Here is a 144179-nt window from a genome sequence, read left to right as displayed (position 1 = left end):
CCCCTTTCATACATCTACACTTCGGTGTTTGGTGTTCCGTCCCGAATAGTTCTCCTTCCTCCTTTCCTTCTTTGCCTGACTCACCCCTTCTAGACTACTCGGGCTCTTCTACTAAGACCTATAATCTTCCCTATCTTCCACCTCTCACCCCGTTTGGCTGAAGTGCTACCTCATGAGCTTCCGCTGCATCTGCTACAAGTCCCTACCCTGCACATAGCGCAATGATCATTTGTCCACCCGGCCAACTCCCCCCCGACCCCCCAACTAGCAAATCTCGTGGGCAGGAACACCCTCTTGCAGTTCCTCCTTTTTGTCAGTGCCTCATCGACCGCTCATATTGTTTCTTTTGTCAAGGGCTCCTTGGGGTCTTGGCCTGCTTTAATTTATTTTTGGTTTTTATTGTTGATTTGTTAAGAGTTTAATGTACACAGTGTTGATACTTTGGGTGAGTGCGATTCATAGGTTGGTCTCATATTAAATTCGTCAGGACTTCACAGGAGAACTCTGGTCACAGTGCCTGTGATACTGGTTGGTTTCAAATTTTTACAATAGGCAAGCATGCCCATTATTATGAGTTGTACGAATCACTGACTTTAAAACGATCCTATATTGTATAGAAAGGAGAAATTTCAAATGACATCAGACTACAAAACATTGCTTTACCTGTAGCATCCATTTTATCATATGTTCATGATGAAATTTCAGGGCTTTTATTTTTTATTTTTTTTTTATGAAATTTATTGACAAATTGGTTTCCATACAACACCCAGTGCTCATCCCAAAAGGTGCCCTCCTCAATACCCATCACCCACCCTCTCCTCCCTCCCACCCCCCATCAACCCTCAGTTTGTTCTCAGTTTTTAACAGTCTCTTATGCTTTGGCTCTCTCCCATTCTAACCTCTTTTTTTTTTTCCTTCCCCTCCCCCATGGGTTCCTGTTAAGTTTCTCAGGATCCACATAAGAGTGAAACCATATGGTATCTGTCTTTCTCTGTATGGCTTATTTCACTTAGCATCACACTCTCCAGTTCCATCCACGTTGCTACAAAAGGCCATATTTCATTTTTTCTCATTGCCACGTAATATTCCATTGTGTATATAAACCACAATTTCTTTATCCATTCATCAGTTGATGGACATTTAGGCTCTTTCCATAATTTAGCTATTGTTGAGAGTGCTGCTATGAACATTGGGGTACAAGTGGCCCTATGCATCAGTACTCCTGTATCCCTTGGATAAATTCCTAGCAGTGCTATTGCTGGGTCATAGGGTAGGTCTATTTTTAATTTTCTGAGGAACCTCCACACTGCTTTCCAGAGCGGCTGCACCAATTTGCATTCCCACCAACAGTGCAAGAGGGTTCCCGTTTCTCCACATCCTCTCCAGCATCTATAGTCTCCTGATTTGTTCATTTTGGCCACTCTGACTGGCGTGAGGTGATACCTGAGTGTGGTTTTGATTTGTATTTCCCTGATAAGGAGCGACGCTGAACATCTTTTCATGTGCCTGTTGGCCATCCGGATGTCTTCTTTAGAGAAGTGTCTATTCATGTTTTCTGCCCATTTCTTCACTGGGTTATTTGTTTTTCGGGTGTGGAGTTTGGTGAGCTCTTTATAGATTTTGGATACTAGCCCTTTGTCCGATATGTCATTTGCGAATATCTTTTCCCATTCCGTTGGTTGCCTTATAGTTTTGTTGGTTGTTTCCTTTGCTGTGCAGAAGCTTTTTATCTTCATAAGGTCCCAGTAATTCACTTTTGCTTTTAATTCCCTTGCCTTTGGGGATGTGTGGAGTAAGAGATTGCTACGGCTGAGGTCAGAGAGGTCTTTTCCTGCTTTCTCCTCTAAGGTTTTGATGGTTTCCTGTCTCACATTCAGGTCCTTTATCCATTTTGAGTTTATTTTTGTGAATGGTGTGAGAAAGTGGTCTAGTTTCAACCTTCTGCATGTTGCTGTCCAGTTCTCCCAGCACCATTTGTTAAAGAGGCTCTTTTTTCCCTTGGATGTTCTTTCCTGCTTTGTCAAAGATGAGTTGGCCATACATTTGTGGGTCTAGTTCTGGGGTTTCTATTCTATTCCATTGGTCTATGTGTCTGTTTTTGTGCCATTTCAGGGCTTTTATAAAAGGGAGGAGCACCATAGAAACTGAGAATCACAAAATAATGTACTTCATGCAAAAAGAAAATTTGCTTTAGCTAGAAATGTTTCTTTCGCATTTTAGCGAAACACAGCGGAAAAACATGACACTAAGCATTTTCATTTGTTCTAATACACACACACCTATCCATGAAAGGAATTTGGATCTAAATTATTTTTTTATAGGGAATGGATATGTTTCTCAGGGATTCTCAACACACCACACAGATAACAGAATTGGTCCTTACTGTTTTGACCATTGCCAGAACAAGCACATTTCCGGATTTATTTTTTTTTTTTTTTCCCCAAAGGTTGAGTAAGACATAACAGACACTTCCTGCCGCAGGCATGGCATGGCGGTAGGTCGGATACCTGGGTTATATAAATCTTTATGCTGAACGTTTATGACATTTCAACTTAGAAGTTCATTCAGTTTGATGATTGAGGCAGCAGGCAATTATGACATTAAACAGTTCACAGACCTTAACCCCAGACCCAAATGGTTTAATATTTTTAATGGCTGACTCTGCCTCTCCCGATGTGCACAGACCAAAGCAGAGTTTAAAACCCTCACCCATGTTAATTGCCCCTGCTTTGTTGCAAGCACCACTGACTGTCTTCCAGCTCCAAATGTCTTCAGTTATTAAAAATTATCAATGGAAAGTAATAGAAAGCAATCCAGACTTACACTGGCGATACAATTGGCCACATATGCCCTAGTGGAGCATAAAATAAGAAAGATCGTTACTATTACTACTGCAGTATCATATCAAGGAATATACTTTAAAAGTGAATCACATTATGCCTGTTCAGTCAATTATTCTACTTGCAAAGACAAAGCTTCTTCCTGACCATGACTTTCCTTTCTTAAGTAAAGACATGGTCTCAGATTCAAATGTCTACTTGAGTCTGAATATGCTACTCACCAGAGTAAATAGGTTGGGGAAAATATCAAATTTGCGTAAAAGACACATCGAATTTGATTGTGATAAACATGTTTGCACCCAATATTTCCTTCGTTACTGAACTCGGTGCAGTTAATAACTTGGTCTCATACTAAATTTCTATAATCTTCCCAGTTTCCTAATCTCAAACTGATTTTCACAACTACTTAGTAAATATAATCACTGTTGGTTATAAATTCTAGATAACAGCTGTAGTCTTCTAGAAAGATGGAAGAAGATTTAGAGTGACACTTATGGAGGCAGGTGGGGTTAGTGAATGCTCAGTATTTAAGAAATGCCTTTTACAATCAGAAAAATTCCTTGACACGGAGCTTTGAAACACTTATTGGTTACATGTGATGGGCCGTGTTCACACCAACTCTTTTATTCAAGGCTTGAAATATATTTTACTAGTCACAGTGATAGAAAGAACATTAAAGATATTTTAGTTAATTTATTCTTCCCTACCATCTGCAACATAAAGTCATTTTCAAAAAAGTATAGAATATTTTGCCTGTAGATATGGTTTCCTTAAAGAACTTTGACTGTATCTTGTCAATAGATTAACATAAAGTTGAGGTGATGTTTCTCGAAATCTTACCCTGTTTCATCCTTCCTAGGAAAAAGGGTTCCACTTCCAACCCAACCACAGTAGCAGCCACTACCTTAGCAATCATATGCTGAATCCTTCTGATAAAAACGAGCTAGTCTATGTTATTCTGTCAACAGAGGCTGTATTTGTACCTTCTTACAAGTCATTTGGGTCCCCCAAGCTCTCCTTCCCATTACTCAGAAAGATTCTTCAATTAGAACACCAATAATTCCAACACTAGTCACCAAAGTGACCGAAGGTGGGTGGGGCTAATTGATGGCTATCTCGGCCTGAACTCCCCTCTACGTCATTCCTCCCTGAAACATCAAGTCTTGGGCTTGATGAAAAGCATTAGTCCTTGGGCTCGATGAAGTCTATACTGGTCCCACAAGAGACGGAATGTGCCATATAACTTTATCATTCAAAGCAAAATTCATGAATGCATTTTAGAAGGTCCGTGATTCCTTTATCTCATATCGAAATTTTTGTGATTACAATATGCTCATTCTTCCTATGGAAAAAGATCAAGTCTTCCTCAGCTTCTAGCTGGTGACCTAAAAAACGTCGACAAGCTCTGTCTTGCATATGCTCACTGGGCATGCTCTATCCTACTACCCCCACATGTAAGAGGTTATCACATCAGAACAGGATTGCCAGAATATATGCAGCAGGTCAGTAGCATTGGTCAAGCATGAATCTCTTAAACTCAGAAGCTTGTGCTCGCTTGACTGGCTTCCTTACATTTGACCCTCCATCAAGTCCCCCATGTGCGTTCTTCTAATAGCTTGTTCTTACAACTACGTCAGTGCTTTCCAAAGCTGTGCTATTCTTATTTTCCCATCTCTCTGCCAAGGTTCTGAGTGCCTTTATGTCTTCTCATTCTGTTTTCCTTAACATGGAGAAGAAAGTCTGGCACGCAGCAGTTACTCAATGAATGTCTAATGAACAAACGAGTGAATGGATAAATAAGTAAATGGAGTGTCCAGAGATGATACGTGCCACTCATTTTCCCTAAGGACCCCGGTTGAAACTGAATCTGATGACCTAGTGAAACACAACAATAGGAGAAAATTGGGAAACGATGTTTCACAGAGGAGTGGTCGTGGAAATCTGTGGAAACTCAGCACAGGTATAGTGAACAATTCACTACCAACCACCTGCGCTTTTAACTGACTCAGAAATTCTGCCTTAGAATCACATTTCATGGAAAAATCCATCCTTCTGGGATGTCTCTAAAACCCGACCCTGTGATTTTGCCTCCCATCATCATCCCATATCCCAGGTCACCCCTTGTCCTCACCAAAGGCATTGCTTACTGTCCAGCCTTTGGTCAAGAACCATGTTCTCTCTTCCTTTTTGTTCCACACCCTTAGATATACTTCTTTCTGCTCCTCAGCACACAGACCCTAGAACCACATTGCCTACCCTCACATCCCAGTCCTCTACTTACAGCACTTTGTCATTGGGTAACTCATAACCTTTCGGTCTCCAAATCCTCATTTATCTAGTGAGGAAAATAGAAGGACCTACCACAAAGGTGTGGTATGATGATTAAACCAGCCACTGAATACATCATTAAAGAATGCAATATACACAGCTCCTATATACTCACGTGGGTGTGCATGTAGGCAGTCAGTTCTCATTATTTGCCCCAGTTGTATTCTACAAAGTTTCTGCAAACATTGAACCAGCAAATACTGAATCATTGCTCCTAGGGGCAATACGGGGTTAGGTTCCTGTGAGCCTCTGGTCACATTGTCATCAACTGGCCAACCCACAACCTTGTTTTACATATGTTTTGTTTCCAGTCACCTTCATATATATATATATATATATATATACACACACATATACATATTTGGTAGGGTCATTATCCTTGAATTCATAGCCAACAACACTAGAACTCGTGCCTGGATGAAGTCCATCTAAGGTTCACCCCAGCTTCTGTGTGTAAAAATTTACCCGGCACTTCAGCTCTATACCCAGCGGTCATTTTAAGCAGCAAAATGACAAACAAAAAGCACACGCATGCAGTAAAAGTGTCACTAAGTAAGACTGTGGAAAGGACTCTTGATGACAGTATGAGGTCTGAAACAGGGAGGCATCGTGTGACTTCGTTCCACCTCAGTGGGGATCATGCACCTTGGGTGGCTCTAATTTTTCACCACTCCACACACATCCTCAAATGACTGTAAAGTCACCATGAGTTGATTTGGGGGTTACAAAGCAATTGTAACAAGTAGGTGAATTCATGAATATGGAATCTGAAAAGAATGAGATTTCACTGTACACACACACACACACACACACACACACACACAGGCATTTTGTGAGGTAGAGAGGCCTCTGCAATTCTGGTTCCGAGTCAATTCCTCTACCTTCAGCCCTCCTTTTGGCAATTCCTCTCAAACCTCTCAAGAGAGAGAGGGAGGGAGGGAGGGACAGAGGGTGGAAGGGAAGGGAGGAAGGACGGCAGGAAGGAAGAAGGGAGGGAGGAAGAAGGAATGGAAGGAAGTGAGGAAGGGGGGAAGGAGGAAGGAGAGGAGGGAAGGAAAGAAGGAAGGACAAGAAAGAGAGAGGTGGGAGAAGGAGACATGCACTGTCACAAGCTTCCATTCACATGTAACAAATAGTCTTGTCACTCTCTCCTCTTGTCTTTACTGCAAGCCCTCCCTAGACTCGTCTTCCCTCACTGGCTGGGGTCTTGCACCTCCCACACATGCTTTACCCCCCAGCAATCTGACTTGTGCAGTAACCACACTCTGAACCTGCTCTTCTTAAGACCACACACTGCCTCCTGACAACCAAATTCTACAGACACTTCCTAACATTGACCTTTCTGGGCTACTTCCCTGCATTTGATACTGTAAATCACCGTCCACTTTAGAAACTCCTTCGTTCCATCCTATCCAACCACACTGCCATCTCACACCTCTCAAGATGTCCTTCTGCTGTCACCTCCCTGGATTCCACTTCTCTTCCTGACTTTCAGATTGTCATTGTTCCCAGACTTCCTACCTCGGTTTGCACCCCTCTGGCATAAATAGTCTTCATGACTTCCAATGTCCCGATGATGCTCGTAGCTGCCTCGCAAAGGCAGCCCCACCCCAAGTTCTCACCACAACTTTGTTCATACTCTCCTCCTGCCTTGGACTGTCTTCTCTACTAGCCCTTGCCTCTTCGCCCGTCTGATGCCTAAACAAGATTTAAGATTTAGTAAGATGTCTTATAAGATTTAAACGACACTTGAAGAGATGAAAGGCAGAATTCTTTGTTAGTTATAGCTCCAAACCCGAGAAGGCAGAGCCACACAGGAGCTTGCTCCCAGGGATGAGGGAACAGCAAACAGGAACTATAGAGGGCAGTTATGTATATGTTGTTATGCATAACAACAACTCAAGTTTCAAGGCTGCCTGTTTATTGGCTAACTTGGTATGAGGGCTATCCCTAGTCGTCTGGATCCTGGCCCCAGGGAGGCATGGGTGGGTATGTAGTGTCCCTGGAGGGTGAGAGTCCAACAAGAGAAGTGGTTGAGTTATGGGCTTACTTAACTACTCAAGAAGAGGGACCAGCCTCTGGCCAGAATGTCAAAACTGGGTCAAGACAAAAGAAAGAAAGAAAGAAAGAAAGAAAGAAAGAAAGAAAGAAAGAAGAAAGAAAGAGAAAAGAAGAAGGAAAGAAAGAGAAAGAAAGAAAGACAAAGAAAGAAAGAAAGAAAGAAAGAAAGAAAGAAAGAAAGAAAAGAGGAAGGAAGGAAGGAAGGAAGGAAGGGAAGGAGGAAGGAAGGGAAGCAAAGACATTACCCTCAGCAAAGCTGATTACCCTCATCAGCTTCTCCAGTTGGGTTAGAAACTTCTCTAAGACCCAGTGTCCCTGTTTCAGCCATGGTATTACAACTGCCCACTCAAGTCATCTTTACTTGGTTGTTAGCATCAATGGCAAGAACTGTGTCTTCTTAATTTTTGTGCTCCAGGACCCAGCACACAGAAGGTGCTTAATAAATATTTCCTCAATGAATTAATTACATGTAAAAACTAGAGAAAAGTAGAACATCACCCATATCTTCAGGAAAAAAAAAAGCACCTATGTTTAAAATGTGACCTTTGGGGGAAAAAAAAATTAATGCAGAGCAAATGTAAGAAACAAGTAAAGAAAGGCCTAAAGTAAAACTTAGTGTTTAAGTGAACTAGGTATTAAGTTGCTATGGGAAAAAGTTAATTCATTTGAGGAAAGATGAGAAGAGTGTAACAGAGATTAATTAAAATTTAGTTTATCAGATTTTTCTCAGGAGATTGGCAATTTAGTCAGAGGAAGATCTTATTTAAGTGCATAAGTATATTTCATCTTATAAGTGGGATGCATGATAAAATGAAAACAGAGAATACCAGTGTATGTTAAATAATTACCATTTTTGAATTGGACATGCTCTAAAACTCTAAATCTAGAGAATAAAAGTCTCAAGGTAAATGTTGGCAAGTATCTCGGTATGGTGAAGTTTGAAAATACCGGATGCATGGGGCGCCTGTGTGGCGCAGTCGGTTAAGCGTCCGACTTCAGCCAGGTCACGATCTCGCGGTCCATGAGTTCGAGCCCCGGGTCGGGCTCTGGGCTGATGGCTCGGAGCCTGGAGCCTGTTTCTGATTCTGTGTCTCCCTCTCTCTCTGCCCCTCCCCCGTTCATGCTCTGTCTCTCTCTGTCCCAAAAGTAAAATAAACGTTGAAAAAAAAGAAAAAGAAAATACCGGATGCATAGGGTCGCCCGGAACTTTCGTGTCCCCAAAGCTGACCGACACTTCTTGGCATTCGGCTTATTGATCTGTGGACACACGTGTGGCATCGCTCCATCGGACGTCTTCTTTTCTCTCGGCTTCTTTACGTCCATCTCTCCGGGTTTTCCTCTTGTCCCCCCCCCGCTTCTCGGTGGCTTCACTTCCTAGCGCCTCCTTCACCCCACCTCTGAATGTCAAGTTCCTCAGGAATCAGTCTTGGTCCTTTCGTCTTCCCAATCTACATTCCCATAGATTTCACCTTCTCCCTGGGCCCCGGCTCCCATCTGAAGGCCGACGGCTCACACCCATGTCCCCGGGTCTCCAGGCAGGTAGGGCAGTGATGGAGTCCAGTCTGTCAAGTAACTATCCCGGTTTTCAATCCCCTTTCTGCCACTTTCGCCTCAGTGTCCACCTCTGTCAAATGGGGACTGTAAACCATAACACGGGAATGTGTGGAAACAATCGGAAAGCGGCAGTCTGAGACATAGAGTCGAAGCGCAATGGAATCCGGCTGCTACTGTCACCATGACTCTGCTGTCCTTGCGGCTCCAATGCTATTCCCCTCCCTTCCCACCCTTTCCAGTTCCGGCTCTCCCGATCTTTTTGGAGTAGTTGCTCCGACAATGGCTGTCCCACTCCCCACTCCCCCAGAGACGTCTCACCCAGCTGCTGATGACCGTCCCTGGAGCCTCAGACAAACCAGTTGCGGCTACCTCCCACCCCCGCCCCGACTCTCGCAGCCTCCAGCGGGGTGGGGAAATGCTCTGGAATATACTGGTGCTCACAAAGCCTCAAGTCCTAATCAACCCCTTAAAGAGAAAGCAAGGAATGGTCTTAGAGTGTTTCATCCAGGGCCCCAGTTTAGTGTCAGGGTTTAGAGTATGTTTCCATAAGGAGGAGATACCAAGCTGAGATCTTAAGGAGAGTTGGGAGCTCTCCCAGGAAAGATGCACTGGGCTGGTTGATGGCACAGCTTTGGGGTGGGCGGCTTGGAGAACGGCCCCTGAGGAGCAATCCAAATGGCCAAGGAGAGAACAGATGGAAACGCTGGGTGGACGAGTAAAAACGACGAAATAACCTCCAAACCTAAGAAGAGTGCTCAAAGCTGTCTGTGCGTCTCGCCGAGGAAGACAACATGGAAAGGTGCTTTTACCCTAAATTGAAAATCAAAATCGTGGGAAACAAAGATGAAGTGAGGAGACCACAGAGAAGTCAACCAAAGGAAAGGATGGTTTGCTGACCTCACCTGTCACCTGGGACCCGGTCCTGGCTGCCTTCCCCCCACCTCCCAACAAAAAATAGAATGGGACGTCATCTAAAAACTTGTGAAGATTAGCTTTGGGTGCTAATATACAGTACGTGATCAATAAATAGTAGCTAGGTATGAAATCATGAATTAGATGAACACTTTCCCTGGTGACCCAGAGTTATTATGAGTGCCTAACAATGACGCTGGTAATGCCAGACATCTGAAGCAGAATTTGGATGGAGGAAGGTTGCCTTTGTGAAGTGCTGTGGGCAACAAGGATGTGACAACATAAATGCTTTGAAATATATTAAGTGTGCTGTATTCTAAGCTGCTAGCAAAATGGCCCATCTTGTAGTTAGTTTTAGTTATCTTGGGAGAAAGCAGGGAAAAGATACTCTCTGATGTATGAGGTCATTTGTAGCAACAAGAGCCAGCCTCTGTGGGTGCTTTCTTTGTACCAGGTGGTGCTTCCTGCTTTAGAGCCTTGACTCGTTCATCGAATCAGTTGTGTGATGGAAGCCACAACCAGCAGAGGGACGTAAGCCAATCCCCCCCACCCCCCCCACCCCCCCAGCATGCTGGCCCTGGCCGAGAAGCTGAACAGGAAACGCAGAAGCCGGAAAACAAAGTTAATCCCAAAGCCAGTAGAGCGTCTGTGACTTGGAACCTATCAGAGAATATGCCCTTTAGCTCCACCCCTCGATAGTTAGGACGCTAGATAATGACAAGCTTCTTCACGGGACACGTGAGCACAGAGGACAAAAGCGAGATCGGCCAGAGGACCGAGCTCTCCTCCCAGGGAAATTGTCACCTTGCCCCACAAATGCGTGAATCCTGGAGGGGCGGTAGGACGCTTGTTCAAGGGAAAGGACTGCTAGTGGTTCCTCATCAGGAAGGTAAAAATGGAAGCCTGGCAGAGCTCACCGTAGCATCGACCTCCATAGGGTTGAAGATGCAAAAATTTGTCTAGGGAGAGCCAGAACCATGGTAAGTGGCATTGGGTCTTCTCTAACTTTTTAGCTGAATTCTTTGGTCACACTAGAGGTTCCTTCTTCCCTTTCTTTCTTTCTTTCTTTCTTCTTTCTTTCTTCTTTTTTAATTGAAGTATAGTAAACATAGAGTTTTATACTAGTTTCAGGGGTACAATATAATGATTCGATAATTCTACGCCTTACTCAGTGTACTCTTAATGCCCTTTATCTTTTCCCCCCATCCCCCCCACCTTCTTCTCCTTGGCAACCACTAATTTGTTGCCTTCTTTTTCTTTGTTTAATTGTTCTGTTTTTTTTTTAAAGCATTTTTTAAGGCTTATTTATTTTTGAGAGAGAGACAGAGCATGAGCTGGGGAGGGCCAGAGAGAGAGGGGGACACGGAATCCGAAGCGGGCTCCAGGCGCTGAGCTGTCAGCCCAGAGCCCGATGCGAGGCTCGAACCCACGAGCTGTGAGATCATGACTTGAGCCAAAGTCAGACGCTTAAGCGACTGAGCCACCCAGGCGCCCTTACTTGTTTGGTTTTTTAAATTCCACATAGAAGTGAATTTATATGGTATTTGTCTTCCTCTGTCTGACTTCTTTCACTTAACATAACGCCTTCTAGTTCCATCCATACTGGTGAAAATAGCAAAATCTCATTCTATCTTATGGCTGAATAATATTTTATTTCATGGTATGCATATATGTGTGTGTGTGTGTGTGTGTGTATACATACATGCATATACATTGTATATATGACACATACATTGTATATATACCATTCATCTACTGATGGACATTTGGATTACTTCCATATCTTGGCTACTGTCAATAAGGTTGTGATAAACACAGGGTTTCACATATCTTTCCCAAGTAGTGTTTTTGTTTTCTTTGGGTAAATACCCATAAGTGGAATTACTGGATCATAGGGTAGCTCTGTTTTCAGTTTTTTTGAGGACTCTCCATGCTGTCTTCCACAGTGGCTGCACCAGTTTGCATTCCCACCAACAGCGTACCAGGGGTCCCTTTTCTCCACATCCTCACCAACACTGGTTACTTCTTGCCTTATTGATACTAGCCACTCTGACTGGTGTGAGGTGATACCTCGCTGTAGTTTTGATTTGCATGTTTCTGATGATCAGAGATGTTGAGCATCTCTTGATGTACCTATTCATTTCTAGACATCCTCTTTTTTTAAAAAAATCCCTTGACAAGTCTTCCTCCCTCTTCAAGGAAGTAACTTTCAATGGAATTTCAAGGTTTTAAAGGTTGTTGTTACTCATCTTTTACCCAACCAGCCACGGGAAGTTTTTGTTTTCTCCTTCCGCAGACTGTGTGGACAATCACATCGAACGGACCTACTACCTTGGGTCATTTCGCTAGGCAGTCTGTCAGTCCAAAAGTACTCATTGAGCATTAAACTACACACACTACGTAAACAATCACCAGCATTCCCAGGCCCTGGAAGATCTGAGAGGCATACGTATTAAATGCTGAATTGCCTTCTTTAGCTTGAAGCCGAAAAGGAAATCCTGTTTTGGATTTTATAGTCCGAACATTTTCCGTAGCATTCCAAACCGCACCCCAAAAACTGATATCCCAAGCCCTTCGGAGAAAGAATGCCCATTGCATTAATGCAATGGAGAATAATATTACTGTTTTTCCATTAACGCAACCCAGGGAACATACTACAAATACTCCCAACTATCTCATGATCGTTAAACAAATTTTGAAAACTAATAGCAACAATGTACTCTTCATGCTCATTAAGAGCTAAATTGAGATGATTTGTGTTTGATTCTGGGCTACATTTTAAAATAATTTCCTCCATTGTACTCACTTCAATTTTAATGGAAAGATAAGATTTTTGTTTACATTCATACATTAATAGACTCAACAAATATTTATTGAGTGCCTGTCACGTGCCGGACCCTGAGTTGGGCATTACACGAGCAGTAAAAGAATGTGGCTCAATTGCTCTCCTCTCTCTGATAGGATTTAGAAATAGTTACTTGTTTAATCATCTCATCTATTTATTTCCCCAGAAGATGGTTCTACACAGTAACTTGTAATACAATGTGTGTCAGGATAAAAAGCAGCATGCAATTATCCAATTTTCATCTACTTAAATTTTAATGACCATACTTACTCGCCCATTCAATTTCGCAACTTTTAGCCCATAGGCACTTAAGTAGCAGTTTGAGACCTGAGATTCTCTCCGAGTTTGTTCCACATGGCCAGGGCTTGTTGGACCACTAATTATTTTGGAGTAGGTAGCTTTTGCTCAGAACCACCTTCCATTTAAACTGCCAATACTCAGAACGATTAACAGGCATGTGGTCATGATTTTATATTGAGAGAGTGACACCCGTGTAAAAAAAAAAAAATCTTGAATGTTTTACTACATGATTTCCCTCGGGAGTCCGGCAAAAGGAAGGATTGGATGACTTCTACCATACATTTGGCTCAGCCAGCAGATAAATTCAACCATAACCTCAGGCCTCAAATATGCCATCACCTAGACCTGTGCCCCAGCAGATCCCTGGTAGACCCATCTGAGAATGCAGAACACAGGTGAGAAGGTTCCAATGCCCTTCTCTCAAGGGTGCTTTGAAAATATATCCATGTAACTGTTTTCACTGCTTTTGAAAGGGGAGGGCTTATGATGTAGGGGATCTCCATATGAATAATCAATCAGATATGTACTTAGCCCAGGTGCATGCAATCTGATGCCGGGCAAAAAGACATCGTGCGCTCTGACTCTGTGGCACGAGCCATTGCTTTCACCTGCCTGCTTGCCAAGATGCATCGCCAACTGCCCCTGAGGCCGATTACATCACAGCGCATTCAGGCACCTGGGCGTGTCTATTACTTCCTATCGGAACTCAGTGAAAAAACTATGATCCCAAATACAGCTCTCTAAAGGCATCACAGATCAACTGAAAACAATGAGACTCTTTAGGTTTGTGTCCGTTGGAGAAGTAACTCTGAGTGAAAAGAAAGATGACAAGGGCAGAAAATGTGAGCCAAGATACATAGAGAGTCGAAGCGGATGTAAAGACTGTAACTTACCTCGTGGGTGGCTTTGACTGCAGGGCTACACGTCTTGCAATTCTAGGAACAACAATTCTTAGCATCTCACATAAAGATTTGCACGTTCTAGCTCTGATTCAGCTTCAGACTTGGCCTCTCATATGTTACACAATGATCTTGTGTTAGTCAGGATAAGCCGTAGTTTGCTGCAGTGACAAGCAACTCCCAAATCTTTGTGGACTAACGCACACAAAAAAATTGTATTCTTCAGGCACATTACATATCTCATGCAAAGGTAGCAGGGAAGCCTCGCTTATCCTAGACACTTGAGGACCCAGGCTCCTGGAAGCTTTCCTGCACAATCACCTAGATATGAAAATGTGAATGTAGTAAATTGGGCACTAGGTCTGAAAACTTCCCTCCCGAAGGGAGATAATTATGGGCTCGAGCATGGCCAGGCCCACGACGGTTAATTCTGAATGTCTAGGTTACAGGATCCCCAGACCTTTGGTCAAACATTATGGGGAATGTGAAGGTGTTTTTGGATGAGATTAATATTCAGATCAGTAGACTGAGTAAAGCAGCTTGTGGGTGGGCTGATGTGGGTGGGCTTCATCCAATCAGCTGAGGGCCTGGCCCGCCCCTGAGGACCAGAGGATTCCTCCCGATTGCCTTTGAACTGAAACATCAGCTCTTTCTTGCCTTCAGACTCAGACTGAAATATCCGCTCTTCCTGGGTCTCACTCAAGCTGCTAGCTTTGGGACTGGAACCATACCTGGGTCTAAAGCTTACTGATTCAGCCTACAGATCTTGGTTCTTGTCCGCCTCCATAATCATATGGGTCCATTCTTTATAAATAAATTCCTGACAATAAGCCTATACGTGTGCATACATATGTGTACCGAACACACATACTGGTTTTTTGGTTCTGCTTCTCTGGAGAACCTTGGGTAATGCCTAATTGAAGGAGGTAAGTCAAGGTAGTTCTACCATGTGCCCAAAAGGAGCACTGGATCTGTTTGCTAAATGGTGCTAATGATTTTCAAAAGTACATCAACACGATGATGAGTAGACTTTCAATTTTTGAGCTGGAATGTACTCTAAGATCCCAAACTGGACAACGCGTGATAAATAATATAACTTATACAGCCAGACACCATCCTCTACTTATTAAGAAGTGGCAGAGACAATCATGTATGTAAGAACAGCTCTAACGCACTTATGCCACCGCTCTGTCCCGAACTCGGAAGAGATGAGCCTCCCTCTTGCTCCAAAGAAATGTAACGGGAAGAGAGGTATGGCAGAACTGGACCCACTCCTTGGGGCTGGAGTGTTGGGGGATAAAAGAAAAAAAAAGCAGGGCTTCTCTAGACCATTTTTCCCTCTTTCCTTTTTTTCCTGCTTCTTAATAAAACAGAGTTATTATGAGAGTATCAGATGTGCCCGGAAAATACCCAACCGCAGCCACTTAGCGTTGACATGTACTAATTGGCAAGATCTCCTCTTGAATTCGAAACCGCTCCCCGGCAAGGCTTTCGACACCAGCCATGGCACTAAGAAGGCTGCAAATGTCTTCGGCTCTTGTGGACTACGCACATTTTAATTTTGTTTTAATCAAATTAATTCCTATCACATCACGCGAGCTCAAAATTACAGTGACAGTTTTAAGCCAATTGTAAATGCAGACTTTGATTAATCTTTAAAAGGGCAAGTTCAACAGCGTTGCATAGAGCAAAGAGGTGAAGCAGAAAAATAATTGTAGTGTTCCTGTTTCATAGAAAACACTCTTCCTCGGAAATTCACATTCCTAGTAAATAAAGGGAAATTTTAGCACCTGTCTATACTGTGTAATATAATATATAGCAGGTATTTTCGGGTTTTTTCCACTTTTCTATAAAACTCAGAAAATTATTGGACCTTGGCTTATACGTGCAAATCTTGACTATTTGAATTAGGAATCACACAATTGTATCTATGCTGTATTAGATCGTTTTTCTACAAAACTTCAGTAGCTGAGTCGATACAAAAACTCCTCAAATATTTCAGCAAGTGTCCAGAAACTATCATCTCATTTGGTAGTCTTTTACACTGAAAGTTTCTAGCTGTGTCAGAATCAAAAATATGTCCAGATGTACGTTGACTGGCCCTGGTTAAGAGCTTTAGAAACATTTCAAAGTAACACTGATCATCTCTTAATGGGTCAGATTCTGTTCTCATCACTTGTTTTGGTTTCTTCTACATACCTCACCCTGTGCAGCCTAATCTTCTGCTGTTTAGCAGGGCAAATGATAATAATAATAATAATAATAAATTAAAAACCATATATTGTACGGTACAACATCACGCTAGAACACAGAGAGGAAGGGGGGAAAATGCAATGAAATGAAAAGAACTCACGTGAAGCCTAAACCCTGAATTCCCTAGAGCAGCACTGTCCGGGGGAAACGTAACACAAGCAGGAATGCGAACCACATCTGTAATTTTCGATTTCCCAGCCGCCACGCTCAAGAGGAGTAACAACACATAGGTGAAATTAACTTGAATACTGTGTTTGATTTCAGCCAGTGTGTTCAAATTATTACCATTTGCTGAGATACTTTAAATTATTGTTGTCATACTCTGCCTACAAAATCTAGCGGGAATTGCGCATGCACAGCACGTAACGTTTCAAGCGCTTGCTGCCTGAGGCTGGTGGCTGCCTGCGGCCAGTGCGGCGCTAAAGAATATAACAAACTGTGCGAAAGATCTGCGAGTGTGTAATAAGTAGCCGTATAGGGGCGCCTGGGTGGCGCAGTCGGTTAAGCGTCCGACTTCAGCCAGGTCATGATCTTGCGGTCCGTGAGTTCGAGCCCCGCGTCAGGCTCTGGGCTGATGGCTCAGAGCCTGGAGCCTGTTTCCGATTCTGTGTCTCCCTCTCTCTCTGCCCCTCCCCCGTTCATGCTCTGTCTCTCTCTGTCCCAAAAATAAATAAACGTTGAAAAAAAAATTTTTTTTTAAATAAGTAGCCGTATACCTGTGTTGGCGTAATGCTAATGCTAATGCTAATAGCATATAATAGCTATAGCAATAATAATAATACTATGAGAACACTTTTAACCCCCGCCATGATTGAAAGGCTAGGGCAAGTTGGTACACAGTGTTTGCCTGGTAACCGTTATGTACGGATTGACAGGTGAGGAAACTGAGCTTCGGAAGTTGCCCCAAGGCACGGACTGGCCAAAGCTCTGTAGTCTGGATTGAATCCAGATTTACCTTTATCACCATGTTCTTGCCTACACAACATGCTGGTACTCATCCCGGGACGTGGATCTGGACACCACCCGGAGATGGCCAGCCTAGGCTACCAGAACTCTGGGATGCACCGTGGGCTTTCAAGTAACCCCAGCCCAGGCTTTGTGTGGCTGGGACCGTAGGATGTCTCATGACTGCAAAATAAGTGATGTGATGGCTTCTCTGGAATTTAATCATCTCTTGATGGAATTGCTGACAGTTGGGATCAAGTCAAGAACGTCCCTTAGCGCAAAGTCTCAGGAATGGTTAGGGATCCTGATCCCTTGGGGTACACTTCGAGCATTCGGTAACTTAACTTGCCTGATGTCACACAAATGATCATTGCAAGAGTTAGACTTACAACCAGGCCTGTTTCATGGGGCACCATATTGAGCAGGGTCCTGTATTTGCCCATTATGGTCCGCACCTCAGAGAGTCATAGCCTGCTTGTTAATTTTCACCTGGGAAAAAAAAAAATCCCAGTGAATCATAAGTGATCTCCTAGGCCAAGCAATGTCCTTGCTCAGTAACGTAGGGAGGGAGCACCCCAGAATGACCGGAGGACCATCTGGTAGAATTCTGTCTGAGCATCCGCCGTGAACAATCAGCCGCACGGCTATAGGGCTCACGGGTGGAAGGCACCCACCCGAAAGCTGGGGAAGCCTGGGGGAAGCTGTCCTCGGGGTGAGCTAGGAAGGACAGGTCGTCCGAGTAGAGCAGAGTGCTCAGGACTCAAGTGCTTCTCCTGCTCAATCCCCAGTGACTCCCGGCAGAAACCCAGGACTGCAAGGTAAGCACCTAATCGAGCAGCTTTACTGAATCTCCAGGGGCTCCGGTCACACAACAGCTGTGGCAGGAGTATCATTCGCACAACCCGGGGCCCGCACCTGCCAGAAGAGGCATTCTGGAGGGCATGGGCGTCAGCAGCGAAGGCCAGCCCCTCTGTGGCCCCCAGATGTGGAGGTTGCTGCATTTGACATGTGGAGCATCCAGAGGGTTGATCACAGCAGGTAAGAGTAGGCAGGGAAGAAAAGTCCAGGTCCCAAAGGGTAACCAGGAAAGAAAGCAGCAGTCCCACAGGCCCCCTTAATGCCGAGAGAGAATTTCAAGGAGACGGAGACAGGGACCCTCTACTTTGCTAAGTACTCCCTTCCTGACTACATTCTGGCTGGGGTTGCCGGTTTAGCAACTCGAAATACAAGACACCCAAGTGAAATTTGAATTTTAGATAAGCGATGAATACTTTTTTAGTGTATGTTCGATGCAGCGTGCCATTGATCTGAAATTGAAATGTCACCAGCGTCCCGCATTTTGCCTGGAAGCTGCAGGCCGACCCCCATGGTAGTTTGTACACAAAGTACATGCTGTTGAGTGTTCGCTGTGAAACGCCAGGTGCAAGATTTAGTGGATTCAGTTACAGAGCTCAGCCTAGGTAGTCAGAGTTCACGGAAGAAACGGGCTCTGCCGCTTACCCAAGACGGGACCCAAAAGGAACGATTTAGCGTCACTGTCCTCACCTGGAAAGTGGGAGATTGTATCTCTTCCTCTGACTTTTGCTTTTAGGACTTAATAAAATAATAAGCACTCCGTCAGTGGAAGATAGAATTATTCCAGAAGGTGTTCTTGTTCGAAAACATCAAAAGTAATCAATAATGCCTGATTCAACTACAGTGGGGCCATCCCAACTACCTTGGAATCTTGGTGATTTTTTTTTTAATTAATTCAAGTGGGGATGAGGTGGGTGTTTGATTTAATGAGTTTCCATCTCAAAATGAGTATTAGACCTTAAAATGAGTTTAGATCTTGAAAGGTCTTACAGCGGGTACCTTAAAATTTTTCAAAAACGGAACCAAGTGATTTAGAAATAGAGAAGGTGACACGGTATGCATTTTTAATAATAAAAATAAAAATATTCCATAAGTTTAAAACAACAACAACAACAACAACAACAACAACAAACATGTGATGTTTACAAGAGGGTCATGAGACAAAATCCCGAACTACGGAAAATGCTTTGTTTAGCATTTATCGGGCACACCGACTACTTACAGAATTCTAGACACATCTCTAGCATGTCTTCAAGGTTCAGACGTGTTCTGTGACTGATATAATCATTTGTATATTGGACCAAAACCTAAGTCACCTCCAGGGTCTGAGAACACACACGGCACAGAGAAACACAAACAACACACACGCATACAAACGTACTTTTTTTTTTTTTAAAGCCATAGAGAATCTCAGAATTCTAAAAGGGAAAAGATGTGCCACTATTTGACAGCAACACTTGGCAATAGTTGTGACAGTTTGAGGAGAAGCCAATCTCAGTGGTAAAACCCTTTTACGGGCCCTTGGCTGGGACGTTCAGATAGGAATGTGGTGTGCAGGGAAGGCGGAGTTGGCGAGAACCCGAGGCAGCCTCCACTCTGTTTATTTCTGCCGTCACTGTAAACTGTGCTCATGGCTGAATATACATTGTACCAGGCTCGCGTTTCTGCCTCCAGAGCAGACCCGGGAACAAGCCGGCAAAGCCTGGGGAAAAGAGACGCGCGTCGGTCCTCTCTTTGAATTCCAGCTTTTGGCAAACTTTGAATTCAGCAAATGGCTTTCGTTCCGCCGTGAGTGAGTACCTACTGTATGTCAAGCACCACGCGAAGCACTTGACCTTCCTCGCGTGCAAAATGGGAATAATAGCTATATCTGTTTCTTAGGGGGTGCCATGGGGCTGTAGTGAAAAAAATGCTTCTAAAGTGCCTGTCACGGTGGCTGGCACAGAGTAAACATCCAATAACTGGTAAGCCTTACACTGAATGGTAAATTTAGAGCATTATAATTATTGAACAGTTAGTCAGGACGGATCCAGGATTCAAACCAGGCAGCCTGGCTCCAGAGCCAGCCCTCTTAATCACTATCTTGCACTGTCGCCATTAATTATCCATTAATTTTCATAGAACATTTGAAAATGCATCATTGTGGTGATTCTTAATATTGATAAAATGAGGCGCAGAGAATTTTAACGGCTTGGCCAAGATTTCAACAAAATGGAAGCTTCATCTGACAGCTCCCCATTCTCCACAGTAGTTCAGTAAACAAACCGTAATAAATGCTTTCAAGCACACAAAGTATTAGAGAAAGTACTGCAGGAAAAAAAAAAATTAGAGGAATTGGAGGGCACTGCTCCCCCATCGAGCAGGCTTGCTTTCGCTCGAGAAGGTCAAGCAGACACCAACGACTCAAGAAGAAATCAATGAATAGAAATACATGCCATGTGAACACACGGATGTAAAATGTGCATACAAAGGACTGAAAGGAGAAAATTGAGACGGAGCCGTCCCAGAAGCTTCCAGGAAAAGGGAGAGGGAGAGCCAAGTACAGAAAGAAAAGAGGGGTATGCGTTGGCAGAGTCTTGCGGCTCCAGCCATCTTGCCAATCAACAAATCCTCTCAAACCAAGGGCGGTTCCCGGAGGGAACCGTCACGGCCCGAGTGCACAGCTCCAACTCCAGGCCTCCCTGCAAGGCAAGTGCGAGACAGGTCGGTGCCTGCGCAGAAAATGGCCGGTGACAAATGGCCAAAGAAATGCATGTTCCAGTATGGCGGAAGGCGACCTACTCGGAGGGAAGGGAAAAGGAAACTTTGTAAAGACAATTAGAGTCCTGGAGAATTCCCCACTTTTTTTTTTCTTTTTTTCCCATTGTGAGTTATTCTCTCGCCCCGTCTGAGAGCACGTGCTGGCATTTCATACTACGGTATCTGGATTTACATATGCTCCACAGTTTCCCCTTCCTTACCCCCCCCCTTTCTGTGTGCATTCCCAACCGCCCCTCTTCCCCACCACCCCAAAAGACAAATGAAAATAAAACAAACAAACAAATATGTGAAACTTCTTACTTGGAATGATTCAAGAGTCTCTATACTATTAAGACACTGAGTAATGATTGGCTGCTTTCCAGATGGCTCCGCAGTCTGTTAAATAGCTCAATTAGTGAGCAGTGCACTCTCTCTCCCTCTCTCGCTTTCCCTCAATCTCTCTTGCTCTCCCTCCATCTCTCTCTCCCTCTCTTTCTCTCTCTCGCTCTCTCTCTCTCTCATTGAATTTTGCCAAGTGCATGCTGCACTGTTGGAAGAGGCGATGCCAAATTAGTCTAGCAACCTCCCTTTAGGGCTCTGATGTCTGGGACACCTGAGAACAGCAGACAAATCTCTGCGCCCGGGCCCTGTGGGGACCACGAAGCAGCAGAGAACATTGTGGCAGCATGCTTTTTCCCTCCGAAGGGTGACTAATGAGCAAGGCAGGTGAAGATCCTTCGGAGGCACCTGGGCATCCTGCCCACCCAAAGAGAAGAAAGCAAGGAGGTGGCAGCTGCAGCCGGAGCCCATGACCAGAAAGAGGGATGGCGGAAAGAGGCCGGGGAGAAAGAGCATAGGCCAGGAAGCGAAAGCCCTACCAACCCACGTAGGTCGGAATGGTCTTAAGTAAGCCCCGAGTCCCTTTCTTAAAAAGATAATGCGATTCTCAGAAAATACATGAGCCGAAAAGGTCAGGGCAGCCTGGATCAGCTATGGGCCTCTAGCGTTGTTTATTCCAGGATTCAGCCGGTGAACCCTCATTCCGTCCTCTCCTGGGAGAAGGTTTAGGTGTGCACTCTCTACCCACCAAACACACACATAAAGTGCGCCCTCAAAGCTGTGCTCTATTTATGTCTGCATGTGGCTCAACCCCCAGCCCTACATAATTCACAATTCCTTAGTTGAAACTTGTTGCCGGGCTCTGAAAATTCATACAGAAAGCAGGACATTCATGTCAGAAGGTAAACACATTTCCTCTGTTGTCTGTTTCAGGAACACTTTTGTTGGTACGGGCTATGTGATACCAATGTATTCATTACATCTTGGCATTTACAATATACAGTATTTCTCTGTTTGACTCATTACAGCCTTCATACCAATTAGGTGAAAGAAAATATTGTTTGCAAAAATACTTTTAGGGGGATTACATTTATCCTAGAATATTATGTATCACAATTTTAGAAACATTAAGTCCCAGCATTTACATATAATTATTATGGTTATACCCTAGAGAAGATATTTAAATGTCTTTACCCTATCTGTTGGGTATATGTTTCCCTCGGAAAGGGTACCCTGTCAAACAATTAAAATGCTGAAATAAGAGAAAATATTCTTGGTTGCTAAATTGAAGAAAAAGTTGCCCCAAGATAAAAATTCTTAACGTAAAATTGTACTTTGATTTGGGTGGTTTGTTTTTGTTATGACATTATGGGCAATTTTTTTTTTTTAATTTTAAGCATAAAATCATGCAACTCAATTATCAAGATATTTGCATCTAAGAAAACCAAATAGTGAAATTAGACTCATAGATTTTTATGTGGACTTGAATCATGGGTACTTGGAAGTGTTTTGCCATGAATGCTAATATGCTTTGTGTTTTAAGTAGTGATTCTGCACATGTTGAAACAGACAAATTTGAGCTGGAGACACAGGCACAGCGTTTTCTGGAATGCTGTTGAAGGAAATCATAAAGGTCCTTCAAAGTGAGATCTCCAAATATATCTTTCTTCAGATCAAAAGACAATGTACCTATGAGGGTCTGCCTTTCTTTGGGCTGGATATGTATCTTAATAAGGGGGAGAAAAGTTAATTTTAATAGCTTTTTCCCGTCCTCCCCATCCTAGCATACACCCATATTTTTTAAAGGACAGATCAAAGGTGATAACAGATACCTGTATAAGTAACTAGTGAAATTCTGCATTAGGATATTCTGCCATATATTTCCAATTTTTTTCCCTGGGAAAAAAAAAAAAGAAAGAAAGAAAGAAAGAAAGAAAGAAAACTAGGGAAAGAAAGAAAGCATAATCAAAAGCCTAAATGACAAAGAGTTGACAGTCAGATTCTGTGGTAAATGATTCCAGAGTCGCTGGCCTGCGGAGACGCGGAGGAAGTCCCCAGCAGACCTGATTAATTCCAGTCTCTCCAGCTGCCAGGGGAGCAGAGGGTAAGCAGTTTCGCAGAGAGGAGCCTATTACCACTACGAGGCTGAAAGAGATCTAATCAACTCACAGCCGCTCAAAAGAAAACTTTACAGGTTCAGCTCACTAAGGCAGTGCTTAAAATGATGACTACAAAGGATCATGGGAGTCTGAAAGCATTTAGACTTTATTGCAGCTCAAGGAAATTTTCTGCTGTGGTTAGGCCATGCTAATTTACTGAACATGACAAAGCCTCCCAGACTATGTGACATCATTTGTATAAAGGCCCGAGTGCTAATACTGGAGTATTTTGAATATTACCCCCTTTTTTTTTTCTTCAAAAACAGTTAATCTGTTGATATTTCATCGGTGTTTGGGCTAATTACGGGCGCCATTATAAATGTCTGGACTAAGCTACTTTAACATTTAATTTAAACAACAATGCTCTGTAATTTGTCATGGTGCTCACAAAGTGATGAATATTGCAACTTTGTTTTCGAAGCAATCAACGTTTTATCAGTGCATCTTAGGAGGAAATTCCCGACAGGAAGGAGAGCCTGAGAACCGAAGGTAGTGTTTACAACCCCAGCTTTAGAATTAAACTCAGTTACAGAGCAATCTGTAGCATAAGTAACACCCAGATCTGAGTGTATTAAAATAGCATACACCGATGAACCCTCGGTCAAGCAACGTTCTGAAGTTTTAGAAATATTCACGTTGGATTGCATCACCACCTCCTTTTTCAATGGAAAATAAACAGAGGGAGATTATGAAGGCCAGAAAGATGCCCATGTTAGATCGAAACCAAAGAACCATTTGTTTTTGTTTTTGTTTTTGTTTTCTTTTGGTTGTTGGAAATCTTTGTAAAGATTCACAGAGGTGAAATCTGCTTTTGTTTAAATCCTCAAGATTTGGAAACGGCCCGAGTTACACGATACGTTGTTTCGAATGCTGTGTGTGATAGCAAATATGTGCATCGACACTTATTAAATGTATTGATTACTAATGGATTCACTGATCAGGCCACCAAGAGAAATTAAAGGAGAGGGCTCAAATCACTGAATTTAAGTTAATTACAGATGATAATCAGCCAACGGGTTCCTTCAGAAATTTTATGTTGAAAGGAGACACAGGAAACTCAAGAGATGAACAGGGAAGAAGCAGAGATGAGATAAAGAATATTTTAGAACTTTAGTAACCGCTTCTGAGCCTCTCCGTTGGTCATTTCAAGCACAGTCCTTTGGTTAAGGGAGTGTAGTCAGGGGAGAGGGGGAAGTTGAGCAAGGTTGCTGGACACACCACGGTCTCACAAAAAGCAAAATGCGGTGACATGTGATATTCAGAAAAAAAGTTTCAAGATTCCATTACAAATCTGACTTCTAGGTTGAGAAAAATACCCTAGCCTGTTGAGCGTTTGCAAAGAACGTCTCATAATAACACCTAGTTGTTTCTAAGGTATTGCTGTTGTTGTCGTTGTTATTATTATTATTATTATTATCTGCATTACAGTTAAGTTGTGCATATACTCAGAGCTCTTGATGACCAGGTTTTCTTTTCAAACTACAATTCAGGGTGCTTTATCCTTAACTTACACAGAGCTTAAAATGGTGCCTGAGCTTTCCCTCATGTCAAGAAGTCCAAGAGGTGTCATTAAAATCCGTATCTGAATATGATTCATAAATTTCTGACATTCATCAGGACATCACCTTTGGTTCTATTATGAAGGTTGAATTACATTCCTGGAGTTCAAGCTGGATTTGTATTTTAGATCAAAGAAACATTTCCTTTTCCGAGGTACTTTAATTTTGTCTCTTTCGGGAACTCGTAAGCCACTTAACATTTCAACAGCAAAAATCCAGCAGCACCCCGAAAATATATACAAATGCCTCTGGAACTGTAACACTGGAGAGGGCGGCCCGCAACAGAGCTCTGAGTTCATGGTAGTCACGGGACACAGAAAGCCAGATTTACTTCTGTCTCTTGAAGTGACAGTTCCTAGTGGCTTCAATGTGCAAGCAATTAGACGTCTGTACGTATAATTCATTTGACATGTCCATTGTGTTCTTCCATACAGAAAAAAAGCTACCTTTAAAAATTCCACAGATAAATTTTTGACTACACAGATAACTTTTAAAAATATGATGCTTTATGATTCTTCAGGGTCTGATAGAGATCCCAATGAAGTTATGATATTTTTTGGAAAGTATCAAATGCATATGGCACCTGGGGATGGCTTGATCCTTGAATAGAGAGCTGGGCTGGTGGGGCCCAAGTCATGAACACTCTTATCAAACTAGGCCTATAGGTTTCAGCCTGTTCCAAAGCCCAATGTCAACACAATACAGATCACTGTTGGGAAAGATAGTAAGTAGAGGGGAGGACAGGCAGGACCAGGTAACAGGCAAACAAAATATTCAGTATCAGTCCATCTAGAAAAACAACTGCGACCAAATGGCCTACTGCTGCCCAATCAGTGGCATCGTTATTGCATACAAAGCAGGGGCTCTTGGAACCTCTGCTTTGTTCTTTTTAAAAGAAAAACAAAATTACTAATGATCAAAATCTTAAAGCTGGATAGTTTGAAGAGTAAGAAAAGCAATAGGAATATATTCATAACTTAAATATTGAAGCAATAGAATCGAGATTAAAAATGATAAATAAAGAGGCACCTGTGTGACTCAGTCGGGTAAGCGTCCGACTTCACCTCCCATCATGATCTCACGGCTCGTGAGTTTGAGCCCCATGTTGGGCTCTGTGCTGACAGCTCAGAGCCTGGAGCCTGCTTCGGATTCTGTGTCTCCCTCTCTCTCTCTCTCTGCCCCTCCCCCGCTTGTGTTTTCTCTCTCTCTCTCTCTCTCTCTCTCTCTCTCTCTCCCCACTCTCTCAAAAATAAATACTTAAAAAAAATGATAAATAGAAAAGCTTTGAATGAAGTAAACATTTTATTAAGTACATGATTTTAGAAAAGATTGAGCTGTTGTCCACTTTGCTTATGTATATGTTATCAGAGGATTTATTTATTATGGATTTGACCTTGGTGTTTACCAGTGGATTTTACCATGGTGTTCAAGTACGTGTAGTATGTCCCTAATCAATGTCATGCATATCCCAGAAAGCCATTAAGGAACAGCTCCGTCCCCAGAGCCTCCAAGGGACAGATAATGGACCACAAAGGGAATGTGAATGAATGCATATGGGGTCCATTTCCAAAGCTTCAGAGCTTGAGACAAGAGGAGACCGTCCCTGCCAGAAAATATCACCACCATTATAAAGGATATGTTTTTATGCCTTGCTATTGAAGGAATTACGGGTGGTTCTGACATCACCTGGATTTGTTTTATGATTTTATTTCTTCTGCGAAGATCACAGCAATGTCATATGTGATTCAGCAAGAGACATAGCTGTATTGGCAGATTTTTTTAGACTAAATTCCAAGGGGTGTATTTTTTTCAACTGGCTACCTCCATGTGGTTTAGCTGTTCGGTGGAGTTCAATAGGCTTTATGTTTTTTATTATGATTTATTTTTAAAACTCTATGTACTTGGAGTGTTTGTGCTACTGAATCCTGCTCCAGCTTTCTTTAAATGCCAAATCCTCAACATGGAATTGTAAAGATGTGCTAATTAAACAATCCATTTCACATCTACTCACTCAAGACTGTGATCTCTCATCAGATTTTATATGTTAAGTAAGACTTAGAGCTGGTCAACAGATGTAAACTGTTTAGAAACGTGGAGAACAACCAACCGCAATGACCATTCCTGAGTCAGGTTTTTGTTTTTGGGTGTTGTTAGGTTTTTTTTTTTTTCTTTCACTTGTTCAGATGCTAAAGGATTATATTTCAGTTCAGCTAGACATTTGGCACTAGCATAGAAAACTGCATTTTATGGCTCCCCTGAGTGTCTATCAGCTGTAGTTATTTTAATTATTTCCAACAGTCGGGTTTTTTTTTCTCCTGAAATGGCTACTCTTTCTTGGATTCTGCCGTTGAGAAAGGCCATGAGCACCGAGGAGCCCATCCTGAACAGAGTGGGAACAGAGCGCGAGGTGGCCATCCTTTGACTTTGTTTAGAGGACGGTGCCGGTGAAAGACGCTGCATAAAATGGTAGGCATCACAACGATCCACAGTGCTGTTTCTGTGTTCTTGTAAGGGTGGGACAGTTACACGCCAACGAGTCTCGCAGACACTAAGGAGAGCGCCTCCGTACCTTCAAAAGACAAATCCACCGAGGTATGAAGATCGTCAAATGTAGCACCCAGCACCTCAGTGCAACATTTACTTAGTGTAAACTAAGTTTACAGGTAAAGTGAAGGTTGGAGCGTTAACACAGAATCAGGGGCGTTCTTCGAGAAGTCTATATGGATCTGTCTGTAGTGAGTGATCTCTAACAGGGAAAAGGTTATGCAAATGACAACTGTTCAAAATCAAAGTCGAAGTCCAAAGATCTCTGGCCAATCAAAGGGTTCCTTTCTGCCCCCTGGTGGACGGAGAGGCATTGCCACATGCCCATTATGTTAACTTGTAAAACAGAGCTTTCGAGGGGTTTCTGAAAGTAGGTTTCCGAAGAAGCAAACTATGATGTGGTCAGATTTAACCAATTTTCTTTTCAGTGAGCGCTTTGTAACAAAGTAACCAGTTAATATGGGCAATTCTGCGCTTCCTCTGTCCTTTAATATGTGAAGTGACATTTCTATTGGGACAAGTGGCTCTGTGTATTGTGGTCTTGAGCTATTCTCCACCATGTGTTTCTCCCTCCGTATCAATTTCTCTTTCCTTCTCATCTTCTCATATCCAAAACAGAAGCTAAAAAGAGAAAGGATACTTTGATCTTCCGTTATTTTCTTCCCTGCGTTTTTTCTGGCATCCATCCTTTTAAATTTTCCTCCTTTTTCTTATCTTTTCCTGTCTGAGGCTGGCGGGAGTATTTGCTCCACTGTTGTGTCAAGAGATTAATGGCTTTAAAGGGCTAGCAACTTCAAGTTTTTATTTATTTTCCAGGACAAATAGAACAAAAACAATATTAGAACAAATTAATAAATGCGCGATGGTATGGCACCCAGAGAGATTTCATTTCAATTTTGTCACCCTTATAGAAGTATTTTTGAGTGTGATATGCTCTGAAACTTTATACAATTCTTGCCAAAGGTAAAAATATTATGTAGTCATGACATTCCCTTTTCACAAATGCACATATTGTGGAACCTGTGCCTAGCCACAGGATTTCACGATCTTTTGGGATTGGCAATTCACACAGTGCAAAATCCCATTTGCAACCTAGCTTCCCCCAATCCCATGGGATTCATTGTGAGAGCATTTTAATATAATAGTTTTCTTATAGTTGAGAACTCTAGAATGATAGCCCCTCGTCTGAGACAGAGGGACATTAAGCGGGGTTGAGATAATGAACCGATGGCATAAAAATGGTTTATCTCTTACATTTTTTTTTTACCTTGGGTGTGCTTTTCTTACCTACTTTTTACACTGCATTTTTACAATTTCTTCTATTAGGAGGGCATAGGAACACAGACTTGGGATCGCGACCACACTCATCTATTTCTTTTCAGAGATGATAACTGGGCTAGGAGTTGTTAAAGGATTAATACGTGTGCCCCTCTTCCCATTCCCTATCCTAGAGAATTGGGTTCGTTTCCTCCACCCTGTGAGAAAACAATGCATTATGAACATTGTCTCCTTCTCCGGACACAACTCTTTTCCTTGGTAAGTGTGGTTGGGAGACCGATCAATGTTCTATTTTAATCAAAACCTCCTCCCGCTGCCAGCCTTTTTCGTTTTTATTTTCAGAATTATCAAGTTCACATGAAAATAATTCTTTCAAAAATAGCTCGGAAGTTTCCAGGAACAGATGCCAGACAGGGTTGCTTGGATTTTCCTGCTACAGAAAGTCCAGTAAGCTCCAAAAACTGAGCAGACCGTGAGTGTCAGCTTAATCATTGACTAAATATCGATGACAATGCTAACATTGACACGTGGACATGAGGAGCAAGAAATGTGAAATCTGCAAAAATGACACAGAAGCCTCGTCGACTTAGGATTAGACTCCTTTCCAACTGTTAACACCAGGCTGGGAAATCATATATCATTCTTAGAGCAAATCATCACTTTTAAAGTCAAACTTCTGATTTAAAGGGGAAAAAATCTCCACTCCATGTACTTAGTGGTTATTCAGGAGTTTAGACGTGAACTCTTTCGAGAGCGCTTCCCTTTTGTAATCATCAGGATTTATGCTTTTCACAGACCCTTTCAAGCCTTGTCATCATGACACATAGTTAAGCGTTTAGATCTTTACACAGCTGTAAGTCATAAACAAAAACAACAGAACTTTCTCCCTGAAAAAATATTTAGACCTAAAAATTAGAACACACTTCAAATGATACCAATCAAATGCAAACGAAAAAAAGTCCAGCGTAGATTTAAAAAAAAAAAAAAAAAGGGTAAAACCAACCACGTGCCTGTTGCCTTTGTATCTTTCTCTTTGGGTAAACAGATAACACCTGTGATCCACAGCATCTTAATTCACTGGAACATTAAAAAAGAGAGAGAGAGAGAAGAAGAGGAGGAGGAGGAGGAGGAGGAGGAGGAGGAGGAGGAATAAGCCAGAGTGTATTACTAATCGGGACAAAAAGTAACCCAATTTAGTAATACAGAAAACTGCCCAACTTTTTGTTTTGGCAGATGGCTTGTCCTCATCTGTGATATACATTTAAGACTGAAACTCTAATTAGCTCCTTACAGTGGCCCTGTGACTTTCATTATTCAAAAAGTACACAAATTTAATGAGTTTTTAAATATTAAAACTTCTCTGTTGTCACTACCTACGCTGTCTATTGTGAGCTCTTAATTTCCAGAGCAATTAAGTCAGGACCCTCATTTATCAGGACATGTGCATTTGTTGAAAATGTAGTCAGTTTTTATTAATTGATGCTATAGGAACACTGAGGTGAAATTAATGTGTGTCTTCAGAGGTCGTGGCGGTACTGGTGGGGAGGTAGCAAGGAGCAGGACGTGAGATAAATAAGTCACTGCTATTTCCTGATTACTCCAGAGATTGCTGAAATATTAAGCGGCACAATGGTTACCGTTCTCAGCCAAAATGCTTGCAAGAAAATGCCCCCTGAGTTTTTCTCTGGCAAACATCTGTCATGGGTAGTAGCTGAGAAATAGGGAAACTTCAAAGCAGTACGTTCTGATTATTAGCAGAGTGTGGAGTGTAATGTTCTTACATTTTAATGCAAACCAAGTGTTGATGAGCTGAGAGGGTAGAATTAAAAAGTAGCCCAAATTTCCTTTGTTCTTCAGGAGGGGGCTGACAAGAACAGTGGAAGCCAGGAGTATTCCTCCGTCCTTGTCAATTTGTGAGGCCAGGAAACTCTAGCTCCAGAGGCAGATGGCGGGAGTAGAGCGGGGCCAGGCGAGGATCGCCCTGTTGACCACCAAGGCTCCTGACCCCGACTGCTCTGCCCGGTGGTCTGGGGTCCGCCAGTCACCATAAACTGCTCCGGGACGGCCTCGTCCAAGAAAGTGGTTCCAGAGGAGCTTTGACCAAGTTCAGATGGTCTGTGTCTGAGCACGCGCCTGAGGAGGGGAACACCTGCCTCCGAAAAGTTTGCTGTCAAGGTTGAAGTAGGAAGACACTTCCTGTTTTGAGATATAAGTATAAACACAGAGCATGAAAAATATCTGAGCAATTTTGTCAACATTTCCTCCAGTGGTTGGAATGATTTGCACATGAAAAGACCGGATTTTTTTTTAGTTGAATTGGTAATGGCTAGACAGACGCTATCTTAGTATTCCACTGTTTTTTGAAGGCTAGCCTAGATACTGCGACAATCTCCAAGCATTCTTTAATCTTGGAACTCCAGAGCCCATACTGAAAACAGAACTACAAAATAAAAAGACACTCCTGAATGCGTACAAGCTAGGACACCACCCTCCTTTGTCACTTTTAATGCTCCCAAATTCTCAGTGTAAGCAAGCCAGCGAACAGGTTGTCCCATCCATTCCCTGACGGTAAAGGGTAAAGGGAGAGACCAGCATTTCACTCCTACTTCCTTGTGGTTTGGACCCAGGGCCTCTAGAGCACCAAAAACTTTCACGGGACCATGCCACGCGGTCCCCTATAACCAGGACTTGGTTAATATGCTCCCATTTCTCATGCAGACAGGCAACAGAGGCATGGAAGAAAAAGAAAAAGCGGAAAAAAAAAAAAGCAAAAAAAAAAAAAGCAGCAGGGCAACAAATGCTGTCTTCTGCAAATGCTCTGTAATAAATTGTTCTTTCAGCAATGCAGAAGACAGATTTTTCCTTCCTTTGCTTCTTTCCTCCTTTGCTGGGAAGCCACCAATGGGAGGCTTGCTTTCCCACCTGGCCCTGGCTGCCTGTGCCCATAAATTTGCCTAAGCAATGCCTGTTTACGGGTCGCCGATGGAACACGGAGCCGGTGCATTTTGTAAGCACCGGGTAGATAATCATGGTAATTGATGTTTGGAGCTGTGAGCTCCTAGGAGCACAGGGTCTCTTTCTCCCAGTGAGGCCCTGCTCTCTGTTATCAGTCCAGCCCATAATTAAATATCACTCTTTTACAATATGTTTCAGGCTCCTTAATGAGTCTAAAGCAGAAATAGTCACCTCTTTCCCCTCTGAGCTTTATTTGCTTGTTATTAAACAATGTTATTGAGCTGCCTTCTTTCCCCGTGTTGCCAAACCTGCATCATTTCCGTTTTATAATTGCACAATTAGAGCCAGGGCTTTGCTTTCATACATCAGCAGGCCCTGCGTGTGCGTGCGCGTGTATGTGTGCAGGGAGAGAGAGGGAGAGAGAAGGAAAAATCAGGTGTTCGTATAGGCTACTCAAATGCATCTTATTTTCATTAACTGCCAGATTTTGCAAAACGGGAAGCGATTTATCATGAGCCATTTTCTCCTATCAACCACCTCCACCAACCAACACCGTGACTTTCGCCGTGACCTTGTGCTGTGTTGCGGAGGGTCCAATTTGCTCATTGTTACTCGCTTCATAATCCTATGCCCCTCCCCCACGGCCTTTTGCTTTCCCCCAAGCAAAATCCAGTCATTTATATTCCGAGGCTAAACGGTACTAGTATAACACTAGTAATTCCTTCTAACGAATTTCCAGAGAGCTCCTCCCCTTACACACGCTTTCTCTCCCCCTCACTCACACACACACACACACACGCGCGCGCGCGCGCCCCACGCACACACACTCACATGCACCCCCCTTAAGCTGCTCTAAGCAGTGCATTAAGTAGCTGAAGAAAATCCATTCACATTCTGCTATGTCGCTTTCTTCTTAAGTCATGAACCCATCACAGACTTTTTCTAGCTGTAGGTTGCCACGGTGAAGATTTACAATGCCAGTTATTCATACATCTGCCTTCTCTTTTTTCCCCCCCTTATTCTTAAATCCCTTGGGCGAGGGCAACCTTGATACTGAGACTCGTAAAATTCATGCAGGCTTATCATCCTTGGTGAAGGCTCCAGGCGCGCATTCCGCATCCCCCGCCTGCTCACCGCCATGACGGGTGGGCCCAGGGCTTTCATTTCCAACCGGAAGGAGGGGGGCCGGAGGGGGGTGGGGGTAACGAGGTATCATGGTATGAAACCTAACCGAAAACTGATATATTATTTTTTTTTTTTTTTAAATAAAAGCAGGATCTCTCTCACCAACCGTTGATTAATTTTTCAAAATGACTTTTAGGTCTCTCGAGGCCAGTGTTCATGGGACGCTGGAACGTTAAATAAAAAGTGACCTTAGTTTGAGTAGAATCATATTAGAAAGTCCACTTATCTGTGTTCAAGAGCTGACGGAGCAGGGACACAAACCCCCCTCTCCTTCCGAATCAAAGAACCCACAGGAGGAACCCCAATACTTTGTAAAATGTGCATCGGATGGCCAGTGTTCTGTGCTATTTTCTTCACTCCATTATGCCCTCTTCTCTTAATTATCACTAAATTAGTTATTCCTAAGGAATGTGGAAAAGAGGAAGACTAAATGTCTTCAACCGCAAGAACTAATGTTTTAATCATGTCATTGAAATGTCCCCCCAATCTGAAAAAGCGATTAATCCTATGATAACAGAATAGAGAACTATGTTAAGTCATTTAGAAAAGAAAAAAAAAAAAGACTCTTAACACGTTGCTGGGAAATGGTTGTGATCTTGGCAAGTGGCAATCTGAAACCCTTTTTTAAACGTCAATGAAATTATTTTTAGCCGGATGGAAATACAATTCCGTCTCAGAATGGGAAGGTTTTTTCATCTGACTTTTTCATTTATTACTTGCACAAAGACAAAACTACGGCCTTCCCGGCAGTCCCCAGTTCCACAGTGTCGGTTGTGGTTTGCGTGTCCGTGCTGGCGGGTTCCCTTCCAAAGCACCTCTTCCTGCCGGAGGGTCAGCCATAGGCGCTGCTGCCCTTGGCATCAGGCACGCGAGAGGCCAGCAGGTGTGCAGAGCTTGAGCCGAGCAGGGCAGCCGGGCAACTTCAAGGACGCGGAGACCCCCTGCTGGGCTAGCACCAGTGCCAATCCCGGGGCCAAGCTCCAATCTGAGGCGTCAGGGAGTGAGTGCTCAGCTACCTTTCAGCCGGTGTTCAGCGTGGAGAGAGGCTGAAGACCTTCACCTTTGGTCAAGGAGCGCAGGAAGGCATGTTAGGAGGGGAAGCCGAGCGCAAGGAGAGAACCCTGACTCCTACTCACGTATGTGAGGTCTTGAGCCTCGGTTTCTCCCTCTTTTAAATGAGAAGATGCAGTACCGTCTCGAAGGATCTTGTCGAGTCTAGAATACAAGGCATTCTGTTGACTTCACACCCTGAAACTCAAGATGTTGATCCGCGGTCCGTAGAGACCTAGAAAAGAACCACATGTGGTAACAGTAGCTACTCTCTCCGACACTGATAAGAAGACAGCAACGTGATGAAAGAAGCTCCGCTGTGTTTTATTTCTATGTTTCCCCTTTCTGGCCTAATCTTTTTTTTTTTTTCTTTATGCAGAAATTTCCTTTTCCTGAAATTTATTTCCAGAAATTCCTTGTGGCCCACTCGATCCACAAGACACCAGGCTCCTGGCTCAGGGGGATGGGAGACATGGATCTGACCACCTTCATTGGCTCTGGATGTACCTCTGAACATTGTCATCTGGAACATTCTGCTGTCTTGTAGCGCGTCCCCCCAACCCCCCGCCCCTTAGAAAACCATCCGACCCGTGCCTCCCCCGAGGAAGATTAAGCTCGCCTCCCGTTAAACTTAAAGCTTAAAGCTTTAAGTTAAACTCCCCCGTTAAACTTAAAGCTCGCCTCCCGTTAAAGCAATCCATGGCTTCTCACAAATGCAACGTTGAATTTTACAACGTACAATTCCACCTGTCTTTCTCATCTACCTGGATCCTAGATCTGGTAAAGGAACTTACCCGCAAACTGCTGTCCCACGTGAGTCTCGGTTTTCTCATCTGACTCTCCAGGAAGGGTACTAATCCCAGTCGACTTCTCAAGATTCCGAGGCTCAAAGACAATAATGTGAGCATACTTTTAAATATTCTTGAATGTACCATGTTGATACATTATTGTCAAGATTTATTATTGATCTATCACTTACTATGATGATAGGGAAGATGGCTTTCACACGTTTATGACCATGACCTAAAGAAAGAAATACATTTTATCTAGGAACCCTGGACACACCTATGTAATCAAAGCTGATTGAACAGTTTTGCAAAACAGGGGTGCCAAAGCATCTGACTTTGGCTCAGGTCACGATCTCACCGCTTTTGAGTTCGAGCCCCGTGTCGGGCCCTGTGCTGACAGCTCAGAGCCTGGAGCCTGCTTGGGATTCTGTGTCTCCCTCTCTCTCTGCCCCTACTCTGCTTGTGCTCTCTGTCTCTCATAAATGAATAAATGTTAAAAAAAAAAAAAATTTTTTTTAAACTTTTACAAAACAATACAGCTTTACTATCTGGGAGGCATTCTGATATTCTTTGTTCTATAGTTTGAAAATTTCATCCCTCCAAATGGTCTTAGACCGCAATTTGAAAAGCGCGGGTGAACAGCACCATGTTCTTTCAGGTGGGAGCCATCATGGACCTATGTGGACCCTCTGCGTCAATTAGGAAGAGGCCACCCTTCGTCCAGGGCGAGAGCCCACAGTTTCAAGAGTATAGTAGGGCTGGATTTTAATCCCTGCTTCTCTCCTCAGCTGGAAGGCTTTATTGGGCTCCCTGCACATACTACCCCATATTGCTACCCGGTCAGTACTGGGGTTTGGGGAAAGGTAGCTGGCCGAGGTAGCAAAAGACGGTGAAGTAGATTTTAATGTCACAGGAAGTGTAAGGTCTTTCCAAATGTGCCCATGCACAGGTCAGACGTACCCCACAATGTAAGGGTGGTCTGAAAAGGAAAGGAAGCAAAAAATAACATTTTTTTTTTGCTAATTCTTAAATAGGGCAAAGAACTAGATAAAAAACAAAGAAGAGGGCAGTGGAATGAGATTTATCGAAAACCCGCCATCAGATCCGTGATGTGGTTCTGTCAATTAACAACCATGTCTGAAACAAACAAACCAGCAAAACAAAACAAAACAAAACACCCACAATGATGTCTGGAAGAACACTGTAGTTCAGACTCTGTTGTCAATTCTGAAAACCATCCTGATCCATCCCCAAACATTCACCTCCGTCATAAATTACAGGTTCTAATGAGCACGAATATAAGCTGGGAGAAGATTCCCAGACGTTTCTCCTCCTAGAGGCACCCTACTTCCATCACTGTCACCCCGCAGGGTCTGATCCACCAAAGGTGAGAGTAGGGCATTTCAGGGCTCCTCAGAAGGCCTTTCTCACTTGAGGGCAATTCCCTGACTAATCTATCTCATTATGGGCCCGTAAGGACACCATACGGTCACCAGGTTAAAATGAAGTTGATTCTTTCTCTTCAAGTCCAGAGCAAAGCTAACCAGTTGTAACTGCCAAGAAACAAACACTAAGAAAGATAACTGAAAAACCAAGCCAGGTTCTGTCCTGTCTCAAAATTCAGTTTACCTGTGTCTTTAGTTTATAGGCAAACCTTTTCTACTTAATGTAATATTCACTATGACCTTGACTTCTGCCTGGTCACATACCATATTGAGTTATTTTCATTGACGTAGCGTAGGCTGATGGAGCAAGATAACAAAGAAACAAGTATTTTTCCTGTTCTCTTCCTCCCCGACATACACGCAAACACACACAACGGACACGGGAACGACTCCCTCTTTTCTGACTTGTGTGAGAAAAGCAATAGCCGCGATGCCACCAAATTACCCAAAAGAAATGAAGGCATAGATCCTCAAAGAAATCCCGTGTTATTATCTGCTCTACCTCTCCTCTTTTGTGCTATATTGTTACCTTAAAGTCATTACGCTGTCAAAAATGTCTTTTCTGTCCCGTTCCCCAATCTTTAGACACTCTTACGACAGTAGACAGTGTAGGAAGAAAGCAAGCATCTCTGTTATGCAGACGAAGCCTGCCAACCACGCTTGCTTAATCTTGGGTCATAAAAGACTTTGATCAGTTTCAACAAAGAGCGGTGTGCTCCTCTTGGCCTTTTCGAACTTTTACCTGTTTTCCAGATTTTACCCAGAAGAGTATCTGAGGGGCTAGGGTCTCTTCATAATTGTCTCTGGGTGGAAACCAATGATCGCTGTTACCGTTTGTCTGCCCACAAACAGTCTCGTCTACCTGCCTCCTCCATCTACCTTTGTGATTCCTACACAATCTCCGAATGTCTTGACCTTCAGGGACTCTTTCTTCCCTGTTTCCTTTATGAACATTTAGGAAGAGGAGAGGAGGCAGATTTAATAGGGCCAAAAGGATATAGACCCATCTGTAGAGATGTTCATGGGTGGGTGTCCAAATTTTATCGGAGAGGTTTAAAGAACTTAGGTCTGATTTGGGGGGTTAGGATGCCCATTCTGTAGGTGTGGTGCAACCCAAGTCTACGATAACACCACCTCCAGTGGGGTGGGGGGTGGAAAGACCAGCAAACATCAGCTTATAGGATTGCATCTGTGTTGAAGCAAGATCTGTATCAACCAGCATTGTAGTTCTGGGTCAGACCACCATTCTAGAAAAGGGGGTTGCCATATGTAAATAAATCTCACTAAATATGTTTAGGCAGGCCTTCCGTGAGGGAAGGTTCTGAGAGTATATGACAGCACATGAAGTTCTCTAGTGCATTCTCAGGCTGCATTCTTCCTGTTCATGCCTCCACAGCCACAGTCCTCTTGCCCAGACTTTAGCTCCTTGTTGCCTTAATCCCCATGTGCTTTGTTTTCAGTTTTGGTGCCCAGACCTTTCACTGGGTTTAACCTTTTGGATGCCAGTTTCCTAACCGGGATCATGACTGGCAAATAGGAATCCGACACTCCGAGAATGGCTTTCCCAGGTCTAAGACTGTTTCTCCCTTTGGTGGCTGACCTCTCTGAACTTGACTTCAGCCTGGAGTCCTTTTTCACCTTGCTCACCAGGAGAGACTGTCCTTTCTGACTTCACAACTCCGGACCCAGGGCGCCTGGCCGGCTCAGTCGGCTCAGTCAGGTAAGCATCCAACTTCCGTTCAAGTCACCATCTCACGGTTCCTGAGTTCAGAGTCATAGCCCACATCCGGTTCCACACTGGCGATGCAGAGCCTGCTTGGGATTCTCTCTCTCCCTCTCTCTGCCCCTCCCCGCACACTTGCTCTCGCTCTCTCTCTCAACAACAAATACATAAACTTAAAAAAAAAGTTAAAAACTGAAGATCCTCCTCTCCATTTTCATAGCACTACATGAACCTCCATTTTCACTTATTGTATTATGTCCTAAAGACCTATTGAAGTTACAGCCTACAGAAGCAGCCTGAAAACAGGGAGAATCAGAAGGGCCGCGTTTAGTCCCAGAAATATACAAGACGTTGTTCATTATACATGTTCAAAATATGTTTGGTGAATGAATAAATGAAATCGGCCACCCTGATTTACGGACCTCACATAACCAGCTCCTTTAAATTGCTCGTATCTCTGTTATCCAATTGGCCAAACACACAGGTAAAATTTTGCTTAAATCGGATCTATCATTTTGGCTCATTTTGGATAATACTGTTTAAATCAGGTGTATGAGTGAGTGTGCTATAGACACAAATCTATAACATCAGCTCGCTAGTGACGTTAGGTGGTCGCTTAGCCATCAGGCTCATTCTGAACTTAATAGCTTTACGTTAAATGACCACACTATATCCTGATGAAGAAATGTATGTGGAGATCTTATTACTTACTTAACCACCTATAAGATGGTTATCTAGATGTGTTAATTAATAAATTAATGGAGGGCGTAAGTTTAATAATAAAATGTACAGCCTTAAAACTTCTAAACCATCATAGCATTTAATCTGTATATGAGTTTTCCAGTCCTGGAAATTAAACAAATGGACTCCTTTTAATGTATGGGAGGTGTTCATTTCCCAGGGAGGATTTGAGGAAACTTGTCTTCACAGTTCAAGAAAGAACACTGAGATGAAACTTGATACCAATTTCATAACCCTTTTGGGTTTTTATAATTGAAAAAAAATTGGAGTGGGGGGGAGGTTCTTTTATGCATCTGTTACCACACTAGATGTGTTACCGGCAAATGAAAATAGTGTGGAGCCTCTCCACCAAGAGGAATGTACTATGATTCTTTGTTTACGAGGGACTCAGTATCGCACTGGATGACTTTACCCAGAGACAGATATTAGTGGAACCATAATTATGGGTCTTGGTGGTGATCCAAAGTTTCCCAGGTAAGGTGGCTGGAGAGGGTCCAATGTGAAACACTGTCTTACTTAGCGTTGCTTTCCCAAGGCCGCTTCATCCCATGAACTTGAAATGGATATTTCAAAGTATTCTCAGTAGATTCTGTAAGAATCATGGCTATCCTGTGCTGATTCTACTTTCATATTGTGGATTTGGGCAGCACAAATATTTTTCCTGTGGCCTTGCTTAGGTGTGCCCGTTGGGGAAATAAGAATAATAATATTTTAACCAGCTGCATCCTTTTAAAAAAGTCCCAAGTTTGCACATCTTTGTGACCTCATGCTTTGCTTTTAATTCAAACTCAGGTGCCATGTAAATCCCTTCTGGAGCAGAATTTACAGGTGGAGGAATAAGATGCCCGTGTGGAGTGACTTCCCAAGGGCAACACAGGTGTGTGTATGTTATCAGAGCAGAATTTTGTGGCTTTGACTGTCAACCCAGTCTTTTGTTCCTAAGTCATTTTCAGTTCACACCATTTTCTCTTTCTTTCTTCTTTCTTTCTTTCTTTCTTTCTTCCCTTTTCTTTCTTTCTTTTCTTTCTTTCTTTCTTTCTTTCTTTCTTTCTTTCTTTCTTTCTCTTTCCTTTTCTTTCTTTCTTTCTCTTTCTGTTTCTTCTTTCTTTCTCTCTTTCTTTCTTTCTGTTCTTGCTTTCTTTCTTCTTATTTTTTTTTTCTTGATTCATGGACATCATGAACAGAAACTCTAAGAAGTTTAAACCAGGCCATTCAAAGAATAGATAAAATTCAGTTTTTTCTTTCCTTCTATATATTTTTTTCATATTCTTATGTTCTAAAATAGCGAGCTTTAGCAATACATACTGTCTTTTTTCCAAGGCACAGTACTCTTTCCTAAGTGTGAGTTTTAAAAATAGTCTTGCTAGGAAAGATGGGTCAGACCCAATCATTTGTAAAGGAAGAAACTGAGGTAGAGAGTGACTTAGTGATTTTCGCGTGGCCATTCATGACTGAGCACAAGCCCACTTGGACTTTGGAACTTAATTTATTCCAGAGAAGGGCCAAGTTCCAGACTATGCAACTTACACATGAAAAGGCAACCCAAACAAGACTACTTTCCTGAATTTTAAATAGAAGTCTTAAATTGCTTGCAAGTAAGCATAAAATTCCAAGATTTTACTGTGCAAAATCCTATAGTATAGGCACACAGATGGACAAATAAGCAGGCAAATGACTAGAATGAAAACAACAAAAAAAACCCCACCTTTTTCACATTAAAATTACATTGTAGGATGCATTGTGCATATTGGGAGACAAGAGTATTTTTCTCTGTGTATAGGTTTCATGGTCTGCATTACAATATACAGTGAAGATATACTTAAGTATGACTATCTCCCTTATCTGTGTTTTAAGCACAATTATGAATATTTTAAACATTTCCTGGGCTCCCCCGGGACACTTGGAATCATGCTACCCAAGTGACAGGAGATCTAACAAGCCCATCCCAATGGGAGTGGTGTTTGCGTCTCACACTACAATTTCTCCAACATCTTGCCCTCTGGTATATTTGATCCCGACGGGTCCCCCGGAGTACCTTTTACATCCCATGATTTTCCACCTCCAGGCCAAAATCTGAGCAACGCTGTGGCAAGACAAGACTCAAGAAGTAGCCCCAGAGGTTAAGGTCTCAGTGATTGCTAGAAGGCCAAGGCGGGCAAAATGACATCTGTGGTAAGAAGTAATAGAGGTCTCTCAAACCACACGCGCATAGCCGAGGGGAGTGAAGAGGAAGGCAGGGTGAGAGAGGAAGGCTTTCAACACCAAACAAGTCTGACCCTAGGCCAAATGCTATTGCCCCTTGGTATCTTCCTGTTCTCAGTGGTAGGGAAAGGGGCTGGGTGACCGGCATAGAGTTCCCTGGCCCAGCAGGTGTAAGCGGAGTTTGCAGAGGGGTAGAGAGCACTCTAACGACAGCTGCAGGAGAAATCAAATCTAGAGAAGTGAGGCTTTAGTAAAACACTTGACGCCCAAATAATACGGTTTTTATATTAGTTTTTCTTTCGAGGTCCCATGGATATCGATCACGATTCCCTGATTTTTATGTTGCGCCCCGTCCGCGTGTAAGTATGCTTGCTCCGGGTACTCCAGCTGCTAAGAACAACTTAGGATGTTTCAGTACACGTTAGAGAGGTGAAAAGTTCCAAGGACTCTTTAAGTTGCAAACTTAGGACAAGCGGACAACAAATATCCAGTGTTGTCATTTACATACAAAATAACCTTTAAGCTTCCATTTGTCAGTGTCCTTAGGCTTAAACTTCCGCACTCCCGGATTCTCAGCATTAGTTTATAAAACTCATATAATCACAGAGAGAAGAAAAGAGTTTTTAAAATCGAAAATAAGGAGTCCTAAAAGACAAATATCCCAGAAAGCCTTGTATGGGGGGGGGGGGGGAATACAGAACTTAAAACAGGGTGACTGGAATGAATACGAATGAAAATGCTGAGTTTTATGTTTACTTTGGATTCTATTTATGCACCACTCTCCCTCAAAGTAAGGGAAGTTTTTAACAATGCTTTTAACGATGATCTATCTGCAAATTCAAAATAGTCTCAGGGTTTCACAGAATTTCATACTACTTTATGGCTTGGAATGAACCAAATAGATTTATAGGTAAATTTCCCAAACACAAATCATTCGAGGCAATCTCATAAATGGAAAGATTCTGTACCAAGAATTTTTTTTTCCCAGAAATATATGGATGAATTAACACCATAAGCTTGAAATGGTAATTTTATGTTAATCATTTTCCACATTGCAGAGGGCATCGATACTTTTGTGCAATGCACAAATGTTGCTCTTGCGCGCGCGTGTGTGTGTGTGTGTGTGCGCGCCCGTGCCCGGGCGTGCGCATGAGGGTGATGTTAATTGTGGGTCTGCTCTTCATATGCAGGCTGGGTTCATCTTAGCAAATCCTAAATGAAGAAATAAATGTCCTTGACATTCCATTTAATAGACAGTGGGTGGCACCATCTTAAGGAGCGGATGATGTAAGGTTGCATTTGGCACTATTTTCTTTATTTGGGCTACAAACTCTATCCAAATTGTGAAGGACTTTCCACATTAGCAATTAATAGGGCCCCATTATGCTAACTATCATCCAACGTAGGACATCTTAGAGGAAAGATAAGAGATGAATAATTTGAAGTAATTTTCTTGTAATCATGCCAATCACTTGAGCAAAGTAGTTATTAAAGGAAACAGTATTATGATGAATTATAGGACATCTAACACTGAATACCTTTTCTTATCAGCTGCTTATAGTTTCTGATGCTTAAAAAAAAGGCAAACAAGTAGAAGTCTATTTCGAATAACACTCATCTTACTGTAAATAATAGTTTGTTTAGCAAACCCTGAATTTTAATGAGGCTTGAAAGACAGATTTTACCTTCGTTTCTGCGCATCTCCTTGAAAAGAGCTGAAGTTTGCTGCTTTGCCTTTCCTTAAAAGGTAGATGAGTCACCTTTGATGACAAGGATCCTTCCAGTTCAGATTTGCTGAAGTGATTAGACATTATTTATCTAATTAAATGTTCAAAACACATCATTATTGAAAGGAATAAATTTAGTACATTTGTGGAGCAGTGTTAACGGAAATATAACTGCACATCATTTGACTTTTTAACATTTTATTATATCTATTAAGTCTTTCTGTGCTTAATTAAATCAACTTATTTTTTACAGTTAATTTAACGTGATTTCATTTTCGTTACAGCGTCTGCATCAGATATTATGGAGAAAGCCAACTGTATACACAAATTAAGCTTTGACTCCTCAGGTGCTCTCTTGCATTTCATTCAAGTCTGGCACTTCTGGGGATTACCGGGATGCTAAATGGATGTTATTTTTCACGTAGTGAAAAGCTTACTCTTCATCTTTCTCCTTCTTTAACGCAACAATTTTTAAGGCTACAGAGCCATCAGATTTGTGCTCTTCGCATCATTGATCATGGCCAACATTTGGAAGCGATATTTGTTGTTGTTGTTGTTGTTTTTGGCGCCTGGGAAAAAGTAAACAAGAATGAAAATTTGGAAGTATAAGCATTAGCCGCCACCCCCTGGGAGCCGGGCTTCGTAATTGTCCTTATAGGAACAATGGCGTCTAAATAATAATGCTCTACGGTCCCTGAGAAGGCACAAAGTATCTGAGTAGCAATAAGTAGGGGGCTGGGCATCCTGGAGGAAGGTATTTCACTACTATTATTATTATATTCAAATGAGTGCCTCTTGGTGATCAATATGGAGCAGTATTCTTTTCTTCGCAAGAACCCCAAACTCTAAAATGGGGGCGAGGGGAGGAGCAGCATGAAAGCCACAAATGCTTGGTGCCAATCAACTGCAGTGAATCGTGAGACACGGGGATGAAGGGAGCGATCTGGTACATTCAAATCGACCCTGAAAAGTGTTAAAATGGAGAGCGTGGCTGGAAACAAATGGGAAAGCAAGATTCAAAGGTTGCAAGGGGTAGTGGAAAATTCTAATTAGACATTTACGTCAGCTTGCAAAGCTCCTTGTTTTTCCCAAATGTTGGAGTGTTTCTTGCTCTGTCAGTCTCCAATTGAAAGTCCTAGAAAAGGGGGGGGGGGGGGGGGGGGAGGGGTTCTGAGACCTTCACCGAGCCATAGGGACGGTGAATTTAAAAGGTGGCCACAGACGCGTTCGCTGGGAATGAAGTGTCCCATCCCAGAGCGCCAAATGAACACGGGAAGATGAAAAAGAAGAAAGTGAACGTATGTGTGTCTCTGCGTCACCCCCCACCCCCCAGGGGCCCGGGAGCTTCATCAGAAATGGCCTGCTCCTTTTGCCCACTGCTGGCTACTCAGAGGCCACTTGGACTGGCTTCGATCCCCCCGGGGAAGTGTTCATGATCACAAATTTGGCCAAAAGATTTTTTTCATTACCCTCCAACATTTCCTTTCACCTCCAACCTCGAGGCAGGGCCCTGGCTTTCCCTTTGGAGCCCGGAATATAAAGACGTGGGGCCATCCGGGCTGACCCGGAGGGCCCCTCTGTCAATCACTGCCTCCCCGTCCCTGCTCCCTTTCACACCAGGCAGCTGGACCCATCGCTGTCAACCAGGTAACAACCCCCAGACAATAGCGGACTGAAAGCCTGGTCTAGACACTCTTTTAGCCACTTATTTGCTCCTCTTGGCAGCTGTTGAAGCATAAATAAGCAGTTTGTAATCAGAAAGCTGACATCATCGCAGCTCGGCTGAGAGGGGAGATTGTTCCTGAGCACTGAGCGGCTTTTTTGTGTGTGTGTGACAACAGATTCTGGGGTGGGGATGCAGATTTGTGCCATGCTAAGCTGGTCTTTCTTTGATTTACAGAAGACAATTGGCCCAGGTCTCCAGTTCCTGGACATACGAGAATTATTCTTTCGTGTTCAGTCCCTGATGGCCAGTAAAATCGGAGGAGAGACTGGGGGGAAGCATGTCACTGGGCTGGTCCTGGGTAGTCAGAACAGAGCGGGGCACATGGGAAGTTTGGACTTGAGACGTTTTCTAGGCCACCGGGCATACGTCTCGTCAGCCCCTTGAAAGTGCGCCTGCGGCATGGTTTGGGTGGGAGACACCGAGGGGAGGTTTGGTACTAGATACACATGTCTGACTGCTTTGAGAAATAAATAGTTTCACAAAAGGCAGCAGAGAAACGGGTGTGTTTATCCCTGCTTCCCAAGTGTGGCTTGTTGTTTTTTCTTTCTTTCTTTTTTTCTTTCCCCCCTCTCAAGATCAAGTTTGCCATTCAAAGTGATTGGCAGTTGTCCTCGTGAAAGAGAATAGACATGAACCATTCTCCAGAAACGTTGACTCTTCATCACCTCCACAGCTGAGAAATCCCTCTGTAGGTGTTTCTTCCCCCAAAACTGGCTTTGTTATTGGAAGAGACAGAGATGGCCAGATGACAGACGTTATTTATTTATCATAAGTGATTTCTTATAATTATTTTGAGGATGCTCCCGAAGGAAGGAGAGCTTCTCTGGTTTCTTTAACAGTGTGGTTCTGATTGCCCTGATGTCTGCTTGGGACATCTGACTCAAGGTCTATTGGTAAATGGTGGGGCCGAATGAATGTCAGGTTACCACAGAGCAGGCTACCTGAAACCCATTCAGGTGGTTTTGGGTTTTGCCCATCTCCAGTTTCACTTACCAAAAAAAAAAAAAAAAAAAAAAGAAAGAAAAGAAAAAGTAAAAGTAAAAAACGAACAGAAAGACAGAAAGAAAAAGAAAAAGAAAGAAAAGCGTTTCAACAAAAATATTGACTTCCTAGCTCCCTGAGGGTTTCGGGTATTAGTTTGCTATAAGTAGCTCATGATTTAGAGTACAAAGGCATTTCCAGAATGCATGTTTAACAAAATGACATAGCAGATAATTGAAATTTATTTGCAATTTTCAAACTACAATAAACACAATTCTCCTTTTCTTTCATTAATAATCGCACGGCTAATGCATAGCAATCCCTCTGCAGCTTTTACAAGCAAACTTGAGCTGCTGTGTTGTAATAGCTGGAAAAGTTAATGTAGCTTGAACAAGGTTCCTAATTGTCCCTGTCTCTGTCATATTTGTCTACTTGAATGGTCCTAAATACCACAGCGATTAATTACTACAGAGCAGGTATTACAAGATGTTATCATCCTTCCCCAACTGTCTGGGTGAATGGAGAGAAGCAGGAGACGGTTCCAGTGTTTCATCTTTGCTCTTCCTGTAAGGCACTTTAACCAGAAGATTTAACGTGTCAAAGTTAACTGCGTTCTCTAGCAGATATTCACATTCTAATTAAAGATTAAGAACGTAGTACATTACACTGTGATTTGTCATACATGGCTTGTTAAATAGGAAACCTACCGGGATTCCCTAACATTTTATAAACATTATTCAGGGCTTTTAATGTGGGCAAAGAGAAAGATGATTCAACTGCATTGCAGTATGGAAAGCAGGTCGCCCTCTAACCCACCCCCCCTCCCCTCACGCCCCCCAATAAATAACAAAACCGGAGAACTTGGGCAGTTTGGAACTGTTTTGCTGTAGAGATTTTGTTCAAACCATGAATCACCTCTGGTTCGTATTTGGTGGTGAAGGGGGAGATCTTAATGATTATCCCTCGGCATTTTTTCCCCCTACTTTTGCTTTTTGCTGTCAGCTAAGTAGAGGAAGGTAAGAGTCTTTGTTTGAATTAGAGTGCCAAAGGACGGAATAAAGATGAAACAGTGTTTCAATATGCAGCCTGAGCTTTCTAGTTGATTCACATCGCCCTGATCGGCACCGTCTCTAGCACTGGTGGCACAGGGCTGGTTCACATTCTATGATTGCCTGAGGAATAAATTAATGAGGTTACTGAGACACTGAACATTTGCATATTCACGGATGCTTATTAGGTAGAAAGTGAATGCCAGGTGCACTGAATTTGGGGGATATAGGATTTGTTGAGAATTAACATCTTTCCGTTCCTCAGAAAAGGGGTGTCTTGTCACTGAAAATAACGTGCAGGCAAAACTCCTGCCTAATAACTCTCTGAATAATTATGATAGAATAGAAAGCCAAGGCAAAAGAGGGTCCTGCCTGAAAGCAACAGAGAAGCCACTGCAGCGCCCTTGTTATAGGGAGACCTGGATCCGGTGGTCCTGGAGCGTAAAGGAAACAAATGCCCTGCTCTGTTTGGATTTTAGGCTGTAATTATGCTGGTGGCACGCACGGCAGAACACGATGCCATCTTGCCGAACGCAAAAGGATCAATTTAAAGAGACCTTTGCATTTGTAAATATCAGCATTGACAGGTCACCCTTCTAAGCTGGAGCAGGAGAAAGCTTGCCTAAGAAATTATGTCCAAACCTGAATCACACAATGAGTCTTGACTGTTTCTCTAAGGGGTATCGGTCCAGAGTTCCGTAGTTGGGGGTTTCTGCTGGGGCTGTGTGGAAGCATATTATTTGAGCTATTTGTATCTCATTATTGAGAGAAGTTTGTCTGCTGCTCTGGGTTGTAGGCTTGGAGACTAGCTCTTCACAGCTCACATGGGCAGATTTCCTATTCCTCTTGTCCTTAGGAATACTTCGTAAGACAGAATGATGACTGTCCAGGTTTTTCAGAGCCCTGCGCAGTGGGGAGAGCCTGCCTTGTCTTTTTGCTACCATTGTACGCAGGTAGGTTTTCTTTCTTTCAATCTCTTATTCTATTTTATTTTTTTCCCCTCTTCAAAGAAAATGATTGGCAGAGTCCAACCTCAAGGAACTGATCTATCAAAATCAAGCTGGGATAAGTATTTCTTTGAGAAATAATATATATTTATCAACAGGCTCTATTCTGCCCCCTTGTTTCACTGTACCTTGCTTACCACTTCCCTTTCCTGGCCAAGGCCAGTGATAACCCTGTATTAAGAACACAGTCAGTGTATCTGTATATATATATATATATATATATATATATATATAGGTATATATATATATATATAAGCATTTTTTTCAAAGATTCCCTGATGTGCATTCTATATACATTTTACGGCCCCTTCTCTTGATTTTAAAAATATTTTCGACATCTCGCCCGTATTTTGAAAGATTTTTTTTCCTCTTTTTAAAAATAGCCTTTAAATATGAATGAGTTAAATGTCTTCCCAGAGCAAAGTCAAGGGGACTCTCAGTGTTTATTTCAGTATTGCATCAGACTTAAGCTTTCCATTTATTTTGTCGGGGTTCAGGGGTATAGTAATTGTCAGAATAAACGCCTTCAAAATAATCTGCGCATGTTTGAAAATTCCGTCGGTTCCCTGCCGCAAATTTTTGATGCATTCATAAATCTGCTGAAAAATCACAATGATTTCGATGTGGCAGAGTTGCAAGCAGGAATCTATAGATTTTTTTCTTGGCGTATTACAGATTTCTGACTATTTGCTGCAAATATTGCATAAGACATTTTTTTAAACGCGTTTCACCCCAAAAGGGCCTGCCTGAAAACATACCCTGCAGTAAAACCACTGTAGTCCAGGCTTTTTGTCACATACACAGAGCACAGATTTTTTTGATTATGTAGATTTCTTTTCCTACTGCAGTTTCATATGCAAAGCATGCATCAGCCACATCCATGCTATCTCCTAAAGCAGTCATTCTGAAACCCAATCTGGGGACAGTGCAGACTAAATAAAATTTCATTTTGATTTGGCCTCCCGCTGTGAATAGGACTGCTTTGTCTCAGCCGACAGAACCAGCAAGTCAGAAAGGTATGTCCTGTTTTGCATGGCTGATGTTGTGTCTTGAGGCTTACAATCAGGCCGTCCTGCTCCGGCTCCGCGGCTCTCACACTCTGCCTTCTCTTTCCCCTTCCATCCGCCTTTCTCTTTCCCCGTCCATTAGCTCCCGTGCTGCCTGTGGTCTTACCTGCAGGGCAGAGCCGTGGCAAACCCACACCGATTGTTTACTTTGGCATATGTCTGATAGCGCGCGTGGCTGTGTGCGTTGGTTTTTTTTTTTTTTCCACTGTCTTTGTCGGTGGTGGCTTTTTTTTTTTTTTCCTCTCTTGGTTTTTGTTTTGTTTTGCTTGCCTTGCCCACATTTGCTTTCCCTGTAGCTCAAGGTGTTGAATACTAACATGCTAACTTAAGGAAAAATTGTTGAAGTGCTGCTATGATGCTCCAGAGACTTTACTGGAAGATTTGTCATGCTGAATTTTATTGTAAATTTGAGGGTGCGTTTAACAGCTTTGAAGGACTTTAGTTTTCATGGCCCTTTTGAGCCTATTTGGCAGAAAAGCAATTGCCCGTTTTAGATAAGGGGGGAAATATAAAATAAGGACTCTCTTCTAATGGGGTTGAACTGTTTCTGCCGTCCTGGTGCGCTTTTCCAAAATCCATTGTGGTCTCTGCCTGAAGAGCTGCTAAATATGACGCTTTTGAACGCGACGACCTTCATCCGGGGTCATGTCACGAGAGACTGGATTGTGGCAAATGTCCTCCTTACACTTGTCCCGCCTTCTGGGGCATTTTTCGGCCATCAGGGACGAGCTGCTGTGAAGTTCTCAGAGGCAGCGCTCTGGACACCTGGTGAAGTGTCAGGGGGGGCTGAGAGTGGTGGGAACTCTGCGTGCAAGCCTAGTTTCTCCTTGGAGTTGTCATTGCCCTGAGACCACTTCGCAGGGAACCATAAGGAAAAGAAGCTTCTCCCTGGGTCACGTATGGGCGTATCATGAATCTAAAATACATTCTACCACACTGGTAAAGATGGGTAGAAAGTAAATGAAAATAAATTGCTTAAGAGAAGGGCAGGGAGCGACTGCTCTCTGACTCGGGGCTCAGCCTAAATCATTCCACCTAAGGTAGAAAGGAATTAAAAAAAAAAAAAAAAACTAATCAGCAAAGGGATCCCATCCACTCACCCACCCGGAAGCAGTAACTCCTGCCGTAACTCGGCACAAGGCCAGAAGTGAACTTTCATAAATCCGTGCTTCGGCCATCCCGGTGGTTTATGGGAAGGTCATGGTGCCATTTCTGAAATTCAGTGGGTGAGCGTTTGGCATTACAACAAATTTTCCTTTTACCACAAAATCCGTAAGTTCACCATTGTGCACCTGTTGGCCAAGAGCCCTGGGAGAGGAGATTCATCGAAAGCTTTAGTAACTTATTGGAAGCTCCCCTCCTTATCAGGTACAACAGGTTGATGAACCCAGTAACAGTTAGTTAAAGAAGATGTGGCAAAATAATACTAGCCTGAAAACAGCATTAGAGGTTGTTTGATAAAGACAGCACAGTCTTACAGCAGGAAGAGGAAAATGGTGGTGCGGGGCACCGCTGGTAAGGTTTGGATTGAGAGATGGATAATTTCTACTATTATCCAGTAGTATGTGTTTTTGCTCTAACCTCACTAAGAGAGCCAGTTGGTTATTGTATGGCTTGTTAGTTGATGATGTTAAAAAGCCCCAATTGGTTTTTTTGTCTGATTTGTACAGGTTCTGCAGGGGGAACACTTATTGGCATTATAGGGACTTTTTTGATACCTCGGTGATGTTTTAAAAAGTAAATTTGTTACGTTGCTGCGTAGGCTTCTTTTAAAAAAATGAAATTATATAGCGACAATAAAATACCTTTTAAAAAAATGACAACATGAGCACTGGTTTTAGAAAACAAGGTACTCACAAACGATCTAAGGATCCATAAAAATACATAGGCATATATATCTATGTTATGTGTGTATACACACACACACACACACACACACATATCCAGAAAGAAAGAGAGAGGGAGACTGAAGCAATTATGCTCTTAAGGAGAGTCATGTGGGGGTGTCTGGGTGGCTCAGTCAGTTGAGCATCTGACTCCAGCTCAGGTCAAGATCTCACTTTTCATGAGTTCGAGCCCCATGTCGGGCTCTGTGCTGACAGCTCAGAGCCTGGAGTCTGCTTTGGATCCTGTGTCTCCCTCTCTCTGCCCCTCCCCTGCTCACGCTCTTTCTCCCTCTGTCTCTCAAAAACAAATAAACATAAAGAAAGAAAGAAAGAAAGAAAGAAAGAAAGAAAGAAAGAAGAAGAAAAAAGTCATGTGGTGCCTGGGTGGCTCATTTAAGCACCCGACTCTTGATTTTGGCTCAGGTCACGTTCTCATAGTTTGTGAGATCAAGCCCCATGTCGGGCTCTGTGCTGGTAACGCGGAGCCTGCTTGGGATTCTCTCTGTTCCTCTCTCTCTGCCTCTCTCCCGCTGGTGCACGCTCTCTCTCTCACTCAAAATAAATAAACCAATATTTTAAAAAAAAAGAAGAGTCACAAAGCTGACTTTGAAGGTAAAAATCGAGAACTATATCTAGCAGACAAGATTCTACGCCACGGTTTGACTTATCATATACCTGTAATATATACCAAAAGTTCGCATTGAGCCAGATGATACTTCTAGTAATTCATGTGTTCATCTTCGATTTCATCTGCAGGACACAAATGCTATATCATGTTGTTTGTTTGGGAATGACCTCAGTGAAGAGCGAATGTTCGCCTTACATCAGTCTATGCCTCTCTGTCTTTGATGTCGGCCAAGCCGGCTGTCCTCCATGTTGTAGTACGTGTGCTCCGTAAATGCGATAGCTCAGTGTGTCTGCAAGCACTTAATAAAATAATGTGGTTAAAATATTGAAGATAATGACTGTGATGGAGGTACTTGGCATGGGAATTTAGTTTATACTAAATTCCATTTGCTAATGTTTGTGGTGACCATAATCTGACCTTCCATATTTCATTATCTGCATCCCTCTACCAGTAAGAAAAAGAACACTGGCTGGGGCTCAGTGTGCATTGTGGCCAAAGATAGATTTCTGTGTTCTCTTGATCCCTCGTAACTCTTGGGAAACGGTGGACACTCAAGGAATCTTTCTTGAGAAGAAGGTGAATGGGTGAGTGAATGGCCCTGGTTGAGCCCAGAAGGAGAACAGGAGGCCCTTTCACTGGTTGGATCCTGCCCCTGCACCAGCTAGAGGTCATCACACATGAAAGAAAGATATTTGAAAGCCACAGGTTCTCCACTTGGGGCCCCCAGTCTTCCTAAGTGTGTGAATCCTCTGAAGACACATGCATGTTTATCCAAAAGAAATAAATTACCTGACCCGCTCAAGTAGGTCTAAATAGAACCCCAAATGCTAAGGATCCAGCAGTTCTAAGATCTAGCTAGAGAAACATTGCAAGTGGCAGGGGAAGGAAAATCCATGGCCTTCTCTGAAAAGGTCCTAATGAGAATAAGGAAAGAGATCCAATTTATGTATACTCTGTAACTTTCCCAGTAAGGAAAGTTTATTTTACATTCCTGTAGGTGTAGTAATCGAAAACCAGAAACAACAAAGAGAATGCAAGCTGGAATCCAGACACTGGGCACTGGGGAGATACCCCTGAAAATATATCTCTGGAGTTAGTTCTCAAAGCATGACACTAGATTTGAATAAAACGGTTTATGTTGTTTTTATAAAAAAAAAAAAAATAGTTCCTTTCAATAGAGAAGCCATTTACAATAGCAATGTTCATCTGAAAAAATACTCTGCTATTTAGATGTGTGTGATAATAAGAAAGGCCATTATAGATCCAAAAAGTCCACCAAGAACTATGAACATTTGGATTTTCCGTTAAGACTTAGGCAGCCTCAGAAAATCCCCACAGAGTAGCAGATTACAGGAGGGAGTCAAGGAAGTTAGTCCGTGAACAATTTGAAATCTAAATTTACTGTTGAAGAGAAGGCTTCTCTTCTACTGTTGAAGAGAAGGCTTTCTATTTCTATGAAATGAAAAGTTGTACAGTCAGAAAATCTCTGGAAACTGTGACTTTCGTGCCCATGGAAATAATCTCAGACCTCAATATTTTGATCTCTGAAAGTGTACAGAAAAGTTGAATGTCCAGAACAAACAAGACCTGCGTTTTAAAGGTACAGCTCTAGATGCTTTCCATACGATGTTTGTCCTCAAAAACTCGTAGAATGGGCATAATGTTTCTTATAAAGCCTACACCAAAATGACCGTTGCCCTAGTCACGTGATAAGACAGAGGGAGGGCCTATGAGCTTCCCTAGCTATCCCCGGTTATGTAAGGGGTGGACCTGTTGTCACAGGGCAAGCAGCCCCACAGGGAGTGACTAGGAGTGACCCACTGGCCCCTGAGCTGGATGGAACAGTCGGCAGGAAAGTGGTTCTATAGACACAGAGGGCCGAGCTGAGTTCATAGGGCTGGGAACAGTGACATGCCCTTCCCCTAGCATTCCATCCCAGCCAAAATAAAGGATCATGAGTTCACCAGCTCCCGACTGCTTCCAGGAACACAAGCAGACCTCTAGAGACTAGACAGACAGTGGAGTCAGCAAGGAAAGGGCCAGAAGAGAATACAAAGCTACCATGTGAATCTGAGAATTCCTACTTTATTCCCAGGGCCGGCAGAATTCATAAATCGCACCCACCTTTCCCCACACAGCAAAATGTCATCTTAGGGGAAGAAGCGGGGAAGGGGGCAAATACATAAGAGAGTGGGCCTTCTATCCAAATGGAAGAATGAACACCAATTAAGAAAGACGGCTTAAATGATCAGGCCTGACAGCTCCAAACTTGATTGGACATTTAATTAATTTCTCTCCCCTACCCTCACTCACTGCTGATTGAGGGCTCAGGAAGAGGCCAAGATGAGCCGCCGCCAAAATAAAGAAAATAAATTATATTTTTGCTTATCTACAAGTTGTATTGGGACTACCATTTTGCAACCAGCGACGCTTGAAAGATCCTGGATTTTCTCACACATGCCTACTACCAATAACCCAAGGAACGTTAGAAACTTCATATGCCAATCTCAGAAAAAGAGGGGGATGTAATGTTGAACAAATACTGATAGCAATGTGTCAAATTAATCTTCAGTACCTGCCATGCAATATAACTTTAACTCCAGAAGGTGAGACTCCTTTTACGTATGGATTTTTCACCCCGGTTTCTCCAGCTCTGGGATGGATCTCGGAGGCCCAAGGACTCTAGCTTGTGGCCCTTTGGGCACAAGGGCTCTAGCTGCAAATGTCTGGAGACCAAGTCCCCGCCCTAGTTCATAGGTTCATCTCAACAGGGGCCCCAATAAAGCCAGATTCGCTCTCCCCACCATTTGAAATTGAAAACAGAGAATCCCACCTGCTGGGCGCTGTTGGCACTGAGTGACATTAACGTCAACAGGACCGAAGACCCGTCAATTTTACGCCACATTTCAGAAGACCTAGCAACTGGCCACCCTTCTTTTCCTTCCGTGGCCCTGATTAGTCAGCTCTTTCTTTATGTTTAATGCCTTGCAATGCCACCGTGTTATCTTAGTGGATTTCCTCCCTTCCACTCTAAGTTTTCTGGCCTTCCCTTTTGTTGGTTTCAACTTACATGCCGCCAACAAATACGTGAACAAGAAATTCTTAGAAATCAGTGGCACGCCCTAGACATTGGACCACGCAGCCTAAGGAAGGAAGTATAGAGACGGTAAAGACTCAGTCTGGGACTTGGGTCCACATGCTGAATCTGGCAACGGATACAAACGTTCGTGATATCTGCCAGAAATTTTCCAGAAAGGCACATAAATGTCTTCAGCAATGCCAGTAGCTGGTAGCATGAAGATGCTCTTGCCGAATCAAGTGTTCCAGGGTATGGTCCACAGAACAACTTTCCAAAAGTTATGTTATATTTCTTCTGTTCCGTTGGCTTGTTTCTTCGTGTAAGACTTGTGTCAGTTATTATGAATATACGCAGAAAACCGGCTTAAAGTTCAAGATAAAAGTGAGAAGAATCAAGCAGTATCACAGTGTTGAAGGATAGAGGCAGACCCCGGCCACTACTACAGGGATCTAATTATTTCCTAAACAGAGACCACGGAGGGAGTTTTGCAACATTGGAGGAAAATGAATCGAAAACTTGATTTCTAAAACGTATATTATTTTGAAAGTTCGCTGCTGAAACAGAGTCTTTTCCCGTCGCCAGTAAATCAAATTGGTAAAGCAGTCTAAAAATAAAAAAGAACAGGTCGTGTTATGAATGAGACCTAAGTTAGGGCTTGGTTTTCCCATAAGTCCTATCTTGTAATATTTTATGACCCTCCGTAATAACACAAATTATTCATATTAATGTCACTGGTTTTATTAAAATAATGATTATTGGTAGAAAATATATTGTCAAGGAACGTTTTTGTACAGCAGGAAAAACACTCGTTCGATCCATAACAGGCAAGGATGATATAAAACTAGTATAGAAATAGACAACTTTGGGGGAAAAGCCTTCCACCAATTGTTTTAATGGTTTGCTCCGTCTGTGCCAAGGGCAAAAGAAGGTGAATGTGGCTATACCATTATCGCCCGCCCACGTTAAGAATGCCTTCATTCCCCTCTAGTCCATTACAGACTGCTGTGGCTTACACTTATAGATGTTTTGGGATCATTAAAAAAAATACTTGAACCTTTTAACATTACAGGATGCCTTTGAGGAGAACAGTGTATGAGGGAACAGACATATTTTTCAAGGAGAAGTAACTATCTGTGGTCTAGCCAAGTGATGACTGAGAGCGGGTTAGTTTTTTGTGGTCATTTCTGGTGTGTGTGTGTGTGTGTGTGTGTGTGTGCGTGTGTGCGCGTTGCCAGCTATCTATTACTATTTGGGGACTGTAAGCACTAATGAAGGGGAGGAGCTAGGTGGAACAAGAGGACAGGGTTTGGGGTAATGGGATGAAATTAAGAAAAGGGAAATTTAGGTTGATTACCAATTACCAATTGAAAATCTTCTTAATGTCGAAGCCTATTAGACTGTAGGGTAATCTTCCGAGGGAGGTGGTGGGACTCCCATTGCTTAGATACTTAAAATTAGAGTGGACAGAGCACTATCAAGAACACCCCGTGGTGAACGATCTACCCCGTTGTGTGGAATGAGCGAGTTCACCTTTATAGGCTCAAGCTTCCCCACGACCCGGGGAGAGAAGGGAAGAAAAATGACCCCAGTCTGTCCCACACAGGCCCACCAAGCCCAAGTGATCGGGGGAATCATTTAAAAATACTTCCTCTGCTTTTCGTCTGGAACAGCCTTTCTACACTTCCACAGACACCCCCGAGAAAGACAGATCTGTTGGCAACAAAGACCTTCCCAAAGGTACACGTTTCCCACCTGGGAAGTTCACAGCTTTCTGAGACTCACAGACGCAGCGTCTCGTGTCGTGTGGTACTCTGCTTTTCCCTGGAGTAAAAATCGGATCAAGCAGGCCAGTGACATTTTGAGAACGTGGCTATCGTGACATTTGTGGGCAGACATGGTGTGTCATTGTAGGAAGATAAAGAAATTGAAGGAAGGCAAAGTGAGAAAGAGAACCTCAGCTTGAGAGAGAACAGATCAGAGTAGCAATTGATGAACATTGTCCCATAGTCCAGGTGAAGGTAGGGAAGAGGGATTACATGAGGAAAATGGACATTCCCTCTTGTTCCCTTGGAGCCCGTTGTGGTACCCGGGAGTCTAGTTCAGAAGAGGCTCTTTTACTTAATGGGAACATTTCTGGAAATGAATATATTAGAGACGATGCAGTCGTATCTTCTGATTTTAATGAAGTCTTACCTCACGCTCTTCGATCGGGGTTCTTTCTGTCAGTCACAATACAATTTTTAAAAATATATCCACGTGGTTTTAGAATAGTTTCTTTTTGCTCAGAATATCTCTCTGTTCTGGCTGACATAGACACGTCCAGGCTTTTCCAAAAGCCTTCAAAAAAGAAGTGAGGCATGAGAAAGTGTATCTCTATATGAGTTGCTGAATGTAATGGACAGTGGAAGCCAGAGACATGAATGACACAATAAAGTCATCAAGCACTGAACGTCCTCTCCCTGCTGGAGGTGACAGAGGAGGCTGAATGCCACGGGAAGGTGGGGGCAGAGAAAGCCTGTACACTGAAACTCTATTTTAAATACATCCAGCCTCCTCTGCTCTGTAAAACCAACCAGAACGTCAACACACTTAAGCTTCCTTCCTGGTTCCTCTTACCTTTCTAGTAGACAATGGCCACAAAGGTAATTCTTGAGGTTCAGAGAAGGTAATTGGAACAAGAGAAGTTAAGTGTAATGCAAGGTTCAAAGTCCCCTTCTGATAAGTGCTGTGCAAGAAGCAATGTATACCTTCCATATCTGCATGTGTATCTTCCATATCACATGTGCCGTTCTAATCTCCCATTTCTTCCTTGTGGCAAATTCTCTCTGTCTTTCTAAGTTTAAGGTTTTATTTGATTACAAAGTCACTGTCGTTTTGGGGAGCCTGGGTGTCTCAGTTGGTGAGCGTCTGGCTTCGGCTCAGGTCATGAGCTCGCAGTCTGTGAGTTCGAGCCCCACGTCAGGCTCTGTGCTGACAGCTCAGCGCCTAGAGCCTGCTTCCGATTCGGTGTCTCCCTCTCTCTCTGCCCCTTCCTCGCTCATCCCCTGCCTCTCTCTGTCTCTCAAAAATGAATAAACCTTAAAAAAAATTTTTAATTAAAAAAAAAAACTAAAAAACAAAGTTGCTGTGGTTTAAATCAATAAAAATATCTCACTCCTACCAACTGGTCTCACACATAAAATGAACATTTTCCCCCTAAAAGTTATCTTTTTTTTTCCCCTTGTGGGAAAAAAATTTCTTCAGGAACTTGTGATTGTACACAACGAAATGTATGTTTCAGAATTCAAACACCTACGTGCAACCTACTGCTTCAACTTTCGGCTTGAAACAGACCTGCATGACTTTTCTTTAAGGGGAATGGTGTTTGGAAATAACCCAGGTCCTCTGTTGTGAGCTCAAGGTTCTTGAACAATTGGCAAATGCGTCCTAACCACTAGGCTGCAGGGAACACCCAGAGTCTGGGTGCAGTTGACTGGTTATTCATCTGAAATAAACACCAAAATGTTTCACTACAAAAAAGCCACTCTTCTGAAAAGATTTCAGAGTCATTCAAATGTACCTTCAAAACAGTATGCAATATGGAAATCTCCAAATACTCACTTCTTATGCTCAACTAAGGGTATCGTTTTCCTGTTTCTTAGATCCAAACATTGCGATTTACTTTTAGGGTGATAATACTTGATGCGGAAATATCTTTTTGCAGCCCTTTCCTGCACATTATTTCATTTTGTCTTCTAAGAGACGTTCAGTTTTTATTGCCAAAAAATTTTTTTAATTTAATTACAACTGAATTTTATTTCACCGACTGGTAGGAAAAAATAGTAGAGTTGTAATAAAACTCACATACCATAATAAACATGGCCATAAGAGTAGACTTTACAAATCGTGATCACTTAATGCATTTTCGTATCTGCTGAAGTAGGCTTTCAAATGAGAGTGGGGTATTTATATCTCATAAAAACTACGCGTCCTTCTCGGGAATAGAGATTAAAGATACCCCAAGACTCTTTGTTTTATTGACCAGTTCAGTTTTTAGATTCTATTTTTCAGATTCCCAATCTCTTGCCGTTCTGGCTTCTCCCACCTCTTCACATGTGGTCCCCACTGCCCCACTAGACAGACAGTCCTGGTGGGGGCAGGACTGGGGTTGTGCTTTCTCTCTCTCTCTCTCTCTCTCTCTCTCTCTCTCTCTCTCTTGCTCTTGGATCATTCTCCCAACTTTAATCCTAATGCTTTAAATGACTCACCCAGAATACCTTCTAATAATCACTTGGGCTCAATTCCCACTACCTAGAAAGGTTCTAGTAGCTTTGTTCTTCCTTGAAAACTTTTCACAGAATTTCTTCCATGTGACCAAGATGACACAGGGTACCTAAAGAACAGCGGGCAAAAACAAGACAAAAAAACAGCAGGCCTGCATTCACCGTGACCATATGGTCTGATGGAGGTCCCGAGATGTTCGTCTGGGGTCTCTGTAGCAGGATGGGATGGGAGAAACATAGCGCTAGGCTGGCCCCCAGGGAAACTCTGCACCCGAGTTCAGAAAATCCCCAGGCTCACTCAGCACTACTTGGCAAGCTTTGCTGCAGCCCTGGGGGGCAGCCAGGCCCAAGGGGGGGGGGAAGGGAGACAGCCGAGGTAAGTGTCATTTCCAAAGTCATAGCATCAGTAAGAAGCACGAATCAGCATTCAAACCAAGTGTTCCGAGGATGCTACTGGTTAGCTTAGACCCTGCCTCACTTAGCCAAAACACGTACTTCTCCTTTGATTGACAGGGAGGATTTGGGTTAGTATTTCAAGAGCAAAGGACAGAGAAGCTTAATAATGCTGAAGTTCAGAGACTGTTCTTTAGTCGAGTTTGTATTCCTACCCATCCTGGAACCCCACTGAATTAAGTGGCATGATGGCACTGGGCAATGGGGGAGGGAGGGGGCAATCCATGAATTAAAAACTGGTTTGCAAGGAAGCCAAGGAATATTATGTAATTCTGTTGACAAGACGTATAGATAGATAGATGACGGGGGGAGGGGGGAGGGGTAACGAAATAATATAGCATTGGAAGCCCACAAAAGCATGCTACGTAAGAGTTCCTATTGGTCACTCATCTCCAATTACAATTGGCAAGATCCACTCTGTAGTTTGTGGGGCCCGCTACAACATGAAACGGTCGGGACCCCTTGTGAGAAATGAGTAAGGATTTCAAGACAATGACAGCAGCGCATGAAACCAACCATGGGGTGGCATGTGACCACACAGGTCCCACACGCACAAAGGGGGCCCTGGCTGGCATGAACGCTTCTGCACATTATCCAGTTCTGCTTGGAAAGGCCGCCGTCTCAACGCAACGTCAAGAAAACCACCCAACGATTAGGGCCGTTTACAAATAGAGCGGACTGCTTTGTTAAGCAGAATTTGCCCTTCGAGGGAAAGTTCACACCGAACCTGCAAGACCATCTGTCAAAGATGTTGAGGACGGATTGATTCCTCCATTAGGGGAGCGCCGGATTGGACCCTAGAGGTCCCTTTTCATGCTAGGATTCTGTGAGTCAGACAGTTTCCATCTTCCGATTTTTGAATGGAGCCACTTTCTATGATTCACCAATACCGCCTACGAAGCACACCAAAGTTCCCGACACTGTCACCTTAGCAGGGAGCAATCAGATCTTGGCTTTATGGTTATTTGACGTAAGTAAAGATGGTCGTACTTACATACGTGGGCAATATAAGCATGTGCACAATTATACTCAGCATGCGAGAGCGTGCTGATACACACAGAAGACAGCCAAGGCAGCTTGAGTGTTTCATTACTTCAAGATCCGTGTGTCTGTCAGTACTACGTGAAGCTTATGGCCCCCTTAGCCACAAAGTTTCACAACCAACCCTTTTTGGTCACTGTAAGTCTCCATACAATCGCGGTGCCATTGCCCAGAGAAGCCAAGGTGAGAAGCCACTAAGGAAGTATTTGAAAGGGTTGGAGGCGTAATATTGAAATGTTAATAAAGACGATGCTGTGGACTTGAAAGGCAGCAAGTGCAGGATCCCATGCCTTCTTGAGTTGATCAACAAAGAAACCGGCCCACACATAGAGTGGAGCTGAAAAACTATTCAGATTCTCTACTGGCATTGCATTCAAAAACCAAAGCAACAAGGGGAAAAATAAATGAAACTACCGAGGTCCTATTGTTTTGCCTAAGTAGCAACATCATTAGCGATATTAATATCTTGTATCTTGCGTCCCCCCCCCCCAGGCTGCTCAGCTATTTTAAGTCTTCTTAACGTTAGTTAAATGGCTAGTGGCGAGGTTGATGTGCCCCTGTTTCCTTCCAGAGCTCCCAGGCAGTAGCATGTACCGTTGTCATTTTGTTAATAAAATGGGATGGCATTGGTTTCCAGCATCCTGGATTTTTGTTGAGCAAAGCAGCATGGTGTATCAAAGGCATGTCAAGAGATGTGACGTAAATGAAAATCGCGGAGTATCATAATGCCGCACAACAGGTGCACAAAATAGATGTTCAGAATGGTTTCTATTATTTGGCTTTTTTGGAATCAAATCAGAATCAAGAACAATAGTGGCCATTTCAGATAAATTACTTCTGCACATTCTTGCAGATTGAGCAGCTGTAAAGGAGGGGAGGGGGGAGACGGGGGTGCACGCTATTTGGAAGGTGGATGCAAATATATTTGTAATGTGTATACAGTGTCCTCAGTATATTAAATTTTTGCCTTTCATGTGCAATGATAAAAGTGGTTTCCTTTCCAGGATTGCATGTTTCATTAATACCACATTTTAATAATTAAATAGCACAACTCTAGAGGCAATAACCAAGATAAAAGTTTGCAGACAATCCATTATTTCTCGCAGACAGCCCTTGTGAAGAACCCATGCAGATGCAGCCTAATGATTTAAGTTCTAAAATGGGTTGTTTCATAAAGTCTTGGGTGTTTGCGGAGTTTTGTTCTGGTGGGCAGTCTCTTTTCTTTTGTCGGGCGTGGCGTTATTATTAATGATAAGAGATGGGCTGAGGGGCTGGTATCCCTTCTCTACATCATTATCCACCTTGGCCCACTCTGGCTATTTTTGTTGCATTACAGTTCCTATTTGTAATTTTTAACGTTGGGAAGAGAGAGGTTTGTTGTCTTTTTAATCCTCTCTGTTAGCATATTCTATTTTATTAGACATAATTCACAGGGAGAGAGAGAAAGGGAGGTAGACACTGGTTCAGGGGGATATATAATTGGGTGTAGGGGGATTAAACTATTATTATTCTACCCTCTTAATGGATGCCCCATAAAGAACCCATAGCACAGGCATTAATGAGTTATGAAGGAAGAGTAGGCAAGCTGAACAGTGTTTCCATTACTGCAATTCCTACTTACGCACAAATTGTTTAGCACCACTTGAAAGGAACCCCGGACTCCTGATGTATTTAAGCAGAGAAATTTTCCTTCAGAATTGTCTTGTTCTTTCTCAATCTCTGACTTCCAATTTGCAGGATCTTTCTCACATGCCAATCCCGATATTTAGTTTTGCTCCACATCAGGCCTTGCTATTAAAAAAAAAAAAAACTGCCTGAAATTTTTTACATCAAATAGAGAAATCTATAAATAGCTATAAAAACATATTCTCTTCTTTGATTAAGGAAAAAAAAAAAAAGCGCAAGATATGTGAACACTAATGCCCCCAGGTGATGGGAGTGGGAAATAAGTTTAAAGAGCATTATTTTTTAGGTGTAAATATTCAAAAGTTAAAGAAAAAGGTTACACGTGAAAATTACGGCGCGCTTTGACGTTGAGCTTAGCAACAGAATCAGAGCCTTGCCCTTGTGCCGTGGTTCTTGCTGTTGATGTTGGAGGTGAAAAAGCAAAGAGAGAGTAAAAAGCACAGAGCTTTCACAGATGTATTACATAATGTATTCAGGTGGTTTTAGTGGATTACTCCTTGGTTTAAGGGGCTTTCGGATACACTGCTCTCCACTCACATGGTGTATACAGTAAATCTTTCCCTCCTTGTATCCTTTCCACTCTTTCTGCCTCTTACAATACAGTTGGATTTTTCCCCTCTTAAGGGAACGTATAAATTTGGTGACCACAGCAGAGAAGCCATCACACATCACTTGGAGCTACCTTTGTGTGATATTTTGCAAACCTCGCAGACTTGTCATAAAACTTTTATCGAAGAATTACTACTCCGCTGAACTGTAATTCACAGCAGTGAGTGTTTGTGAAACGCTTCCTCCCCAGTAAAATCATCACTCCACCAGACGATGATGGCTTTGAGGCTTCTTTATTTTAAACTTGTATAAGAATTAGGACTGGAGGTCCTGGTCAATTGGAAAGTTTTTGAGTCATATTCTTTCCCAAGCGAATGTATTTTTAAAAACAATTTTAATTCCGCGGCTGGCTGTGTTTTCTAATAAATCCTCTCTACTTTCCTTCTGTGGCAATCTGTCCAGCATCTGTAACTTGGAATGTGTTTGTAAAATATGAAGGAACCGAGGATGGTGTTCCAATGGAAACTGAGCTACCTCCCTAAAGGGAATGTTTATGTAAGCAATTTCACACGATAAGGTTTACGGTTAAGGTAGCACACATCCAAGATCTAGGATTTAACCTTCCAAAGAGGCACCGTTTCATTTTTGATGTATCTTTTCGCTTTTAGAAAATGCGTTTCAGTTCTCATACATAAACTACGAGGCAGAGAAATGAAAAGTTCTTTGCATGAGAAATAGTATCCTAAGGTATATGAAAACTTGGTGTTGGAAGTCATTTTCACTTCTTTCCATTCGTTTTTATTGCTTTCCAAAGTGAAAACTCCATAGACTCGGAAGCCAAAGGGCCTTTTGAAAAATGCCACTTTCAGATTTCAGCCAACAGCCACAGCTGAATCGACAAGGGAGGGTTCTAACAAGACAGTTGCTTGCTGCTGGCTACAGTTCCCACTTTTGTTTCCTATGGAAACTAACACGGGGCAAATTGAAAGACTGATTATTTTAAGGCTCCGCTGTCTTTCCTGATCCAGTGTCTACAGTATTTTCATAGAAAATGGGAGCAGGCAAAGCAGGGGAGATGTCAGACCTTGTCAGTTCCAGCTGTGGTTGTTGGCAGAGGGCTGAAAGTTCCAGCTTTTCAAACAAGCTACAGAAATCTCTGCTCTTTTTGCTTTTACAACAAAAATGTTAGTTGAACGGCGACTTCACCTTTACCTGTCCCTTCTATTCCTTCCTTTCGCACTGGGATTTCGAGGGAGGAAAGATGGAACGATAGTTCGTTTGGGCAGTTAAGAGGGAAAATTGCACGGCCAAAAGTTTGTTCCAATAAATAACCCATGAATAATGGATTCCCTCTAACCACGAGACTCTGTATCTGTGAATGTAAGTAACTGGTCTATCCAATTGGCGATGTATTCAGAGCCTCGGTTTTCTCTATTGTTTTCTTCCCAATGAACATTTCTTCCCTTGTGAATCTCACCTTTTGTGGGGTGGGGATAAAAAAGGCAGGAGGTACAATAAATACCAGTTGTCCGGAACACGTGAATTATTACAGACCCTAATGCTAAAAGTGACTTAAATTAAGAGTTTGATTGGCTTTGCACGGATAAAACCTGTCCTGTCCTCGAGTGCCCGCCACTTCCTTAGTCTCCTCCAGAGATTTCACAAAATCGCTCCATTTAAATTTTACAAACTCTATGCATTTAGCAGCTTTTGGTTCCCTGATGATGACCAGTTACCTTTTAAATCACATGGTGGTTCAAATGAGTTCATAGTTTAATGCATTCTATTTTAAAAATGTCAGAATACGTAATTAGAGGAACGGGGGAGGGGTTTGAGTGCTTTATGTTATCACGGGAAGGAAACTCATGATTATCTACTCAGGGCATCTATTATTATTGTTTGCTTACTATGAACCAGGCACTTAATATATACCGTCTCAATTAATTCTCCCAAGAACACTGGGGAAGTGGTTACTATTCTCTTTATCGCACAGACGAGAAAACTAGGGCTGGCTTGAACGGCGTTCTAACGTCACACAAGAAGAGATGGAAAGATATGGAAACCCGGATCTTTCTGACTCAGCACACATCTTCTTAACAACTGTGCTGTGTCACTTCCTTTCTCTCCGCTTGCTCACACACGGGAGAGGGGAGGGGCGAAATGGCATAAAACGATTGTCCACAGGCAATTTGCCAGTATAGACAAAGAGCACTCCCCGAACCGTGAGGCTGACACAGTGGAGGCACGGTAGGTGCAGTCGCTGTGGCCCTGCAAGGTCATTAGGAAGAGTGAAAGCTGCTCACAGAGAGAGCTGTCAATAGAGATCTGGTTTGTCCTCTCACACCGAAGCGCCCGGCATCTCCGGCCAGGCTTGCTGTCAGCAGCTTTCCATCCCATTCCTCCTGGGAGCAGGGAGAAGTAGTGATAACTCACTACTGTTCCTTCCCAGAGTGGCCCAAACCCGAGCAAGAGCCTCATCTTGAAGCTGAGAGGATACAGACACGCAAGAGACGTGTGACCTCAGGAACATGTGCACCAAATCCCTGGCATCCAGCCATCTTGGGCGAAAGGAGAGAGATTAGGTTTACATCAGAGAAAGAGGCCGGCCCAGGCATTTTCTCTCCTTTCCAAAGGCATCATTGCAGACACACACACACGCTGTGCAATCCGTATTTCTGTACGAGGTCAGAGTTCAGAGTAGGCCCATGGTTAGACTCCAGAAGCTCAGTATTGCCTATTATTCCTTCGATAAGGAGAATTAAAAAAAAAAAATTATCCCACAGATTAAAGTCAATGCCGTTAACATTTAAATATCTGTGAGCTTTGGGGCGCCTGGGTGGCTCAGACAGTTGAGCATCCGACTTCAGCTTGGGTCATGATCTCACAGTCCGTGAGTTCGAGCCCCGCGTCGGGCTCTGTGCTGACCGCTCAGAGCCTGGAGCCTCTTTCAGATTCTATGTCTCCCTCTCTCTCTGACCCTCCCCTGTTCATGCTCTGTCTCTCTCTGTCTCAAAAATAAATAAAAGTTAAAAAAAATTTTTAAAAAATAAATATCTGTGAGCTTTAATGATTGGTATAAATGTTATATTTAAAGTCTAAACGAAGACCCCAAATTTTTTCCCAGGTTGAGGAAGATGGAAGACGGGAATTTAGGCATCCTAAGACATTTGTGGTCTGAAGGGGTGGGCCAAAGAGATGGCACGAATCTTGGGTGGGAGAAAGGCAGAGCGAGACAGTCAATTCTTCTCCACCACAAACTGGCATTTCTTTTTTTTTTAGTTTATTTGTTTATTTTGAGAAAGAGAAAGAGAGAGAGCACTTGTGGGTGGGGGAGAAGCACAGAGAGAGAGGGAGATAGAGAATCCCAAGCAGGCTCCATGCTATGATCAGAGAGCAGGAAGTAGGGATCGATCCCACAAACCACGGGACCATGACCTGAGCCGAAATCAAGAGCCGGTCGCTAAGTCAACTGAGCTACCCAGGTGCCCCCAAACTAGCATTTCTGTGTACCACTTAGTGTGCAGGAGCATTTTTGTCTACACTGGTGCATTTATAAGTTGAAGAGAAAAAGCCCCAAAAGTATGCTCTCTGGTTATGGTTTGAAGCACGAGAATTTTTCCAATTTAATTAATGAGGTAAATTGGCAACTTCCTTCCTTCAGAAAAACAAAAACAAAAACAAACAAAACTCGGCTCTTAAGGACTGAACTCTTAATGATTGATAACAATATTTTCCAGACAATTTTTTAATATATGTTTTGACTGAATCATTTTAGGCTTCAAGAGCAAAACCCCAAAACTACTTTCAGACATCTTACAAATTAAAAATACACTGCATTGTCAAAGGGCCAATACTCAAATCTTCCAACTTAAAAAAATCCTACCTATTCCACAGATCCACACTAATCTTGCCGTTATAGACATAGGCGTGTGTGTGTGCACACATGCATACATACACACACACACACACACACACATATATATACACACACACACACGTATACACGTATATACATATGTATACATATATACACATATGTGTATACATATATATACGTGTGTGTATATATATGTATAAACATATATATACCTATATATAGTATATATATATACACATATATACACGTATATACACGTATATATACATATATATGTATATATACACGTATACGTGTATACGTATATACGTATATATGTACATTTACATATATATACGTGTGTGTATATATATGTATAAAAATACATATACCTATATATATAGTATATATATATATACACACATATATGTATACGTATACATATACGTGTATATATATATATATACTATATATATATGTATACGTATATATATATAGTATATATATATATATACTATATATATATACGTGTGTGTGTGTATGTATGTGTGCACACACACAAACGTACATATACCTACTTTCTTTTAATTGAGAGAGGGTATGTAGGAGTATAGTCTCTGAAGCCTGCGTCAGCCTTGGGGTTTGAGTCCTAATCCTGACAGTTACCAGTCGTTTTTAAACTTTTTTTTTTTTTTTTGCTTATTTTCTTTTGAGAGGGAGAGCAGGAATAGGGGAAGGGGAGAGAGAGAGGGAGACACAGAATCTGAAGCAGGCTCCGGGCTCCGAGCTGTCAGCCCGAGGTTGGGCTCGAGCCCACGAACCATGAGGTCATGACCTGAACCGAAGTCGGACGCTTAACCGACTGGGGGCTCCCCCAGGCCTCCCTGACAGTTCCTAGTTGTAAGACCTGGGACAAGTTCCTTAGCTTCCTTGTACCTCAGTTTCTTCATCTGTGAACTACAGGGAAACAAGAGTCATTCTGTCCTGCTACATGGTAAGCACCATGTAAGTGTTTGTTGAATGAATAAAATACCATTATGATGATAATTCTACTCCCAATCCAATAAGGTAATAATTCAGGCTTAGACATCCCTTTCTGTGTCTCAGAGAAATGACATTTAAGTGCAAGAAGGACTGAATCTACAGCTTTGTCGTTTCCACTAAATCACACCGCCCATCTTTTCTCAATCTACTCTTGTCAGTAAATTTTCTTTCCATACCTACTTATTTTTAAGTCTTATATATATATATTTTTACTTGACGGTATTCTTCAGCGCTTTCGGATGCCAATTTTTTAACGATGACACAGCTTGTTTATTTTGGTTTTTGAACTAGCGTTTGATGGTGTCTCGTGTGTAACAGATCAATTGTGTAGCATGTCCTTTCTCATTGTCACGTCAGAAAATACTTGAACTCCACGTCGATAGTATTTTCCCTTGTAGTTTCTTCTAAAAGTTTTAGCTTTATTTTTCATAAAGTACGTACCCATCCGTAATACGTTTTTGAAAATAGTGTGAGGTTGGAATCTGATCTTTTAAATGTACATATTTATTTATATTTCTATTTGGGTATATTTATTTATTTTGAGAGAGAAAACGCCTGTGTGAGCAGGGGAGGGGCAGAGAGAGAGAGAGAGAGAGAGAGAGAATCCCAAGCAGGCTCCACACTGCCTGTGCAGAGCCCCCATGCAGGGCTCCAACTCAAGAGCCACGAGATCATGACCTGAGCCAAAACCAAGAGTCGGATGCTTAACCAACTGAGCCACCCAGGCGCCCCTGGGATCTAATCTTTTAAATCTTTCCTCCATTTAAAAGATTACCATTTATTAATAAGTTCACTATTTCTTACATTGTCATCCCAGCTTCACAGAAGGGCACTATACTGTGCTCCCATGTGTATATACACACACCCACACATGCAAGCACATACACATCCACGTGCATATTTTCAAGAACAGATACAGACATCGATGATGTACAGGCATAGATTGGATACAGAGGCAGAGATATAGCGAGAGACACAGACACAGAGATATACACTCACACACACACACACGTATATATCTCTCGTCCTGAGTTTCTGCTTCTGTTCTAGGTGTCAATTTGTTTATTTCATAAGCACCGCAATGGTTTAGTCACTGTGGCTTTATAATAAGGCTTCATACGAGTTTTGCTCCTTTCTGTTCTCTTTTTTTAATGATTATTTTATGAATATATTGCTTTCATCTGTGTGGCTTTTTTTTTAACTTTCTTGCGCACTTCTCTGCTTACTTTAGGGTTCACTTTTTCTATTCCTGAAGTAGCCCTTCTCCTGTGATGCTCGTGGGTGGTACACACTGAATCTTTGAAAATGTCTGAGTTTCAGCTCGGGTCTCAAATGCTTATTTATTTGACATTCTGTGCAGACAATTGAGTTATGTTCTTCCCAGTCCACTTAAGACACTGTTCTGCATTTCTGGCACCTGGGGAGTTTCCATTTTAGACATCAGCTGCATTGAAAGAATCTTCATTAAATTATATCTCGTTTTTTTTGTTTTCGTTTTTTTTTTTTTTTTTTTGGTGTTTATACCAGGAAGGCATTCATGTTAATCTAACCTGCCATACGACAAGAACCTGAAATCTAGGAATTCCCTTATCAGATCTTAGCCAGAGGCCATGCTGCAAGGGAACCAATGAAAATAATAGGGGGCTTGGGGCTCCCGGGTCCCTCAGTTAGTTAATCGTCTGACTCTTGATTTCGGCTCAGATCTTGATCTCATGGTTTGGGGATTAAGCCTCGCATCCGGCTCTCTTCTGACAGCGAGGATCCTGCTTGGGATTCTCTCTCTCTCCCTCTCTCTCTCTGCCCCTTCCTCGCTAGCTTTCTCTCTCTCTCAAAATAAATAAACTTTAAAAAATTTATTTAAAAAAAAAAAAGAAAGGAGAGTGTAGTTCAAAGGCATAGACTGGTACCAGAAAAACAGAGCTTGATAAAAAGTAGAGCATTTCCAAACTGTACAGGTTCCTCAAACAGACTCCTACTGAAGAATTTTGATTTGATTCACTTACGAAGTTGAATCTGAGAAGTATTAGCAGCATAACAACCACGAGGAATGATTTAAATATTACACATACTATATGAAAACACATTATTTGGGAACTATCCATATTGTTGCACGTATCAGGAGTTCATTATTTTTTATTGCTGAATGAGGAATTTTTATTACCTTTTGTTTATCCATGAAACACCTTATGATTTTTGGAGTTATTTCCAATTTTGGCTATGACAAATAAACCGGGATGAGCATTTGTATACAAGATTTTGTATGGTCTTACCATTTCCAGGTCATTTTATCTCATAAATACCTAGCAGTGAGATGGTTTGATCACATGGCAAGAGTCCTTTTGCTTTTTTTTTTATTATTTTTTTAACATTTATTTATTTTTGAGAGACAAAGAGCATGAGTGGGGAAGGGGCAGAGAAAGAGGGAGACACAGAATCTGAAGCACGCTCTAGGCTCTGAGCTGTCAGCATAGAACCTGACGTGGGGCTCGAACCCATGAACCGTGAGATCATGGCCTGAGCCGACGTCTAACACTTAAGCCACTGAGCCACCCAGGTGCCCCAAGGCAAGAGTCCTTTTTAAAAGAATGCCACAATTGTCCAAACATTGGTACCATTTTACATTTCCACCAGCAGGGCACAAGAGTTCTAGCTCCTCCATATCCCTCTCAACACGGGTGATGATCAGAGTTTTCGATTTTAGCCATTCTAATATATATGTACTGGTATCTCATTGTCGTGTTAATTTGCATTTCCCAATCATTAATGATGTTGAGCATCTGTTCATGTGCTTATTTGCCATCTATATATCTTTCGTGAAATGTCTATTCCAATATCTTGCCCATTTTTAATTAATTTTTTTAAATTATTGAGCGCTGAGACTTCTTTATATTCCAGCTACAAGTCTTTCTTCAGATAAATGCTTTAAAAATATCTTCTCCAATATGTAGCTTTTCCTAGTTTTTTAGTAATAGTGTCATTTGAAGAGAGGAAGTTTTTCATTTTGATGAAGACCAATTTAGATTTATCAGGCATTATTTTCCTTTTATAAATAGTGATTGTGCTTTTGAATCTAAAATATCTCTAGACAAAGCAAAGTCACAAAGATTGTTGTCTTGTGTTTTCTTGTAGAAGTTGTATGGTTTTAGGTTTTACATTTAGGTCTACGGTACATTTTGAGTTAACTTTTTCACATGATGAGGTTAAAGTTCACCTCTTTGGGTACAGACATCCCATAGTTCCTACACCATATATTGAAATGTCCACCTGGTTTTAAAATGCAGAGTTTTTCTTTTACATTTTGGCTTAGTGAAACATATCATTTCTTTGTTTCCTCTTTTCCATTTATGATGAGAAAAGGCTTTTCCAACCAGATATCAAGTAAACTGCATTTTCTTCAAGACTGTAAAATTTCCTTATCTCTTATTTTTCTGTTCCATGTTTTAATCCAGTTGGAATTTATTGTGGTAGACAGTGTGTGTGTGTGTGTATTTATATATATATATAAATATATATACATATATATACATATATATGTATATATATACAAAATACATGAGTGTATATACATATACCTATATATATATATATATACATATGTATACCTAGGTATATACTTTTATATGTGTATATATACATATACACACATATATATGTATATATATACATATATATACACATACATATATATGTATATATACATATATATGTATATGTGTATATATATACACAATATACATATATTGTATATACTATATATACATATATATAGTATATATATACACATATACATATGCGTATACATATACATATACATATGCATATACGTATATGTATACATATATACATATATACATACATATATACATATACAATATATATGTATATATATATACAAAATACATGAGTATATATACTTATACCTATATATATATATACCTATATGTATATACTTTTATATGTGTGTATATATACATAATGTAATTAATTAGAATCCTACAGGATTCCTTACACCAAAATGGTTTCAGTGGGTTCTAAAGGTTGCCTAGAAAACTAAAACTGAAGGCACGAGGAGAACATGTAAGTTTAGGTTAGGGTGGGGTAGATCTGAGACATGAGCTAGGACCACATAAATAGGATGTAAAAATGGTAATATAATATCAAATCCAAATTCGATGCTAACACATTTGGAAACACTGGAGAGTCTAAGAAAATATAAAGTGATAAGATTGACTTTAGAAGTTGACAAACTGAATGTAACAATGAAACGGGAGACTGGAGTAATTTTCAAAGAATTCGCTTCATGAAATGCTATAGGTCTAAATCGTATTAGAGGTGAATTCTTTCAACAATTTCAAAGAAGTACCATGGTGTATCAACCGAACCAAAGCAGAGGAAAGAGTAAAAGCTCCCTGGTTATATATACAAAGCTCTTACCACACTCAAAAACAAAACTACAGTTTAATACCAATTGTGCATATGGATGTAAAAAAAATCCTAAACCATTTTAGAAGACCGGATCAGTCAAATGGAGAAGTACATAGAAAAGTTGGGCTTTATTCAAAGATGAGCTTTATTCAAGAATACCATGGACAGTTCATTATGACAATTCTATTAATATTAAATCAACAGACAAAAACTATATTACTACCAAAAAGCATCCTCCAAGATCTATTTTTAAAACATGTTTCACTTTGGAGAATTGCAGACTCACACAGGGTTTAAGAAATGATATAGAAAAATAATGCAGAAATAATATACCCACTTTTCACAGTGTAACATCTTACACAACTACGGCACATTATCACAACCAAGAGATTTATATTGATGAAATCTATTTACCTTATTCAGGTGTCACCATTTTTACATGCATTCATCCAATTTACATGTTACATGTGTGTTTTAGTTCTATGGAATTTTAATCACAAATGTAGATTCACATGACGACGACCACAGTCAAGATACAGAAGGAGTCCGCCATAAAGATCTCTCCTGCTACCTTTTATAGCCACAGACACTTCCCATGGCAACCACTTAATCTGTTCTCTATTTCTATGATTTTGTCATTTCCTTTTCAAGAATGTTATGTAAATAGAATCACACAGTATGTGACCTTTCTGAGAGTGTTTTTTTTCACACAGCATCATGCCCTTGAGTTCATCCAAGTTTTTGCATGCATCACTAATTTGTTCCATTTTATTGCTGACCATTTTTCCATGGTATAGATGTACCACAATTTTGTTTTGGTTTGGGGTTTTTTATTCTTGTTTTTGTTTGTTTGGTTTGGTTTGGGTTTTTTGTTTTTGTTTTTGTTTTTTGCTTTCTTTAACCATTCACCTGATGAAAGGACTTGGGACGTGTTTCTAGTTTCGGGTCGTTATGAATAAAACAGCAATGAAAATTTACGTACAGGTTTTTCTGTAAACATAAGTTTTATTTCTCTTGGAGAAATTGTCCAATTTATCCCAAAATGTTTTTTTTTTTTAAAGAGTGCCATTGCTGGGTCATATGGTATGCATATGTTTAGTTTTATAATCAACTGTTATACTCATTTCCATTTTACATTCCCACCAGCAATATATGAGTTTTCCGGTTTCTCTGCATCCTCACTGGTATTTGGTGATATCACTATATTTTTTTATTTCACCCGTTCTTTTAGGTGTGTAGTAATATCTCCTTGTGGTTTTAATTTGCATTTCCCTAATGGCTAATGATATTGAACATCTTTTCATGTGCTTATTTGCCATCTGTGTATCTTCTTCTGTGAAATGTCTATTCATGTCTTTTGCCCATTTTCTAATTGGATTGTTTGTTTGCAAATATTTTCTCCCAGTCTGTAGCTTGTCTTTTCATTATCTTAACAGGGTTTTTACAGAGCAAAAGTTTTAGTTCTGATGAAGTCCAGTTTATCAATTACTGCCTTTATGATTTGTGCTTTTGGTATCATATCTGAGAACTCCTTAGCAAGCCCTAGATCCTCAAGATTTTCTCCTGTGTTTTCTTCTAAAAGTCTTATACTTTCAATGCATTTAACCTTGTGATCCATTTTACATTGGAGTTAATTTTTGTGTAAAGTGACTTAGGTTGAAGTTCACTTTTCTTCATATGGGTGTATAATTTCCTGTTGCTCCAGCATCGTTTACTGCAAAAGCTATTGGTCCTCTATTGAATTGCTTTTATGCCTTTGTCAAAAATCAGTTGAGTATATTTGTGTAGCACCATATCTGGGTTCTGTATTGTGTTTCACTTCTATGTGTCTATCCCTCTGTCAATACCACATGTCTTGAATTACTATATAGTGGGCTTTAATATCAGGTAGAGTGAAACCTACTTTATTCTTCTTTAGACTTTTTTTTAGCTATTTTAAGGCCTGTTTTTTTTCTAAATAAATTAAATTTGTCTGTATCTACCAAAAAAAAAAAAAGCATTTCTGGGAATTTGTTAGGAGTTGCATTAAACCCATGATCTATTTGGGAAGAAATGATACCTTTACTATGTTAAGTCTTCTAATCCATGAATGTGGTATGTCTCCTCATTAGTGAGATCTTCTTTGATTTCATTGGTTAGGAGTATGTAATTTTTACCACCGAGATTCTACACATAGATGAGATTAGATTTATAACTAAGTATTTTATTTTCTTTGGCACAATTATATGTTGTATGTTGTTTTTAGTGTTGGTCTCTACTGGTCTTTTCCTGTTTATGGAAATACAATTAATTTTTTTGGTGTTGATCTTGTATCCTGCAACCTTGCTGAATCATTTATTAGTTCTAGGAGATGTTGTGATGTCCTGGGGTTTCCTATGTAGACAATAAAATTATAATGTCAACTACAAATAAGAATAGATTGTTTTCTTTTAGATATGCATGTTCATTATTTCTTATTGCTGTGTAAGAACTTCCAGCACTATGTTGCATGTAAATAATGGAGATAGACATGTCTCCCTGTTTGTGATGTTAGTGGGAAGGATTCAGTATTTCACCATTAAGTTTTATGATAGACATGCATCATTTGAAGAGGCTCTTCATCAAATTGGAAAAGTTTCCCTTTGTTCTGATTTTTCCAAGAGTTTTCACTATGAATGATTATTGGAATTTGTCGAGTGATTTTTCTGCATTAATTGATATAATCACATCATTTTTCTTTTTAGCTTGTTGATATGGTAGACTACATCTATTCATTTTCAAATGCTGAACTAGCCTTGCATACTTGGGAAAAAAATCCCTTTGTACATGGTATGCAATTTGTTCTATATATTTCTGGATTCAATCTGCTAATATTTTGTTGGAGATTTTTATGGCTAAGTTCATGAAAAATATTTGTCTTTACTTCTGTTTTGTCTTCTTTTTATCTAGTACTGACATCCGATATTGATACTAATCTCACAAAATGAAGTGTAAAATGTTCCTTCCTATTCTCTTTTCTGAGAAAACCATTGTGTGGAATCGGTGTCATTTTTTCAATCGTTTAGTAGAATCCTCCATTGAAACCACCTGGGCATGGAGATTTTATTTTTGGAACGTTTTTATCTACAAATTCAATTTCTATAATGGTTTATAATTATTCATATTGTCCATTTTATCTTGGTTGAGTGTTGGTAATTTGTGGTTTTGAAGAATTAGTAGTACATTCTTCTAAGTTGTTGAAATTAGGAGCATAAAGTACTATACAGTCTTCCCTTTTCTTCTTACAATGACTGAAGAATCTGCAATAATATCCTGTGTTTCTTTCCTGATATTGGTGATGCTTGTATTCTCTCTTTTTATTTTTGTCAGTCTTGCTAAAGGTTTATCAATTTTACTAATTTTTCCCAAAGAACCCACTTTTGTTCATTGTTTTTAATCTGGTTTTTTTGTTTTCATTTCATTGATTTCTGCTCTTGTTTTTATTATTTCCTTATTTCTGCTTGTTTTGTGTTTATTTTATTCTGTTTTCTAGTTTCTTCATACAGGAACTTAGATGATTAATTTGAGAGCTTTCCCATTTTCTAACGTAAGCATTTACTGCTATGAATTTTCCTCTCTGTGCTGCTTTAACTGTATCTCACATGTCTTATAGGTTGTATTTTCAATTCATTGAGTTCTGTTTGTTTTTAAATTTCACACTTTCTCTTTTACCCATGGTTTATTTAGAAACATGTTATGTTTGGAGATTTTCCTGTTAAATTTCCCAGTTTGATTACATAATGGTCAGAGAACATACTCTGTATGATTTTATTATTAAAAAATATTTCTTGGGTTTGTTTTATGTACTAAAATATGGTCTATATTGTTGAATATTCTATGAGATTTTTGTTTGTTTGTTTGTTTACCCAAGTGGCTTTGAACTCAAAATCCCGAGATCAAGAGTTGCATACTCTACTAACTGAGCCAGACAGGCACCCCTATTCTATGGATTCTTGATATGTTTTTCTTTCGGTTGATTGTGTAGTTCAATTCTTCTATATGGTTGCTGGTTTTCTGTCTACTAGTTCTATCAATTGCTGAGAATACAATGCTAAAATCTGTAACTATAAGTGTTGATTTCTCTATTTCTCCTTTCAGCTCTAACGGTTTTGCTTCATGCATTTTGAGGTTTCAGGTAATTGGTGTCCACCCATCTTTAGGGTCATCATGCCTCTTTGTGGATTGATCCTTTTATCATTGTGTAGTGCCCATCATTGTCTCTAGTAATTATGTTTCCTCTGAAGTCCACTTTATTATATTAAGGTAGTCACTCCTGCTTTTTTTTTAAATTAATGTTTGCATGCTACATTTTTTCATTCTTTTCTTTTTTTTAAATGTTTCATGTTTATTTATTTTTGAGAGAAAGAGAGACAGACAGACAGACAGAGTGAAAGCAGCAGAAGGGCAGACAGAGAGGGAGACACAGGATCTCCAGGCTCTGAGCTGTCAGCACACAGCCAGATACAGGGCTTAAACTCACAAACTGTGAGATCATGATCTAAGCCAAAGTCACCCAGATGCCCCTCATTCTTTTATTTTCTAGCTGCATATGTTATATTTGAATTGAGTTTCTTGTAAACGGTATATTGTTGCATCTTTCCTTTTTAAATCCACTCTACCAATTTTTCTTAATATAATTTATTGTCAAATTAGCTAACATACAGTGTGTAAAGTGTGCTTTTGGTTTTTGGGGTAGATTCCTGTGGTTCATTGCTCACATACAACACCCAGTGCTCATGCCAACAAGGCCCTCCTCAATGCCCATCACCCATTTCCCCCTCTCTGCTACCCCCCACCCATCCATCCTCAGTTTGTTCTCTGTATTTAAGAGTCTCTTATGGTTTGCCTCCTTCCCTCTCGGTAACTATCTTTTCCCCTTCCCTTCCCCCATGGTCTTCTGTTAAGTTTCTCAAGATCCACATATGTCCACTCTACCAATTTTTATCTTTTCCTTGATGCACTTAGATCATTTATTTTTAAGAAAATCACTGATATGATAAGCCTGCAGCCTGAAGTTTTATTGTTTGTTTTCCCAGTTTTTCATTCCTCTATTTCTTTTTTCTTGCCTTCCTGTGGTATACTTGTGTATTTCTCAGGATACCATCTTGTTTTTTTTGTTTGTTTCTGAGTATATCCCTTTCTATAGTTTTCTTAGTCATTGCTCTATCAAAGGTCAATTTTTAAAAATGTCATAATAAAGTGAAATTGAAAGGCTACTCGGCAAACATTATTTAAATATCTTAAAATAATTAACATCAAACATCACAGCAAAACATGAAAAGCATTTTCTTAACGTCGTGGAAATACAAGAATGCGTGTTATTATTATTAATATTTATGTTTTCTGAAACTTCTAGCTAGTACAGTAAGACAAGAAAATAAATAAAGGAGGCCATACCTGGGTGGAAGTTTCCAATGTATGATTTTCTTTGTATATTCTGATCATTTGATTGACTTCCTAGAAATCCAATGGGAAAAAATGCAATTGATAAGATATTTCAGTTCTGCAACAAGCTACAAAATAAATATATTTAGGGGTGACTAGGTGACTCAGTCAGTTAAGCGTCCTACTTTTGTTTTCACTCAGGTCATGATCTCAGACCTGATCACCCTCTCCCTCTATAAAATAAAATAAAATAAAATAAAATAAAATAAAATAAAATAAAATATAAAATAAAATAAAATAACAGAACATGAAGTAAAATAAAATAAAATAAAATAAAATATAAAATAAAATAAAATAACAGAACATGAAATAAAATAAAATAAAATAAAATAAAATAAAATAAAAAATTTTTAAGGGTATGATTTTGTATTTATTTATATTTTTGTCATTAACTTTTAGTTTTATAGCCTGATGTCAGAGCATGTGTGAGAGAATTTCTTTTTTGTGAACTATCTTGAGGTTGTCTTTGTAAATAATAAAATCATACTTGTATTTCCCACAGACATTTAAAATGTGTAGTATAATTTGTTTCATGACTTAGACTTTACATACCCATTAATTTTTTTGCCTATTATTTCTTAAGCATTCATAAAAGTATATGAAAATCTCTCATTTCTGTTGATTTCCTGTCACTTACCCTTTTACGTTTATTTATATAGTTTGTTGCGATGCAATTCTGTGTGTAAACTTTCATGAGCATTATTTTCTTTGGTGATTCTATTCTTAATTTTTAAAAATTCTCTTGGTTTTGTCACATGCTCTTTTGCCTTAAAATATGCTTTGTCTGGTATTAAAATGCTAAGTCATTTTGATCAACTATCATTAAGTGATATGCGTGGTCCCTTTTTCTTATCAAGGTATTTCTTTTTCATTTATTTTTTTCCTTTCCTTTTATTTTCTTTTTCTCGTTTTGGCAAAGTCAGTGATGATCCATTTGATTGGTTTTCTTCTCGTAATTTTGAAGTTACAGATATGCTGTTTTAATTATGCTAGTAAATGGCTTTAAAACACATCCCTGGCTTTGGGCCCCTGCTAACGACTCCATCCAGCATCAAGGGATGCTTGTGAATTACTGCTCTGCTGCTTGACGTAGCCACCCTTGATCTCCACTGTAGATGCTGTTATTCAAAACTGGACAAACCGACTCTGAGTCGCATATTCCCCATCTTGTTTGTGACCTGTTTTGCCCCGCCAAACGGGCACAGTTAGGTTTCTGACAGAATCTCGACTTACATCTTGTTGAAGCACACTTCTTTCTAGGGGAAGGCAAATGAGGGTTTTCCGTCAGTGTCTTCTTCAAAGGCAGTCCAGCTACATAATATCTAACTTGAATTTCTAAAAATGTTTGTAATCCCACCTTGATTGTGTGGCACTGCTTTCCTCCCCACCCCACATCTGGTTTTGATATTGCTTTGTTCATCTTAATTGGAATCCATAGAGGAAGAGTCGATGTCTATGCTCAAGGTGCAGCTTATGTAGCTAAGACTGATCCTCAAGGCTGTGTGTGGGACAGATTGTGGAAGAAGGCAATCTATGGAACAGTTTATAACACAATCACATTTGGAGCTTTTAAAATAATTCCAATTTTTAGTATTCTGAAGCTTCTTATTTAAAACCATGTATCTCGGTATATATGTAATTACTATAAGAACAAACTAAGAATATGGATTTGGTATCCTATGTGTAGGTGATTGGTTAATCATCACGTTTTCAAGCCTCATATTTAAATCCATGAAGAAATTCCTTTTTTTTTTAAGTTTTATTTATTTTGAGAGAGAGAAGGAGAGAGAGAGAAAGAGCATGAGTGAAGAAGGGGCAGAGAGAGAGGGTGAGAGAGAGTCCCAAGCAGGCTCAGCATTGTCAACCCAGAGCCTCACGTGGGGCCGGAACTCACAAACCATGAGATAATGATCTGAGCCAAAATCAAGAGTTGAATTCTCAACTGACCGAGCCACTCAGGTGCCCCAAAATCCACAAAGACATTTTTATTCATCTCATATCCCTCCATGAGTAAACATTTTTTTTAAAGGTAAAATGGGGGGGCCTGGGTGGCTCAGTCGGTTAAGCCGCCGACTTCGGCTCAGGTCATGATCTCACGGTCCGTGAGTTCGAGCCCCGCGTCGGGCTCTGTGCTGACAGCTCAGAGCCTGGAGCCTGTTTCAGATTCTGTGTCTCCCTCTCTCTGACCCTCCCCCGTTCATGCTCTGTCTCTCTCTGTCTCAAAAATAAATAAATGTTAAAAAAAAATTTTTTTAAAAAAAGGTAAAATGAACTATCACAAAAAATATTACATTTCATAGTAGGATCAAGAACGATGTTCTTAAACCATCACAATTATAATTTAATATATGTAATTTTAAGTGTTTTCTTGAATTAATCTAGAAAAATTTCAGTGATCGAATCTCATTACCCTGTTTGTCCTTTCCTTTTAGGTGGCTTTTTAAAGTTTATTTATTTATTTTGAGAGAGCGTGTGTGTTCTCAGGGAAGGAACAGAGACAGCGGGAGAGGAAAGAGAGAATCCCAAGCAGGTTCCACGCTGTCAGCACAGAGCCTGATGTGGGGCTCAATCTCATGAGCTGTGAGATTATGACCTGAGTTGAAACCCAAGAGTCAGATGCTTAACTGACTGAGCCACCCAGGTGCCCCTACTTTTAGGTGTCTTTTATTTTTTTTTTAATTTTTTTTTCAACGTTTATTTATTTTTGGGACAGAGAGAGACAGAGCATGAACGGGGGAGGGGCAGAGAGAGAGGGAGGCACAGAATCGGAAACAGGCTCCAGGCTCTGAGCCATCAGCCCAGAGCCTGACGCGGGGCTCGAACTCACGGAGCGCCAGATCGTGACCTGGCTGAAGTCGGACGCTTAAACGACTGCGCCACCCAGGCGCCCCTTAGGTGTCTTTTAAAGGGAATAAAGATATGTTATCCTGAGAGCTTCCCTAACTTAGAATCGTAGGCTTTTACAAAGACCATGCATCTTGTATCTCAAGAAAGACTGCTGTCGCTAAGTGTCTTCAACGTAATCACCGTTGTAAAGAGTTTCTTCATTTTCACAGTTTTACTCACGCCACCTAAAGAGAGGCATACAACTTTTTCTCCGCGCTGCACATTTTCTTCAGAAGTCATCAGAGTTGTTTGAATCCTTTTAAAAATAACTCTACTCTCCTTGGGGCGCCTGGGTGGCTCAGTCGGTTGAGCATCTGACTTTGGCTCAGGTCACGATCTCATGGTTTGTGGGTTTGAGCCCCACGTTGGGCTCTGTGCTGACAGCTCGGAGCCTGGAGCCTGCTTCAGATTCTTTGTCTCTCTCTCTGCCCCTCCCCTGCTCACGATCTATCTTTCTCTCTCTCTTTCTTTCAAAATAAATAAACATTAAAAAATAAAATAAAATAAAATAAAATAAAATAAAATAAAATAAAAATAACTCTACCCTCCTCTCTTGCCTTACACTGTTTTCAAAACCCAAATAACAAAACATCAACAGAGCACCTAAAGAAAATAGTTTATGTTCCTATCTTCATATCGCCAGTTGAAGTTTAATTTATAGTTTGGCATAGTATTTTTTTCAGTTATAAAGGTTAAGAGTTCATTCGAAACCTTCAGTAGAATAGAAAAATTTATTTTTCTATGATTAATTCACTGTAAACTGGCAAGCACCAAAAAAAAAAAAAAAAAAAAAAAAAGAACCATGCTAAACTTTAGGAAGGAAAGAAACTCAGAGATCATTCTGCCCAACTATCTTATAGATGAGAAAGTTTGGCCCTGTGAAGTTCTGTAATTTGTGTAATGAAAGAATCATAATGTCAGTAGCGTTAGCAGTTTCCAAGCAAAACAGGACGACGGCAGAAAGTTGAATGGGTTCCCCGAATAATTCATATCAAAAGGAGCTGAGGTATCTGAATTCAAAAAGCCTGAGTATATGGTTGCCCTCAAGTATCAGGACACATTTTACTTGTAGTTTTCCTTCTCCAACTCTGTTTGCATCTTCCTGATTAAACGCTTAGTCAGTGATAACTAGTGAAGCATAAGAAATTCGATTCTCATTTTTGTTCCCATCTATGAGCCACTTACGAGGCCGGACACTGGGCTGTGTGTATTGTACGTACTTTCTGTGTGAGAAAATGTAGGAGTACCTTGCTTAAGTTCCTACGTCTAGTAAGAAAGTTAGACATTCGGCACAAACAAACACTCTGACTCCAAAATGTACCCACTAGGCTCTACGCAAATCTTGGCTGGTGAAAGCTCTGTGGGGACACCTCTGCTCCAGTGACATTCTCTTGTCTAGCTCCCACCCCTTCATCCACCCTGACCCCAGGCCACTCCCGGGTACCTGGCTTCTCACACCTGCACAAGGACATCGGGCCTCTCTTCAGAGAGCCTCTCTTCTGACCAGAGTGAGTGTGAAAGCCACCCCCCCCCTCTCCAGACACACACACACACACACACACACACACTTCAAGGAGGGGTATCAGGCTATCTCTCAGATTTCATTCACACTCCAGAGCCCCTCCTGGGTTCAGCTTGAGGACACTACTGCCTAAAATGGCTCCCCTGCCTGGCTTCCTCCCCTGCCCTCCCCTGTCCCGCTTCCCTGTTCCCTTACAGTTTCTCCCGGGAGCCCTTCCTTGTATGACTCCTCATTCCCTGTCCGCTCCTAGAGACCCCAACCTAAGCTGGTTTCCGTCTTATCCCGGATAGCCTGAAGCTATAGCCTCTGCTGAAAAGTGACACAGCCTACTCTCTTGGCAGAGAGAGTTAGAGAGCAGAGCAGATTTTTTTTTTTAATTTTTTTTTCAATGTTTATTTATTTTTGGGACAGAGAGAGACAGAGTATGAACGGGGGAGGAGCAGAGAGAGAGGGAGACACAGAATCGGAAACAGGCTCCAGGCTCTGAGCCATCAGCCCAGAGCCTGACGTGGGGCTTGAACTCCCGGACCGCGAGATCGTGACCTGGCTGAAGTCGGACGCTTAACCGACTGCGCCACCCAGGCGCCCCAGAGCAGATTTTTTTGTATCATCAAGGAACAGTTTGTGAGGAACATATACTTTTGCGGAATCCCCAACAAGGAGGCTCGTTTGGGCGAAAGTGTTCACAGAGATGATTACCTGTTTTCCCTTTCCAGCTTCGCGTAATGAAACGTCCGATCCTTTGACTTTCCCTGGTGATTCTCAGCACAAATTAGAGTTACGTCCAGCTTCCCTGGAGATCGGTAACAGGGATATGCATTTCTCTTTTGCGTTTTGCCCATGCTGCCCACCTTCCCCTGGCACCCAGTGTAGGTATTCTGAAGCCCAGCCTGTTGACCAGGCACCCAGCCACGCGCACCTATGCCCATCCATCCTGTGGGCTTCCACAAGCTAAGTAAACTTGACCCCGTCTTCCCTGATTACTACAGTTCCCAAGCCTTGGGGGAAGACCATGGTTTGTTCTTTCTTTCTTTCTTTCTTTCTTTCATGTTTATTTATTTATGTTTAGAGAGAGAGACCAGGGGAGGGGCGGAGAGAGAGAGGGAGAAAGAGAATCCCAAGCAGCCTCCCCACTGTCAGTGTAGAACCTGACGCAGAGCTCGAACTCGCGAAGCATGAGATCATGACCGGAACCAAAGTCAAGATACGGACACTCAACTGACTGAGCCACCCAGGCGCCCCATAAGAAAACATGGTTCTTAACTCAGTGAGGTATACTCCCTTTAGCCCTGTCTCTGTGTGTCTAGCTTCATCTCCTACACTCTCTGTCTTGTTCTTAATCTGTCTTCCTGTGAATTTGTCCATAGTTTCCTCAACTCAACATGACCCCACCTTTACTTCCAGGTGAATCCAGCCACAGCTATCATCACAGAGGTTAGTCTTCCAGAATTCCATAGAATGGACATCTCCCTTCCTGGTAAAACCGAAGCAAAGAGCCGTGCCCTCACATCCGACCCAGTGGCCAAGCATCATTAAAATTAGTCAGTTTGGGGCGCCTGGGTGGCGCAGTCGGTTAGGCGTCCGCCTTCAGCCAGGTCACGATCTCGCGGTCCGTGAGTTCGAGCCCCGCGTCAGGCTCTGGGCTGATGGCTCAGAGCCTGGAGCCTGTTTCCGATTCTGTGTCTCCCTCTCTCTCTGCCCCTCCCCCGTTCATGCTCTGTCTCTCTCTGTCCCAAAAATAAAATAAACGTTGAGGAAAAAAAAAATTAAAAAAAAATTAAAAAAATAAAATAAAATTAGTCAGTTTGTTTGGTGGCAATTGATAAAATCTGAATCGATGCTGCTTTTAAAATAAACATCTTCGGTGACGGACCTCAGGACCCATTGCCTTCAAGCCACACACGTTTCCCTTCTAGGAAGGAAATGTGCCACTCCGGTAGAAAAATTATATTCATCCAATTAGGATCTGCCTATGTTTGCAACCCCCATGGTTGTACATAGAAGCCAGAGATGGCTACTGGCATCAGAAGGGATCTTACACAATCATCTGCTGGTCCAGCCCCTCACTTGGTAGAGGAGGAAAGAAAAGTGACGAGATCCTTGGGGCTCCCTTCACTATGACATATATTGATTTGAGCCATTGAGAAAAAAAAAGTATGCAAACAGTGGAGAAAGGCTTTTCTTGTAACTCCCCATGGTGGTCAGTCTACACCAGGGGATCAGTACAGCTGCATCAAAAGGGCTATCCAATCCGGAGTCAGAAGTCAAAGTATCCCCCAACGTAATTGTGTCGGGGTGCCTTTAGGTTCCCAAAGAAATTATTTATTCATGTCTCATGTAGAAGCTTAATTTAAATACCAAAGCTCCTTACTTAACAAATGCAACAAAACTATGAGTGAGAGGATTTACACCCAAGACTGCTTTGTCACTGGCATTCAGTCGGGCCTTCACAAAGAAAGTACATGAGAATCCAAGGCAACCCCTCCGATGGCGTGAGTCAAAAATCCAGGAATGTGTTTTCTCCTGGGGAGAGAGGATAGCCAACTGTAACCAGTCACCCTAGTAAGTGACGGTTGGACAGGAGATGGCCCCTGGCGCCACAGAGCCAGGAGGGCTCAGAGGACAGAAGATGTCACTGGGTCCTCGTTGTCAAGCACATTCTCCTAGAGGGCAATTTTGCATCGGATGGGCCAAGTCACAAATGACATACAGATTGCAAATCAGAATCATTTAGCACAGATCTTTTGTAATAATTCATTGTCGCCGCCAAGCAGTGATACTTAATTATTTTGCTGCGATGACAGTCTATGGATATCTAAGAAATGTCCGAAATTCTGAGTCTAAACAAAGACTTGTAGATTCTAAAATGGCATAAGCCATTCAGTAAGTAATTGTTGACAACCTTCTAGGGGGATCCTATCCTGACGCTGAGACAAACTGGTCAGATATGACACAAAAGATGCTTTTGTCTGCCCAAGTCCACACCCCCTGGGGAGACAGATCCATAAACAACCCCCCTGTGTCACCAGTGATCCACAAGGTCAGGTGATGAGAGTCACAGCAAAGGTCTGTGCTGCAGAGGAGAGGAGACCTTAGAAGAAAAAGCAATCCTCCCTCCCCGAGGGAATCAGCAGCGCTTTATAGGGTAGGTACTTTAACCACGATTTAAATAACAGTGGAGAAAGGGTTAACTCAGAAGTAAAGTCCCCACTAAGACCCAGAAGCAAGTATGTGAAATAGCCAGCACTTGTGCCCGGGGTTTGGGGCATAACCTTGCTTCTTTAGGCGAAATGCACCCATGCACCTGAAGAGAATAATCTCGTGTCATGACAGCATGGATTTCTAGTAATTTTCGGCCTTAGTAAATTTAGATATATTACTGTGCATTCTGTTCAATTCATTTATACCACCAAATAATGCAAATTGATTTACGAAAGCATAAATTGTGGGTTTTAGATTCCTTAGCCTGTGTACTTCACGACAGTCATTAAAAATGGTAATACTTAGGCTTTTGCCCTTGCGGCTTGGTAGGGAACTATAAAATGTGTATCTGCGATCCCTAAATAAAGGGTGCATCTTATTGGTAGGCAACACTTCAACCTGTCTCAGTCAAACAGAGAGCCATACATAACTTCCCTTCTGGGGCTTTGGAACTCACATGTCCTCAGTGAATACAAACGAGGGACAAAAACGCTTTTGTGTCAAGGCTCCACAAATGTGGAATCAGTTACCAGTCGATTTAAGAACAATTGGGAGCTTTTCCTGTTTTAAGATGGAACTGAAACAATACCTCGTGATGACTAGAAGTTGTCATAATTGTTTTAATTGACGTTATTCTTGTGTTATCGCGGTTTATTGTGTATTTATGTGCATTTGCTTATCACAGGTCAGGCTTGAAAATGGGCCTTCAGCTCCATTTACATGCACAGTTAACAAATCAATCACGTCATGTATGTATATTTCTCAGCCCCACTTGTTTATATCAGATGGGCCTGCCATATGTACTCTCCATACATTTCATGCCCACATGTTTATATCACACAGATAATCCATCTGAGATTGATTTCAACTTCACTTGTAAGTCCTTAGGACCAACACAGCAAATATGCCTCTTGGAATACAAGCTGAAGTTGCGATTTTGCCATCGAAGAGCAAACGACCTAATGTCTTTTTAACTCTTTGTTACGGATCTATTTAAAGTCATGTTCCTGCGGCTCCTTACAAGAATCTGCGGGTTGAAGGAAGTCGCCATCGCCATCGGAACGCTGCCTTTCTCCATTTGAGAGGACCATTGCCTCTATAGCCCCAGCCACCTCCCGGCCACCAACACCAAAAGCAGAAAGATGCTATAAACAAAGCCGCAAAGGCAATCGCTTGTGGCGAAATGCGTTCTGACATCAAGCATTTAAATCACGGCTGATGGAGACACGGCATGTTCAATTTGCACTCTCTTTAAAAATGATAAACATCTATACACACATCCCTACCTGTCTCTCACATCCCTGTATCCCAGACGTCGCAAATAAACCAACCAACACACACACACAGAAATGGAGTGTGGCATTGTCTCAACCTTACAAGCCACAAACATACATCTGGGAAATGTGTTTTTCTCTGAGCTTCATGAGGCTGATGTGTTAACTCGGACATAATCACAGCCATGTGGCCACTCTCGCTGCAAGGCCCCGCCTTCGTGGCTGTCTTAGGGGTGTTCGGCTGACAGTGAACAGAATTGGGTAGACAAAGTCAGGCTCCAGAGACCTGCGACGGCTGCGCCGAAATGATTTCATCACCCAAATTGGAAAGTAATCACCTAAAATAGTAGCATTTGGAATTTAGAGGAATAAACATTGTGTGAAGAACAGAGTGTCTTCGTCAGGGGACGTGTGCCCCTAGAAGTTGCCGGGCTCTTACGTGTCCCCGAATAGGCACCCACATCGGAACGGTGCCCACGGTAGTGGCTTGTAAGCAAATCTTCCGGGGGGAAGAGGAAGGATTGCAGTGTGCAAAGAGTATGGAAAAAAAAAAAAAAAAACCTGAAAAAGCTATTAGGGTCCATTGTGTCATTCCAGCTGCTACACAGACAGTCTTAGTCCATGTGTCAAAAATGCTTACTAAGTTTTTCTCTTAGAGGAAAATAAGCCATAAGTATACAATAGCTTTTGTCTCTTTCAAAGGCTGTGTAATTCACGGGCTCTGCACATCTGCATTGAAGGTAACTCGGTTCTGTACCTAAAGCCCTTCCTATGCTCCATAAGGCTTGCCTGGAATGTCTCTGGGCACCACACAATCGACTGACAGGGACCCCGGAAAGCTCTGTGCTGGGCACCCAGGAGGATGCAGAACAGGCCAGGCCCCATCCTCGAGGGCCTTGAGAATGACCCCTTGCTCCTTCCCACAGACGTGCGCTCTCAGGGCTTTCTGCGGTCCGACCACGCATGTCCGTTGATGGACTTCCTGCGGTCCTACCATGCATTTCCGTCCGGTTAATGGACGAACCAGATCCTAATGACCCAACAGGCTCCAAGGGTTTTCCAAATGTTTAAATCACAGTTGTAGGCACCGATGACGATGACCGTTTTCAAACACTCAGGACAGGAATGAAATGCATAGAAAGATGAGAAATTAGCTTAAGAAGAATAACCACAGCTAAGGGAAGACTATACAAACCATATGGGAAATAGACTCATTCAGTTGTAAAGTCCAGAAGAGTCCTCAGGGACAACATGGTATAAACAAGGAATGGGAAGGACAGAGGAGTCAAATGATTTGTAGAAAATGGCAGAGGGAGCGACCTGGAGACACTGCATGAACCCCTGACTCATAGCTCTCCCTGCTATTCCACACTGTTCCCCACCACACACATGGGAGCCATCCCTCTATAAAAATAAGAATATGAGGCCCCAGGAAGAAAATATTACATCAGCTAAATTACACGCTAACATGCTTTTATTCATTAGAACTCCTGTAAGAGTTTTAAAATTGGATGTAGAATAAAATACGTTGCAACATATTTATCAGTAGAAAGGTATGTAAGATTGTTACCCGTTCCCCAAGACCTTTTTGTTTGTTTGTTTCTCATTCTAAGCTTAGCCCACGGTAACAGTTTCAAGGCAGGGTTGAAACAAGCAATCTACAGCAAGAAGTGGTTTTTTCAAGGTTCCCAGATGATCCCCCCTCCCTTTTTTTTCTTTTTGAGCCTACTGTCGTTCAAATCACATCACAATAATACTCCTCCTGATAAGTGTTCAGTTCAAATATCAAATTATTCTACTGCAGACCCATGGCTGTCACCTAAAATTATGTATTCCTAATCATTCATTTGCTAGAATTCTTTGAATTCAGGGAATCAATCTTGCCGTGGAACGCAAGTGTAGCATCACAAATGAGCTACGCCAGCTTCCGACTTTGTGGTGTGAGAGGATTTATAGCTGGCAGAGAAATGGGCACTGGCCACGTCTGGCTACATAGACAGCGAGAGTAGCCACATCATTTCTGGACGGTATTGATTTGTAAGCAGATCACTTAATAAAACTTAGTTTGAAAAAATTAGAATCCGTGGCTTAGCAGACGCTTCAAGCTGGCGGCATGGTCGCTTTAAACACGACTATTTTTTAATTGACAGCCGTTAGCTATGCTAACACATAGCAATGATTTTCTTTTAAACAGGTGATGCAGTAAGTCGATGGGTATTATAAGCCCACCCTCGGTGTCCGAGAAACCCGACTTAAATAGCAAGATCAAGAGGCGAACCAGCTCGAGTGAGGCACGCTACTTTTTTTCACCCAGATCTAAGGAACAGACAGTTTTCCCTGCTCATCATGAGGGTGTGCAGGGTACGGATGGCTGTGGGTGGACTGGACTCTGTGGCGACCGGGAGAATATGATTCATTTTCTTATTTACCAAAAATTCACTGACCCTAGCTGATGCAAGCACGGTGCTGAGTGCCAAGGATATAAAAAGGCGTGACTGTGCTTGATTTGCAGCAGCCCCCCGTCCTACGGGAAGGAGTAACTAGTATTTAAAACAAAATACCTACAACAGATGAGATTTTACATCCAAGGGTCAGGGGCCGTAGAAAGCATTGCCGACATGTCACCCGAATCTTAAAGGCTGAAACGTCCGTCTCCAAGTGGCTGGGTAGGAGGAAGGCCTTTCGGGCAGAAATCATCACAGGTAAAGGATAGACCACAGAAAACACAGACATTTTTGGTGGATTGAAAATTGCTGGGGATGAAGTTTGGTTGTTGTTTTTGGGGAATCCTTATGCTCTCAGTGCTTTCCAAACACAAACGTTTGTACCGTGGAAAGGAAAACTTTAATTGTTTGTGTAATGGACAGGAAAAGGTTGACCAGAGTGAGAGGCTGCAAGAGGTTGGACTTTTCTGGGTAGACAACGCAGAGTCAAGAGAGTTTTTAAACAGGGAACGCGGATGGTGGTTTTCCAAGTCAGAAGGCGTCTTGGCATCGGTGAGAACGGGAGGTAGAGCGTGGTTATAATTCCGAAAAGGTGCAAAGGATTTGGGCTTGGCTGAGTTTATAAATCAGAAATTAGAAACTCTTTATTTCACGTGCTGTGCCCTGAGTCACTTCCACAGACTGTCTGAAATGTCCTTTTAAAGATCAGGGGCGCCTGGGTGGCTCTATCGGTTAAGCGTCCGACTTCCACTCAGGTCATGATCTCACCATTTGTGAGCTCCAGCCCTGCCTCGGGCTCTGGGCTGACGGCTCGGCTCGGAGCCTGGAGCCTACTTCGGATTCTGTGTCTCCCTCTCTCTCTGCCCCTCCCCCACTCGTGTTCAGTCTCGCTCTGTCTCTCACAAATAAATGTATGTTAAAAAAAACTTTTTTTGGGGTGCCTGGGTGGCTCAGTCGGTTAAGCTCCAGACTTCAGCTCAGGCCATGATCTCGAAGTCCGTGAGTTTGAGCCCCGCGTCGGGCTCTGTGCTGACAGCTCAGAGCCTGGAGCCTGTTTCAGATTCTGTGTCTCCCTCTCTCTCTGCCCCTCCCCTGTTCATGCACTGTCTCTCTCTGTCTCAAAAATAAAAATAAAATAAAATAAAATAACTTTTTTTAATTTAAATATCTTGTGATTTCGGTCTCAGAATTGCAAAGACAGTTAGAATGTTAAATTATGAATGTGTAGTGACTATCTAGTAAAATCAGATTCCACTCTGTTCTTAAGGACTTATTTATTTTAAGAATACAAAACCCGGAAGAAAAAAAAAAAGAATACAAAACCCGTCATTCATTAACATATATTGAAAATATATACAAAGCCAAGAAATACAACATTGAATTGTTTAAAGTCTATTTCCTCTGTTGTGTTCACTCAAAAACACCAGTTTACAGAAAGATTTGTGCTCGGTGGTGGGGAAGTGATCTTGACCATCTTCAAGGCCTGAGTGGTAATTTAGGCTCTATTAACCAGGAAATGTAAGCATGTCGGGGGGAGTATCAATACTTCCAAATAAACGAAAGCTTGTCTTTAAACAATTTAGAAAATCTTGAATTATCTCAAAGGAGGCTATTTTCGCAAAGATATCCCGGTAAGATTGGCATAGTGTAGTATTAAAGTGCTTTTATTTCTTATGAACGATTCCAATTTACTTTATTTTAATGAACAACTGGCAGTTGAAAGAGTTTGGGATAAATACAAATGTATGAAAACCCCAGGGATCTCTAAAACCATTTCGCTGATTTCACAATAGACAAGATATTGCATATCTAAAAACTCAAGATTATGGGAGGTTAAAAGAACATTTTGTAGCACCAGTGATTTCAAGAGAAGTTAAGTTTGTAATGGCAACTAACCAGGGTTGCTGGTTTCCTGAATGGAGTAGGTGAAGTGTTGCAGAAGTAATATGCAACCCTTCCAGTGGAAGGAACTAAATGGGTCATTATGAAGATACTCATTACTGGCTGTTTCACTTAATGGCTCCATGAAAAGATGTATCAAGGGCTACAAACTTTGTGACCAATAAGAGAGTGGAGAAATAATGAGGTAAACTTTGCCCAATCTTTAGGCAGATAAAATTCCAATAAGCCACAGTAGGGGGTGAGTGTTTGCGGCTCTGCGTCCCTTTGGTTCAGGTGCTAAGGGTTTTCTAAAGCCTGATTGAAACCAGGAAATGACAGAGAGAGGGGGAGAGAGAGAGAGAGAGAGAGAGAGAACCCACCAGCAAGACGATTTTATTCCTTATAGAAAGCATGTTTCAATGTTCTTGTCACACACTTGTTTAGACATTATTGAGTGTTATGTTTCTGTAAAACATTTCAAAGGTTGATGGAAGTTGTACATTTCACGACTTATGGAGTAGTACACTGTGCACTCGCTAATAACAGATGTAATAAATGTATTTTGACGTTAATTTAAGAAGAGTGTTCCTTCTCCTGACACTATAATGTAAAGATGCAGAATGGGAAGCCCTGAGACATATATATCTGTTCCCACTCGCGTCGATCCCCAAATCTATTATGTGAGGGGAGAGGGGTTCACTGACACATCAAGCTATGCGTATCAGAGAGGACTCGATCTGAAAATCCCCAGTCCGCCCCAATTAATCACCCATTAAATTCAACCTCAGCCATTTCTCAGCAAGAGGAGCCTACGTAAGGCCTCCCTCATCTTCTCCAACTTCTGATAGTGTGAAATCTCATCCTGATATTTAACCTGAATCTGCCCTGCCACAGTGTAAGCCTATTACTTCTTGTTTTGTCCCCATTGACTAATGAGAATAATTGGTCCCCATCCTCTTTATAATATCCCTTTATGTCGGAGTAAAATAGTTATTATGTCTCCCTCAGCTCTTCTTTTCTGCAGATTCAATGTGTCCAGTTCTCTTAACCTTTTCTCCCGGGTCACATTTTCTAAACCTTTTATCATTTCTGATGCTCCCTTCAGAGCTCCCTCTAATTTGTTCTGTCTGTGAAAGGCGGGATGCCCCAAACCAAGGCTCCAAATGGAGCCGATCCAGCTCCAGTCAAACTGAATAATTGCCCAGCTTGCTTTAAACGTGAGCACCTCTTAACTGTTTAAACGGCTATAGTCCAACTTCTCTTGGCAGACGGTCGTATCTGCTGGCATTATATTATGTTCTCCACTCAAACAGTGCACCTGGAGAGGGATTGATTGCCTTTCCTCTCATGAGTTTGCAGACTTTTCGCAACAGAGATACACTTGCCGGACTATTTTCGGGAACCGGACCCCTACCTTAACAGCAGATCTACCCAAAGAAAACTCCTGTGGTGGAGTACCAAAGTTTTATGTCTCAAATTGTACATTCAAGCAAATTTACCGGATGTGCCCTTTTATAAATAATAATGAACTTTCTTTTTCTTTTTAGACTAAGTTTAGGTTCATAGCAAAACTGAACAGAGAGTTCTCATTTACCCCTCGTCCTCACGCACGCACAGCCTCCCCAGCTCTCAGCATCCCGCACAGGAGTGGTGCACTTGTTACAATCGATGAACCTACACTGACACATCAGTATCACCCAGAGCCCATAGTTCACGTGACAGTTCACTCTTGCTGTTGTACGTTCCCTGGGTTTGGACACACGCAAAATGCACGTGTATCATACGTGCGTGTATACAATTACATGTGTGATAGCAGGTGTCATGATAGCATCGTACGAAGTAGCTTCACTCCCCTAAAACTCTGGGCTCCCTCCTTCCTCCCAACCCCTGGCAACCACCAATCTGAAGTGAGTTCTGCCTTTTCCAAAACGCTCCATGGTCGGAGTCCTAGCTATGCAGCCTTTTCAGACGGTACCTTTTTGAATTCTTTCAAAACAAAAAACTCGTCATGGTATGCTCCACAGCCAGACCAGAGAAGATAGGGGTTCCAGCACAGGAAACATCAAGTTCCTTCCCAGTTCCTGCCCCTGACCCTCTGAGCTCCACTCCAGAGGTAAACTCTGCCGTGGCCTCTCTGTGCACGCGTTCCCAAGGTAACGTCAGTACATTTAACGTCTGACTCTCCCATTCTGAAGCCTCAGAAAGAATGGCAAAACCTCCGTCTTCGCACTTAAAATCTTACCGCCTTTGAGTAGTCCTATTTCCAATTTTAAAACAAAAGGGACCAGAAAATGTATTTGACCATCCTGTCACAAAAAATCACATGTGCATACCCTTCAAAATTACAAGGAATGGGGCGCCTGGGTGGCTCAGTCGATTGAGCGTCCGACTTCGGCTCAGGTCACGATCTCGCGGTCCGGGAGTTCGAGCCCCGCGTCGGGCTCTGGGCTGATGGCTCAGAGCCTGGAGCCTGCTTCGGATTCTGTGTCTCCCTCTCTCTCTGCCCCTCCCCCGTTCATGCTCCGTCTCTCTCTGTCCCAAAAATAAATAAACGTTAAAAAAAATTTTTTTTTTAATTACAAGGAGTTATAAGCGAAAGAAGAAAGAAAAACAAGTTTCAAGCCCTCCCAGCTGAGGCCCAGAAGACATAAAGACAAACACCCCTTATATCCACTTTGAATTCCTGACCCACAGAATCTTCCAGTGTAATAAATGGTTATTCTTAAGGACTGAGTTCTGGGATAATTGGCTACACAGGCATAGATAACCAGAAAATTTACTTAACAGTTTTGAAGAGTGTCAGTCTAGGCAAAATGCAGAGATGTGGAAATTAGGTCTTTGGAATCGCTAGCCGGTACAACTTTCTCTAGCAATACATAGAACGAACCAGAAGGACAAAACACCTATATAAAGAGTATACCGCCGTTCGACTCCCCGGAACATCTGCGAAATGATTCCAACGATCTCTCGCCCTGGAAAACCTTCCTTCCGTGAGCCTAAATGTTATTAGCAATTTGTTACAGCCTTTCTCACTCTTCAAAGACACAGATTCAGACTATCATCAATAAATCACCGTTATATTTTCTGGGGCAGCCATTGCTTCTGTCGACACAATGTAATTAGCATGCAAACAAAGAACAAAGTTCACATCTCGGGCCAGTTAGCACTGACTTCGCAGTTGCCAAATCCCACCTCTGAAAGCTGCCCTTGTTTTCCTTCTCCCTAATACCTTGCAAGACAGGATGAAAAGTCGGCAAGTGCTACGCCGAGAGATCTTTCATCAGAGAGCTAACTTTCTGCGTTCCCTTCCTTCCTCTTTCCTTCTCAGAGGGGTTGCAAGCCCGGGGAATCGCTGCTCCCCAGCAGAGATCCTGAGAAGGGGCTCTTGTCACATCAGATGATTCATCAGAAAAATGCCTCCACTCGTTCCTTTGTGCAGAGCTGCAACTATGATAGAAAGCCAGGCAAGGTGTGGACAGGGCTTGTCCTTCCTTCTGTCTGGTTGGTGTGGAGTGAGGGTTTTGGTTTTCCAAGCAATGGCATCCCTTGTCGCCCGTTTCCTTTTTCAGCGCATCGGTGTAACTGAGCTAAATGCCAAGCGAGCTCCCTGCTGTGCGGTGGTCCTTCGGCCACCCCACCCCTCCCCCGACCACGGACGTGCGAGCTATTTAATTTTGGAAATGACATTTCCTTCCAGCCCTTCTCAGAGAGCAATTTATGTCAGTCATCCGGGATCTCCCTCTGCCAATAACAGTGTCAATGGACTTGAATTTCCTATTGACTTTGGGGTGAGAGGGGCTCTCTCTTTGACTCTTCCGAGCCGCATGCTTTTCACCGCGGTAGAGAAAACTTGACTTCCCGAGGAAGTTTCCTTGTGCTCTCAGACCTAATCTAACCCTCCTTTTATAGTCTCAGAGAAAAGGGGGGAAATCTGCACAAGTCTTATTGCCGGGCAGCACGAGTCTGGCTGGATTTACTCCACCTTGGAGTCCCGTGATGGTATCCACATAAAAACGTGGGTGTAACTCCGCAAAGAGATTAAGGTGACTGGAGCACCCAGAGTGGCCAATGTCGGTGCACTCTTGCCCCCTAGGAGCGGCTGTAAAAGTTACCTGCGTGAGTTCTAAAATGCACTGCGTTTGTACAAATAAAACGTGTCTTTTTATTTATATGAATGTGAAATTTTCAGAGAATGTGTATGTGTCTCAGAATTGGACAATTAGACTTCAATTCATTTCTTCCCTCCCAAGCGCACAATTGGGATTCTTCTGTGTGTCACTCAGAGAAATCAAACATTTGTAGGACACGGGACACAATCTTATTGAGATGAACAATAGATATTTGATTAAAAAAAAAAAAAACTCATACCCTATTACTGTCCTCCACTTTATCTAAAGACGTTGATGACCTGAGGGGTGCCTGGGTGGCTCAGTCAGTGAAGCGTCTGACTTCGGCTCAGGTCATGATCTCACCGTCCGGGAGTTCGAGCCCCGCGTCGGGCTCTGTGCTGACAGCTCAGAGCCTGGAGCCTGCTTCGGATTCTGTGTCTCCCTCTCTCTCTGCCCCTGCCCCGCTCATGCTCTGTCTCTGTCTCAAAAATAAACATTTAAAAAAAAATAGGTTGATGAGCTGAATATTTTTATGTCGCAAATAGTTTACAAATTCCACGTTGAAATGGTAAGAAAAGTTATTGCCATCCAGAAGGAGACGATGTTCTGGAATAAATGTGAGATTCAGGTTAGATGATGAATTGGTAGGATTCTGCTAAGAAAACCCCATTTTGTTCTCCTATGGGAATAATGTGTGTGTGTTAGGAGTAATGATTGCTTTTTTGTTTTGTGGGGTGAGTGGACTCAGAGCATTTAAACTCAGGCAAATCTTTGATGACGCCATGCTACTTCAAGCTATCTGTTCTCTGCCTTCAAAGGGAAGTATTCTGAAGACCAAATGTTCATAAATTCTACTTCCTTGAGGCTGCTCCAAATTATTTGTCTCATTCTTGAACAAGGGCTATACATCCCTCTACGGATTCATCGAGTGTGTTCTTAATGCAAAGTTGGTTATTCAATGTTTGATCGTCCCGTTTAAATTTCGGTTTGGGGGTTTGAAGTGGCAAGTATAAATAAATTCTACCTTCCTTCCCTCCTGGTTTGGAATGCACTAAGACTTAAGACACGGGAGACAGAAAAGGAAATATCAGCTATATTACTACCAAACTGATTTAAGCATTTGGTTTAGGTATGCTCCGCCCTCTCCAGTTTGGACATTTTACCATCTGATCATAGCCCCACATGGGCAAAGCCTATTCTTCTAAGCTTACCAAGGGCCTAGCACAGGCCGCAAGGCACTTGTTTGATGGACAGGTACCTCCAAGAGAGCAGGCTACATGGAACCCACCACGCTCAGCTCGTTGTCTCGAATGCACTGTTCACCTAAAGTCATTCTCATGCAACCGGAAAGGAGTGTGGTCGGAACAGATTTCAGCTGGAAGTTTTCCTTCTGTAGTTTTCTCTTCGGGCAAGTGAAACGACAACTCCCTTCTCTTTAGGGAAACACTAGGGGTGGATGGTTTCTTCCGACATCTGGAATCTTCTCAAACATCACTGGGGAATAAAGTCTAGATCAAATGGTACATGTACCATGCTCCCCTCCCCCCCCCCATGTCTGCCCACTACCAGCTCTCAATTAGTGTTATTTTTATTGATCTTATAGCTTACTATTGTCATCTATAAAAGTTGACAGCACCTTTGTATTCCAAAGACAAAGTATCCTTTTCTAAATAAAACAAAATAATCGACTTGGCACTTCGAGAATGATGCTACACGTATGAGAAGTAAATGCTATTCGTTTAACAGGACCTGTTAAAGACTAGTGAGAAGCAGGAAGCGGGGTGTCTATGTGGCTCAGTCAGTTACGCGTCTGACTCTTGACTTGGGCTTAGGTCATGAGCCCACGGTTCGTGAGTATGAGCCCCGCCTCAGGCTGTGCGCTGACAGCGTGGAGCCTGCTTGGGAACCTCTCTCTCCCTCTCTTCCTCCCCCTTCCCTGTTGCACACAGTCTTTTCCAAAAAAAAAAAAGAGCAGTGAGAAGGACACAGGCACAGCATTGAAACCTTCTCCGTCTTCCACCCTCATCCTCTCCTCAATTTATTGTTTTTGTGGACCATAGGCACACCATTTTTGTTGCATGTGATAACATTGCCTAAAGACAGGCCACCACGACTCCTCATCTGGCCAGTGGACCTGGAAGTATCCATTGGAAGGGTCCCTGTATGATGTGTCCACACTGCTTTCCCCTCAAGCTTCACCGGTGTGAGTGGCTGTCGGGAAGTTGAGGGGACGACCGTGGCGAAGTCTGGAGCTCAGTTATGGTGACTCAGCAAGGGTGTGATGAGGTTCCGTGGGCAGGAAGAGACTGGCATTGCCCTGGCTGCATTCCCAATGAACATATTTTATCCAGAATACACGTGGACATGATAAATAATTTTATGATTACCAAGAATGTTCCAAATACCGTACTGACTCCATCATGCGATAGTAAACCTCTGGCCACTATGCATGCCTTAGAAGAAAAGTATCACCGGGGGCGCCGGGGTGACTCAGTGGGTTAAGCATCCGATTCTGGACTTCAGCTCAGATCATGATCTCACGGTGCGTGGAATCGAGCCCTGCACGGGGCTCTGTGCTGACAACATGCAGAGCCCGCTTGGGATTCTCTCTCTCCCTCTGTCTCTGCCCCTCCCCCGCTCACACGCGTGTGCTCTCATGCACACACTCTCTCTCTAAAATAAACAAAATAAACTTAAAAAAAAGAGAAAGGTATCGTCACCTTTAGTCTACAGACACACAAGCTGGGTCTTCTAGGACAGAAGTGTTTTCCTAAAGATGCAAGAATAGTAGGTAACACGGCCGGTTCAAGCTCGCTCCTTTGTAACACGGAATCAGACTTCGGTTTCTCTTTTGCACCAAGACTGCCTTCTTTAAAAAGCAAACATGCTCAGAGGTTTTTGGTGCGTTTGTTAAATCTCATGTAGTCCCCAAATACGTGTTGTGCTTTTACAACAAAGTAGGTCCTGGGAGTAGCCTGAAGAGAAAGTTATACCCCTGACAATTAAAACCCAGCAGAGCACCGTAAGGACTGAGAAGGGCAAGGACTGTCTCCATATCGTCCGAATCTTTTCAGGGTAAAGATGTATATCCAGCTGGATTCATCCGTCTTTAATCTGAGTCAGATTGGTGGACACGTCCAACGAGTTTAATGAAGGAGGTCGTAAACAATTGCAGTCAAAATTTAAATTCATGTAAATCACATGTAAGATCCTCCGAAGTTGATTAGCACCTGATAACTCCAGATAATGAATTCCTTGGATAGTGGGAGAATAATGATACTTTTAGGGCAAATTGGGACAATCAATTGGAGAAGCCTCTTTGGGGAAGATGGTCATTTCATCCCTCTAGAATAATTTTGATTCATTTAGGAACTCTTGATTCCAGCTTTCTGAATGTGATCTGGGGTACACACATTGTTTGGGCATCACAGTTCTTTGTAAAGGTGATTTGGCCAAGCAAACTCCCAGGCAAATTCTGTTTCAAATTCCCTTGGCCTCCACAGAAGCCATCAATTTAAGCAACCTTCTGTCTGGATTTCCCCTGCCAACAATTTGCTGCTTGATCATTGTTTCCAATTGCTAAAGTGACCCTTAACTATGGCTACTAGAGAATTCCCTGGTTCCCACAAAGCAATGGAGAAAGCCTAGACCAGTGGGATTTTTTTTTGGATTAGCTTTGTGCCCCCCGCAAATACTTAGGTAGCCGCATTCTCCCTTGCCCTAAATAGGCATTCTTCAAAACGCTGATAGCGTGAGTGACATCAGATGAGAGAGATCTATACAGATCTACTTGTCTCACTAAAGGCTGCCCTTTAGAGCGCCAGGAAACCTTTATAGCTTTAGTCCACCACCCAGAATTTTTCTTTTTTCTTGGTGGGGGGGGGGGGGCGGCTAGAGTAGCCAGAAAACGATATAACCCATTTGTGTGCATTAGGTTAGGTATAGTATCTGAAAAACTAAGCCCATTACTTTATAAAAACGGAAACTTCAAGTTGAAGCTCACCAAAAAACTTTGACTCTTACAGCAAGAAAGACTAATTCTGAGAGGGGACTACAAGGTGGGGTCATTTTTGCACCTGGGCTCTCTTTGGTGTCTCAGCTACTTAGCAGACCATGGAAGAACATGCTAGCCACCCCCCCCCCCAACCCAAGTCTGGAATTTGGCTTCAGTGAAGAAGAGGGGAGATGCTGCTTTTGGGCTGTCACTTAACTTCTCAAGGAGAGAGTTCAGATACAGCATTTATGTATGGTAAAAGTGTATGGAAGCGTTCGCTTATTGGTGGATATCTTCATTCCTCTAGTGGACATCTTCCATACAATAGGAACCATTAAGACTCTGGGTGCCCTCTGTCCTCAAGAGACACCTGACAGCCCCAAGGGAATAGAAGCAAGCATATAACTGAAACACAATGCATTTCAATTGTGCAAAAAAAAAAAAAAGAGGAAAATAAATACAAGGCGATAATGCTTATAATCAAGATATAAACCAACTACTAGGACAGAACAGCTCAATGAGCAACCGACTTCCTGGGGACTCAGGCCGTGCTTCAATGAGTGTGCTATTTGAGCTGCAGGTCAAATGTGTTTCTCACCCATAGAATCACTTTGGTTGAAAAAAAGGAAAGACACTGGAAGTGGTTTTATTTCAGCTGATAAATGCATGGGTATATAACTGGGGTCGATATATAACATACCACACAATCATGAGTTGTATGTGGAAAATATGACAGACAAGATCTTTTCTGTTATGCAAATTTTATATTTAGTAGAAAACCATAGAGTTTAAATATTTAAAAGCCTTATTTGACTTTCCCAAACCAAAGGTGTTTGCTTCTTGAGAGCGTTAATCATTCACAAACATGAGTTATGAATACACAGTAGATGCCTGTTTATTCAGAATCCAAATTGAGGAGCTCAGAAAAGAGCTATTAAAAGCATATTCTATGATTTCTTTAATAGAAAACATTTACTAACTAATGTCAAAGATTTGTTATGAAGATTGAAATCTCTGGTGGCTCCTGGGTGGCTCAGTCGATTGAGCATCTGACCCTTGATTTCAGCTCAGGTCATGATCCCAGGGTAGTGGGATCGAGCCCTGATTAAGATTCTCTCTCTCTCTCTCTCTCTCTCTCTCTCTCTCTCCTCTGTACCTCTCCCCTACTCTGTCTCTCTCTCAAAAAAAAAAAAGGAAATCTCCATTTTTTTTTTGTAGGAGCAAGACAATACCACATTAACATTAAAAATCATGGAATTTGGAAGGCCATAAGAAACATTAAACTTCAGTGGATTGTCACTGCTAAATATTTTTTTAGTAAGTGGAAATTTCCTGAAAACTCATTACTGTAGCGTTTTACAGATAGGAATTGAGCAAACAAAGATATTAAGTAACTTCTCCCCTCCAAATGTTTTACCCGCAGTCTCTCCATCTTGGGTGAAGGATATTCAATTCTTTCCATTGTGTAGGTGAAAGACATGCACTCCTTACTTTATTAATTTTCCTGCAGGAATTTGCTTCATGTATTGTGTAATTCACACACTTACCAGCCACAGTCTGTGTCTCCCTGTCAGAATGTCAGACCCACAAAGGTTAGATCTGGATCTCTTTTCTTCAACTGAGCTATCTCTAAAGCAACTGCTGGAATATGGGAAGTGCCCACTATTTGTTGAATCTAAATAACTTACAGTCATCCTACTGTCTCTCCTCCTTTCCCTCCAATTTCCTCTTGATCCCACTCCAATCATGGCACCACCCTCTCTGGGTTCTCCTAGCTGACTTCTCACATCTTCTTGGACTTCTTTGCCAGTTTTTTTTCCTCCTTCCCCTTAGAAGCGGACCACTGGAATCCCTTCTTACGCCTCCTCCCTCTCTTTCCTTCTCACACCCTAAATGACATCACCCAATCCCTAGGTTGAAAACACTAACTCTACATTTCTCCAGATTTCTACATGTGGGTCAGACCCTTCTCCTCATACCCAGAATTATATCAAACTACTCACTCATTTTCACAGGGTTGTCTAATATGCATCTCAATTTCAGTAAGCTCCAAGGTGAACTTTACCTGTTTCCTAAGATAAGCGTATCCGGCAGTCTACGCCATCTTCGTTAATGGCAACTCATACTTCCAGTTGCCCAAGCCAAAAGCCTTCAACGCTCCTTAACATCTCGCTTTTTCTCACGGTATCTGTCTGTTGGTTATATCTCCCAAATATGCCTCGTGTCTGACCATCTCCAGCACTACCACCTTGAGCCAAGCCTCCGTTCTCTCTAGCACAAATGATTGCTTTCCAACTGGTTTCAAATTATTCTCTGACCTGAATCAAGGTGATCCTTGTAAAGCATAAATCATCCAATCACCTGACCCCTTTGCTCAAAAGCCTCCAGTGTCTTCCAGTCCCAATCAGTGTTACATCCAATGTCTCCACCATGATCCATGAGGCCTCAGGTGTTCTGGTGCACCAGAATAATATTCATATATTCATATATATGAATAATATTCATATATATGTATGTATATACACATTATATATATATATATATATATATATCCCTCAGTTCTCCGTGCCTATCAGTCCTCTCCTCTTTCCAGTTACACCATCCCTCAGACACATCTGGCATGCGCCCACCTCAGGACCCTTGTACATGCTGTTCAATTCTGCCTGAGATGCTTTTATATAATCAGATATATTCAGGGCTTACTCTGGCACTTTTTTCAAATCTCTGCTCAAATATCACCTTATGCAAGAGGTCCTCTCTGAGAGCTCAATATAAAAATAGCATCTTCACGCCTCTCCATTCCCTTTCATCATTCCGTAGTGTTCATAGTTCTTTCATGACTTAACTTTGTTATATTCATTTGTTTACATCCGTCAGTGTACAATGCACCCCGTTGAAAGCTGAAGATTGTTCTATGTTGCTCCTGGAAAAGTGCCTGGCGTGAGCATAAATAGTTTTTGATAAGTCAACACTATTTTTCTGAAACCATTTCTATCAAAAGAAAGTTTGTTCATTCCTGGGAGGAAATAGCACATTACCCCTACCACACACCATATGTATAAATTTATTCAAAAGGAATGAAAGACCTAAAGGGAAGGGCTAAATCTATACATGTCTTCAAAGAAAGCATAGGAGTAGATCTCTGTGACCTTGGACTAGGCAATGGCTTCTAATATATGACACCAAAAAGCAAAGCAACCAAATACAAAATAGATAAATCGGATTTCGTGAAAATTAAAAACTTTTGTGTTTCAGGGGATATCATCAAGATAGTAAAAAGACAACACACTGAAAGGGAGAAAATATTTGCAAATCATATACTGGATAAAAGTCATATCTAGAATACATATAAAATCAAGAATACATATATGCAGATGGAAAAAGGCCAAATTACTTAATTTAAAAATAGGCAAATGGGGCACCTGGGTGGCTCAGTCAGTTAAATGTCTGATTCTTGATTTCATAGTTTGTGAGAGCCTGCTTGGGATTCTCTCTCTTCCTCTCCTGCTGCCCCTCTCCTGCGCGCTCTCTCTCTCTCTCTTTCTCAACTAATAAATTTAATTAAAAAGTAGGCAAATGGTCTGAGTAGACACTTGTCAAAAAAATACATATATATATATATATATATATAAACACTAAGCACATGAAAAGATATTTGAAAACATTACTCATCAAGGGAATTCAAGTCAAAACCACAACCAGCTACCACTTGATACTCACTAGCATAGCTATAATGAAAAAAAAAAACAACAGATAATAATATGTACTGGGAAGGATGTAGAGAAACTGACACCTTCATACACTGCAAGTGAGAATGTAATATGATGCAGCAATTTTGAAAACCAGTCCGGAATTTCCTCAAAAGATTAAATAATTACCATCTACCAGTAACTCTATTCCAGGGTGTATACCCAATAGAAATGAGGACCTATGTCCACATAAAAATTTGTACGTGAATTTTCATAGCAGCATAATTAATTCATAGTAGCCAAAAAGTGGAGACAGCACAAGTGTCCAACAGCTAATGAATGGATAAATAAACTCTATTTAAGGGAATATCATTCATCAACAAAAAGCATCGATACATGCTACCACAGGAATAAACCTTAAAAACCTTATGCTAAGCGCAAGAAGCCAGTCACAAATGACCACCTACTGTAGGCTTCCTTTTTTATGAAATGTCCAGTGTAGAGACATTTATAGAGACAGAAGGGTATTACACTGGTTGTCTAGGGATGGGGATGGGGGTCGGGGGGGGTGTGGAATGAGAGAATTGGGGCAACAGTTAGAAAGTATAGAGTTTCATTTTGGGCTGATGAAAATGTTCTAAAATTGATGCTGATGATGATTGCACAACTCTGTGAATACCTAAACATCTGTATCGTTTATTAGTTTCCTTGCCTGGCCTCAGAGTGTGAGCTTCATGAGAATAGGTACTTTGTCCCATTCACTACTGTTTCCACAGAGCCTAGAATAGTGTCAAGCATACACTAAATACTCAATAAGCATATGGCATATGTGGAATATACTCTAGCCACAGCATTGTTAAAAAGACTAGCAAGTGACGATTGTTAGCAGAGCATATAACAGGTGCCTGGCATATGTAGCACGGCAGGAGCAGTATTTGGATTTTTCTTAAACAGCACAAATATTTCACATTGAATAATTATATTCATTGAAAAAGATCATTTTTAAGAGATTTCTTTGATAACCAAGAGTTTACTGCATTATTAAAATGTTTTAATGAAGTGTCCTCTCATAGAAATTGTTTCATCTAAACACACTGGAGTCTCATCTTAATTTTAACTTTGCTAATTAAGTTATACCAAAAAAAAAGATATGCAGAAGGGATTTCAATGAAGACCAACGACCAACAGCAGTTTCTATTTGATATACAATATACATTTGATTCTTCTGACACTTTTTAATGACTTTGTAGATAACCAGCCAAATCAGGCTGATTATATAATCCAGTGCTAATAATTATCTTCCTGAATTTATAGTCAATTTTCTAAGGAATCCAACTATCAGAGAAACATCTGTTTGTCCCTCTTCTGTGATTTGTGTCTTGCTTTTTAATTTCACTACTAACACCAAAATGCCATTTAAACTACTTTTTAATTCAAAATTCCACACTGCTCATGCAATAGAACATTGGACTCTCTCTCACCTAATGTAATGCTACAAGGCTATTTATAGATGCTGCAGTATCTGAAAGCTATAAAAAGGGTTATTCCCAGGCAGCTGCCTGAGAAAAAAAAATACTAAAATAGCTGGTAAAGTTTGGAATTGATCACAAGGTCAAAATACAAATATATATTTACCACTTAAAGTATCCTACACAGACCTTTACTGAGCTCAGGATTTATATATATTTGAATGAATTTGAATGAATATATATATCATATATATACACATATATATATATCATATATATGTGTATATATATGTGTATATATATGATATATATTTGAATGAATTTCTCAGTAATACCAAAACTCAAGTCCCTTGATTCACACTTACTTATTTTACAGCAAATATTTACACGGCCCCATTTTTCCCCAAACAAGAGTCATTTTTTCCCACTCCTCCAAGAAAGGTACTTTGAAAATATATGTATAATTATCACACAAAAGAGAAGCTACATTAAACTATATCTAATTGCTGGCAACAAATGGGTCATTAATTGTTGGAAGAAACGGGGACTTTTATTAAAAAATACTTTGCAGATGTGACACGGCTTTTTTTAAAAGCACACATTTTTCTTTATTAAATGTACAATAATTGAGAGTGACACAACGAAAAACACTTTCATGGCTTAGCAGTAATATAAAACTGACTATTTCAAATGAAATGGCTGGAAGGAAAGCAAGCTGTGTTTTGGGTTTCTCCTCTCCCTCCAGGGTTGTCATGGGAAAGGAAATACTTTTACCTGGGCTTCGGGAAATGGTGGTCTGGCCAATGGTCTCTGGGGTGACTGCAGATCATGAATAGTGTTTACACATTGGTGATGGTTCCTCCATGACCTCCAGTGGACATGCTCTACCCCAACCCACACTCACCAAAGATGGCTGGGGTTCTTCTGGAAGGATCTGGACAGAAACTTGAGGAAGAAAGCAAGAGCATAAGACGGATTCAAACGAGAACCAGGAAAACTCCAGTTCCAATCACTGAGTGTTCATAAATTCCAGGAATGGAAGAGTCAGGATGTATAGAGTCCCTAGTATTCCTCCCTAACTTGACCAAAAAACCACATGAGGCTAAACAACAACTATCTTCTGTTTTTTTTTAAGTTTTCCAAGCAAGTATGTCTCTCAAATATTAAAATTTTTTAATATTTACTTCTTTTTGAGAGAGAGGGAGAGCCGGAGTGCAAGTGGGGGAGGGGCAGAGAGAGTGGGAGACATAGAATCTGCAACAGGTTCTGAGCTATCAGCACAGAGCCCAACATGGGGCTCAAACTCACAAGCCCCAAGATCATGACCTGAGGGGAAGTCGCACGCTTAACCGACTGAGCCACCCAGGTGCCCAATGTCTTTCAAATATTAATAATCATTCCCTGTTTATTACCTATCTGCTATGATGCTTCAGATTGAATTTGATGCTGACTTAAATTTGAAGGGACTTACTAAATTACCCCCACGCATCTTTCCTTTGGGCTTAATACCGTTTTACTACCAAACCCTGCCCCTTTTGCATGAAGCCCAGAACTCCCTGATGCCCCATGGAAGACTTCAGTTCATAGCTTTCTTGCAACACCGGAAAGATTTCTCTAACCCTCTTCTGAAAGGTTTAAACCCACATTCCATTCCATTCCATCCTGGTCACGTGAATTGCGTTGAGTCTGTCTTCTCTCTCAGTGCTCCTGCAAGGAGGATGGTGGCTTTGGCTGGCCAACTGCCACCCCACATGGCTTCTCCACTGTCCAACGGATGCCTCACCCCACCAAGGCAAGACACTTCCTCCCGGCAGCCGAGATCCTTCATGTCAGCGGTCCTGCACCCTCCAGTTAGCCACCTGTTCTTCTCGCAGGATTACTCGCCTCTTCCACCTCAGCAAATGCTTTTTGCATTTTGTTCATTTTTCATTTCCCTTGTACATTCTTTTCATCAGTTTCTCTACTGCGCCTACAGCTAGGTGAGAAAAGTTATACTACAGCAACACTGAACAATAAAATTGGGAACAGAATCACTTCCTTCACCTCCTAGAAAGGGAACATCAAAATAGCAGGGATTTCAGAAGGAAAAAAGAATTAATCTTCTGAAACGTCAGGCGTGTGTGTTGGATGTGGGGAGGGGCGGGGGGACCGATTCCCCTACCTTCTGATCTTTAAGGTCACAGTTACTCCAAATTCTAAAAACATATGTATGCTCATGTAGACAGTGCCTCCTTAATTATCAAAATCATACATTTTCCCTCTTTAACCTGAACAATGACTTTGGCCATAAAATATTTTTTAATCTAGTGTTAATGTTGCTATACCAACAGTTGAAACTTATGCAATCTATTTCCATTTTTTATTTTCAATATTTTCAGGGTGATTTTGTTTCATATAAGCAGAATATAGCTATATCTTTTTTTTTAATAAATCAGTCCACAGTGCCAATCTTGTAATAAAGGTGTTTAATCTATGAACACTTCCTGCAATGATGGATATATGTGGAACTAGCTTTACTGCAATCTTCTCCCATTATACCTTTTTCCCCTTTCTTCATGTACCTCAGAAAATTAACTGTAAAAGGTTTTCACAAGACCCTATGGTTATTTGGCGTCTCTATTCTCCTTCTGCAAAGGACAAGGGCTCGCACTGTGCTTGGAACAGTACCCCTCACTCCTCAGTACCCTCTGTCCATCTGTGTGTGTCTTTCCCTCACTCTCTCACTGCCCCCTCTGTCTCATTATTGACGTTGAACACGGTTTTTGTTCTATTTTTAAGAACAGAAGAAAAACCGTGCACATAGGATGTTGTAGTCAATAGTTACTTTTTAAAATTTTTACATTTATTTATTTATTTTTAAGAAAGAGAGAGAGTGGGGCACCTGGGTGGCGCAGTCGGTTAAGCGTCCGACTTCAGCCAGGTCACGATCTCGCGGTCCGTGAGTTCGAGCCCCGCGTCGGGCTCTGGGCTGATGGCTCAGAGCCTGGAGCCTGTTTCCGATTCTGTGTCTCCCTCTCTCTCTGCCCCTCCCCCGTTCATGCTCTATCTCTCTGTCCCAAAAATAAATAAACGTTGAAAAAAAAATTAAAAAAAAAAAAAGAAAGAGAGAGAGAGAGGAGGCACCCAAGGAAGGAGCAGAGAGAGAAAATCCCAAGCCTGCTCCACACTGTCAGTGCAGAGCCTGGTGCAGGACTCAGTCTCACAAACTGAGAGATCATGACCCGAGCGGAAATCAAGAGTCAGAGGCTTAACCGACTGAGCCACCCAGGCGCCCCTGTTATAGTCAATTGTATTATCAGTTTTACATCACTTTTCTATTCTACTCTGTATTTGTTTTCCCCTTGCTGAAGTACTTCATCAGGAATGTTTTCAATAGGGCCTGTAAGTGGTAAACTCCGTCTTCTTATTTCTGAATTAAAAACAAATTTTTTTTTCTTTACTGAATAATAAGTTACTTGGGTATAGAATCTAAAGTTGGTGACCCTGAATATATTTACCCATCATCTTCCGGTACGATTTACTGCTCATGAGATGTCTGCCATTAAAGGTTTTTGTCTAACCTGTCTTTTCTTTCCGGTGTGCTCTTTTATATTATGCTGTCACACTATGATGTACCTAAATGTGGATTTCCTTTCTGTTTTTTTTTTATTCTTTATTTGAATGAATTTTTATTTTTTTATTTTTATTTTTTTAACGTTTATTTATTTTTGAGACAGAGAGAGACAGAGCATGAACGGGGGAGGGGCAGAGAGAGAGGGAGACACAGAATCTGAAACAGGTTCCAGGCTCTGAGCTGTCAGCACAGAGCCCGACGTGGGGCTCGAACTCACATACCACGAGATCGTGACCTGAGCCGAAGTCAGATGCTCAACCGACTGAGCCACCCAGGCACCCCTGAATGGAATTTTTAATATAAGAACACATATCCTGAATCAATGTTGGGAAATTTTCACCCATTACTTCATCCAATATTACTCCTCCCCTATTCCTTCTGTGTCTTTTTCCTGGAGCCCTGTTAGACGTATGTCACAGTTTTTTGACCTATCCTCCATAAGTTTAAAAGTTTACATATTGGGGCACCTGGGTGGCTCAGTCAGTTGGGCGTCCGACTTCTGCTCAGGTCACGATCTCACAGTTGGTGGGTTCGAGCCCCGCGTCAGGCTCTGTGCTGATGGCTCAGAGCCTGGAGCCTGTTTTAGATTCTGTGTCTCCTCCTCTCTCTGCCCCTCCCATGCTCATGCTCTCTCTCTCTCTCTCTCTCTCTCTCTCTCAATAATAAGTAAACGTTAAAAGAAATTTTTAAAAAAAGAAAAAAGAAGTTTACATATCTATACCTGCATTTCTTCATTTCCTCACGATATATTTTATGGAGATTTAACTGACGTATAACACTGTGTTAAAGTATACAGTGTAATGATTTGATATATGAATGTATTGTGAAATGATCACCACACTAAGTCTAGATAAGATCTGTCTCCTCACACAGTTACAAATTGGTTTTTCTTGTGAGGAGAACTTTTAAGATCTACTCCCTCAGCAACTTTCAAATATGCAATACAATCTTACTAACTATGGTCATTGTGCTGTACTTTATATCTCCAGGACTTACTTACCTTATAACTGAAAGTTTGTAACTTTGAGTATGTAGCTTTGTACCTTTTTAGAACAGATATGTAGAAAGGATATTTATTCATCTGTGTATGGATATAGAGATACATACGAAAGAGACAGACAAAACAGGCATATTCTGGGTGAAATCCTCGATTCCATCTCTCAATTTTCTTTTATTTATTTATTTATTTATTTATGTATTTATTTATTTTGAGAGGGGGAGAGAGAGTGTGAGCATGTGAGCGGGGGGGGGGGGGGCGCAGAGAGAAAGAGGGAGAGAGAGATTTCCAAGCAGACTCTGTGCTCCTGACATGGGGCTCAATCTCACGAACTGTTAAATCATGAATGACCTGAGCCAAAATCAAGAGTTGGACGCTTCACTGACTGAGCCACCTATTATTCTTGTTACAGGCCCTGTTCCTTCATTTGTCTCATCGATGATTCCTAAACGTACTTAAAGCCGCTTTCAAAACTTTCTGTTGTTTCGATTTTATCTGTCGTGCATTTTTGGCATCTTGGCTCTCTTTCTCCGCATTACAAGTCTCTGATACGCTTTGCAATTTTCATCTCGAGGTTCATCCGTGAAACGTGTGGTTTTGTTGTGTGCATTTATTTACCTCTCCTTCTGTGTTCCTCCCTGCGTAGAGCTCTTCCAGTCACTCTTCCACATCCTGAGGGTCCTGACTCCAGAACCAGGTGTTACAGCGATCACAGTGATTTCTTTCCTTCCAGTGACGCTGCATACACTCAAGGAATGGTTTGTTCAGTTCTTGATGACCAAGTGGGGTCTCTGTCATCCTCTTTTCCGGACACACAGATTCATCTAGGCACTAGTCCCTGACAGCACGGGTGGCAAATATAACCTGCCTTCCTTCGCCAACCTGGGAGCTCTGCTCCAGATATGTTTTCAAGCAGCGATCCCAATTTCCTGCCCGCCCCCCCCCGCAACTTATTTGAAACATCTTTGGGCTCTGTTACCTCCGGTAACAAAATTCCATCCATTTCCACATACTTCCCAACAGGTATCCCCATTGGCCTCAGCACTATGCATTTACTTTTCTTTTCCTGGTCTCCAAGGAATGGTATCTTGTTACTGAGCAATTTTCTCTTTTAGTATTTTTGCCTCTCATGGATAGAAATGTGTTCTGGTGGATTCGGTGGCACAGGATTTAAGAGCAGCCGCTCTGGAGTCAGTCTTGGGACCAAGTCTCAGCTTGACCACATGCTGCCTGAACCCATTTGGGCAAATTACTCAATCTCTATCTCACTGTCCCCTCTATAAAATGGAAATATTTATTATTTGCTGCAACGAATAAATGGCATAACATACACAAAGCACTAAAACTCAATGCCTAGTCCATCGTATGTCAAATATGTTAGGTATGTTAAGTATATATGTTAAGTCATGGGGCGCCTGGGTGGCGCAGTCGGTTAAGCGTCCGACTTCAGCCAGGTCACGATCTCGCGGTCCGTGAGTTCGAGCCCCGCGTCAGGCTCTGGGCTGATGGCTCAGAGCCTGGAGCCTGTTTCCGATTCTGTGTCTCCCTCTCTCTCTGCCCCTCCCCCGTTCATGCTCTGTCTCTCTCTGTCCCAAAAATAAATAAACGTTGAAAAAAAAATTAAAAAAAAAAAAAAGTATATATGTTAAGTCATGATATTAAGAACACAATTAGGCCTTAGTTGTGACAAAGTCTAATATTACATATTTTTGAAGAATATTTTGTTGGGGCGCCTGGGTGGCTCAGTCAGTTGAGCGTCCGACTTGGGCTCAGGTCATGATCTCGCCGTTCGTGAGTTCGAGCCCCGCGTCGGGCTCTGTGCTGACAGCTCAGAGCCTGGAGCCTGCTTCGGATTCTGTGTCTCCCTCTCTCTCTGCCCCTCCCCCGCTCATGCTCTGCCTTTCTCTCTGTCAAAAATAAATAAACATTAAAACAAAATTTTTAAAGAATATTTGGTTAGTGAAAGCTCAAAAGAAAACAGTCACCAGAGAAAATACTATTAATTACCTGATATTTATTCTTTCATAATTTTTCTAAGGCATTATAGATATGTAATTTTTATAGAATGCTATCATTCTGCACACACTTTTTATACAATCCGATTGTGTTGCTTAGCAATATATTATGAGCTTATTCTTGTGTGAATAATATTCTATAATAAAACCAAAATAATATTCTATAATAAGACTAACATATCAATAACACTGTACTGGATATTTTTGGTCATACAAACCAGAACATTTCAGGCAATATTCTTTTGAAAAGTGGCATAACAGGATCTGTTCCAAGACTTATGAAACATACTGACAAATTATCTTGCAAAAAACTTTTCACTTTATATCTCAATCCAAATGTAGGAGTATCATATATATTTTTAATGTAGACAGATTTAATTGGCACTAGCTGCTTATAACATTTTAGAGCAAGATCAAGCCTGCTTTTCTGTCCAGTGAATCTATGTTGAGCTATCTTGTTCTACTGACAACTTACTTTTCAGTTTCAGCACTAAGTCTGATGTGTTCCTCTGCTTCTAAAATTTCTATGTTGAAATCCTAACTTCAAATCATCATAATTTTATTTATAGAAGTATTAAAATGCGTTAGTGAGTTCTGTCTGAATATTATAATCTTCACTCTGTAGAAATGTAAAACCTGATTTTCAGAAGACGCTGAACCATATATTTTAATTTAATTCCTTCTTTTTTTTTGCAGAGAACATATTCTTTCAGATGTCACGCTTTTGAAATTTCAGATTTTTTTGATAGTCTAACAGATGACCAACCTTGGTGAACATTCCACCCACGCTTGAAAAGACCATGTATTCTGCAGTTATTGAAAACTGTGTTCTATAAACATCAATTAGATCAAGCTTGTTAATTGTGTTATTCACATCTTCTCTACCTTTACTGATTTTTCTAGTTCTGGAAAATGACTGCTTGCGGTAGAGAGGAGTATTACATCTGCCATTGTGATTGCAGTGGTTTATTTCTCCTTTTAGTTCTGAGAGCTTTTATTGTGAAACTCTATTTTTAGGACATCATAATTATTATGTGCACATTAATATGTATATTAACAGTCATGTACATAATAATTAAGCACATAATATAATTATGTCATCCAGATGTACTGACCCTTTTATTGTCATTGAAATGTGTTTACCTCTACTGACGCCCTTTTTCTTAAAATCTACTTTGGTCTTAATATAGACATGCCAGCCTCTACGATTAGCATTTGCACATATACCTTTTTCTATTCGTTTAGCTTTAAATCTGTTTGTGTCTTTGCATTTTAAGTATGTCTCTTATAGACAACATAGTGTAGGATATTGCTTTTGTTATCCAACCCTACATTCTCTCCCTTTTAGTTGTAGTATTTTATTCATTTATACTTAATGTAGTCGTAGATACACTTGTGTTTAGGTTTGTGATTTTGTTTTTTGTTTTATATTTGTGTTTTTGGTTTCTCTCTTTCTCCTTTCCTGTCTTCTTTTAAAATAACTTAATGTGCCTACTAGTCCATTTTGACCTGTCTATTGGCTTTTTAATCTATGCTTCTTTGCCTTTTTAGTGGATCCTCTAGGAATTATAATGTGTCTCTTTAGATTAACTCACCCTGATTTAATATTGTGCTATTTTACATAAAATATAAGAACCTTGCAAAAGTGTCATTCCATTTACTTCCCTTTACTATTGCTATCATATCAATTATGTCAACAACCATGACAAAGTACTCAACAGAGTTATGACTTGTTTTGAAGAGATCCACGTCTCAAATAAAATTAAGAGAAGAAAATAAATTTACATATAAAATCTCTCATTTCCCAACTACTTGTCTTTTTTACTGGTCTTCATTCCTTCTGTTATTCCCCCTTTGGCCTGAGGAATGGCCTATAGCCTTCCTTGCAATGTAATTCTGCTGGTAATAAATTCTCTAGGCGTCTTTGATTTAAAGTGTTTTATTTCATCCTCGGTTTTGAAGGATGTGTTCACTGATCATAGAATTCTGAGTGACATATTTTTTTTCTTTCATCATTTTAAAGGTACAGTTAATTTGTATTGAGATTGCTTTGTTTGAGTTCTGGCCTTCATTTCTTCTGATGAGAAGTCAGTCATCATTTTTTATCATTTTTCTCTTCGTGTTATATGTTGTTCTTCTACACCTGATTCCATGATTTTCTCTTGATCTTTGGTTTTACCTTTATACAAAGTTATTTATTTATTGTGTGTGTGAGAGAGAGAGAGAGAATGATGGAGGGGCAGAGACAGGGGTAGAGAGAGAATCCCAGACAGGTTCTACACTCAGTGCAGATCCCAATGCAGATCGATGGCTAGATCTCAACTGTGAGATCATGGCCTGAGCCAAAATCAAGTCAGACACTTTACCAACTTAGCCACCCAGGTGTCCTGTTTTTTACTTTTTTATTTCCAATATGTCCAGGTTTGACTTTCTTCTTATCTTTTGGACTCATTGAGATTCTTGGGTGTTGCACCAAATTTGGGAAGATTTTGGCCATTAATTCTTAAAGTATATTTTCTGCCCATCTGTCTGTCCTCTCCTCTGAGGCTCCAGTTGTACATGTTAGAATACTTGAAGCAGTCTCACAGACCTCTAAGGCTGTGATGATTTTATTTCAATCATGTTTCTCTGTTTTTTTGATTGGATAATTTCTACTGATTTATCCTCAAGCTCACTAACTTTTCCTTTAATCTTATTTAGTCTGCTCTTAAACCCATCCAATTATTTCTTTTTTTTGTTACTATACTTTGCAATTCCAGAATTTACATTTAGTTACTCTGTACAGTTTCTGTTTCTCTGCTGGTATTCCATATATCTTAGTTTATTATGTGTGTGTTTTTGCCTCTATGTCATTGACTATTTATAATAGCTATTTTAAAGCCCTTGCCTGCTAATTATAACTTCTGAGTTACCTCAAGGTGACTTTCCATCGACTTGTTTTATTTTTCCTGATGTGGGTCATATTTTCCTGTTTCATTAAATAAATAGTGATTTTTAAAATTTTGGTACTGGCCATTAAAAATAGTATGTTATTGAGGCTCTGGATCCCATAATGATCCTCTAAAAAATGACTTTTGCAATAGCAGGCTCTTAATCTAGCTGGACTCGGGCTGTAAACTTGGTCTCCCATGTGGTAGGTAGCAGCTAAAGTCTCTGCTTAATTATTTCAGCTTCCACTGATGCTTTTCTGTTGTGCTCCCAAGGCCTCCAACTAAACGTTGTTTGACAGGAATCTAAGGATCCGGGAAAAGATTTTGCACGAATGTGGAGTTCACCAACTTTCGCAACTCTCACCTACAATGACCTGTCCCCGTACTTTTTGGCGGCTGCTTGACCAGCCTCTAAAGTGTCTCCTGAAATCTCAAGCCAGCAAGGCAGCCAGAGCCGTATTCCAATTAGAGAGTGTCCATAAAAAGGCCTCAAACCTCCAATCTTATCTGCCATAATCCACCTTTCAAAGTCACACCTCTCTCCACTAAGTTTCTGCCTGCTCTGTGTCTCTCAAAAGGAATTGCAAATTGTTTGTGTTGTCTGTGTATGTTTGCTTTTTGTTCTGATCTTACATTGTTATTGACAGAAGAGCTAAACATATCGAACTACTTTACTACTCCAAAAAGCCATGTAAATTATACCATCTATTTTAAATGGTTTATTTCTACAAAGCATAGCTTTGTCTGTATAATTCAAATAATCCACAATTTCAAATTCTACCGTCTTTGAACAACAAAAACACCAGTATATCTTGAGACCAACGAAAAGAAAAAAATTTTTTTAAAAAAAGCAAGTAGTAATAAACAGCAGAAAACCTATTTTGACTCTGAAGAGAAAAAAAAAGCCCCCAGAATTTAATTGGAATGTGAAATTTCTTCAATTTTCAAATTAAACATCTAGTGAAGCTCTGTCCAATAGAACTTTCTCTAATGATGTATATGTTTTACCTATGTCTTTTATGATAACCACAAGACATAGGTAGCTATTGGGCACTTAAAATGTGGCCAAAGTTACTAAAAAGTTGAATTTGTATTATTCTTAATTTTATTTTATTGCTTTTAATCAGTTTATTTGTTTTGAGAGAGAGAGAGTGTGTGTGTGTGTGTGTGTGTGTGCACATGTACATAAGCAGGGGAGTGGCAGAGAGAGAGGGAGAAAGAGAATCCCAAGCAGTCTATGCTGTGAGCGTGGAGTCAGGCTTGGGGCTCAATCCAGCAAACCGTGAAATCATGACCTGAACCGAAACCAAAAGTCAGACGCTTATCCAACTGAACCACCCAGGTGCCCCTATACTTACTTTTACATATGGGAAATTTATTTTTTTAATTTTTTTTTCAACGTTTATTTATTTTTGGGACAGAGAGAGACAGAGCATGAACGGGGGAGGGGCAGAGAGAGAGGGAGACACAGAATCGGAAACAGGCTCCAGGCTCTGAGCCATCAGCCCAGAGCCCGACGTGGGGCTCGAACTCACGGACCGCGAGATCGTGACCTGGCTGAAGTCGGACGCTTAACCGACTGCGTCACCCAGGCGCCCCTACATACTGGAAATTTAAATAGCCACACGTGGCTAATGTCAAGTGCATTGAGCAGTATAGGTATAGTGCAAGCAAGAGATTATCATCAACAGCAGGTAGAAGCCATTTTTGATGAGATAATAGAGATATTTTAATGTGGCTTAATCAAAGAAATAAAGAATTCAGTGATTTATGATATAAAGATGTTTAACTATCCCTCACTATACCATTTTCTTCTAAAACATTACATAGCATTTATACTGCTGCTGTTTCTGGACTATATTTTTAGGACCAAGGAGCAAACGACTAAAAAGAAAAAGGATAACATGAATTTATCAATCAATTAAACATTTTATCATGCAGATTATGTAATAATCATGGCCCCCAAGTTAAAACTCACTTGATTTATTATGGTGAATATGTACATAAAGTAGGGTCACATCTCACTTAGAGGTGAGGATCTCAGGTAAAGTGAAAAGCAAGATGGTCTGAATCACCCTTGAAGCAAAAATTCCTTTATATCTATCTGCTATAAAATGAAGCATGGTCCTAACTCGTGATAAATTCACTCCCGACCCTTTTTCCTCCCAGACTGGAATAGATCATTGTTTCCAAGGCTGAACGACAGATGGTAACAACGGTCTAATATTTAGATGTAACGCTGTGTGAGTAGCATTTCCTACACATAGACTCCCAGAACCCACTCAGAGAGGACAGGTATCTTGCTCTGAGATACAGGGACTGTGGCCATTTAAAGAGCCAACACACCTCTTGCCGTGCAGTTACCCCATGGCAAGGCTCACGGTGAAGGGAAGACGGGGGACATTGCCCCCAACTGTGACAATTCTCTCTCCTTCTCTCTCTCTCTCTCTGTGTTCATCATAACTCCTGTCAGAAATTCATGTACTTGAATTTGAGCAAGATAAGTATGCCTGTGTGAAACTCCCTTATAATGCGTTTGGGGAAATGATCAGTAAAAATGGATAGAGACCATAGTTTTTGACTCTAATTGTTTGTATTTCCGGTACCCAGAAAATCCACACTGCCCCTTCTTTAGCCGTACTAGATAATTAAGTCTTTAGACTATTCTTGGATTCACAGGGAAAATAGAGTAAGACTGTTAGATCATCTCCGAGCACAAAGAATTACCATCCAGAAAGACTGACCAATTGTAAGCACGTCCTAATTAAGATATTGGCATTGTCTGCCATGCTTCTGGTCTTAGAGTACAATTAATCTGACATGTTTCCCCTCTGTGTATATGTCTATTCTAGTGCCTATTGGTATTACCAGAGTTACCCAAATGATGCAGTTACCTCCGTGTTCTAGCAGAAATAAATGGAAGCCTTGATTACCGTTATTTATCTGTTTGGGGAAGTCTTGCTGTATAATAAAATAGTTCCAAAATGTTAGGAGGACAGAATACAAACTCTATCTGTAATTTCATTATGTTTCACCCATTCTAAATGGCAGTGTGGGCTTTTTATTTTTAAAAGACTATCTCATGAATGCTTTCCGATCCTTGGCCCACTTACCCTTTCAATTTTTCCTTATGGAACTAACAATGATAATGCCAACAGCACCAAAAACATAGCAAGTGCCTTATGTCTAAAGGTCATGACCTTGGCCTTCAGAAAAACACAGTCACTCTTCCCGCATGAGTCTTTGTGAATCTTACACTGAACCCTCTACCAAAAGTACTTCTCTACATTGACGAGAACTGGTTGGTTGACTATATTATTTGATAAGAAGAGTTGCATTTTTATTTGAGGATGGGATGATTTTTCACTTTGAATTATTGCTTGGTTTTCTTCCCATACAATTCCATTTTGAGCCACTTGTGCATGCAAATTGCCTTATTTATTACCCAAAGATCAGGATCCTATCGTTTGTGTGTTTTCTCCATTCCTTCAATGTTATGGGACTTATCCCCATAAACTGATTTTCTGACTTTTGACTCTCCTCTGTTTCTGCCTATTAGTCATTTTGCTTTTCCATCTCTCCAGCGTCAGATTGCCATTGTGCCACATGTGAAACATGTTGCTTTCATTTCTCCTGTTACCCATAGTCTGAGATCTGATATCTTTAGAAAATTGCTTTCTATTGTTGACCTGCCCTTTTTTCTACAAGTCTTCTGTGATAGGACTTGTTCTCCCCCGTAGTCAGAATGCAGTGAGTAACTGGGGGAGACTTTTCTGGAATCGGAACCGCTCCTTTCACCGATCCTCTCTAGACGGTTTCCCCTGATCCGGGGAAATGCCTGATTTTCTGCCCAGTTTGTTTGGACCATCGTGTGGTCCCCACTCTTTGCAGGCAGAGCGAGCCTATAGATGGAGATGGGGAAGTTCCGTGTTAGTTAGGAAGCTGTGGTGGTTTTTGAATCATATTGGATGTTTTTGCAAAGTCAAATGTATCTTTACCTTTGCGTCTTTTTTCTTAAGAACTCAAAAGATGTTTCGATGTATTCTCTTGCATGGCTCTTTGAGGAGAGAGCAAAGGTGATAGGTACACGTAAATAATGTAAATAACATCTTATCTCAACTGAAAAATTCATCATTTCTCTTCCACATTCTTTTTCTGTTGAAGTCATCTTGCAAGATAACTTTTGCTAAAAGGGCCACTAAAATTTGTCAGTAATTCCAATGGATATACTTTTCAACGCCCAGCAGAAGGCAGGCCATGGAGGTAAAGCAGCTCATGGGCACTGCACAAAGTTATTCATGGGCATTCCATGGACAGGAGAAAGGCACAAGGAGAGGACTGACTAGAGTCAAAAACCCTCTGTCAGTGCTTTATAGTAAGCATCAAAGGATGAGACTACAAGTCCAGCGGTCCAGACAATAGATCTCAGAGGGAGTCTACTGACCTATACTCTGTCCCACTAAGCAGTCAAGTTGAGGAGGATTCTGGGACCTTTATAAGAAAATCAGTTAGAACAGGATCCCTCATCCTCCAATCCCACAAATGGCAACAATGCTTAAGAATCTTTTGAACTTAGTGTCTGTACCACAAAAATGCCAACTGAAACTCAGAGTTGATCAGAGCTGGTTTTTCTGAGAATTATAGCTCAGCTAAATGACCCACTATCGCTCTCACTTCTGATAATTTACTTATAATCTCCCAGAATTGTCTTCCCCGTAGAATTGCTGTAAAGATTAAATGAGATAGTGCTTAGGACGTGCGCAGGCTAAGAGCCTGATAAATGAGCATTGTTCCTGCAGAGGCTGCTGAGAATAACAATGCTAGTTTCACTTCTGCTACATAACCAAGGGGATACGTACCGGGGACCCACAAGGTGAAAAGTGCAAAGTGACGGGGTGCTTTTTATACCTTGTCACACACAAGCCAAAAGCACTTGGTGCTTTGTCTGGCGGGGCAGAGAGTTAAATTATGAAAGTGGAATAAGATCCAGAAGGTGAGGCTAGAGGTAGAAAAGGAGGACCAGAAGGCAGGTTTTTGGCAAGGGAGGCATAATGCAAAGCTGGGGTGAGTGGCAGCCAGAGTTCCTTAGAGAAGAGAACATCCTACTGGCAGACGATATCTCTGCTTGGATCCTGGTCCCTAGAGCCTGTCACCAATGCACAAGTTCCAGACTGATAGTCTACCTGGTGGTCAATGGAACTCAGGCCCTCTACTGCGTCGTTGGGGCCAACCGAGGAGCACTGGACCTTACCGGGGTGAGGCTCCATGTGGTAGAGGCTAAGACGCCTGGTGGACCCTTCCATCCAGATACCGAGACTATGGCAAATCCATTGTCTAAAGATGAGTAAGTGATTCTCAGTGTTTCCCTAGCACCCATGTTGAAGGCCTCTCAGGATCACCGTAGCTGTCAGGTATTTGTAGAACAGTCTTCAGGAAGGAGCCAGTAGTGTTATGCACCCTGCACAAGCAAGGGCCACGCAGAAGAGCTGCGTTAAACCCTTTGCCTCTGGTCCCGCAATTCGCCCTCCACAGAGCTGGGTCTGACCAAGGTCATGGTGGGCTCATTTTCATGGTTCCATAGCATCTTTCTGTTAAAGCTTGAAATAATTTTTACCAAGCTGACGATAAGAAAGGCAATTGTTCAGAGCCAATAAAATAAAGTCGAGAGGACAGCAAATATTTAAATGTAAGTCATATTCAGATATTTTCAGCGGAGCAATGCGCTAGCAAAACATTTCTTGTTGTTCTTTCATTAAGTGGAGATGCAAGGAGGTCATAAGATGCGCTATCCTGCGGTCTGCTGTTACTTGGATAAGCCGGAAGCTCGTATTTGCCAAGTTTCCTTAGTCGAGAAGTGTCATGTCAATGAAGTTAACTGTTGAGAACAAAGTATTTGAACTTCAAATTGTCATTCAAGAAAAGAATTTTGAGTACTCCTTTAAAAAAATTGGCAGTTGTCATTTAATAGATGATGTGATCTAAAAGCATATTATTTTTTAATGTTACCTAGGAGATCTCATCAGCTTCATGACATTCTTAATCTTTGGTATAATTGTCTAAATTGATAGAACATCTTTTATTAAACTGATAGAGGTACATCCTGCCCTTTTATGAGTCAAGTAAACAGGTGTGATTATTCAGGGCTCTAAGTTCTTACTTCTTTTGTCTTTCCCCCCCTTTTTTTTATCAACCCTCCTAAAACTTTCTGATACTGATAAAAGTGGCACGGTTTTAAAAGATAAGAAGCACCCAAATTATCTTCTCCCTGACCTTTATGGCTTCCAGAACAAGTCGTTTCTGTTAACAGCACAGTTCAAGCTTTTTCTTACAAAGGATGCGTGGCATTGCGCCCTAAGAAAAACATTTATTGTTCCTGATAAGGAAAGTTATTAAGCCCTCATCTTTGCTCAGAAAACCATTTCGAGCAAAAGAAAGTTGGGGGATATTTTAGAACGCCTGAGGAAAATTTTGAAAGAAAGGGGGGGAAACGTCCCGTTAAGTTACATTTTCTTCAGGTACGCATGTAGTTTTATAACTCTGACTATGCCTTGTTGCAACAAGTAAGGTAGGTTTCAAGGATAATTCTTGGCAGCCTTTTGATAGAAGCAGCACACTGACACTGCTGAAGTTTACTGTGTTGAAGGTAAGTTTTGTAAAAAGGATTATTGGGAGAATGTGAACAGGAAACTGGCACAGAGTTAAAATTCATATAATATGTTAACCGAACTTAAACCTCTAAACCCGGCTGCTTCTTTTTATTATTATTATTATTTATCTTTTTTTTTGAGAGAGAGAGAGAGAGAGAGAGAGAGCTGGGGAGAAACACAGAAAGAGCGGGACAGAGGATCCAAAGCAAGCTCTGCCCTGACAGCAGCAAGCCCGATGCGGGGCTCGAACTCACAAACCGCGAGATTGTGACTTGGGCCAAAGTCCAAAGCTCAACCGACTGAGCCACCAGGGCGCCCCTAAACCTGGTTGCTTCTCACATTGAGCAATTCAGATTCAGTGGTCATCTTCTGAACCAACCTGTGTGTTTTCATTAAAAGCGGTTTCATGAACAGTGTTTGTTCAGAAAGGCAGGTGCATACAAAAGCTCATCCACTAGTGGTCAGCTGCCTTCGTCAGTTTTTTCCTGGGGCTTCAAAACAAACAAGCGTGATCTATGGATCCTTGCAGGTTGCACGGTCTGTGACAATACAACTCTGTTGCCATTAATTCTTAAGGAACTACGGACCGAACGACCAGGAAGGCAAAGTTATAATATAAACCTCCTCCTTGTTACCAAAAAAGTGGGGGTCTCTTTTGCGCTGTTTTGGACTAGCTGAAGGTACAGTGCACAGTCAGGGAAAAAGCACAAAGTATCTTGGAGCCACATAAAAGGAAGCATACATTTACAAATAATAAGATTCATTAAGGAAAATAATAGAAGAGGCAGTAATAGTCATTAAGTCTAGAATTCATAACTTCAGATTTCTCGTGCACAATAAGCTTTCTGGTGTGCCACTGTTTTTAATAGCCTAGCAGCTTTTTAAAATTCTTTTCTTAAAAGATGATGGGCTTCGAGCGCTAGGATATGCAAGTACACAGAAAAGACTGGCTTTGCTGACCATTTCTTTGTGTTTGGGTATATATTTCTGTATGGCATAATATTTCCACTTGCACTGGTTTCCTGGCACGAAAATGTTTATTGCGCTCATTAGCTAAGAGGGTATCGGCACTGGTCCAATGAACACAGATCTGCCTTCTGATTTCAGCCATTAAATTGCAGTGGGATTCACAGGCTTAACATTGTGGGTGTGAGGATGATAAAATGGAAACTCCGTCTTTAGCCCAGTTACCATGGATGCAGTTAAAGGTCATAGTGCCAGCTGCTAACTAGTTGCCTTTTGAGCTGTGCTTCCCCTCCTGGCTCTGTGTTTTCGAGCACTTCCGTTCCTTGAGGTCTGTCCTGGAATACCTTCACCTAATTTCGTGACACACTAACCTCTTCTTTAAAACGGCAGGCTCCCTCCTTTCAAGACAACGGTTGCCATGGATCTCCTCTTTTATGTACGTATTATAGACACGGTATAGAATCCAAAGGTAAAGGCCTTAATAAAAATCCAAATTGCTGTGGCTTCGGCATCCTGCGTTACTTTCTCATTTTCTGCACAGCGCTCATTCCCAGCCTCGCCCCCGCCGCCCCCAAAAAGTACGGTAAATTCCCATCTTCGTTCAAACTGGTAATGGGTTGGGGCACCGATGCATTCACAACGTGAACCATCAACTTCTTCTTCATTCGGCCCAAAGTCCTAGGAGTTAATTCCTTGTATTGCATGAGGTGTCAGGGTAATTACTGCTGATCAACCCTGTTTCCCCGCGTGCTGCCCAGCCTCGCGGGCCCCCTGTTTATTGATGCACCGCTACAGCATCGCGGGCGCTTTCATTCGGCCAAGCTTCTTAATCGAAAGGGTTTGGACAATGTCGGATTTTCAAAGAGAAGAAGTAGGGGAAAAAATTAAAAGTAGCCAAGCAAAATAAAGTGCCTGGTAAGGAACCTGAATGCTCTACAAAATATTTCCTGATGTCGACACTTCGTCTCAATACATTTTAAAACTCCCATTCATTCCCCAAAGAAGGTGCTGTGAGCCTTTCCTTGGGCGACCTAACTGTACGGTCACATTATGAAATATTTGGGGGAGCGTGTAGCTTGAAAAAAAAAAACACTTCGGGAAAGTTTATTGCTTTTTGTTCTATTTAGATATGTCTCAACTGTGTGGAGCTATATAAGCCAGAATACAAAGAAACTTCCCCCCCAAAAAAAAAAATGTTGTGCCCCTCTGTTTTAAACACACATTTATATAACTTGTCATTTCATAAAAATAAATTAAGTATTATATGAGCCAAATGTTTCAATTCCACACAAGAGTGGTTTCTGGGGCTCTTGGCAGAATGCCACTATATTCATTTTTATTTCAAACACAATGTGAAGTCTTTAATTTTAATACACTTTGTAACTATAATGGTTATAAGGCATATACTGTATTAATCCACCCTCATCTTTTTCTGGGCCTGGGCAGATTTCACCGAAGAACAGAAAGATCCGTTGATTTCATGTACCTGACACACTTGAAAATCCTGCGGGAAGCCTGGGGTGGGGTGCGGAGCCCGGAGAAAGAATTCAGAGCCGGGCACTCAGGGCTCAGCGCCCTAAACGTTGCCACTGGCGTTGGCCTATCATCCTTGCCCGTGTCCGGTCCCCGAGTTCAAGGGACGGCCAGATAGAGAAAGAAGCGAGGCGAGCAGTCGAGAGGGGAGGGGAAGTCCCATCTGCCGCCTGGGGCTCTTCCCAGGCTCTTGAGTCCCTGGGCACCTCCCTCGGGAGCCATCTCTCAGCCTCTGGCAGTCTGAACGGAGAGGAGGACCGGTTAGTCAGCTGATGGGAGCCTCTCTGCAAGCGCCCCATGTGATGGCAGTGTGGTCATGGGCCAAATCCTTCCCTACAGCTCCTTTATCCTCTGGAACTCTACTGGCCAACAGTCAGAGAATGAGCAGGGGACAAGAACACTAGGAGATCCCTGCCCCGTTTAATCCGAGCTAGTCTGCCAGAAAAAACGAGAGGCTGATGCCCGGTAAGAGGCACCAGAGTGGCAACGACAAATACATATGTAAATCTATTAATCCCCAGGGACAGTCCCCAGGTCTCAGAGCGACCTCAGCCGCAGAGAGGTATTTCTTCATTAAAGGGGCCGGCGGAGGGGGCGGGAGGGAGAAGTCATTCTCCTAAGCCTTGCGACTGTATTCTTGGGGACACCAGAATAACACGTTTCCAGCGCTCAGGGAGACTTGAGCTCTCTCCTCTTCCTCTGCCACACTTCCAATCAGAGAATTTCTTCCTGTGCCTTGTTTACTGTTGATATTTTCTGGCTGATTGGAGAGGAATGACATTTTGACAATTTACTGTAGCAGTAAGCACTGTACAAACAAAAGGTGCTGATGAAAACTGGAACCCATTATTATGTAAATGACGGCTGAGTAACACAGAATCTGTCTCCCAGTCACCATCATTGAGACCAGTTTTACTCAATGATAATAATTTTCATGATTGCAGACTTCAGAGTGATCAGAAATATGCTTTAGCTGTTGCATTTATCTGCTGCTGGTACTTGACCCTTAATTAAATTCTGAAACTTTTTTATATAATAAAGTAAAATACAGCTGACACTTCCGTTCAAACAAAGAGGCTCAAACACAGAGCTACCAAATAAGATAAAGGTATTTCAGACTTACCTCGCTGTATTTATAGTAAACACGGATTGTACAGTGTATTTTGAAAGCGAGCTTAAAGTTTCAAATGCAGATGTGTGTTTTCAAGTAATTTCAATTCTGTACTTCGGCACGGCTCTTCTTAAATAATGCGAAACCTCTGCAGGCTCATCTTGGACACGTCATAATAAAAAAATCTGTTTGAAAGGCATGTAAATGTGCTCTGAAAATAAGTTCTGTGGATTCTTTAAATCATCCGTCTTAATATCTAGACTATTCAAAGCGAGTCCTCAAAACTACGCCACTTATTAAGACCCACACAGCTTGGGGAGCCTGCACTGAGCTTTGGAAAGGAATCTTTTCTTCAGAAATGTGTTCTTGTCTTAAAAGGAGAAAGCCAAGGCAAATTTTCAAGCAGCATTTTGGCTTCAATGACAAATTGATTGGCTAAAACAGATGTCAAAGTGAAAATACAAAGAGCCAGGCATTATATGCAGGTATCAGCTGTTTTCTTAAGAATGGCTGACAGTAAAAGACACTTTGGCTAATGTGTTCTTATTCTCTTGAAATCCTGCTAATGCTCCAGAGCATTTATTTACCTTGGAGTTCTCACACTCTTTCAGGGTTGGCGGGGGAGGGCAGAATGGGGGGGGGGGGGGGCGGGGAGGGGGAATCTTCGTTTTGAATATGTTAATAAGTAAAAGTCAATTTAAAGGGGGCAATTGTATGAGCCCGTTTTTAATATTTCCTTAAATATATAACCCTTTCTAGCCAGGCAGCTCACAGAGCCAATGAGCTAAGAAGGTAATTACTTAAGTGGATTTCATGAAGAGCAGAAAGATGATTGTGTCACATTAAATAACAATTGTGTCCTTAATGATGTGTTGTGCTATAATGCAAACACCCCTCCGCCATCTCTGGCCAGGGCTCCAGTGTTCCTTTCTAATGACTCCTGGGGCTTCGGTCCCCTTGCCACGACTCGGGGCTTTCAGAGCCTATGTAAACACCAAGTGAGCTGGTATATTTTTGTAGACTGTGGTGCCTGCAGCTGCGTGGTCATTGATAAATTGGCTATGAATTGCTGAAATACTTCATATGAATATAAACATTGTTGTAGCTTTGTAGCTTGGAAAAAGGAAGAAAGAAATGGACTGGACCTGACAGAGGAGACGGCAAGTCCAGAACACAACCTTCCAGAGCTTTCGTTCTTTGTAGAGTAAAGGCCCCATTTACTTGGAAAACCAGCACAATAGTCCCCAAAAGTGTGTGTGTGTGTGTGTGTGGAGGGGGGAGGGATGTGAATGCAGCTTTAGAAATTGCATGAAGTGTGGTTTCATATTTAGGCATTTCTCTCCTATAGAATATAGAAGCAGGACATAATATTGCTGTATATTAGATTTTGTTTCTTTGCAATATATAGTATTCTGAGCATCTGTACCCACTCCACTTGGTCTAGAGATACAAAAGAAGGGCCAGCATAATAAATATATCCTATCTCTGACTTAGGATTCACATGAGATGCTATCTAGCCTTAGAGGCAGAATTTTCACAGTGATGTACACTTAAGAAAGAGAGAAAAAAATAAAAACATGAACAGGATAATTAGCCCATGGCTATAAATTTTCTTGACTGCTCTTGGATGCTATTATAATGACCAGTTCCCATATAGTCCATCACAGTATCTCTTCGTAGACATGCACATCGAATCTTTACAACATCATTTCTTTCCTGATGTTAAAATTAATACATCTGCTTTCAAAGGATATGATTCAAATGAAATGTACAAAATGCAATAAACAACCCAAACGTGGAGAAAGTACTTTGCACGAAATCCTATTTGAGTAGCAACGTACCCATTTCACAGCACGAAGAAATAAGGTCCTTAAGGTCAGGAAATCTGAACCTCACTATAGGTTAAATATGTTGTGGTTGTTGAAATGAGCAAATCTCTTACCTCTAATACTTTGTCTTTGTCTGTTTGTTGTTTGTGCTATTCAAGGAAGGGAGACTTTTGGATCAGAACAGATGATTGAAATGGAGACTGGAAACCCCTGATCATGTTGAAAGACACCGGATCCGACTCTGGAAATAACTAGCACAAAATCAGATTCCATAATCATGAAAGAAACACCTGTGGGGTGCCAAGCATCTCTCTTTGCAGATATAAGATCACCGCCCTGGAGCAAGAAGGGGAGAAGGCCACCTTTACTGGGTCCTGTATAGGGCACTGCCTTAGCTGAGCTTCCTTCCCGTTCTGTGAGACAGAGTATCAGACCCCACAAGAAGCTGCATAACCCCCCTCCCCCCCGCTTTCTCGGAGCCTGGGTCCACCCAGGTCTGACTGACTCCAAAGCAAGACTTGTTTACAGCATGGATATGATCCAACGGGTGGGAGAGACTGGTCAACACTGAAATCCAGATGCAATAATAAAGCCTCAACCAAGCGCTGCAGGCAGCTGGAGAAGGAGGCGACGCAACAATACGGATGGTCACAGAGGCCACCCCTCATCTCCAATATCCTTTTCCAAAACAAGTATGAGCAGCTCTACAAGCTTATGGGAGCTATGCATAAGCTGCTTAGAGAGCCGATCATACTACTGGGCACCGAGGACTCTAATTACTCGGCAAGTATTTCCCCCTGCACTCTAAACAGTTAAGTATTTTGTGTCCATTTTACAAACAAGAGAGAGAAAATGCATGAGATAAATGATTCCTCGAGCCACACACTCTTCCAAGTGTTTGACGTACATTAACATCTCAAAGCCACCTTGCGAGTTAGGCATTATTGGATTCATTCCCATTTTACAGATGAGGCAGTGAGCCACCAGGATGAGTGACCAGGGTGAGGTCACGTAGCTGGAGAGCGGAGGGCCAGTTGCTGACCCAGGATGGCTGTCCCGAGCCTCGATCACTGAATTGCACTGCCTCCAGCAAAAGCAATTAAGGCTGGTCAGAGTGAACCATCCCAGACCGTGGGCAGGGTGGAGGTTATAAACATTGACCAAAAACCCTGTGACGAAATGGGTGAAGTATTTATTCCTTTCAATACAACCTATCTGGACGCTTTCCTTTTCTCATGATGCATGTACAGAATTTGAGTTGGTGCCCACAAAATTTGCCTCCTACCCTCAGATAAACATACAGTAAAATACAGACATGGTTCCAGCGAAATCTACGCTTGTACGTATCACATTTAATGTGCTTCTGAATTGTAGATAAATTTATCATCTAGCATTTTGATGCCAATAAGCCAATTCCTATGAAAGAGCCTTGCAAAAAGAAAAAAAATGATTCTTGAAGCTTCAGGAAGAGACTTACAAGTAATAATCAGATACCAGAGGAAGGTATAAAATGATTTGGGGTGAAGTTATACATGATAGCATTCGCTCAAAACATTTGAGATAGTAAACTTTTCCATCCTTGAGTGATTTCTGAATTTCTCGTTCAGTGCTACTCAGTTTTCTCAATCAACGTTGGGGGCTGGCCCAGCATCCTTTGCAGTTTCCAGAGCATGTGATGATGTTCTATTTCCTTTTCCACCAAACAGAAACCACGGTCTTCTATCTCTTTCCCACGAAGCCCCTCAGACTGAGACACCACGGAGGTCACCACTCGCCTTCAGGAGCTGGCTGGTCACTAGCTCCTGCATGCCCTCTGCCCTTGAGGGTCGTGTACAGAACCTTCCCAATAAGAGCACAGTGTCCCTCTGTTCACATATGGCTGGGGGTTGTAATATATACATTTTAATGCATATTTGCTGAGCTACCACTATGTACCCAGCACTGTGCACTCCTTGTCTCTCCCTGGAGCATGCATGGAGATTTCAGAGCAGTCCTCTCTCTGAATACAGAGCAAGAGAGAGACCCTCACTGGCCTGAGGCTCCCTTAAGGCTTATGTGACAATGCACCTGCTGAAAATGCAAGCAGGAGCCCTGAACTACATCTAAGCCACTTTACTTTCCTACACAATGATGCTCTCTACCTGGGTTCCCAGAAGCAGACACAGAGGTAGAGTTTATAGTGTGTGTGTGTTGGGCGGGGGGCGGGGGAGGAGAGGGAAGTGGTCTAAAGGGACCAACAGGTGGGAAGGAAGGGAATAAAGCCAGACTAGGCGGACAGAGAGGCTGGGCTGCCTTGAAGTGTCTACAAAGTCCCAGCTGACCTCAGGAGCTCTGGAGCTAGAGTAGCCCTTCAAAGTTGTCCCCAAATGGAGCAAGGCAGTCAGGCTTTTTATCCTCTACATCAGCTGACCGATGACAAGGGATGTCCCAGGAAGAGGCGTGACCTGGGACAAAGCAGCACTCTCCAGTCAAGGAGACTTCAGGAGAGGCTGACAGTTGAGCACCGTTCTGCCCAGCTGGCAGAATGACGGATGTGGGCAGGACAGGATAATGTCCACGAGACTCTCCGTATCTTAAACCTAGAATCCCGTTCTATCCATGTCATTTAATGGGAAGCAAAGGAGTCCAAAGAATTAGCATTTCTCAGATGCATCAAGTTCGTGTCCGCGCACGATAGGAATCACTCCTACCACGCCCCGGACAGCAGGTCACCTAGCTTCTATTTGGACACTTCTAGGAACAGGAGCTCATTGTTGGGGAGCTTTAGTTGTTACACGGTTTTTCCCAACGTTGAGCCAAATCTTCCAGGTAGAAATTGCTCTTTAATAATAGCCATCGTATTGACAAGTTATTGGCCGGGTAGCAAAACTAGGAAAGAATAGCGCGTTTGTGCAAATCCATTTGGACCAAGGACTGAAATAAGGGAGTAGATATTTATTCCTTTTTTGAAAAAAAAAAAACTATTCTACGGGCTCTTCTCCACCGAAGAGTCAGAGTGATCTTTTTTTAAACAAAGATCAGATCAGTCATAGGCTATGCTCAAACTCCTTTACTTGGAATGTAGCCCACAGGCCTCGTCCTGGCCTACAAGTTCCCCTCTCTCCGGAGCCTGACCCTGGCGCGGCCCTCGCCTCCTACCTAACACCCTGGATTCAGCCACTTTGCTCTTTTTTACTGTTCTGCAGACACTCCCACGTCATTCTGCTTCAGGCCTTTGTACTTGCCGGGACGTCTGCCCTTAACGCGCATCCTCCAGACTTTTGCAAGGCTTCATTCAAATGCCAACTTCTCAGAAAGGCTTCCTGACACACCCCTTCTCAGAAGAGCTCCTCACCCTCACGACCCCCTCATTCTGCTTGCTTTCTCTTCATAGCCCTCGCTAATTCTTAGTGCGTGTGTTGGAGTTTTGTGCGGCACCACATCTCTACGCTCCTAAAACAGTTCCTGGCACATAGGAGCATTAAGTAAATATTTGTTGAATGAGAACGCAAATAAATACATCGGTGCACAAACAGAACCTTGCCCAAAAGTTACGGGTAGCGCAGTTGGGAAGTTGCTGAAATGCTCGAGGTGGGGCTCAGAATAAACCTCAACCGAAAGAAAACCATTTAATAAAGGGAAATCCAAACGTTTATTCTCCTGAGTCACAACCAAAGAGAAGAGAATTTCTATCGCACTTCATATATAGGCACCATACTGTAAATTCCTGGAGGGCAGGGACCAGGTTTCATTCTTCTTTTATCCCCTGAAGCTCCTAGCCTGGTAACCTTGAGTGCATTAGGCACCCTCTAAATGTCTGTTGAACATAATCCATTTAGCATATCAATCAACCTGGCCACTAAAACCAAGACTTTGGTCACCTGATGCTGTCATGGGGGAACGGAGAAGGCTAGCCTGTTTCGAGCATCATTACATTTTTTTCTTCCGCATCTTTAAGAGCATTAGACCGGTGCACCAAGTTTCTTCGCTGTGTCTGTAGACGTAGTTAGGAAAAAAAACATTCAAGATTGCATTGCCATTTAAGAGAGTTTGCTAACGTTCCGTAGAATGAAAGCCCCATTCAGTGGAACGCGGAAGGACCAGCCCGTAAACAACATTTACGGAGTGGGCTCTGTGCTCAGCCCCACGGTGGTCAGAGCTGCGTTCTTAATGACCCGGAGGAATGCCCAGGACATACTCTGCTGTTGAAGGGAAGTTGTGTGGGGAGTTTGGCTGGGTTCCTTGATTTTAGTTTGGTAAACCACCCATTCTGCCTCCTTAGGAGAAATTGGTACAGCGTCCTGAGGCAAATGAATGACTGACCCTGAGTCTCCCCTTTGAGGACTCATGCTTCCCCGGGGAGGCCAGGAGAAGCAAGTCCTTCGGCCCTGCCTAGACCCCTCCCGCCACGACGTGGGGATGTGTTGGCAATGAGGGTAGCTGGTCGATAATAGTAGGAGACTCATTTAGCAGAGAGGTACTAAAGCAAACATGCAAACATGAACCAAATATCACCAAGTCCGGGCCAAACCTCCCATCGCCAACAGCCTTGGGGGTGGGGGGGGACGAGAAGATGAGGGAAGCAGAGGGAACAGGAAGAGCGGAACAGAGCAAGAGCGACCCATGTGACAGCAGGAGGCCCCGTGTGTCCTGTTCCTTTGTAAAGCGGTGAGCCATGCTAAGAAGACATTTCTTTTTTTTGTTGTTTTTAATGCTTATTTATTTATTTTAAGATGGGGGGGGAGGGCACACAGAGAAAAATAGAGAGAGAGAGGGAGGGAGAAAGAGAATCCCAAGCAGATTTCATGCTCAGCGCAGAGCCCGACGCGGGGCTCGATCTCACGAACCGTGAGATCGCAACCTGAGTGGAAATCAAGAGTCGGATGCTTAACCGACTGGGCCACCCGGGCACCCCGCGACGTTTCTTTTTTAAGTTATCTCTTTTTTATTATCATAAAAGGAACCAACTTTTTTTTTTAATTTTTTTTTAACGTTTTATTTATTTTTGAGACAGAGAGAGACAGAGCATGAACAGGGGAGGGGCAGAGAGAGAGGGAGACACAGAATTGGAAGCAGGCTCCAGGCTCTGAGCCATCAGCCCAGAGCCCCACGCGGGGCTCGAACTCACGGACCGCGAGATCGTGACCTGAGCCGAAGTCGGACGCTCAACCGACTGAGCCACCCAGGCGCCCCCCAACTTTTTTTTAATTTAGACAACACACCCACGCACAGAAAGGTTGGATGAAACCACTTGCAATCCTACCACATGCAGATCAGCACTTGTTAATCTATTTACATGGATGCTACAAGTATCTTTTTCTCTATATAATGTAGCTAATGTCTGTTAACAAAAATCTAACTGTTGACCATTAAAGAATTCTGCAGTTCTGCAGTATCCCAGAGAAGGGAATGATCCAGTACGTGACGTTGCTGTATAATCTTTGGTCCATTCATTCGATGAATACTTTGTAAGTACCTACTATGTTCCAAGAAATAGTCTTACAAGCTTGCGATACAAAATGAAAGACATTGTCCTTGTCCTCAAGCAGGTCAAAGCGAGACAAGAAAGTAATTACAGTTCAGTGAATTATAATTCAGTGAGTAGGTGCATCTTGCTTAGCCAGAGACTGAGATTTTCAAAAGACATGATAAATGAATTCAGTATTGATGAGTAGGAGGCAGTTAATAGGAAAAGAAGTTAGGGGGAGGGAACCTGATGTGCAAAGACACGGATCTGAGAGTAAACACGGTGCATCTGAGGAATAGCCAGGAGATCAGATGAACTGGGGCAGAGCAGGCAGAAAACAAAGTAGGAGACGTAGGAAACGGATCATGCTAAAGAATAACGGACCTTGCCAGGTGCAGGACTCAGGAGGATTCTGAAAAGCCCAGACTGGCATTTCCTAACACGACTCCGAGTCCGGTATAAGGCATGGACTGGGGATACTGGAAGCATGGACAGCAGTGAAGGGTTTACCTGAACCCAGGTGGTAAGATGCCCCCGAAGAGTACCCAGGACCAAGGGGAGCACGCTTGGATCCCGAGGAAAAGGAGGCAGATGGAGCGGAGGGGGTGGGCAAGACGGGGGTCAGCATCAGGTGATAAGGCAGTGGGTGGAACATACGGACCAGCCTTCTGGGAGAAAGGACTGGCAGAGGTTGGGGTGCCCAAGCACCAGGCTCGGTGAAGAACCATACAGCCAAGCAAGGAAATGGAATTGAAACTTAGTCACATGGACTGAACTCTACGACAGACGCGAGAAAAAAGTTGAGGCTTGATGGTTATGCAGGTGTTTGAGGCACACAATTCGAGACAAACTGCATCCCGGGCATATGATAGTAAGACTGGTCTGCCCCTTCCTGACTCCCTTCTCAAAATGGCCACCTTCAGGAAAAGTACCGCACAAAAGCTGTTCCCCCCAGGTTTTCTGTATTTCACTTCTCACATCTTACCTAATCCATCAGAGGAACTCTATTTCTTCTTCTCACTCTCTTTTCCACCCTTCCTCCCCCTCTTTCCTTCCTTTCTTCTTTTTTTCTTGGAAAAAGACCTGTCGTGATCTGTCTGAATGGAAGGCCGGGGTGGGACAGCACATTAAGTTTGGGACAGTATTTAGAAATATTGAAGTTAGGGCGAGCGTGGGTGGCTCAGTCAATTAAGCATCCGACTCTTAATTTTCGCTCAGGCCGTGGTGTCAGGGCTCATGAGATCAAGCCCCGCATCAGCGCGGAGCCTGCTCAGGATTCTCTCCCTCTCTCTCTACCCCTCTCTGGCTCCTGCATGTGCACTCTCTGTCTCTCTCCCTCTCCTCAAAAATAAATTAGTTAATTTACAAAAAGAAATATTGCAGTTAGAACTTTGCTTCAGAAGACCCACCACACACACACACACACACGCACCTCAATCTACACCTCATCTTTTAAAAGCAAACCTACGTTTCTTCAAGTGTTAGTATCCTAGATCAAACGTGTTAGAGGATTTCTTAATTAACTTTATCACCTTATCGGGGTGCCTGGGTGGCTCAGTCGGTTGAGCGTCCGACTTCGGCTCAGGTCACGATCTCACGGTCCGTGAGTTCGAGCCCCGCGTGGGGCTCTGGGCTGATGGCTCAGAGCCTGGAGCCTGTTTCCGATTCTGTGTCTCTCTCTCTCTGACCCTCCCCCGTTCATGCTCTGTCTCTCTCTGTCTCAAAAATAAACGTTAAAAAAAAATTAAAAAAAAAACGTTATCACCTTATCATTTTTCTATTTGGTTTAATTTGCTGGCATGGCAACTCTACTGACATTGGCCTGTAAACTTAACAGTTTGTAGCTTTTTAGTCACACAGTTCCAGTGGATTAAACACTTTTCTAAGGCACATCTAGAACACAGTCACTATTTGTCATATTTGGGGGGGGGGGGGCGGGCGGGGAACGTGTGCTCAGACTGCAACAGGAGAAGTTACCTGCTCATAACTTGAAGCTTCCAGAATAGAGGCAGATATAGATATATGTAAATATGTCTAGATAGAACTTTTCATGTACAATATAATTGTGTTGTAGCTAAAGATAATGTTCCACAGCAGGGTAAATGAGCACATTCGTGAATTATCCATATGTTTAACATCAGTTGGAAAACTCTAATCATTAGTTGAAGAAAACCTTATGTCTCAATCAGAAACAAATTTCTACATGAACATTGTTTGATAAACTTAGATTCCTGGAATGAACGGCAAGATCTATCAAAGTCAAGCAAGCTTGTGCTTTGCAAACAAAATTTTTTTTTCCCCCCAAACATAATTTTATTTGCTAATGGCCACTTGTCAACCGTGGAGTATCTTTAAGCTATACCGAAACGTACGAACACAAATCAGAAGAAAGCATAATCGATCAAATCGCAAACTTGTCCTTTCCTACCACAGACTAATCTTGAGACATAACTATTACAAGCAGGAATTTAGAAAAGCATGTCCCAAAATAGATTCTATGAAAGATTAGTACCCCATAAGATATTGACTGTTACTCTATTAAAAAAAAAAAAATCAGTTGGGAAGGTTTGGGAATGCTGAGTTAATCACAGTTAAACAGGCTTCTTTGCTCTAGACCTTGTCAGAGGCTTTACTACGCTGACATGTGCTGTGAACTTCCAAGGAAAGGCGCTATTTCTCAAACGTACTTGTGAGTCAGCAATTGGGAGTAGAGCTTTGTAACTCAGATGGCAGGGAGCTAAGGCCCAGGATGAGAAGACTTTTCAAAATGGGTGAAAATCCCAGGTGTTTCCAACTGCACTTCAGGCCTGCAACTGGCCTCAGGATATCCAGGTACCCAAGAGAGATTTGGGGCAGCTTTGTCACAAACGCAAATGTGAGAAATAAAGGACATTCGGCGACATTCGACATTCCAACAAACGCAACGGAAAGGAGAGAAAAATGAAGAAAATTTCCCAGAGCTGCCACTTTTTTTTTAAAAGCGTGGTATTCTGGGAGGGGTGGCTGGGAACGTGGGGGAGGGCCTGCATCACAGGTAACCTGAGGGGCCCAAGTGACGGGTGACGTCCACCCAGCTAATCTACTCTCCCCACGCTGGCAAACATTAATATTCATGTGTTCCCGGACATCTTGGAGGGATGGCTCAATTTAGCCACCATGGTGGAAATCCCCATAAACATTCAGTGCAAACTGCCACAGGGATTGGTCCTTCCTTCTGAAAGCTAAGCCCTTATCACTCCACAATGGCGGCACTTTACATTTGGGATCAATATTTAATTCACAGATGCTAACCCTGAAAGCTGAAAGTACTGTCAGAGGTGGCAAGGGGACTCTAAATTTATGTTTTAATTAGTTGGCCATTTCATCAAAAGGTAGACACGGTGTCTGTGGTTTAGAACTCTGAAATAAACCCTATATGAGGAAAAAAAAAATGCCAGGCACATAGAGCCCATTCATGAACATGTTTATGGTTTCTCTACCTGTGAAAAGGAAAGAGTTTGTGAAGGTGCATTATGGGAGAAATTTACACAGGTTTCTTGTTCATCAAATTCAACCCGTGCATATTTTACTCAGCGGAACGTGAACTTGGGGTGTGGCTACTTAAATCTGGGAGGGGGTGGGATGGATGGTTTTTTTTTTTTTTTTTTTTTTTTTTTGCATGCAGATTTTCTCTGGATTGTTAAAAGAAAGTAGCACGCACACGGGAGAGAAAGTTTGCAGAGAAAATTTCGTAGGCATCATTTTTTTTTTTTAAGTATGTCAACTCAAGTACTGTCAATTAAACTTTAAAAGACAGCACTTGTTGGAAAGGAAATCAGAAGCTGTCGCTAACGATGACATACGCGCAGAATAGGTTTTCAGTGCTTTATACACTAACGATTCCGTGACATGGGTGAGACTATCCGTGTCACCAAAACCTTGACTTCTCAACACCGCAGCCGGGAAACAGGAGCTAGCCACAGCTTTGGTCCTCCTCGGTGGAACCCTTGGATTGGCCAACGCACAGAGAACACAGCCCTGTCTAAACTGGTCACGCGCCCAGTCTGCAATACAACCAGCCTCGGGACAGATGTTACAGGGAAAGTGGAAGGTCATTAACAGTTTCATCCCCATTATTGTAGGCGCGAAGCCCATCCTTACGATGCACTCTGCTCTAAGAGGGCTAGAAAACCAGTATCTTTCATAGTAATGACTTCCAGTTTACAGCCTTCATTTTGTTATATTTCCTCAATAGCTGTTGTGTTGAGATTAACTGCATAAATGGTCTGCAGCTGTCTGTTATGAATTAAGGGAGTTTAATCAAAGTATTTCTAATGTACAGCATAATGATAATACATGGGGGAAGTACTATTTAAGAGATAATGATGGCTTCAGAAGATCACTGTTGTAATGTTTAGTGCATATGCCTTCAGCATTGAATTTGTTGTTGTTCTGAATATGCTTTAATGGATCACTGAAAAGCTGCCTAATGCAGGATTGTTTGATGGGGCTGACAGAGCTGGAATTAGCCCATTGCTGTTTACTGCATACAGCCATTAAGATTAATTGCTGCCAGATAATTTTGACTGTTTTTATCTTCTGGAAAAAGTGTCACTAATGGGTTTATAAATTGGTTCACTATTACTAATAGTAAGGCCAGTGTAACAGGATAGAATGTCAGCTAATTCTGAAGATAAAGGTAAAAAAGTATAAAGTAATATATGGCTGGCTGGTTTTAAGGGATACTGTTATCTAATAACAGACACGCTGATATATGATGCTCATTAATGCTATTTCCTGAGCTTGGGGTTGAACCTAATAGATGCTAATAAAGTCTTATTTGATGTCCCATTAAAAAGCTCAATCTGTTTTCTACATTAATGCCCAGTGTGGTTTATCACATCTTGGATGACTAAAACCCAAATTCCAATCTGTTCCAAAACCAAGCTTTTTCTAAAACTGAGACTCTTTCTACCTATGTTTGGTTTTTATATGTGTGACATCGACACAAACGCACAGCAGGAGGACAGAGAAAGTGTATGCACGTGCAATCGTGATCAACGGTGTGTAGGTTACCTATGAAGTTCCCAGTCTGGGCATTTTTATGTAACGTCCAGACAAGCCTCCAGAGACAGTGTGTGTTGCCTTCCCAACTATCGTTTAGCGTTTGTTTGCAACTGACTACAATTTGGAACGTACAGGTACTTTAGCTTCCTGGTGATTAAAAAGCAACTCACATACCTAAGTCTTAACAGATTACAGCATTAAAAAGTTCTTGAATTTTTCTAAGGAAAGTTAAATGGACGTAATTATTTTTAAGCGATGTGATTCTAGTATATAATCCAAAGAGCATCCACAGCCATCACCACGAATTTACCAACCCAGCTTCCCACACCAGTTTGCAGAGGTTAACACATCAAGTCTGCGTTTTCCCAGTTTGCCACAATTTATAATGAAATCCCCTGCGCATCGAGTTTGAAATGTATTCCTTATTTCTAAGAGTGCTAAAAATCAACAGGAAAAAATATGAACAAGACAGATGGACAGACAGTGAATATTTAACCAGGAAGAAGAAACCAATAATTCATGAGTGGTAAAGTTGCTCTTCCCTCAAGAATGGAGAGTGTAAATTATGAAATATTTCTTTTGTGAAGTCAAAAACATATTTATAGCTCTCAGCTACTTTTTTTATGTTGCACTTAAAAGTTTTTACATTTAAAAATACTTGAACTCTCAAAGAATATATATACACATGACAGATTATTTTTCTTCCTTTTTTTGATGGTGTTGTTGGAAGAGAAGAGAACAAAAGCTACATATTCTAAGTAAGATTCTCTGCTGAGTTTAGGTTCGTATAAGGAAGTTTAAGAAAGCCATTCGGGGGGCGGCTGGGTGGCTCAGTCAGTTAAGCATCTGACTTTGGCTCAGGTCATGCTCTCATAGTTTGGGGTTTGAGCCCCACATCGTGCGGACGCTGCTCTCTCAGCATAGAATCTGCTTTGGACCCTCTGTCTCCTTTTCTCTCCGCCCCTCCCTCACTCACGCTCTCTCTCTCTCTCTCAAAAATAAATTAACATTTAAAAAATTAAATAAAATCTGTAAAAGAAAGAAGGAAAGCCATTCTGCTGGATTTTACAACCTTGCTCTAAAGTAAGGTGAGGTCAGATACTGAATCGGGCAATATTTTTTCCTCTCGTATTTTCAGTATTTAACTTAGGTTGAATACTTAGCACAAAAAATATGTGCACTGTCATATATCCTGCCTGCATATAAAGACATTTTTTCCACCGAGGAAAACTAGGACTTTCATTACATCTGTTGGCCACCTCTGGAGGGTTCCCCTCACCCTCCCTCCTGAAGTAGGAAATATCACTGAGCTTCTTTACCAACATAGGCTGCAGTTCTCAGAATAGGCGAAATGTTGCAAGACATTGTTGCAGGTTACAGATTTAGAGGGAAGAAAAAAAAAAAAAAAGACCTATATTTAAGCCTCCCTCCACCTCCAGTCCCGCTGGGGAACAGGAATGCCTTGGCTTGGGCCACCTTTGCAAAAACAGTTAACAACCCCCACCCCAGCATAAAGTCGTGTATTTATTCCCTCACCTCTTAGACGCTTTACACGGGTTCGCTTGAAAACTGAAAAACAACCCTGATTGTACCCGATTGAGAAACCAAGAGGAAGTCTATTATTTCAAGACCGTTTTCTCTTCCCGTGCAAGGTACACGGAGGCGCGGTGGTGTCGGTCGGTGGGAGGCGCCGAGCGAAGCCAAGGACCACAGGGGAGGAAGGGAATGGCGCTCCGAAATGATGCGCACGGTAGCAGCGGGGCACGGGGGCTCTCCGTCTAAATATCGGGAAAATGACGCAGCTCCAGGCCGATCCCAGAGCCTTCAGCTCCGTTCGTACATTTGTGCAACTCTTGCGGCGAACGGGAAAGCTGCACCGGCAGGTACTTTAGGGCCGGGCACGATGTGGAGATTTAACAAGGATCCTGAAGCTGGAGGCACACAATGACTGCCACTGAAGAGGAGCTGCCTGTGCAGCATCCCCTTGACATCTGCCTCATTTCAATAATTTCCAGCCATTGAACCTCTGTCTGAATGAGCATTAAGGAAACAGAGGCATGTTTGGATACTAATTTGAGCCTCTCTCGGGTTTGAGTTTTATGCTGATGCCTGTGGCTCAGTTGACGGTGTTGACATCTGCGGCTTTCCGTCCGTAAGACCGGACACATTCCCACCGAGTCTATCAAGGAGACGGAAAGCCCTGGTGTGTGTCCCCCTCTCCCTACTGTGGACGGTTAGCATCCGTTGAGCGGTGCACACGCCTCGACCGTGAAAAGCTGAGGGGAGACCGAGAGCCTCGTTTCATACGAGGCTGGGTAAAGGTCATCTTGAAGTCCTTCCCCGGTGAGCTAATGCCCTTCGGTTGTGACCACCCCGCATTTGAAACCGTGACCTACCGCTTTGCCCCACGCAAAGGACCAGTGCTCTGAAACCGACTTGCCGTAAGACATCATGTGCCGCTCTAAGTTGTCCGGGAGGACAGGCGTGTGTCCTGCAGGTGACACCCATCTGGCCATCCAACAGCTTTGCCAGTGCTTTGGGAGGGAGATGTCGTGGGAGAAGGGCCGGTGGCAGTGAATCGGATGTGTCTGCCAGGTGAGGACTCTTAACACCTGCTTTTGTGTGGTCTCTCATTCCATGCTCCATCCTTTGTCTCAGCGTGGTCGGTCCATCCAGAAGAATCTTGAACGTTCACATGCCTCGTGACTTACGAATGTATATTCACCGATGTCAGAGATCGGGACGTGTGCTTCCTGAGCTTATTACTGTAACAAGTTTCTCCCGTGCTCCCGGGCAGATTCTTCGTGCTCCCGGGCAGATTCTTCGTGTCTCCTCGTCCAGACTACTGACTCAGTTTAAGATTACATCCTTTTCTCCTTTGCATTTACTGCATTTGCCCTGTAAAACTCATTCCCTTCGCCTCATAGGACACCTAGAGACACCAGGGGCATTCCAAGACTGGGCATGAGGTACGTCTGATGCTGTTCCTTTAACACAACTCTGTCTCTCTCTGATCTGTGAAACTCCCTAGCATCCTGTCAGAGTTATTGGGACCCAGGGATAGAGGGCAGGAGCCTGCCTACGTATTAATTGTCTGGCGTTGGATGATTTTTTTCTCTCAAGCGCATTCAGGCTGCTACCTCTGCAGTATGGTTCTCAGTGCCTCACTGCATCGCTGAGAAAAGAAATGGTAAATTAAGTAGATTTTGAAATTGCCCATTGAACTCACATCATTAAATAATTCTATAAGAAATTCATAAGCAGAGACAAGTAGGAAGATTAAAATGCTATAAATTATGTATGTGGGGTGGTGGGGTGGGATATACATTTATTTTGCCCTTTGTTCTGGCCACAAAGCACCCACGGCTAGGCATGGTTCTGCCCACGGCTTCACAAGAAGCACCTGAAAGGAAGCATGACCCCTGAGTGCCCCCAAAAGGGGGATGATTGTAACAACATTTAACCCATCTCTAGGAACTGACTCAACACCTCTGTGTCACTCAAGTTACACTTTGTCCCAGTGAGACATTAAAGGTTGTGTTTTTCCCTCTTAAGTTGCCCTTTTAGGTGCTTTGCCCTCCTCGATCCTATCCTATCCAGCAGCGAGCAAGTAGGGGAGGGACACTGCTTATCTTACGTTTAAGGCATTTTCCTCTCGTTCACCCCCAAAATGCCGAAAAAGTTCCGAACACACCTGGTCATTGGTCATTGTCCTCTTTCACTATTCTTAGTCATTCCGTCCTATCACTTTGAGAAGTGTTCTCGCTAGTTATCCTCAGTGACTCTGTTTCTACCTGGTCTGTAAATACAGACAAGGACACTTGGATTTTCAGACCACCGTACGTCAGTACCTAAAACAAGGCCTGGTCCCAAAGCAGTGCTCTGGTTATCCACAGCCATGTCAAATCTCTCCAAAATGTAGTTGTTGAAAACAACAACAATTATCTTATTATCTCTCACTGGCTCTGTGGGTCAGGAGTCAGGGAGCTTTAATTCCTGACCTACAGTTTCAATGGTTCTGCCTCAACGTCTCCCATGCAGGTGCAGGAGGCCTAACCTCCAGGGATGGACTTTCTGGGTATCTTTATCTCTTACATGGAGAGGTCTCAGGGCCTCTCGGTGTGGTGTCTCTTTATCTGACTAGTTGGGCTTCCTCACAACATGGCTGCCTTGGGACAAGAAGATGACTCATGAGAACTGAAAGCTTCAAGACTCAGCATTCCAACAGAAAGGCAGAAGCTATGAAGACTTTTCCAGCCGAGGCACCGGAGTCACACAGCACCATTTCCACTGCATTCTCTTATTTACAAGTGAATCCCAAGCGTATCCAGATTCCAGGAGAGGGGAATAAGACACTACTTCCTATGGGGAGTGTGGCACAGTTCTAGAAGAGCATTGGGTAATGGCTATACTTGGATAGTATAATCTACCACAGAGAGTGCTGCCCAAGCATTGTTTGTGAAACAAGTAAATAAATAGTTCTTAATGACTTCTCAGTCTCTCCTTCTAAGGATTTCCTCTGACCTCAAGTTTCAAAAGGACTGTATTTCCATCCCAATGTTTCAAGATCTCCACTAGAAACTGCATGCTGTCCTGTCAGCAAATGGCCCTCTCTATGCTACCAATTCAGCTCCTATAGATTATCTTTACAAAACACTGGTTCTCAATCTTGTCTTCCTTCTATGTGCTTTCTCCATCCAACATCTCTACATTGTGTAGAGCTTGGGTTTCTGCCATTCATCTTAAGGAAGAGTCTAGAAAATCCAACATACCCCCTCACCTCAGCAATATAGTCCAGTCTACTCACACCCTAATGAAAATCACTTAAGTGTTTTATAAATTTCCCCTTTGTGCATAATTTTCAGACTTCTCTTTGCATGTTTGGCCCCTGCCAAGGCATCTAGTTTGGCATCTCTGTTTATGTTTCCAGAAGCTAACTAGACACAATTAATTAATTCATATTTAGCATATCCACACTGACCTGCGTTCTGTGTAAGCTTCTCTTCTTTATCGACTTCTCAAGGAACACGGTTGTAAGAATTGTTCGATTTCTTGTATACTCTTGTATACTCTTGTATACTCTTGTATACTCAAGTGTGTAGCAACATTATTCACAACAGCCGAAAACTGGAAGTGACCCAAGCGTCCATCGATGAATGGACCAGCAAAATGTGGTACCTACATACATACAATGGAATTTTCTTCAGTCTTAAAAAGGAAGGAAACTCCAACATCTACGATAGGGATGAAGCATGAGGACGTTCTGCTAAGTGAAATAAGCCAGTCACAAAAGGGCAAAGACTGCATAATTTCACTTACAGGAGGTTCCTAAAAGTAGTCAAGCTCATGGAGACAGAAAGGAGAATGGCGAGTGCCAGAGGCTGGGGGAGAGGGCAACAGGGAGTTAGTGTTCAATGGGGCCAGAGTTTCAGTTGTGCAAGACGGAAGAGTTCAAGAGATGGACGGTGATGATGGTTTCACAGCAATTTAATGTGCTCAATACCAGGGAACTGTGCGCTGAACAATAGGATAGAATATTGTATGTTACGGGTAACCCCCTCATAACTTAAAAAATATTTGTAAAGGCTTGCTCAATTGCTTTTACGTTTTCTTGGGCAAGATTTGTAAAGCATAACCTTGTCTCGGCTTCTGCTTCTGGGAGAAAACACTGAGGCTCCTGGCCTCTCTGTTTCAGGTCCATTTTGTTAAAAAATCACCTGTTCTAAAAGAGGAACTGGTTTATTTTTTATAAAGTATTTTTAAAGTTTATTTTTAAGTTCATTGATTTCTTTTGAGAGAGAAAGAGGGTGCAAGCAGGGGAAGGGCAGAGAGAGAGGGAGAGAGGGAATCCAAAGCAGGTTCCACAGAGCCCGACACGGAGCGTAACTTCCACAACCCATGAGATCGTGACCTGAGCTGAAATCGAGAGTCGGACGCTTAGCTGACTGGGCCACCCAGGCGCCCCAAGGAACCTGTCTACTTAACAAAAGTGTTTTCTGAAAGCCTGATGGGTAATCTTCAGCACCCTTAGATAAGGATGTGGATGCAAGTGATCTACCTATGAGTAATCGAGGAAGAACTGGGAGAATTGTGGGAAGTGACGGAAGGTAATACAAAGTACCCTCATGCGCAGGAGAATGCTAGATGCATCTGAACTCCGATCGCTGGAGATCTCTGGCAGCCTATGTAGCCTCAGATTTATCCCTTTTTATCTCTCTGGTCCTTAATGCTGTTGCTAACATTGGAAGGGTTTCAATCCCCAGTTGGGCCTCTGCTCCCCCATCACTTATGTTAACAACTTCCTTTATTAAACACCCTCTATTTGAAATACCTGCGATGAGACCAGCTCAGTTAGTGCCTGCCGCTTCTCCACAGACATGCTGATCCTGATATTATCAACCCCCGGAACAGTGACAGGGTCCATCTCTCTCCAGACATCATATAACATGAAAAAATAAAGTTACTCCGTCTGCTTTATTTATTCAATCTGCTGTGATGAGAGTGTTATATTACTCCTAAAGAATCCAAAAGGTCATCTAAACAAAGTTAGTCTAAAATGTGTACTGTACTTCAACTAATCAGTTCTCTCCATTTATTTATTATTTATCTGTTTATTTGTAGCAACATAGTAATAGACTGTTCATTCACTGGACTATTTGCTTCCTAGTGTGTCATATATTGTCCATGAGGAAGTCGAGACTAAGAGAAAGATAGACATCCAAAGAGTTTATTTCTGTTTCCAGTTCTTTTTGAAACACACTGAACTGTTTGTTCCATCTAACCTTATACTCTCTTGGACCCAGGACATGTTCTTCTTGTGACCAATCCCTGGAGCACCAGAGCCAACCCAAAGCCACACAAATACATCTAAGGCTTATATCACATTGACGAACATTCCATTGGCCAATGCAAGTCACGTGGCCACATCCAACATGAATGGGGCTAGGAAGGGCTCATGCCCCCAGTAGGGGAGGAAAAAGAGTGCTGAAAAATAATTGTCAAACGTTAACATACATCAGAATTCCCTGGAGGGTTTGTTAAACTGGATTGCCGGGCCCCATCAATGGAGTTTCTGATTTGGTAGGTCTGGTGTGGCACCTGATAATTTGCATTTCTAACGAGTTCTCTGGTGATGCTGATGCTGTTTGTCCAGAACCTACACTTTCAGAATCACTGATCTAAACTATCACAGTTGGTATCTAACAATACCAGGCAATGTCTAAAAGCAAGGGGGGGTGGGAGAGTATAAAGTGCACAGAAATGAAAACCAAAAATTGTTAAAGCCCTGGGAATAGTCTCTATGAGAAAATGCAAAAGAATCTTGGTTTAATTAGCCTAAAGAAGGGCAACTAAAAGGGAACTTTATAACACTCTTCAGGTATGCATTGAGATACGAGCAGCTGTTTTTCTGAGGACAGGACGAGAATTACAGGGCACCAGGGGAGATTCAAGGTGGCCATGAGCAAAACTGCCCATCTGCAAGGCTGCAGACATGACATGTATACTAAGGACTCTTAGAAAATCAGAATTAGATCATTTAAAACATGAATCTCTTCTATAATTATTTGACTTTTGTCCCACACGGGAGCAAAATTAGAATTGTCTGCAAGCGTCACTTTGGCCCCATAATTCGGATATCAGGATGAGAGAAAGAACAATAAGGAAGGAGACAGAGGTAGCACTCCAGAGGAAAGAATGCCTTCTTCGCGTATAAGTGCATTGAAAGATGCCACCGATAGATTTTTCGTAACAGCAAATGTTTCAGAATTTTGCTGTCACCTCGAACATACAGTGAATCCCATTCTAGGAAGAAAACGGCCTTTGGGAGGAAACTGAAAAAAGCAATAATTATGGAAGTCAGAAGATGTGGCTGCACACTTGCATTCTGCCATGTTTTGTTGCTTGATTAAACTTTCTGGATTTCAGGTTTCTTGTCTGTAAAATGCGGATAAAGATACCGAGAACACTGGGGTGTTGCAAGGATCCAAAGAAAAAACTACATTGCAAACCATAAAGTGGTATTAGAATGGTGGTTTGGGGGGGATCTAGTGTTGGTAGGGGCATGGTCTATATTTTGGATCTCAGGCAACTAAGTTCAGTCAATTGACTTCCGTTAAGACACGTTGCGAACATCAGTTCGTACAAGATCCTTCTCTTGCTTTCTCCTTTTCCCTTTAACCCTATTCTCAACCTTCTTCTCCTCCCCACCCCCACCCCCCACTCGGTATATGTCCCCGATATGCATAAATCTTCGAAATACAGTGTCTTCACTGACGTGTGTGTGATATTGTGCTTTAGATCTCCTTCTGTGCTTTACTCGACACGATGTTTTTTTTTCCAGTCTCTCCATTTAACATTATGTACCTCAAGTGACTACTATACCTGTAATTCTTTTTTTAATTAGATTCTTGACATAGGTAATAAACTTTTTATTTTGTCAATTAAGGATATAGGACAAACAAATGCCTACCAGCTACTCTTCTTATCGTTTCATCAAAAAAAAAAGGCATTGCAACATCAAAAAAATTCTAAAGGATAGACTCTCAAGCAAAAGAATAGCTTTTATGTTGAATACATTTAGATCATCTAGATCCTCTCTTGCTTGTGGACCAGTGAAGCTTTCTCATGGGCCAGGAACAGGAAAGTGCTGGAGCTCGGCAACAATTGGCTGTAACTTACGTAACTTATGGTTTTTTTTTAATTTTATAAGTTTATTTATTTGGTTTGAGAGAGACAGAGAGAAAGAGAGAGGGGGTGCAGAAAGAGAGGGAAAGAGAGTGAGAGAGAGAATCCCAAGCAGGCTTCGCGCTGTCAGCGTGGAGCCCAATGCAGGGCTCAAACCCACGAACCATGAGATCATGACCTGAGCCGAAATCGAGTCAGACGCTTGAGCGACGGAGCTGCCCAAGCATTACTTGGCTGTAACTTTCAATTGTGTAGTAATGGTGTAGACTTTGAAGGCTCAGAGCTGGCTTCGTGGGCAACTGCAAAGGCCCTACCCTTAGAGGGGGCTTGTGCTTGGTTGAATGCCCTCTTGTCCCCATAATAATTAAGAATTCTTAATAATTTATAAACATAAGTCTTTGCATTTTCTCTTTTTTAATGTTTATTTATTTTTGAGAGAGACAGAGACGGAACGCGAGTGGGTT

The 144179-nt window shown here is 42.0% G+C and overlaps 1 long non-coding RNA gene across 2 annotated transcripts; it reads left to right on the top strand.

Annotated features, from left to right (window-relative positions):
• The first annotated feature begins 47570 nt into the window (after positions 1 to 47570).
• Positions 47571 to 126711, top strand: LOC122496677. 2 transcript variants are annotated; one of them, XR_006300899.1, is made up of 3 exons: positions 47572 to 48005; positions 124697 to 125349; positions 126245 to 126711. It is a non-coding gene; the product is annotated as an uncharacterized LOC122496677 (long non-coding RNA). The 2 variants fall into 2 exon arrangements; XR_006300898.1 differs by lacking the exon at positions 126245 to 126711 and having other exon boundaries at positions 47571 to 48005; positions 124697 to 125419.
• Positions 126712 to 144179: the final 17468 nt, after the last annotated feature.

Source organism: Prionailurus bengalensis, chromosome A3 (genome assembly GCF_016509475.1).
Source record: "Prionailurus bengalensis isolate Pbe53 chromosome A3, Fcat_Pben_1.1_paternal_pri, whole genome shotgun sequence".
Classification (NCBI taxonomy): Eukaryota; Metazoa; Chordata; class Mammalia; order Carnivora; family Felidae; genus Prionailurus; species Prionailurus bengalensis.
This window is presented reverse-complemented; position numbering and strand designations above follow the sequence as displayed.